Source organism: Trichoplusia ni, chromosome 4 (genome assembly GCF_003590095.1).
Source record: "Trichoplusia ni isolate ovarian cell line Hi5 chromosome 4, tn1, whole genome shotgun sequence".
Classification (NCBI taxonomy): domain Eukaryota; kingdom Metazoa; phylum Arthropoda; class Insecta; order Lepidoptera; family Noctuidae; genus Trichoplusia; species Trichoplusia ni.
This window is the reverse complement of record NC_039481.1, coordinates 8,994,077-9,138,255: the sequence shown is the minus strand read 5'-3', so window position 1 is coordinate 9,138,255 and position 144,179 is coordinate 8,994,077. Positions and strand designations below refer to the sequence as shown.

At 34.5% G+C, this 144,179-nt stretch overlaps 8 protein-coding genes across 13 annotated transcripts in view; 6 read left to right on the top strand and 2 right to left on the bottom strand.

The window, feature by feature from the left end:
- The window catches only part of LOC113492935, a 13,490-nt gene extending 11,413 nt beyond the window's left edge, over positions 1 to 2,077 (top strand). For all 5 annotated transcript variants that reach the window (XM_026870670.1, XM_026870668.1, XM_026870667.1 and 2 more), the window contains one exon: positions 1 to 2,077. This exon is cut by the window's left edge and continues 360 nt beyond it. The gene's annotated coding sequence lies outside the window, so the exon portion shown is untranslated.
- A 454-nt stretch (positions 2,078 to 2,531) lies between these two features.
- LOC113492939 (protein lifeguard 4-like) lies at positions 2,532 to 6,658 on the bottom strand. Its single transcript, XM_026870675.1, has 5 exons — positions 6,476 to 6,658; positions 4,816 to 4,979; positions 4,352 to 4,457; positions 3,714 to 3,865; positions 2,532 to 3,357 (listed from the first exon to the last, which is right to left on the bottom strand). The coding sequence occupies exons 1-5, from the start codon at positions 6,539 to 6,541 to the stop codon at positions 3,105 to 3,107; spliced, it is 741 nt and encodes a 246-aa protein (XP_026726476.1). The 5' UTR covers positions 6,542 to 6,658; the 3' UTR covers positions 2,532 to 3,104.
- A 22,833-nt stretch (positions 6,659 to 29,491) lies between these two features.
- LOC113492934 (acetylcholinesterase-like) lies at positions 29,492 to 73,233 on the top strand. The gene is made up of 5 exons (XM_026870666.1): positions 29,492 to 29,632; positions 57,795 to 57,881; positions 66,705 to 68,514; positions 68,728 to 68,903; positions 69,860 to 73,233. The coding sequence occupies exons 3-5, from the start codon at positions 66,737 to 66,739 to the stop codon at positions 69,988 to 69,990; spliced, it is 2,085 nt and encodes a 694-aa protein (XP_026726467.1). The 5' UTR covers positions 29,492 to 29,632; positions 57,795 to 57,881; positions 66,705 to 66,736; the 3' UTR covers positions 69,991 to 73,233.
- A 4,099-nt stretch (positions 73,234 to 77,332) lies between these two features.
- Positions 77,333 to 80,243, top strand: LOC113492930. Of its 2 annotated transcripts, none has more exons than XM_026870662.1 (8): positions 77,333 to 77,383; positions 77,648 to 77,735; positions 78,032 to 78,170; positions 78,525 to 78,664; positions 78,941 to 79,001; positions 79,242 to 79,353; positions 79,625 to 79,720; positions 80,055 to 80,243. In XM_026870662.1, the coding sequence occupies exons 1-8, from the start codon at positions 77,348 to 77,350 to the stop codon at positions 80,112 to 80,114; spliced, it is 732 nt and encodes a 243-aa protein (XP_026726463.1). In that variant the 5' UTR covers positions 77,333 to 77,347; the 3' UTR covers positions 80,115 to 80,243. The 2 variants fall into 2 exon arrangements, with proteins under 2 accessions (XP_026726463.1, XP_026726462.1); XM_026870661.1 differs by having other exon boundaries at positions 77,648 to 77,738; positions 80,055 to 80,221.
- Positions 80,244 to 81,901: 1,658 nt separating this feature from the next.
- LOC113492933 lies at positions 81,902 to 84,230 on the bottom strand. Its single transcript, XM_026870664.1, has 8 exons — positions 84,190 to 84,230; positions 83,850 to 83,940; positions 83,438 to 83,576; positions 83,018 to 83,157; positions 82,867 to 82,927; positions 82,517 to 82,628; positions 82,183 to 82,278; positions 81,902 to 82,050 (listed from the first exon to the last, which is right to left on the bottom strand). Exons 2-8 carry the CDS (start codon positions 83,920 to 83,922, stop codon positions 81,991 to 81,993), a joined length of 681 nt encoding a protein of 226 aa, XP_026726465.1. The 5' UTR covers positions 83,923 to 83,940; positions 84,190 to 84,230; the 3' UTR covers positions 81,902 to 81,990.
- Positions 84,231 to 87,332: 3,102 nt separating this feature from the next.
- Positions 87,333 to 90,904, top strand: LOC113492932. Its single transcript, XM_026870663.1, has 8 exons — positions 87,333 to 87,351; positions 87,513 to 87,600; positions 88,035 to 88,173; positions 88,361 to 88,500; positions 89,051 to 89,111; positions 89,539 to 89,650; positions 90,018 to 90,113; positions 90,639 to 90,904. The coding sequence occupies exons 2-8, from the start codon at positions 87,531 to 87,533 to the stop codon at positions 90,717 to 90,719; spliced, it is 699 nt and encodes a 232-aa protein (XP_026726464.1). The 5' UTR covers positions 87,333 to 87,351; positions 87,513 to 87,530; the 3' UTR covers positions 90,720 to 90,904.
- Positions 90,905 to 92,506: 1,602 nt separating this feature from the next.
- LOC113492929 lies at positions 92,507 to 97,101 on the top strand. Its single transcript, XM_026870660.1, has 8 exons — positions 92,507 to 92,590; positions 92,936 to 93,019; positions 93,564 to 93,705; positions 94,084 to 94,223; positions 94,601 to 94,661; positions 96,025 to 96,136; positions 96,374 to 96,469; positions 96,994 to 97,101. Exons 1-8 carry the CDS (start codon positions 92,542 to 92,544, stop codon positions 97,051 to 97,053), a joined length of 744 nt encoding a protein of 247 aa, XP_026726461.1. The 5' UTR covers positions 92,507 to 92,541; the 3' UTR covers positions 97,054 to 97,101.
- Positions 97,102 to 100,783: 3,682 nt separating this feature from the next.
- On the top strand, positions 100,784 to 103,940 carry LOC113492928. The gene is made up of 8 exons (XM_026870659.1): positions 100,784 to 100,881; positions 101,216 to 101,319; positions 101,686 to 101,842; positions 102,556 to 102,701; positions 102,877 to 102,937; positions 103,023 to 103,146; positions 103,498 to 103,593; positions 103,812 to 103,940. Exons 2-8 carry the CDS (start codon positions 101,226 to 101,228, stop codon positions 103,899 to 103,901), a joined length of 768 nt encoding a protein of 255 aa, XP_026726460.1. The 5' UTR covers positions 100,784 to 100,881; positions 101,216 to 101,225; the 3' UTR covers positions 103,902 to 103,940.
- Positions 103,941 to 144,179: the final 40,239 nt, after the last annotated feature.

Sequence of the window (144,179 nt, the reverse complement as noted above, 5' to 3'; positions counted from 1 at the left end):
AATTACATAGTGAGCCGTTGATTGAGCGAGCGTAAGATTGTATTACATGTTCATACTTTAGGGCGAAGCTTAAGGCTTAACAACACTGCGTTACGACGAAGCTAAACATGTATTTGGCATTTATTCACACGTATATGTCTTGTAATGGTTGTGCAACTAAGTTTTTTATTATGATTCGTCAAAAAGCGGTGTTGCTGCGCGCCCTTGCCGAAGATACGTGTAATCATTACGTCATTGAAACACACTCTTAAAGCAGGTCGGTATTGTGAAAGCAAGACGTAACTATATGCAGTGTGCATACTGTCTCGATTTATATCAGCATTGATCCTGTAAGTGCAGTAAAGGAACAGTTCCACCTTTTATTTGTTAACTTATGTAAAGAGGTTTTATATTTAAATGATACAACCCGACTAGTTTCGCCTCCTACCGCCGCGTCAGCTCGTGAAAAGACTCCGCTTGGGTCCGGTGTATCATTTAGGTACAGTTCTACTTATTATAGACTCGATTCAGAACTGTTTTAAAATATTAGTCGTAAGACATAAAATAAATTTGAGTCTATCCCTAGTGCGATTTCTTATACTTTGTTTATTAGGTCCAAAAAGGTATCCAAACATGGTGTGTTCTTTTGTCAAAAAAACTCAGTTCAAAAATAAAAACCCAATTTAAAACTACATTAAAGATAACCAAATCAAATATAAAATACTTTTAACCATTTAATTATATGTGTTTGTAGAAAGGACACCAAGATTGTTATGAAATGTAGTTATTCTATTTGTCTGCTTAACAAGATTTTAGGACTAATTGGTTGTTTTCACCTAAACATTTTATATTAAACACTTCAATTCTGTTATATTGGTTCCAAGGCCAACTTCGGCCGGTAACAATAATCGAGTTCACCCTAATGAAAAAAATTTGTAAGAACCATTAAAGTTGTACTTTGTAATTCAACTTAAATCGCCAAATAGCATTTTAAAACTTCTCGTCTTAGAAGATATTAAAGAATATTTTTGTAGTAAATTGCGAACAAACTTATATATGCTTGTTATTGCAAATATCACAAAGATATAATAATATATAATATGTATAAATACCGTCGGATTAAGGCGCTATCCAACTAGCGTTTTAGTGAGCGCTATCGTTTCTCTTCCGCTCAGCCCACGCTGACAGACCGGGACGTCAAGACTGCGTAAACTTGGTTTATCGTTTATAACGTTCTTGCATGGCGTCACATTTTCGCTCCAGTGTCGCGTAGGGCATGTGGCTCCTCAGGCAGTCGAAGGGGCCTGGGGTATTTTTGGTTCGCGAAAGTCCGACATATCTCCACGCCGTGAAATCGGCGTGGGTTGAAGTCATTGGCGTTTCACCCTGGAAGAAATGGGCAGCACTGGCGCAGCACAGTGTTGAAAGGCCCCAACGACCATAAAACGCTAGTGGGAAATCAAATGGTCATATTTGTTCAGAAACATATTTACCTCGCAAAGTTGAATAATATAATAGGGATATTATTTCAAGTTTCTGTTCATGTTTTAACTGTCTAAGACCTAAATCAGTATGAAATAAGGTCGAATTTTAAATTAAATGTACATTTAAATTGAATAATCTACTGGCTTTTTAATTTGGGGCAAGTCAGTCGCGTCAGTACTTAAAGTATCGTCATTGAATAATGTTTTTCATGCCCACTGACGCCTGTTTCTAGTACAGTCAATAACAAAAGTGTGTCAACACAATGAATTTATTAAGATCCTGAATATGAAATAAGATAACTTAGTATTTAGACTGAAAAAAACTTGAAGCAACGTTCTACAAAAAAACTTGTCGAACATCAAGCATTTTTAGCAGTCCGTGAATTTGTGTTATCAAACTTTTGGTGCTGACCATACTAGTAATCTTAAATGTAAACCAATGATAAAAAAATGTTCTCTACCATTATCCATTGTCTATCAATCGTATAATATGTTACGTCACTCATCTGTAAATTGTCATGATTTGTAAATATTTTGTGAATCTTTTAGGTTATGATTATGTGATGTATGAAATAATGGTTCCCTGTAAAATATATTGTTGTATTACTCTAAATTATTTGTGTTTTTTTTATTTAGTTACCTCCTTTAATATAGTTATATAGTTGGAGTCCAGGCACAGAGTACATTATATAGTCCAGGTTTCCTCGGGATGCTTTTCCTTCTCCTTTTGTCAGTAGGGTCTTAAAATAATTTTAAAAGTACTTTAGCTTGTGAAAGTCGTATTGGTACTTTTCGGCGTTGGGGTCGAATCTGCCCATCGTGGACACGTATCCAAACATAAAACCTCAAGGCTGCCACGATATTAGGATTCAGGTAAAGATAATAAGAAAAGTCAAACAAACACACAAAATATTTAAAACAATTTATTATCATATAATTTATGTTTCAACAGTTGTGCTCCACATGATGCTGTTAGTCAACCTGTGACAAGTGCACAGTGACGTCATAATTCAATATATAATTAAAAAATATTTGCAGCATGATCTATTACAATAAAATAAATTACTGTTGACTTCATAAAAGATTTTACTTAGGAAAATATTGGAATACTGTTGCACAGATTTTGTATCTCGCAAAAATCGTATAGGCTGTATTTTAAATTAGTCAATTTAACAACTATTAAGTAGTAATACAATAAAATTTGTATGACCCAACAGCGTTAAATCCAAATGAGGATCGGCGTTAAGACTCAGTTACTTGCGCTAAGGGAGTTAAAACGATACTTGGGCACGACACAGCAACTTAGTCGCGTTCGAAAAACAATATACAATTTCAATCACAGCCGTTTACATCAAGATTATAACGTGCAATAGAATGCTTTAATACACAAAAATGCCCTACGTCCTAACAAATCAACTGATCAGTACTAGCTTTAAAATGTATTAAAAAAAACCGTCTTTAACCTCGAGTTGTATTCCTGCTTTACAAAATATACACTAAACTTACTGCATTACAAAATAGAATAATGCACAAGTGTAGAAGAATCAAGCTAATAAACGAATCCCATAAATAACTCCAAAGAAAAAAGTACTGACCAGAGAAATATCAGAAATACGAAAAAATACTTGAATAAATACTGAATTAATTCCTGTTCAGCTCGTTGAGTATGCGCAGGATGTAGAGGAATAAGTTGATGATGTCCAGGTAAAGGTTGATGGTGGCTAGGATGTACTCCTCGGGGGACAGAGTTGTCATCATCATTTGTGTGTCGAAGATTAGGAATAAGCTGAAGAGAATGGCGCCGACGAAAGATAGCGCGACCTCGAAGGCAGAGCTCTGGATGAAGATTTGCAGGAGACCTCCGATGATTAGCACGCTGAGGCCGGCGAAGAGACTGGGAGGAAATAATTGAATGAGTATTCGTTTTTAAATTTACTTATGTTGTAGATTGGTTGACAGTAATAGGAGAAGAGAATTGTTGTAAATTTTATCATAGCTGTCATTCATTATGTTCCAATATTTCATTGCTCCAGTAAAGGCTTCGTAAATTTGGCAAATTACGGATACTGACCAGCACAGTAGCCGGTAAGAGCTAGATGTTTTTTTTCATGTCTCAGATTTCTGTTTTCGCTGTAATAATGATACGATCCTTGGACATCAGTTGCGGAAGTAGGACACCGCTACTGCAGTATTCAGCACCACTTTCACAATTCTAACACACTTTAAGACCGTATTATTATATGAACTTACCCATATCCAACGAAAGAGAAGTCCATCTTAGTGTTTAGAGTGAAGATTGTGAGTGAGAAGACCACAGCGAAGGTGAGGGCCAGCGCCTGCAGCACCACCGCCGTGTTGTAGTACGACACCACCACGCCCACCGAGTACGCCTGCACTACCGTCTGGAATGGAAATACAGCTGTTAATATCGAAAGTCATGATTAACTGTAACGTAATCATTTTCTGTTAATGTTAGAGACTTTGGGTTACGTTTTTCGCATGTTTTGTACGTTTTAGAAATAATTACCGGTGGCCCTGTTTTCGGAAGGCAACGTCTGTTTGCCGTCCCCATCGAGCTATGAGAGTAGGAGAACAGAACGAGTGTTTTGGCACACTAGAGTCCTATAATATACCCCGCGCACCTAGCTTGTGTCTTGCGATACTAGCCGTCGTGGCCGAAATTAGTTAGGACATAAAGGTTCAACAAGGCTTTAAGCCGGCTTTAACGACATGACAAATATTTTAGTCTATTTAGTACATTTATTCTAATTTCGTAATAAGGCATTTACATTTAGAGATACAGTTGCACACTAGATTATTATGCATAGGTGTGAGGAATAAAGGTTAATTTTTGTGTTTGTGACTTTGTTAATTACGAGGGTACTTACAAAAGCAGCCAGTAGGTACAGGTTGGCGGGTGAATCTCGTCTCTTTGCGATCAGAGCGAACAGTGTTACCAAGCTGAGCACGAACGCTATTATCACCATCCACTCGCTGAAATTAAAGATATACTGTTTAGAAATAATGCCATGCAAGAAACAAAAAAGTCAATTTATAGTGTAATAAATAGGAGATTTAATGGAGGCCTCTTATTTTTAGGTTGTAAACCCCGAAAGGATTTTGGATGAACATTGACTAAAGAATAGATAACTATAGAGAAGAATAAATAACTTTTCACCCCTTTTTTATGTAGCGGGGGACCTCATGGACATCCACCTCTTCAGAGGACGACAAGGTGTCAGACTCTTACTGACTAAATCTAAACCGCCGTGCGACGTTTCCCGCGTAATAACTTTGAATACCAAGGTATGACCAAAGAGGTTCTACTCTCAAAATCATTTTCCAAACTTACTTCTGGTGTATGAACAGCTTGACGGGTTCGACCAGGTGGAATGTGCCTGCAATAGCCACGGTAGCGAGCAGCTGCACGGACAACAGGCCGTACACTTTGCGTACGAAGCCCAGACGGATCTCTTTCTCGGCGTTAATGACATTGTTGCGGTATGTGAAGTCATCCTGTAAATAATAAAATATCTTTAGGACAGAAAAGGAGATAGTTAACTAGATGTTACCAGCGTGTCCGCCAGCTACAAATAGAAAATGATCCCAAGGGAACATTAAAACGGAATAAAAACTATTCTGGTCATAACATAGTTGTCAAAAAAGGTTAATTCTTGTTTTGGAGACTACACTTATTTCACATCCTGCATCTTTATTTATGTATCTAGGAGTACCCAATCTATTTTGCCCCAGTGACCTGGTGTATCATGGAAAAATAGTAGGGTATAAGTATTTTTTGAACATGTTTTTTATTATGAAATAATTTCGGTAAATGTTTAATTTAATACAGGGTATGATGTCATACTAAACTTGTGACATTTATTAAGAACATTTGTTTTAAACTATTATTAATTGTCTCTTAATATAATAGACCTGTGCCTGTTCACAAAACAATCATTATTTGATAAACCAGAAATACATACATTTCTATTGTCTTTACCAATAAATGAAAATATTTTTTTCTCTTTAGATGTTATATTTTCCTTAAAAGACTTTCTCGCTGACAACATCTAGTACTCAAATACTTGAGTGACATTGTTATCATTAACTAATCACCAACTCTGTATCGTGGTGGTAATTTAATTTTAATTACCATAATAATAAATTGTAATACTGTAGGCATGAGTCATACTGAATCTTTATTCTGATAGTTTTTGTAGGCAAGCAAAAAAGAGTGCAAATGTACTCATAAACAAAAAATTATAAAGTTATATACAAAATTAGTCAGAACAAAATTGCATGGAATATAATAATAGCATTCTATCATCGTCCCGCCATTGGGCATGAGGTTCTAGACAGAGTGGCATAACCGTTTGTACCAGGGTCAACAATGAAAATATAATTTTTCTTATAATATTTTCCTTTAAATGAGTCAGTGGGCATTTCTATATATTTTTATTGTATATGAAGGTTTGATATACTATATACATGTTGAGTAGGTATTATAAGTTTAAGTTTGAAAGTCTTTAATTAATCAAAATATTTTATCATTTTTTATTCTGTTGCATCCAGTTTGAAATATTTCTAAATACCTACTTCCTAGTAATTTTGTCTGATGTTTCATGCAAATAATTCAATGAAAATTCTGGTTTGAATTACATATGCAACTAAACTAGCTTATTCTAGTTTTATAACAAAATAACTGATAAATGGTGGTGTAACATTGCAAAATTAACTTTCATATTTAAGGATAATGTCTGTCAAATGAGTTTTATCTTATCGCAACGCTATATTCTTAAAACGACGCAACGTAACCATATTTTGCTTTTATACCCATTCTACAATCAATGTTTACGCTTCAAAGTGAATAGACTATTAACATATGAATAAGTGTTGGTAGCAACCATGTTTGCACAACAGAGTTTACTGTTTTAAGCCTATGTTGAAGGACGAACGTGTAAAACAACATTCTCAACACGGATCAAATATTTTAAAAACTTCGTTTACATTACCTCAATTGATTCCTTTCCTCCCAATTCACAATCTTCCTGAGCGTACATTAGTGGTATTGAAGCCATGTTTAATGGTTTTAATCGCCGTGTTTAAAGTTTTATGGAGTTTAACAACTGTTTTCACACAAATTAATAATTATTATGGTTTTCCCTTTACGAATGTCGCAATGACGTTTTTGACGTAGCAAACTGTCATGTCAGGTGATAACATAATTTTGTTGTTATTACGTTTGCTTTTTATATTTGAACACTGGTCTTTTTAGTTCTTTACGCTTGCAAGACAAGTGTTCTATTTTATTTACCGTTGTATCCTCTATAGGATTGGTGATTGAAATTCCTCTCTGAATCTTTTAACTGAAATATTTTTCTCACCTTTGTTTCGAATTGGCTTAACGCACGTATAAATAAATAATAATATCTAAAATGATATCCCCAGTCTACTTCTTGTAGGGACATAAAAGTAATCCATGATATCTTCAAGAAATTACCTAATTAACTGTCGTACCTTTTTCACTTCATTTACTTACCCTTGTCACGTAAATCTGTTTTCGGCACATCTTTAAACAAGGTCGTATCAGGGTTTTAATCTGACCAATGATCGGAATCTACTACCTTATTTTCGCTAGAAACTATTCCTATAGAAGTATAGAGGTTATATAAGTATATAGTTTGTTTTTTCCATTTTAAGCCTAAGTAGTTTCTGTCAGACTGCATAACCCAACTCCGTGGTAAAAACCAAACAAGAATTGACCGACATGTCGCACGTTCGAACCCATCGTGGGAGAAGCATTTGTGTGATCTACAAATGCTTGGTCTGGGTCTGGGTGCCTTGTTCATGTGACTTGAATGTTTGTTAAGAGTTTAAGACCCTGCGACGCAAGGATTAAATATTTATAAAAAAAAACTAAGTTTATGTGTACAAGAATAATAACAAACACTTTACAGGTCTTTTTGAAATCAGAGTGTGAGTATCAGAAGCAGAGTAATTTATTACTAGTAAAAAAAATGATTTACATAAAATACAGCGAATTCAATGCACTTTCCTTGCCTTTTGCCGAATTTTCAAACTGACTACTCAAAATTGTACGACATCATCCTATCCTGTTATTATAAGCAAACACATCACACATTAATAAATAAGTATTGCAACAACACAAAATAAAAGACGAAAAATATCTCTATAACATACAACTGGGGCTGCAGTAAATGTGCAATAAAATGAAATCGAGTTAAGCCGAACCGGGGCGGCAGCGGAGTTCTGTCTCTAAATCAAGTTTCAACTGAGCAATGTATTTATCTGAACCAATGGAATCACTACGAGTGGAGTTATGTCCGTGTAATTTAGTGTTCTAATGCAATCCGATTTGGATCATGTTATGTCACTTCTTGTTATTGTAGATTCGTGTTTATTTTGTATGTTCAATGTTAGTTAGGCAAAGAAATTAATCCGTGTTAAAAGTGGGCAGAAGATGGAGTAAATGCAAGCGCAATTAATCTATAATGAGATATCTTGCTTTTTGGTTGGTTTATTGATAGAAAGTAACAGTTTCGCTCGACAACGTGTTCCAGATAAAACTCTTACTTCCTATTTTGTTATAAATGATGACCTATTATAATCGTCAGGAATTTTCCATTAAACAGGCTAAATTAATGCATCAATATTCCTGTAATACGTGAAGTTGCTCAAAATAAAATCATTCAAGTGCGAAAAAAAGGGTTCTTCACAGGCTAATGACAAATTTATTTGCCAGTACAACATAGCTATGACCGCAACAACCCTTGATAAACCATGATCTTTATTTTAAGTTTTCGTTGAAGGGCAGCAGCAAAAACACGTCATCTGAGAAAATTTCAGCAGTCTAGCTGTCACTGTTCATGACATATAAACTGGTAGCAGACGGAACCCTCAAAATACAACCAAACCACCTTCGTAAGGTTATGGAAGGGAACACTAATATGACCGTTATATTCAAGACATAATAACAGCTGAAGGTTGTTAGATCATGCAGTGGCACAGCTATCGATTCACGAGCTCGCCCATTATTTTTACTGACCATAAAAGTTTAGTGTCATCAGTAGCCGAGAAAGGTCGAGGTGTAATTACAGCTTTTATAGTAACTGCCTGCTAGTGCATTAGACGGGCGTAGGGTTGCCAATTGTTAGGTTTGTATGTAGAATACGTATTGGGCGTTTTTGTTGATGAGAAAAAAGTGGAATGGAAAGAGCTGAGTTTAAAATGTGGTAGGTTGTCTGTTTAATCTCTTGAACTGTCCTTTTTAGCGTTACGAAGTACACACTAGCCTACGCACCCAAAGGGTATAATAAAACCCTCAGTCCGTCCGTCTGTTACCAGGGTCTCCGGAACCGTTATTGATAGACTAAATATCTGGAATTCACAGGTGATGTATTGCTGTTGCAGCTATAACGACAAGTAATTATATCAAAATCGAGGTTAAGCAACGATTATTATGGTCATAAGTTTGATAGTTTTCTATTTTATTTTCTACAATGGATTTTTTTCAATATTTTTGCATGGAGCTCTTAGTCTCGCAACTCCGGTTTGCGCTCGACAGTGAAAGAAGATAGATTTTAGATGAGTATTATAATGAAAGTATGAACACTTATCACCACGCTCGCTTCCTGGGCTCCAATTCTGCTATTTACAATGGCCGATTAATGAATGAAAATTGGCTTAAAATGTCATATTTTGTATTTTTTCTACATCCAAGGTCAATAAAATTAACTTACAATTATTGTATTGGCAAAATGCTTAAGAGAATAGGAATAATTTGAAATTTAATCCAATTACCATTCATTCATTGGCCATTGTAAAATATCAGAATCCCCGATTCTGTAATTTGGCGATTTTAGATTAGAAAATGTTAAATTTAGAGCTCCTCGCGATGCTGAAGGAAAACATCGTAAACAAATTTATAGTCTTAGACCGATTATCAGAGGTGTAGGATTTTTCGATTAATAATTGTATTAGGAGTTAAATACCCAAAGGTGTCACAAGACGCACTATCCAAAACAGTAAACAAAGTTTAAAAATATTTAGATATGATTGAGTGAGCCTCAAACAAATTGAATATAACCTATAACCTAAAAGAAATCTAGAGCAATAACAAAATGGCCGCCAATAAATTCATAACTTACGATGAAATAACACAACTACAACTCCTTAAAACATTATTATATTACGTCATAACACAACAGGGACCATAAAAATGAAAACTGTGAGACTGAAAGTGGACCACGACCTCGCATTGCGGGGTCTACCAACACTCTTTAAATTTAGACTGATGTATTTGAGAAAGCGGGACGGCGCATTACACGATGGAGCGTGGCATCTCGCTTCAACCATGGCAAAATTCTCACTTCAAGATGTGATAGTAGGCCCCCAGGTTTCCGTAAATCGTTCGCTCAACAAATTGGTCGCCATATTTATGACCCAAGTTATAAACTGTGAGGTAATTGCTTCTCGTGTTTAATGTTTAAAGGCTGAAGAGTATTAAAAATAAGACTATAAAATAATGTGGTATTAATGTAGGTTAGTTCAGTTGCATTTTCAAATAAATTGACACATTTTGATTTACATTACAGATTGAGTAAAATAAAACAAATCTGAATTAATTACAAGCCGTTTATTCAGACAGTATGAGAGAAATTGATAGTCTACATTTCTAACTTATCATTTTAATTTTGGGAGGCTTTACTGTGCCTTTCCTTCATTTATTTACATATCCAAATATTTGTGCCTTTGTCGTAAATATATAGTTTTTGTACATTCACAACCAGAAAAAAGTAATGTTTAAAAAATACTTTCTACATCTTTAATTTCATAGTCGACATACATTTTCTACCTTCAACGCTTTTTACTTAAAACGTAAGCCGCAGCAAAGGTGTCTCGGGTCCCATTCTCAGGGACTTGCCTATAAGAAATTTAATTAGAATTCTCACGAAAATTTCCTCCATAAAGATGTGCCGGATAAAAGAGTACGATAGATGTGGGGGCCTATTATTTAAAACTGGCCTCGGCTGGCGCGGGGAATTTGTCGAGTGATTTGAGAATAGTTGCCCTGTCAAAAGTTTTAGTACGTGCATGAAGATAGAGATTTATGATGTTTTGAATGCTAATATGATTTGTGCATTGCCGTAAACTCTTTTAACCAACTGCTGCAGGAACATGTTGTTACGCAAGGGTCTGTATACTATTCAAGTTGTTTAATTATGTATGTTACACTGCTTATCTCGTTTCAGAATAGTTTTAACCAACTTCAGGGTTTTTTTAATTCTAATGAACGTGTACAAATGTAGATTTATTATTAAGGCCACATTTACATCCGAACGTGTACCCCATGGACAATAGCTGAAAAATAATAAAAGCCAACAATTAACCTCGTTATTATTTTCGTACGACCGCAGAATTTATCTCAATGAACAGAGAGAACGCGCCGATATTTATCTGTAATTGAAAACGTTTCGATTCGCGCCAAAACGAGGTATGTAGGAACAAATCCGATTTTAATGGGCGCCCTCATAATGGTTTGGGTTGGCCTGCTTTGTCGCTTTGAGGTTGTGGCTGCATTTGTTTTTTGTATTTGGTTTTGAGGGAGCCATTTTATTGAGTGTGCGTGGATATTTTTGCTGGAATTGCTTTTTGAGAGAGTTATGCTTAGGGTGTTTTTGTAATTTAGTGAAATTCGGTACAATGCTTAGCTTTTCTATTCATAGTATTTCTATTTAACATATCATGAACAAAAAGCTTGGCTAGAGATCTTTAATTACATTTCAGCGAACTGAAAAAGTCACATATCTAATCCTACGATTCAAGACTTTGTATTTATGTAGTTAAGGTAAGTCTTCGGGTAGTATTTCAGTTAAGTTCAATCTTACCGATGTTAATAAAACGATTTAAATATATTCAATTGAAGTTTGATTGCTATAAACCTAGAATAAAAAACAAAAAGCGTTCTAGTACAAGTCAGACTAGGCTCCAAGTTCCGTACAAATAAGCTACAGATAAACAAATCGGTTGTTTCGATTTTAATTTGAAGAGTTTCAGGAGATTATAGCAGTAACTGAAATACATCATCTATCAAACTGTCCTGTTTAGTTATAGCTGGTCCTGAGATTCAATCTGCTGTCGGACTTACGGACAGACAGTGGAGCTCCAAAAAAAACAGGATTTCATTTTTACTACTTGGATACCATACCCTAAAAATCACACAAAGTATAGAAATAAAACACTATAACAACAGCAATTGTCTTTAATTCTGATTGCTGTCAAGATAACCTACAATGTTGGTAGTATTAAATACAGTGGGTTGAATATAAAAGCGTTATAATTCGCGGTGGTGAGTGCAATGCGGCACTGACCATTGTGATGCAGATCACAACTCCACAATTACCTCAACGTTCGTATATTTTATTTATACAATACAGATTTATTTTGCTTAATTTTATTTATTCAGTTTTAATATACTTTTATGGGATACGTATGAAATATGCACCAATTATTCTAGAGGTGCAAATGTTTGTCGATATTATTACTGTTACCAAATATGATAATTGTGTGTGTTGGCAATTGGTTTTCCGCCAATTATCAAATAATTGAAATAATCAATTTTGTTGGACAAATCAACCGATGTTTTTGCGAAGTTTGCAATTTCATTTCGTTATGTTATAATCGTGATATTATAACTACATACTCAGCCACAGTCAACCCCTTTTTTATATAATCGAATGACTCCTTTTGCGAAGAGAGTGATAGACTTTTAAATTAATAATATCGATATACATATTAGTCCGAAAGGTCAAAATGGCCACCTGCTCTCAAAAATAACGTTAATATTGGGTTGCATTAACAGCAGAAGCTTCAGTAATACTTGGACAAAGTTAAAACTTATTAATCCGTCTACAATTTACTTTTAATCTGATTAGGGGATATTCCGACTGAATGGAATCAATTCCTTTGCCGTTCTTATCTCTTAAATGTCAAGTGGATATAAATGGGATTACCATTTAAGGATTTAATAGTGATCGCGGTAAGTTTAATCTTCCATTTTAAGGATGGGTAGATCTAAATATAAACTTAATTGAAAAAATGGAAATGTCAAATTCTGACATTTTGGAGCAAGGAGTTTAGCAAGGAGTTTGCATATTATTTTTATGCTACGATGAACTTTATAGATATGACTTTATATTAAGAAAGTTTTTTAGAACAAATATCTTTGAAAGTATATAGCGATGACAACGTTGAAATTTTTACAATATCTTAATTATTATTAATATCATTTATTGCTATTATTTAAAATAAATAGTAAAATGATGTAGATTTTTCTATTTTTTAGTAGGTATAGTAGGTAATATGTACCTATATCAACAGACCAGATAAACTAAACGCTTTCTCTACTAGTATTTGCAACTTTACCAAACCCATTTCAACATACAATTATCGCAAATAACAAAGTGTCATATTTCAGTTTTCGCCTGTATCCATACGAGCCGTAATTTGGGCGCGAAATCAATCAAATATGGCCGCGGCGTAATTACGACTAGCTGTCAATACGTCACTGCGGTCAATGTACTCTACCAGAGGATCCAGCATCGCCTCTTGAAGCAATATTAGTGCAACTGTGTGAGAGAGATGACGCTCTACGCAGGATAGCGTGTTCTCTCGCTTCCACAACTTCTATAACTTTATGAGATACCGGTATGAACTCTGTCTTTCTGTGTGTGCTTTCAACCAATGATTATAAATTCTGATTGATGAATGCCATTTATTTCGAAAATGTTCACTTTGATTTTATATAATTTTAATGAATAAAGAGATTTATGTTTATTAATTGAAAAGAGGATAAGAAAATAAGGAAGTTGTAGGGTAACAGGGTATGTTTCGCGTGTTTCTTTTGTTTTTCTTGGAGTAAGTTAATTGTTGTTAAATGGTCAATCTTCTATGAAGATTTTACTTAAATAAATGCAACAAAGATACAACCCATTTAGTAAAGAGAAACGGTAATATATGTATTTAGATGTTACTTCTCCTAACACAAACTAAGTAAGCCAATTGAAAACCTATACAAATGAATATCAAATACCTCCTATATTCTCTTGTGCCATATAAATCATCATTATTTAACAAAAAATGCTGAATGCGTTGAATAAAAAGTAGAAGAAACCTTACCAATGGCCTGGGGCAGAATCAGTGCGCATCCAGTTTCCCCAGACCTGTCCCAAGCCCCGCACAATGCAAGCTCTGAAAGACTTAGCGTACGTAATGAAATAGCAGAGGTCATTTTAAACTGGACGGCCCATTCACGTGGAAACCGGGTGCGATTCAATTTGATTTCGAAATAGAATTGTTTCATTCTCGTTAGCCAGTAAATGCATATCTGTAATTATGTGAATTTTATGTGATTATTGTTTTGTATTGGCTCGTAATTGGTTTTTAATGTTATTTAATATCCAGTTTTATTAAGTTAAACTTAAAAAAAATTGACTCGTCTCAAAATTTAGGACATTATCTAATCAAGTGTAGAGCGTCATCCTCTCTCCTAAGATATTTTCTGTGCCCGACAGGGTCCATAATGGTTCTGTATTATTAGATTTTAAGACCTTAATGTACATTATGGAACGCAATAAATAATTGAGTATTGAGTATTGAGTCATGTTTTGGAGCAGAAGAAAAGTCTAAGCTAGATAGTAAATTGCCCACATATGAGAGTGAAGTGAGTGAAAAAAGAGCATTCATACTATGAAGTATGGATCTTCATAGCATTCATACTATGAAGTATTCATAGTGAACTATTTTTCTTTTCAATTGCATATAATAATGGAGTTTCTTTCCAAAAGACAGCTAGGTATATTACACAAAAAAATAGCAGGTTATCTAAATACTACATAAACTTAAGCAGAATAAATAAAAACGCGATACTTGCACTTTTCGCTGTTTATTACCATTAGTTTTCTTTGCGAACTGTCAAACTTTTCTTTGAAACTTTGTTTAGAAGTAATGTTTGGCTGGCTTCAGTAAATCCATGCGACATAGCTGCGGCGCGTCGCGTCATACTGCGGTGGACGCGAATATTGAAATTGAAAGTTTTGCAGTGCGTTGACGCAGCGGGCTTTTTGGGTAACGTTTGTTAAATAGATAAATGAAATATCCTTTATTGCTTTTTCATCGACAAAATGCCCAATTTTACCATTAACGTGAATTATAACATTACTTAAATGCGAATAATTGTGTTTGAATATTACTGGTGACTCAGTGTGACACAGGTTTGACTTAAAACAGACACCAGTCTCTATATATATTATGTACAATACTTTAAATATGTATCTTTCTTTTCTGAAGATGAGCAAAATAAAGATTATAAGGTAAAAGCACCTATTACGGAGGTATTTCGCAACATTTGAAAGTAAGAAACAAAAATAAGCATTTGTAGGTATTTCTAAAGGTGGAAAAAAATTCTATCGTTAAAAGTGGAATTCATATTTTGTATTGCGGTTGAGAGTATGATTCTGTTGATGATATTTCTTATTTTAAAAAAATATTTAAATAGTCTGGTCGATTTTCCCTAATACGGAGGTAAAATTTTGCTCTGATCCTATTACTGCGGTAGACGGCTCCTAATACGGAGGGTCAGAACTTATATTCATTAAAGTTCCGTACAAATAATATTTATTTAATAATATTAATGTGTTAGTAAAAGTTTTTCCTTTATTGAAAATTGATTTTATTAAATAGCGTAATCAAATTAATGGTGAATGTTTTTTTTCCATTTTGAGTAACTCTGACAATGACATCTAATATGTATGGGACCCAAATATGGTTAGGCCTAACGGCTTATTATCATGGCGTAACATAAAGCTACAGGAAACTGTATTCCCTTAAATTCAAATGGAAAATTGTTGAGAATCAATAGTATTCGAGGGATTAAATCACTTTCCCCGGCACCCGCAGTTCTACAGAACAACGTCTATGGATAAAACTGAAAAATAAGGTATAATTATACCAAGTTTCATCGAAATCGAACAGTTATTTTTCTCGTGATGCCTGAACATACAGACAGACAAAATAAATTTTAATCACATATTTAGGTTTGGTCACTCGCTGCTGATTATTTTTTCAATATTTTCAGTGTACAGAATTGACCCTTCTACAGATTTATAAAATTTACAGATAAATGAATAGAACCGTAATAGGAGATCTTAGAACCCTGCACGGAGTTACGTGGAAATAATTACCGCCGTAATAGGAAAACTACTCATGTTTTCGATAATCCTAATTCTGACCCATAAATATATCGATAAACAAAAGAGTAAAAATGCCTAATCAAACATTAACAGTTTTTTGGCTCAGATTTGTAAAACTCAAGTCAAAATTTATACAAAATAAATGTTTTGTGATAAATCAAAATACACCTTCCCATTTTTGCCTCTTCTAAGAAACTAACATTTTTTGCTCGACAGTTTTCATATTTAACTAGATTTCCAATTAAGAACACATACCACAGAATATGGTTTCTAAGTTATGTGATTAATAATTACTCCAACTAAACTTGAAACTAATTGAATAAGCTAATCAATTGAAAGTTATAAACAATTAAACATGACCAGTACTTTTCCTATTTCGGAGTCATACCACCGTATTAGGATTAATTTTCAAAACATATATCGTATTACGGCGGTATTTTATTTTTAATTTTTTTGGTAAAAAATGACTTACAAATATAAAATAAGCTATTTAAATATTGAGTGTAATAATAAGAAAATGCTATAAATAACAAAAGAACAAACTCGAGCGGCATCTTAATACGAAAAACTTAGTTTTTAAATATTTGTGTACTTACTTTTGTTGTTCCGTGTTTGTATGGAAACACCTCTCACGTCGATTACGTTACAGAGACTGATTGATTTTGTTGCGTTGTCTATGTGCTATAATTGCAAATGTCAGTTAAGTCATAAAGTAAAAGATTTAGAATAAATAGTTTCGGTTTTGGTCTACCTACAATGAATAAAACGGGAATAAAACGCGAAAATATAAATACCACCGTAATAGGAAGCGATTTTGACTACCGCCGTATTAGGAGCGTTTACCTTAAGACTTGTTTTTTTTGTTGTTAAATCTCAATTTATGTTTCTACACCAACTCCAAATGATTACTCCGCAACAGCTTGTCTTGCGTCAAAGACCTCGCAATATTTCCATCTACTCCTGTTTCTTATCTATAATTCTCTTATATGTTACACTGCAGGGAGTACGTACTCGTACCAAGTGTTGTGACTCCCTTTGGCAATATAAGGAATGCGCATCGATTGCAACAGGTAGCCTTTGAAGCCTGACTTCTCAATCGCTGACCTATAGAGGCTTTCTTTTGCGCAAGGTGACTTAATCAATCATTTTTCTTTTACAAACTAACATTTGCTTTCCGGATACCAGTCAGATACCTGTTTATTTTACATGGCGGCCGGAGTTGTAAGACACCTGCCAACTCCACAAGACATATTAAGGTGCGCTAAGAGTGTACTCTCTCTCATAGCTAGAAAGGACAGCAGCAATTCGACTGGAGAGAGATAAGGCGCATTTTAATTGCTTTTTAATACACGGGATCTGTGATATTTTTTCTAATGAGTCTTTTGATCGAACTCGAAACATTTGACTCGGTTCGTAGATCTTCTGGATCTCATAACTAAAATTTGAATTAAACTTCAGTTTATGCGAGCATCGCGATCGGGTTAAAAACTATCCTGTTAATCCTGGTTATAAACTATCTGTGTACCAAGTTTCGTCTAAATCCGTTCAGTGTTTTTTGCCTCAAAGAGGAACAAGCATCTATTCAATATTACATACTTTCGCGTTTATAATATTATTAGAATTAGAAGGATGACTTATCAGATATGGGAGATTAAAGTTGCCTCAAATACAAAGGGTTACTCACTCAAACGGTAAGGGAATTAAAATAAATCGTATAAAAACTATAATTTCTTTAATACTGACCAAATCGAAAACAATTTCTCGGTTTAAATATCTCCAGATCTTTCTACACTCCCAACTACGAGTATACTAGCTATAAAACTAAAGCTAACTTACACTTCGCTAATTAAACGTTGACTGTAAAATAATTGATGGAATCCAAACGAAATGAACAGGTGTAGACTAATTAAAGTGAAAAGAGATAATTAATTGCAACGGAACTCGTTGGGGATAAAGAATATTAAATATTTTCATTTCGCCCCACCGTATAGTTTGCATGGAGTGTTTTTAATTAAATGTTATAGTGATTCGCTTGGATGTCGATGAACGCCGTATATTTTTTTGGCTATTCTTGATCATATTATATTTTGTTAGAATCGTTCTAGTAGCTTTAAGCCCATTATTAAAAAAAAGCATTAAATCAATTCTTATAATATCAATTTAAAAGTTCTCGTCGAATTTATAAGTATATTTAAGGCACTCACTTTAAAATGCCATCGAATTGATAATGTATTTCTTTTCCTTCATCAAACGTAAGTATTGAAAACATTTTTTGTATATTTAGCTCAAAACTTCAACAACCCTAAATCAAAATACAGTCGAAACTCAGTCACAGTTAATATAAGCCGAGTTATTTGGCAAATGCAGTAATTGCAGCCGGCAGCAGATGTGTGGGCCATACTCTAAAGATCTCAGACTAATAAGTCTAGGTAACCTAGATCCAGTTTGCAGCGTTGTGTTAAGGGCTACTGACACGATAACATATGTTTATCTCAAATCTGTTTGTTGGAACTCTTTGAAGATCCTTCAAACCAGAGATGGCAAAAATCTGCTGTCAAAATGTAAGATACAATAAAATTATTAAGTTTTGTCATAAGGGCTACAATATTTTGTGTGTGTGTGTATGTTTGTATGCTTTGTACATGCATTAACAGCGCGTATCCTAGTTAATTGTACGGAAGAGTTTAAAGAGAGTCATTTACAAATTTCCTTTGCTCAATTTTGCGGATAAGCTTTTAGAACCACCCACCTCCAATCGTTATTGCAACAGAATTGCATTTGCTACAATGCAAAAGATTTGATTTTGACACACCTCTCCAACCGGTTTTTACGAACAAATGTTTGAGACAAACCGAAAACAAGGAGTTTGAATCAAACATTTCTCATCGTCTGAAGGCCCTTTATTTTGTGGTACCCAATCTTTTTATGCTTTTTAGATTAAATGGACCGACTCGCGGCTTTTAGCGGTCAGGCTTGGCTTAACTGTAACATTTTCAAAGAAATACTTTCTATGTTTTGAAGGTAGGTCTTCTTGTTGAGTCAATGCACGATAGTAGGTTTAACTCGGAGTTCTAGCGTTAACCAGAACTCTGAGGAAACGTAAAAAGATAATGAGTCGATTTTTAGAAGACTAATATTTCTTCAATTTGAAGCTTCTTGTATGCAGGCCAATTACTCATGTGACTTCTTCAAAGTATTCTGTAATTTCTTAATTATTCTGAGGCACCACAGACAAAGGGTGAATTAAAACTTTGTGAGTATATCTAGATTTCAAATATTGGCAGCTCAAATCAATGCTTAAGAGTTACCTATACTGGAAAAGGAATGTGCCCAGCAGTACGCTGTCTTTAGGCTGCTTTATTATTACCTTTTCCGTATATTATTTAATATTTATAAGAGTCTAACTAACCTCTCTTATTTAGCTTAAAGTCCACCGAAGAGTTTTCCTAACCTAGTAAAAAAAAATCATTTTTTTCTGCGTTCCAACGTCATATTTCACATCACATCGACATCCACACAACTTTACATGACCCCATCACTAGAGCTTTTGAATCTCGTAAAAAGCAGATTGGATTGCTATTTCAGTTCACCGTCGCTTTATGCCTTTGTACTGGTTTTCATTGAATTTCTATTATTATGAGCATTTATGCAGCGCAGATGAGTGTGATGTTTATTAGTTGATTTAAATGAGGTATAAAATATATTTGATTGGATGTAATTAAGTGTGTTTATAGAGATTTTTTTGATAGTCGGAAAACTTGAGGGTTGAATACTTTTGTAATATTACATTCTTTTTTATAGGAATGTCTATGAATATTTTTTTTTGATTATCTTAAATATACCAATATTTTTTACTTGAAATTGTGCCCAATTAAATAAATTAAAAACTTTGACAAAGGTAAATAATTGAGTATCGGATATCGCTTGTATAGATTTTTTTATATCTTAAAGAAAACACGTATTATTTTATTTTATTACTATATATCATGTTCACTTGTTATACAGTACACAATCAAACATCAAACAACATTTCCATACAAACCCATTTCCATATTAAAATTGCAAGTTTTATTCACACAACACAATTTGTAGATAAAACGTAACACTAATAAAAACAGCTGAACCGTCCGTCGTAGTAAAGCGCTACGTATATGCTACGACGCTACGGCGTAGCATAGTGCAGTCATAAAGTTTATTACTCAGATTTTTATGGGGAGTGTTATTAAATGCTGCTATTTGGAACATATTAAAGTGAATTTAGCGCAGTTTCGTTTGTCATTTGTTTGTGGAATATGTCGTGTTGAGAATATTAATGTTTGGACTCTATCATGCGTATTTTTATTTTGGTCAATAATAAATATGATACCTCACAATAAGTAAGAATTAACAATGTTGAAACTCCATTATTTGTATTAACATGTCAAGACGGCTCTTTTCAGTCTCTTTCTTGAATAAAAAAGACAGGAATCGACCACAACTGCCGGAACTGAACTACAAAAAGCTACAGAATATTTTCAGGCAATTTGTTCAGCATCATATAAGTGAAAGAGCAACCCAGTTGTATCATAAGAGGCTTCGGCGCATCGCTGAAATGTAGTTTCAAATAAAATTTACCTACCTCGAGAGATGTGAAGTATAAACACTAGTATCTAAAGTAAGACCAGTGTGGTTGGGGAAGCGGGACAACGCTCTATGTCATGTGTTATGCTATCTCGCTCATACAAGTGCAAAAATTGAAACTTTAAGAGGTGGCGGTGGTAGGTTCCTTAATCTTATTTGAGGTGAGTGGAGACACAATTTCTTGTGTAAATAAACCTCTGATTGGTTTTCAAATATGGTAGAGAAAATGCACTTGGAGAGAGTTGTTTATTTAAAAGTGTGTAGTTTTGTAAAAGATGAGTGGTATTTGATATCTATTCAATGTTAAGAAAACTAAATTTGTAATAAAACAATGCAAAATGTCGCATACAAAAGCGAAATAATTAACTAATTTATACTTCTATACTAATATATAAAGCTGAAGAGTTTGTTTGTTTGATTGCTTGTTTGTTTGTTTGAACGCGCTAATCTCAGGAACTATCGGTCCAAATTGAAAAATTATTTTTGTGTTGAAAGGACCATTTATCGAGGAAGGCTTTAGGCTATAAACCATTACGCTACGACTAATAGGAGCGAAGATACAACGGAAAGTGTAGAAAAAACGAAAACAGGGGCTTCCTTTTTGATAGTAACTGTCGTGAGAATGATTCATTATTAAATGATGTAACGGTTTACTCACGCGTATTTATCGGGGTAGCCCGACTAGTTTGTAGTCGAACTGTTCGACTCGCGATCCCGCCGCGTCTGCTCATGATTAAGGACTCCGGTTGGGTCCGAAACTAGTCGGGCTACCCCGATAAATACGCGTGAGTGAACCGTTACATCATTTAATAACAGGGGCTTCCGTTCAAAAATTCCTAACTTATATCTTCCAACCACGCGGGCAACAGCTAGTTAAGTATAAAACAGAGCTCGTCCTCTCTCCTACCATAATGCTGTGCCCTACGGGGTCCATAATTGTTCATTCTACCTAAAATTACCACCTGTAACTACATTATGGAAGCAATACAGTATTGAGTATTTAGGAACATGAACGTCACGTATTAATATTTAAACGTTAAAATTAAAGAAAGGTGGTTCCTAATATTATAGTTGTCTAGTTATTTTTCTGTCCATCCGTCTATTGGGAAAGGCAAGCAGTAGTTTATTTCTTGACTGGACTCAAGAATTCGGCCTCATTCGTACTTTCATGATATTTACTCGTAATATATGTATATACATAGCTTGAACTGGAAGGGAATTCTTCGAAAAAAATATTCATTCATTCATTCTTCTTTAAAAGAAAACAAACAGTGCTAATAGCCAGGTTATAGGTGTTAGGCGCCATTTAATTAAAGCCTTGTGATAGCCTTGTTTTATTTAAAGAAGTTCTTTCTTCAATGTGACATCAGTTACTTTAACCCAGTGATCTAAAAAACAGTACCTTTAAGGCACCGTTGTTAACTCGCCGTGTTGCGCGCCGCACTGCAGTCAGTTAAACTTTAACGTATAACGGTTAGAGCATACGTGACGTTCACGTTATGCTATTGAGTGTACTACGTTAAACTACGTTGTAATTTTGGTAAATTTTCGGGTGTGATGGCTTTGTTGTCTTTTCATATATTTGGTACTATAATAGTAACTAGTATTATTTCACTCAATTCAGCTAGAGAGTTCTTAAAGTCTTATGCTATAAAGCTATAGGGTGTCTCGATGAATTACATTAAACTTATTAAATAAAAACAATGACGGTCAAGTGCGAGTCGGTGTCGCGACACTGAGGGCTCTGAGGGGGTAAAATATCATAAAGATAAATGTATAGTCGGTCCTCACTCCGAAATTGTTAAAAATTTCTTAAATTTTACTAAATACAACCAGTAATGTAGGCGTCTTAAGATAAACAGAAAGAATCAATCATACCACTCTTTATTTTAAAGATCTACAGTTTTACTTTTACCTATGTTTTACAAATAATAAATACTTTGACTTTGACTTTGCTTGCTCACAATTGGCGTAGTGGAAATCAACCTTGCTTTACAAGTAATATATTTTCACCAATTCCCAGTGACTACAAATATACTTTTTAGTCGTCTTACAAAAGCAGCCCAGTTCATGTATCCAATGACTAGAACATGTTCATGATATAAAAATAGGTATTTATGAGATTTGAATAAATTTAAAATGCAACTTTTATTCAATATTATGATGCAATTCGTAGTTTTTTAGAAACACAGCTCTGTTGCGAGCGCGGTCCGAGCCTTGTAACAATGGCGAGGGGCGCGGGCGGCGGCGTTTTTATCATTTTTAAGAGCATATTTCAGATTTCTCTTGTTTATTTTTCTTCGTACTTATTATCTTAGTTGATGATAAAAAAATAATAATCACGCCTAGGAGTATTTTACGTCGGATACATGAACTGGGCTGCTTTTGTAAGACGACTAAAAAATCACCGTGTATATACCTCTTTAAACATCACATCGATTTAAAGCTAAGTTCAATCTAGCAACTACAAGCGAACAAATCCAATAAACACACCAGGCCTCGTCACACGCATTCACTTCACTTTCCATACAAAAATTTTCCATATTATAATTGCAGTACGCGATACATCCACGTAATACATGCGATATAATTTACATTCTATAATGACTTGTATATCGTCATGAACAGATGCAATTTGTACGCAGACAAAGGTAATATGATGATCAATATTATCGTTCGATTGGAGCGGTCAGGTACGGCGGCCTATGCATAATTTTGATCAAGTTGTTCGATGCTTGCTACAAGTTGACTGGATTTGTTCAATCGATGTTTCTGTACGAGAATCATACTGATGTTATAAATGCGAAGTTGTGTGTATGTTTGTGGCATTTTCACGCTCTAACGGTTAGACCCAATTCGATGTAATTTGATTTGAAGGAAGCTGATTGCTTGGATTAACATAGGCTACATTTAACCAAATGCGTTAAGACTGGGTTTGCAGCTATAATTATAATCGACATCCAGACAAGCGAAGCTAACATTTGTTAGTATTTAGATATAGAAGATTTTTAATTTATTAACCTTTAGCGAACTATCGTGATAATGTGTTTTGAGCGTCGCCATATTTGTTAACTGGTGGTTGCTCAATTTAAGAACACATTTTAACAGATAAAATTCAGATAAAGAAAGATACATAAGAGAATGTTTACTAAATAACAATATGAAACAATTAAAAAAAGGCTTTTATGTATGTATAAGTTGTATAAGTTGTAGAAGTACATCTTATATTAACAGAAGCACATTTTAGTCTCATATCTCAATGTCTATACAGCGAGTGACAAACTGGCTAGAAAGAGAACCACCCTCATAAGAATAGATAGAATAAGAAAAAAAAAAACTTCGTCCACCTGACTTCAGATACACAGTAGAGTAGCACAACAAATAGAACACAGTACGAATATATTCCATGATTTGCGCATACGGACTGCATGGTCGACTGGTACACGAATCGGTTTTTACGGTACGATTGGCGCAGTCACTGAGTAATTGGCAGCCGGATCAACTGAATGGCGTACTCGTAATAGTGTCCCTTACCTGGAAATTCTTTGTTCAGCTGTCAAGGAATCAAGATAGTCTGTTGTTTTTTTAATTGCCTGCAGTTATAATGACTGTAAGTGAGATTTGAATGGTTAAAGGAATTACAATTAGGTATAATAATAAAGACGTCTTTCATTTCTTTTTATTTGCATAGTTTGATCATAATTTAAAAACTAATGTATGAATAGCCAGAAATAAATTCAGCAATGTCTGTCAATCTGTCGACGATTTTTGTCTAACAGCAGAAACAGAAATATCTAGCTATCACGATTCATGAGATGTAGCCTATTGACGGAATGATGGACAGACAATCGAACAGATAATGGAGCCTCAGTAATAGGATATCATTTTTACCCTTTAGATACGGAGCCAGTTTAGTCATGAACGAAAGGCATTGCAACTTTGTAACACTATCATTCTTAAGAAATTTAATATTATGATGTCAATTGCATATCCAGATAGAGAAGGCAGAATGCTTGGGATTATTTTTTCAGTAAATATAATAATTAATTATCCAAGTAGGTTGTATATGTATCACGTTTTACAATTCTGTGAGAAATATCAAAACAAACTTAGAGGTCAATGCCTTTAATAATAACCAGACAATGCGACGAAGATTTGGTCCAGAAGTAGGACCTGATAATAGACATAATATTGGATACAAACTAAAAAGCCCAAAAACTTATACCACTCTAAAGACGCTTACCTTGAATAAAACTACTGAAAAAAAGGTTTAATCTCTTTAATGATTGATCAGTCCCCATTATGCAAGAACGTAATTAGTGTGAGGTAAATTCGTGTTCACATCCTCCCGTCCGGGTCCCTCAGTGACTCGGGTAGCTTTTCTTTTTTTATCTTTCCCTCCATAATGCCCGAGTAAATATCGGTGCGGATAACGTTGCCTTTTATTTGACAAATTTATGCGTGGCCATGTTTTGATGGAAGCCTCATGGTTTATTTATAGTTGTGGTTTTTAATAGACGTGATTTTGTTAAAAGTTGTTGCTTGCGTTTTCTTTGGAAGATTGATTTTTGATACGTAGAACTTGCGTGAGTCATTTTAACAGTCAGATAAATAGCCGGAGTGCAAGCTTTAACTTCAACGGGCTTAAGTATAATGGTATATTGCAAATTTGGTTGATATACGATATCTTGAAATGAAATGAAATTATTTATTCTGCAAATAGAAAATACTAGCTAGTGGCTGCAAATAGCTAGCCAGCGACGACGTTTCCTAGCTGGCTATCCTAAGAAGCATCGTCGAAACAAACTCATCGTTCATCGCCGCTTTTAAAGTCTAGACATTTTTTAATAGTTTTCCATGTTGAGTAAGTGCATTGCCTTTTCTGGACTGACCTTTGGACGAAAGAGCCAGATCATTCTGAGCCAGCCTTTGCCATCAAACGGCACAAATGCCCCAAATAGCCCATGTAACTCAACCATTTTTAAGGGAGCCGCACAAACCACACGATACACGACGATACCGCCAGTGGCATGATAAAATATGTCAGACAAAAACCTACTCAAATTGCCAGATTAAGTATAGATACCAGATACCCATCAAGAATGTAATAATTAAATATGTGTTGCTGGACAAGGCTGTTGATGACTTAAAAAAAGATGACTTAAATCATACAGCTACGTATCTATAGCTCGAACGTTTCATATTTGATGAATTACCATAGAAAGAGGTTATATAGCCACCTAGACACGTAAGCCAAAAGTAAAGTAGCAATTCTTCTAATTTGTCCGTAGCTATGAACACTCCAACAAACTGCACAGTCTGACAAATTACATACAATCACGTGTAACTCAGAACTATGGCTTTCAATGTACTACTTGATTCCTAGAAGTCAAAAGTTCAACTTGTGTTTCAGAACTGCAAAATATATTCCGCGAAAACGCCGACAACGTTCTTTATATTCAACTTGTAATACAAGCAAACTGTATTTAATAACACATCTCTTTCGTAGAGGTTTATAGTGAAATGAAATGTGAAAAACAAATCCGCCATCAGGACAAAGGTTTTAACGAATATTTCGTACAAATTCCGGAATGGAATGAATAGAACAAATCAACAAAGGGATATTCGGTTTTCAGTACTGAAAAATGCTTTGAATATTGTTTTGTATATTTTTTAATTTCTTTTTTGTTGGGTCTTTTCAGTTGGATTATATTTCGATCGAAACTGAATAGACGAATAATATTTTTGTAACGCTAAAAAAGGCAAGCGCTCAAATGACAGATACATTTTCAAAGTCAGCTGTCAGCTGCTTAAAATTTCATCTAAATCGGTTAAGACTTAACAAACGTACAGACATAGATACAAAAACACTTATATACCTAATCTACGAGTGTAATATATTAATATGCAGTTTTGTTCCAAAGGAGTATAGGAAAACTAAATATTTAAATACCTACATTGGGAGTCTTATAATATAACTACCCTTTCCCTATTTTAATGGCTAACTTGTATAAATGGCTTAATTTCGTGGAAATTTCTAATGAAGCTGAGTGAGAAAAACATGTTCTAGGAAAATTTTAAAATGGGAAATTCAGTTGCAGGAAGCTTACTGTAAGCTCTTATTAGCTGTCAGTAAAGTCTAACTAAACCAGTTAGCTAATTGGTATCTTAACGTCAAGTTAATGAAGCAGCTTGCAAACAGGATCCGGTACCTGTGTTGTAAGGATTTAACTAACTAGTGCCTGTGCAAACGAGACAGAGTAATAAAACATGCATAGCGGTATCTCCCTCCCACAACGGTAATTCGGCTTTTTAATCGACTTCAAAAATATGAGGTTTTCAAGTTTGGTTTCGAAATTCGGACGGGATGAACCAATTTTGTTGATTTTTTTTTCACGTAAGTGAAACGTAAGTAGCTGTCATTTGGTCCCATACATTTCTTGAGCTTCGGCTGAGTAGTTTTTATTTGAAGTCGGTTTCATGTTTTTGTTGTTCAAAAATATTATATGTACAGTTTACCTTGAAGAAGCTGTATTTTTAGGGCAAAGATATCTCAGCTCTACATCCATCTCTCAGTGTCCAGGGCTAAACTGGCCCAGTTTTGGTTTAAGAAATCAATTTCATCCAACTACTCTTTTTATTTGGCAGCTGCATTATTGACGGTGCATTAAACATAGTTCCTTTTAAAAAAAGTCAATCTGAGTAGTATGCTTTTTTCATCTCTTTCTATAATATAAAGTAGTATGGCTTTAAAACGTCATTATAAGGGCTATGTAACTTAAATCAAATTTAAAGTTTAGAACGCATTCCTGTTGCTGGGATACCATTGTTTGTTTATTTAACTTTTCATAGTTTTTGATTGTGTTTTGTTTTATACTCGTGTGTGATTGTATATTGAGTTTACTCTTGTTGATGTAACTTTAAATTGACTATTTCTGATATTAGAAATATGAAAGTTCATTTGAATATGTGAATAGCAGAATGTTTGTCATGCAAATTCTCTGCTTTTCTGTTTTAAAATGCGTTCTGTGAAAATTTATTATATTTTATACTTTACTAGATATAAGTTATGATTTATACCTGCCCTGATTTTTCACATTTTACATTGTATTTTAGCTCCTATTAGTCGCAGCGTGATGGTTTATAGCCTAAAGCCTTCCCCGAAGAATGTTCTATTCAACACAAAAATATTTTTTCAATTTGGACCAGTAGTTCCTGAGATTAGCGCGTTCAAACAAACAAACTCTTCAGCTTTATATATTAGTATAGATATAGATAGAAGTATAGATTAAATGTTTTAGCACCTAGGCCTTAAATCCTAATACGTTTTCAGAAACCAGAGGAATAAAGTGACTTGTCTATAATGTCATTCTATTCAGAATGATGAACTTAGCCTTGTATAGAAGAACAAGCAGACAGCAGATGTAAAGTACAGATCGATGGCTAATGAAATGTCAGTCATATTGATGGATGTTAGCATTCCGAGTGTGTAGGTGTGCGCTGTTTCACAATCATATTTATCTTCTTGGAAAGGGGTCGGTAGAGGTGTTGCTTCCAGACGGTTTGGGAGGGCATTGACCTGTTTAAAAGAAGTTTATGTTTGTGATTAGTCTTTGTTCTGACGAGACTTGAATTTCGGGTTTTTTTTTAATATACGTTTAATATGCAGGTGTTGATAAATAAGTTGATATAAATACTTCATACATGAAAATAAGAATACGAGTAAAAATATATTTTAAACTAAATTGTATCAGAAATATTCATGGGGAATGCTTGAGAGCTGAAGGGACGAGTTTTTTGTAGCCATGCAATCCCACCTAGTCAAACGAAAGATTTACAATCGGTAACGTTAATTAATTACAACGTTAACACAGGAACAGTATCTTTCCAAAAAATCATTACATTTATATAGTATTACGATTTTACCGAATCCAGAACTTGTCTAACGGGATGAAGCCACCAGTGTAGTCTGGCTAATCTACAAAAAAACAAAAAAAATCTAAAATAAATCACTCTTCATGAAACTAGACAGCATAATATGTGTGAGGTGAAATAATGCCTGCTAATAAATACACGTAATCGTTGTTTCAGATAACAACAGATGCAATTTGGAGAACAAAGGTAGTTTAATGATCAATATCGTTAAACCTGTGTGAGCAACACGAATACACAGGCTAGGATATAGGTTGGTTGTTATATCACCTCTGTTTAAACAACGCAATTATGACGCAAGGCTTTTATTGGCCAAGAATGGTGATTAGAGATCATTTTCCATATTAGAAAAGGTTTTTGGCGAAAATTTTCACAAAAGCAAGTTTTTTTTTCTACCATAGTATGAAAACAATTTGCTTGCACATACCGGGGTTTAAGTAATTAATAATTCGAAAATTATTGTCATAAAACTACAATTCAAAAGCTACAAATTTCCATAGGAATAATACAAAGAAATTTTAAATTCAAAAGGCTCGGAAAATAATACAAATGTGCTGCATACATATTCATAACTCGATCTCGGATTCAGTGTGAACTGTAGTGTCGAGTGATGCCGGCTCGTCACACGTATAGGTTTTGATAATATTGATATTTGTTCGCTCTCGCCTCCACTACTCAACCGGCTTTATACAAATGCGTATTTCCATGAGACACACCCTTTTTGCACACAAAGGTAGAACGAAATAATACCTCACACAATGCATTATGATTGATCTTCAGCAACTTTAGTACGTCTTAGTAGACGTTGAAGCTGCTCCTAGTACAAATACCCCCGGGGCCAGTCGATATACCGAGCAAACAAGACTCCATTATGTACGACTATATCATTGTCCCCAATCTATGCAATCATGGAACTTAAATCCAAAATCTATAACGCTAGACTTACTATCTGGGCGGAAAATTTATTTGATAACCATTATACTTCCATTTGATAACATCGTTTAGCTACGAATTAAGTGTACATCGCCCGTTAGTGTGAATACGCGAGAGGTGTGTCCCTGGCGTGGTGCGCAATGGATGGGCGAGTAGGAGAGTATCTCGTGAGAGGTTTGCATGTGTGTGTGAAGCAGGGTAGGCCCACAGATCGGGCCCACAATGCACGTTGTTTATCCGCTAGGGCGCGGGGGTGGGGCGCGGGGCGCGGGCGGCGGGGCTCCCGGCCGGGCCCAGTCAGTGAGTTGCCAGCGCTCGCAGCAGCCGCACGCGACCGCGAGTGCATCAGTGCCCATACACTACAAACACTGACACTCCGACCTTCAATCCGTGAGAACGAGACATCTATATCAGGTAAGATACTTTTTTGAAAAAGGATCCCTTCTTTATTTTTTTTTCAGACTTTTTTATCAAACCACGACCTTTATCGAGATGAAAGTTATATAATATTAACTAATTACCGACAAGATCTTATCGACATCCCATTCTAGTAAAACCGTCGTTACCGACGAAAAATTGTAATTAGTCGCTACGCGGCTACACGTTACCGTAGCGGCGTAGCACTGGCGTAGAAAACAATGCGTTTGAATCCTGCGAATTTTACTACGGCGTTTAATTTCGCGGAAGTGATATTAATTTGGGAGAATGGGATGTGAGGGTACGTTACTGTTGAGTCTATATTTATTTTTCACGGTCAAGCCAAGGACTTCGGTTGGGATTTGTGTGGGGTATAGGTGTCACAGTGCGCGGTTATCCCACGGCCGCGGTTTTGTACGAACGCTGTCATTTTGCCATAATTGTCCTGAACAAGGTCGAGGCTACCTCGCTCCGTAAACGAACCATGAGCTCTTTGTTTCCGCAGACTGTTTTTATAATGCGTGCCTCATTTGTTTTATTTTTTACGTCTCTCTTTTATTTATGAGCTTTTATAGGTGAGGGTTGAATGGTGGAATTGCGAAAATGTATTTTTAGAATTTTTTGATTTACTATTGCAACAATTTGATTAATTAATACGACAACTTATTCTAATTCAGACCATACTGCTAATAATCCAAAAGAACTACCAGTCAATTTGTTAAAAGCAACTGTTTATTTCAAATGAACAATCCATTTACCAATATTAAAAGAAAAAAGGAATAGTCAAAGCGAATTCCAACAGTCTGTTTTATTTTACAGCTAAATTTAAAGTAATATTTTATAATTATTTTGAGAAGTGGCCGCCGACGGCTTCTTATCAGGGCTTTTGCATCGAAGGCCCAAACACTTTCAATGCTCTCCATCAGTACGATAGCAATTGTATTCCTTAAATAAATCGATGAAAAGCCGGCAAAATTATTTGATGTGTATTTGATCATTTAAAAGGCGATAATTTCCGTTCCTTTCTTTAGATGAAAATGAAATTACAAATTAACATGAATTTATTGCTATTTACAGAATAACGTGACGACTGAAGACTATTTTAAAATAAAAAAATTTGACTTATTATTTTTTATATCTACGCATTCCGTTTTTTATATTAACGATTCTCTCATTCGGAATTAAATCTTTGAGTCGGGTTCCTCAAACATTCTCAATCATCAGGACAAGCATTAGTGGATCACACGCTTGTCCTACGCGGGGATCGAACAGTGATCGTCGCGCACAGCTTTTTTGGCTTGGTGACCTATACCACTCGGCTATCCTTGCAATACATTAAGTATTTAGTAGCAGAATATTCCGACGGCATTTTCGAAGGAAAACCATGACGGGACAAAATTGTACGAAGATAGTACGGTCAGCAACAAAAACCGGTGATCAGACGCAAATAAGAACATTATTTATTTATTATTGCAACAACTTTCGTGAAGTATATTTATATTTGTTCAAAAACGGTTTACTTACGCGTATTAAACGAGGTTTCCCGACTGGTTTCAGACCAAACCGGAGTCCTTCAGTCAATCATGAGTCGCATCCTTATATCCTTCCAACGTTTTTGTACAATTTTGTTTCTCAGTCAGTAGAGTTTTAAGGCACAAAATTGTACAAACAAGTTAACTAGGTATCAGTACTAAGTTATTGTATTTTAACCCCTCTATGAGTTCTTTTAATCTGATAGCGCCCAAGGACTTGTGTTGCTCACTGTACCAGCAGGATCCCTGTCCCAGAATACATATCACCTATTAGTTCTTGTTGGTAAGAGACCGGAGTCCCCTCTGTCATACGCGGGCAAAAATCTATTTAGATACATGTGTTGTTTAGACGAACGAATAGTTTTCTAATGTATAAGGGACAGGCATTGGTTACTATAAGCGAAATAGTAAATTATCTCGATTTAAACGGCAATGTTCAGATTGTGACATTAGTTTAGCCGTTTTGTGAATACTCTGTTGGGTGAATATTTTTGAGGCTAAACTATTATTTATAAAAACATTTTTACTGGGTGTTGCAAAATGAACAAGATGTAAAAATTAATGTCTGGTCACTATGGGTGGCAAATCCATTGCTATGATAAGATCGTGACAAAAGTTAGGTAGCGTGTGCTAAATGCTCTTCTCTCACCGAGTCAGATTGGTAAATTTGTCTGTGTACTTTTTGCTGAACATGGCATTCCGACGCGTCTCTGCTGCGGTTGTGTTCAAACGATAAAGATCTTTATATTTTTTAATTTTTTAATTTCTCTCCGTTTAAAATATGAAAACCATAAAACATCTAAGAAAAAATATGTTAGCTCTTGCTTTTTACATACCTACTAAACCAAACTTAAAGTTTAACGAAGCCTACTGAAGCTAAGGCATTAAGTTACATATTCAAAAAAATACAAAGATATTCTTTTCTCAAAATACTGCAGTATCTATAGAGAGCCAAAACATTACATGGACGATATCCCTAAGCACCTATGAGTTTCCAACCGTCTTCGTTCGCTACATAAGTCATGAGCTTGCATTTTTAACTTATGTGCTTTGAACAAAACCCGGAATATCTGGAAGACGGTTTTTGTATAAAGTTATGCTGTTGATAACTTTATAAAAAAAATAAGTGCTGGTCTTTCCTGGCTCCATACAAACAAGCTTAAGAGAAACAAAACGACTACTTTATATCGATCAAATTTATATGTCTTCAACTTATTTATGACCGTAACAACCATTGATGAAACAATAAAGATTGAGGTTACTCAATCTTTATTGTTTCAATTTTTTGTTATAGCGGTAGCACATATACAATATCTGTAACAATTTTACTTGTATGGTCAAGATTTAATATAATCATTATAACGTCATCCATTGTGGAGAGCAAATGGAGTTTTGCGTATGTCAGTTGAAGATTTCCTATCCACTTTTTTAGGTTATATTTACTGGTACTAAATCTTGAACTAACATTCATTCTTGTTCTTTTGTTCTTAACATTCAGTCTTGGTGGATTCAGCAAGCATCACACCACATCTCATTTTACTGGGTACTTCATTAAAAGTTAAACTGCCGAACATTTCAAATTCCATATAAATTAAAAATCCATGAAGATTTCTGCTCCACCATCACATTTAAACCAACAGCGGTCTTTAAAACCAACAAGGGGAAGTCTCCAATATATTTTTCTGTTATTCTTTTGTAGATTTTTGAGGGAATCCCGTTTGCATTACAAGGATCAGCAAGTTAATACAGTTCGCGAGTTGCTTTCCCATTACGTGATCGAAATATATTGAGACGGCACCGGCGAACACTTGCTTAGAATTTCCTCGGTTCTTAAGTAAATGTAGTGTTTATTTTATTGGTTTGGCTCCGGCCTGTCGTCAGCGGTGATTAGGTTTTAGATTTTGACAATGCTGATTGATTTTGGGTGGTCTTTCTTAGCGTTTTAAAATTTTTTTTTCTTGGTAACTGAATATTCTTGATTGATTTTTACTAATAGAATGTGTATTAAATGTCAGATATTCGTTCGCGTTTTTCAATGAAACTATCATAATATAAAAGGAGGTTCGTCTATGTAGGAGGTGAGTCTCTTTATTCTGCTATATCTTCTAAATAACCTAACCGATATTGATGTATGAGATACAGTTAAAATTATTCTATGACTGCGAGTGCAATGTTTATTACAAGCAGCATATTAAAGGTAAACGTTGATCATAACTTAGAAATCATTAGCTACTGAAGTGGAATGTATTTCTAAAATAATTGAGTACACAACCATCCGCAGCTTCAATAATTTTGTTACCCATTTCCAATCTCTGGTTATTTCTCAGAGGTTTTTCTTACTGAAATTACTTATTACAAGTTTCGCCGCCTTGGGATCACACTCAAGGATATCCGAATCAAAAATATTATTACTTCTCTAACAAATAATAAACTTGACATTAAAATGAGTTTTGCCTCCTTGGTGTGGATTGTTAGCCCTTAGACTTAATTAGAGAGTTATTAGATGGAATGTTGATCGAGGGGCTGGTTAGACAAGATATGATGAAATGGAGATTATGTTATGGCAAATAAGTCATAAAAATACTGATGGGAATATTAGGCGCCTAAGTTATAATTTGAATATGGTATGAAACAAGCGACTAGTTAAATATAAATTTTATACTTATCTTTGATTTATATTAGTGCAAAAATTATTCTTAAATGTTTCAATTTTCCTATCAATGGATAACCATTTCTTCTTAAACGCATTTACCGTGTAAAAATACGTTTCACAAACAACACAAGAAGATGAACTCGAGAAGGCATCCACAGCAAAATTACAGGACATTAAAAATCCGTCTAATGGCAGTTAGTAATAATCCTTATATACAAGGCATTAAATTCATTACTCCAAAGGCGTTCGCTTATATCTTCCGCATAATTCTGTACTTTGGAAAGTCGTGACCTTGCAATGTTGCACGAAAACACCATAACACGATAATAATCGTTTGTTTTGTCCCTACGTCGCCTCATTACTGTCCGCCGTGACATTTGGTTAACGACCACCGTTCCTCCCGACCAAATATTTGCAATGAGCCTTTATTACAGCGTTATGCTTCCTCTGACTTACGTTAAATTTTTTGTTTGTTTGTTTTCAGTAAAAGATTTGGTGGTTTTTAAGAAAGGCCTGTATTCAATTATAGTTTGACGTCCTTCTTTTGTTTTATTTAAATATTCACTTGTCGTATGATTTATATGTATTAAAAATGATAGCCTTGTGGTATACCCGTTGGATTGCCTATTCAGAGGTCGTCGTTTCAAATCCCGAGAATTGCTAAAACGGTTCAGGAATACATTGTGACGAAACGAGAAAAGTTGAGTATCTTTTAAGCTTGTGTCTTAACCACGTCAAGGGTTACATTCGGTTGAAAAACCTTGAAACCAGATTGACATCAAGCATACCTACAAGAAGGAAAGGAGACAAAAACTAGTACATTACTAAAAAATTTTTCCTGAAAACGTTTTGTAATAAATTTCTCAAAGACTGCTTGTCGCCACTTCACATCTCAAAGGCACAGAGACAGAGTATAAACCGCCAAATGAAATGATTGACGTTCCAGTATTCGGCAATAATTTTGTCAAGATTATTTGTATCTTTAAGAATACTTGTGTTATTTGTCCCAAATACTAAGTTAAAAAATCTCCGATCCTGCCGTCTAGACAATAAACATTTGTGCAAGTGCTTACGCTTGATGGCATTGCTCAAATATTGCAACTATTGGAATAACTTCCCGTCTAAGGAAAGGTCAGGAAGGTTTGATCATTAGTAACCAATATGGGTCGATTATTACAAAAATCGAATTGTCTTCTTGCTATGAACCTCTCACTTGTCTTTTGACTGATAAGAGGTCTGTATAAATTCTGTTTGAATTTTATATGTGTCCAGTAAAATAACACATCAAGACTTTAGAAGTGCCTGGAAAACGGCCTACGAGCAATAAATATTTTTGATTTTGATAAAATGCTTTATATCTATCTAGTCTTTGACGTATCTTCAACTGTCTTTTGGAACGAAATCCATGTTATTTTCAACCTATTCGTACGGTACTCCTTGTGCCGTGAATCCAACTCCCACTTCACCGGTATTCCCTCGTACATTATTTCCCAGGCTGTAGGTGCCCAAAGGTTCGTCGTTCTCGTCCGTTACAAGGTGAACTCCTTGCGCGCACCTTGAACTTACCGCCTACGACTGACGTTATTTTGGTGGACGCCCACGCATCGCCACCCAGCTGATTGCCACGTGGTAATAACTTTATTATACGCTTGACCTACTTTTGTATATCACGGCATCTTGTTTCCTTCACGGTTTAAAGTAAAGGGGTAGGTAGAGTTCAATTTTAATATTTCAGTTTTAATTTTCTAAGTCTTATTGGGATGTCAATATTTTTAGCCGTTTATATGTAGCTAGGATAGAATCTACTTAATTTCTTGTCATTAGAAATTTTAGAAATTTTTAGATTTAATATATGTATTGGTATTATTAAGGACTTATTTCATACTTAAATTATCAAAAAATATTACTATATAAAAAGCTTGATAAGTTTTGGAGCTAAAATTAATATCACTTTCAATATTTCGCCTAAGACTGCAAGCCGTTTTCATGTTCGTTTTAAAGGGTGATTGTCACCTTGTCATAAAAAGTCACAGGTAAGCATATAATTAACCAGTATTAATAAGACAAGCAGCAAGATTGTTTGCAAACATCGAATTTACAAGAATCTGTATCCACAAAATCAGCCAACAACTGCCAGTAATCCTCGTTGAGAAAAGAGAAGAGAATTAAAACTATTTGTAAATAAAATTAATGGTTTGTTTGTTTTTAAACTATCAAAAATATTAAAAAAATCAGATAGTACAGAAACGTGACGCCATATTGCAGTAACCGACTTCTTTTGCATTGTGTCAAAAAGTTAAGTTTCACATCGCTTTACATACAAGGTGTATTAAAAACCCCCCACACCTGTATTTACCTTCACAAAATATATAAGTTATCGACGTAAACGAACACATTAAGAATTGTTTCAAGTTTCATTTGCTTTTTTTCCATGCGGGTAGTCAGGGTTCGCTAATTAAAACGGCGACCAATCACAGCCCTGTAACCGATACCAATTAGTGCGCTCCACGGAGAAGTCTGGGAAAATGTAATGATACCCACTTTGTTTACGTTCGTGTAGATTTATTGTAAACATTGCTCCGTTCATATTTAGTTTTATGGATTTTCTTTGGACGTGTTTTCCTTGTGATGATTCTAACTTACTTCTTTATTATTTGTTGCTTGATTATGCGTCGATTTGATTTTTTTTTATTCAATTTTTCCATTAATCAATTCTATTTCATATTGTTTTAAAATGACTATCTCCCTAAACGATAATTTTGCCCGTAAAATTGGTTTCACATTGTTTTTTTGGACTGAAGCATAGGTTCAATCTTTACATAAATGTGTCTGTTGTTTGTGTGTATGTCACTGAACTTTTCCAAAATGGCTGAACTGTTTTGTATGATTATTTTTGTATGCTTTTGACAGGGCAATTTGGGATTCGAAAATCAGTCTTTCAAAATTAAGTTCAGCTACTGAACAGTTTAAAATTAAAACGCAAAGCACACAGAACACTTTTTCTCTGAGTCCTTGAGTAAGCTAACATTTTATAGGACCATCCTTTAGACTTATAGTCGTCAATTCAATTGAAAACCTGGCAAAACAATTGGATGACATTATGAAAGTTACTAAGAAACTAGAAGTTGTAACAATTCTAACGAACACTTAAGTTTTTACGTTGTAACTATCGTCTGACATTGAAAGGGGTTCAATATAATATCCACGTAAAGAACGTAGCTATAGATTGTATGGAAGCGGCAGAGCGCAGTTTATAAATGGAGGTTCCGCAACTCTACAATTTCACCGGTATTGTCTCAAAGTAGTTTACAGTATTTAGTAAATCGACTCGAGTCGTTGAAAACTGATGTCATTATGTACTAGAGATTTTTAGTGCCGTATATCTAAAAGGATCTAATGAAACGGTTAAAGAACGTATACAAAGGCTCTTCAGAAAGATATTTTGGGAGATAAGTCACTTTTAAAATGGTCTCTGCATTGTAGCGACTCCGGAATTCGATTGATTTTTGTACCTTTTTTTAGAAGAAAATATATCCAATACAAATCCTTTTAAATCCGATTCGAAGTTCATAATAACATGTTTTGTGTCAATAGCAAAATCGACCAGAAAACAACTCTCCTTTTCTCGTCATTTACAGAACAAAACTAGTTCGCTAAACACATCCATAAACTCTACATCCACAGTTCCTCCAGCCATACTTGACCTTTCGATTCCGTGAGTCGCCGCGATACATCATCTGTCGTCCAGATAGTAGCGCCACATTTATTATGCTTTCTTTCTACCAACTATGTCGAGGTCTGAATTAAGGAGGTTTCATTTTATGCTTTAAAAAGAAACGTTTTGAATTCGAATGTTGGTTGAGTTTGTTTTAGGAATGTCATGTTTGTCGTGTTCATTTGTTACTTTATTCGGGTTTAATTTAATAAAAATGTGTGTTTTTTTATGTTTTGTACACTATAACAGTCTTTGTTAGAAGCTCCCTTTTTTAGTCTCAAAAAATGGATAGATAATACATGTTTTAGATACCCATTTTTATTAATTCAAAATCTTATAATATATAATGTAAGTTCAATTTTTTTCCTATGATTATTTGGGCACATTTGGGAAAAATCGAACATTTAAGTAATGTCGAAATCTTCCTTAATGTTACTCAAGCTACTGAAAGTTCAAATAAAAGCAGTGCAGTTATGAAGACATTTGAAATGTCAAAACTAATAGTAACAAGCAGTTGTTGAGATCGATTCGTCGATGGTACTATTATTTCTTAATAGTTGCCTGAAATGCGAGGCAAAAGTCAAGGTTTTAAAGTCTAGACTTTTATACAATACTTCGTAATGGGTAGTACATGGCTGCAGATTTTTTCAGTCTGCTTTTGTCTAGAGTGTAATGAACACGACCAAAAAAACAAAGTTAAACAAAGCATTCAATTAGATACTAAGGAGGTCGTACAACAAGCATATTTCTTTTAATTTAGATGTATCATAACAAAATTATAATAAAAAAAAACATTCAGGAAAAAAATATTTATTTTGATAATAAATTGGCAAAAATACTAAATATTATAACAATAAAAGCGGGAACTTTAATTTTCACTTTCAAATCAAGAATGGAAAATGTACATTCAGAATTGTGGTATTTGTTTTGTCGGTTGCATTTCACCTTCAGCTTGTCAATTCGATTATAAGGTGGCAAAGTACCGATATAATTGGTACCAATAAACAATTTAACTGCTACTTCGTTTATTGATTGGTATTGTCATCATTTTCTTGTTTTCATGCTTTCAAGGGCAACAACAGTAGGTTTGCGGTTTCATGTTTTAAATAGAGTTGTTTGTTTGATTTTTTTAGAATTTAAATTTTGTAGTAACCGTGTTTAAATTGGATCATAAGACACTGAAAAGTAAGGGAACAGGGAAACAGCCATAGACTTGAAATAGTCCTTGCGTGACATTGGTTTGTAGTTTCAACGAAATTCTTGACCGAATTTCCCACGTCATTTTAACTTATTAAGATTAATTCACTTGTATTTGTAATATTTGTTGCAACCTTTTAGGAAAGTACATAATCAAAGAGGTTTAGACAACATTTTTTTTTAAATAGTATTTAATTTTAAAATTATCAAATATTTCATTTTAAAACTAGAAGTATAACATGGATTATATAAATGACAATGGCGTCAGAGTTATTTTGTTTCAATATTTATTTAATTTCTTATTGACCTTAGTTTTTCTCAAATTTTCTCTATTGTAGAACCGTTTAGAAACATGAATTTTACATACATAAACTGCTAGACGAGTGAATATTTGGGGGTCCCGAGAGGCGCCGGGCCCCGGCCCTCCGCGTAGGAAGTTCAGCACTTGGGTACTACGTCATTCAAAATTAATAGAAAGAAACTACTGATCTGCTTACACGTGTTCCGAAGTATATTTTACAAGTCGGGTTTTTGAATATCCATAGTATAAAATTTGTTTGTGTAAATTGTAAAATAAGTTTAAAAATAAGCAACCAAGACAGAAGAAGACCGATCTTTTACTGAAAGAAACACCCTTGTTCTACATGTCCAACATGTTGTGTCTCAGGTAAAATGTATCAAATACGCTTAGGATATAGAGACAGCGCTCTACGCTATGTATATTGCCGTCTCTCTTCCACTAGCATAACAGTCTTACTTTAAGACCATATTACCACTAGCTAGGTCCCAGATCACGGAGTTTTTCCTAAAAAAGTTAGGTTATGATAGGCTCGGACACATGTTCACGTCATCGTCACAAACAGTAACGTACCTTAGCTTTCATCGCTGCCACAGTTAGGGGTGTTACGCTTATCTGAATATGTGCCAAATAACCAGTTGATTCTGCTAGGGTTGTGTCGACCGCAGCTGTGTGCCGCATCGCGCCGCACTGCGGTACACACGGCCGCTCTCGGCCCGGACGCGCCGAATAAGAATAACGCTAAATTTAAAAAAATATTTTTAAAATTTGTATGTCTTATAAAACATAGTTCTTTTTTTAATAAGTCTCGACGGTGTTATTCAAAATTATTGGCAGAATGCAACTGTTTGTTTTAATTATTTTTTTAACCGTTTTATTTTGCTGTTTTGTACTAAGAATAAATAGTTTGTTAACTATTGATAATATCGGTGATGATTGTGGCAGAAATAAGAACTTTTTTTTTGTACAGAAAATCCCTTTTATTCTCATTTTACACAAAAAATACTTTTCCGATATTATTAAAAAAAATAGGCTTTTTAAATTTCAAACAAAATTAATTCTCGTGCATTATTGTTATAAAAAAATTGCTCCTGATTACAAAAAAATACGATTCCCTAAAAAAACCAGTATCGATTTACTAAAGAGGTTTTATCACATTAGGAGCTATATGTTACTCTGACACAGTGATCCGGCGACCTTGAACGAAACGGGACCGAACCCGACACCCACCGAAGGGATTTATAATTTTTAATTTAGATTTAATAAGTGACGCACTGGTTTTTTAGCGTCCCAATTTTACGCGTGAAATTGAATAATGGATGTGTCGTGTGACGCGTGCCTTTTGAGTTTCGAATAGGAGTTCGAAATTTGATATGACGTTATTTTTTTATTCTTGTCATTGTAACGAGTATTGATTTCTTTTTTTTATAGGATTAGGAATTCCTCAATACAGCCAACATTTTATTTTGAAAATATTATGTAACATTAACGATATGCTCAAAACTCTATGCATTCACATATCCGAATACAATGTACCATACAACAAACCTACACATAATAACTGAGTAATACCAGGTGAAATGGCACATGAAGGCAGTAAGAGCCACTACCGAGAAGTGTTTCGAGTAGTTTGGAGTGCCGGCCATTCAGGCTCATAATTGACACTTGCTTAAGTTCAAAGGAATAAAGCGTGCAGTTTCAGTTGCAAACCCATGCACTAAAACCTTATTGCACTACCTTACATTTTAAAACTGGAATTAAAGAAATGACGTTTCGAAAATGGAACGTTATTTTTTTTCTGTGTTCATAATGTTATTTGTTTTGACGTTTATGGATTTCTGAATTTTCTGATGTTTTTAAATTTTCTTCCCAAAAGTCCTCTGGCGTCCAGATCCACGGGGTTGTCTTTGACGAAAGTGTAATTCTGATCTAATCGGATAAGCGGATTGCACACAGGCTCTAGTAGAACTAGTATTTTTATATGTAGAGTGAGCCTCATTTTTCGAACTATTGCCATCGTTAGAAATAAGACAATGTCTCATTCCTAAAACAGACGGATAAGATAAAAAAAAACGCACGGTCCTTATAATGTTCATGTTCGACCTCGGGGGACTGTAATAACCATGATAGGCACGATGGTAATCATGTCCTCTTAGTATAAGATTTGTCCCAATATGAAAACGAAATGCCGCTCTATACAGTACAGCGCCCTATCCCGTATCCACAAAACCAAAAATCTTACTTCATGAAGTGGTGACAGGTTTTTAAACTAAGAAGAATACATCAGCCTATGTTACTCTACCTCTCAATTATTAATAGTATGTTTCTCATGCCAGTTCAAAGCTATACTCGTGTTAGGCGACCAGTAAAACATATCCAGGTCAAAACAACACTAAACCCGGATTATTTACTTTAATGAACTTATAAAGTTACGTTATCATAACGATACGGTATCGATGTGACGGTTACCACTTTAATAACAGTTTTCCGTGTACAGAGGCAATTTATATGAGCCTCGTTGAACGTGGTTTAGTTTTGCGTTTATTACAAATTTTAGGTCGGATATAGAGTTCACACACTATTATAGTTTACAAAATTTATTTCATACGATCGAGACTTGAAAAATAATTTTAGAGCCCACCATCACTTCATACAGTAAGACTTTAACAGGTGTAGACGTGTGATAGGCTCGGTGTATTATCCACAACTGAAACAATCGGTCTTTTCGAGTGGTTAAAGACTCTTTGGCGTTTTGGAGATACTATGCAGGTGGTCTAAGAAGGTAAAGGTGTTTCCATCTAGTTTCTACTGTTTATTGCAAAATATTTTAAAATTCTAATTCAGACTCAACTTCTCTCTACGACTCCTCTCAAACTATCTACGACCTTTTTCTTGCATGATTATCTGAATTTATTCGCAATAGGAAGCAGGTTCGTCTATTTTAACGCAATAGCCGCTAACGGGCGGAACCTCGAACAAACGTTAGTCAATAATAAATATTTACCACAGGCCATTAAAAATATAAAGTTACGTTTACGAAAGAGTTAGGTTTACCATTCTTTTTGCAATATCAATAATCGGAAGCGGCTTTCTGTCTGCGGACGGGCGCGGTCGGGATACCCAACCGTGTGTCTATAATGGACGCGTTTATATTGTTAGATTAAACAAAAGTTGTCCTTGAATTGATAATTCGTGTCTGTGAAGCTTTTTTTGCCTGCTTTTTGTATGTTCTTAGGTAAGGTAGAGGAGTATAGATAGTAGGTGTTGATAGAATGAATTTGTTTTAAGACAATCTTTGAGTGATTGAGAGGTATCCTATATTGTTAATAGTTAGGAACTGTGATCAATTACGCATAAGCATTTTAGACGAAGTAAACTCGTAGTCAACTCAACCCAGTGACAAGCACTCAGTCAATATATTTTGAAGAACAATGGTCTACTTTTTATCTGAAAAGATACCAGTTAAAAACCAAAAAATATTTATATACAAAACATTAGCCTTAAATCTTCCAATATATTATGATACATACCAAATAAAAAATATCATATTACCAGCCTTAAAATGTCTGTAGAATGGGCACAGGAAGCCCATTCTACGGACATTTTAAGGCTGGTAATATGATTTTTATTTCTTTTTCTTCTTTCTACCCATAGAGGGAAAGTTAGACTATTGTTCATCACGCTTGCTCACTGCAGGCGAGTGATCTCAGAATCAAATATGTCGAATATACATAATATATTTTATAAAGATCTAAAAACAATATGTAGGTATATGTCGTCCAGTGACTAATGACACCAATTTGTTAGCGAATGCAGTGTCGGGTGCGAAGCATCGGCTTGTAACATGAGAATCTGTTAGCCGGTACTATTGAGCTATGAACAGCGAATGTTTATATCGTACGCCTTTGGAAGTAACAACGGAATACAGTTGGTATGAATAAATAGATGTCTGGAAATACCAAAACATGGTAGATATGTTTTAACAATGTACAGTTTGTTGACTGAAGTATCTTAAAGGCGAGGGGTGAGGTGTTTGTTGCAACTTTTGGAAGCCAGTTTGTGAGTTTTTCTAACCATAACAATGCAGTAAAATATACAATTTCATCAAACGAGGTCCATATATCTGAGTGTTTGGCAAAGCTTTAAACTAAACTGCGGGTCCTTTTGTCATGTGAAACAACGGTGTTTGGATCTATATTTTTGATTGATTCGGCCATTTAGTGAAAGCCCACATTTATATTATTAAAATATCGGTTATAAAGATTACGCACCTACTAGTAAATCGAAAACTGAAAACTTTTTGTGCTGATAATTCAAGGATACAATGACCACTTAATCACTCCAGTGATGCTAAATAACTCCACAGAATTACCAAGGAGATTCCATATCCCATTATTATTGCATTAATACCAAATCAGTACGTATGATACACTTGTATTTCGTCTCACTCATAACAAACAGTTACACATACAGTCATAAAGATGTCAATTGTAAACGGATGTCAGCGTGTTGGGGGCTATGATTGCGTTGTCAATGCCCGAACACCACGCTCCAACAAACTCACAACTTAAATTACATCGTGAGCCGGTATCAACCGCTTTTTACCGATTATAACCAGTTATATCCAGTTATTACTGCTTCCGAGTTCTCGATTTCGGTTGGTTTCGAACGTGTGATTGTTTTGAATTGCGAACGTGGAATGGCAGGTTTATTGTTCCGTTTCTGGTTGTCGTTTTGGTTAATTTGTTCGTAAATTGGAAAGGAAGTTTAGGGTACCTATATAAAGTTGATAAAACAACGGAAAGTCGAATTATTAATGTTAAAAAAGTTTATACCTACACATAATATATCCCATAATGAAAAATTTAGAAAATCATTTCTGTCTATGGAAATAAATAAGGTCTCTTAAAAAACCTTTGACACTTCTCAAAGAATAATGAGATCTACCATACAAGTTTTATTAAAATTGTAGGCAAGTTTTAATTGACAATTATTTCCTATCATCCTTTTTTCCTGGAAAATTTGTGGGCTATATTGAGACATATCAATATAAAAACCTTATCAAGACGCTTAAAGAGAAAAAATAAACGATATTTTACGTCACTGCAATATTAAGAGAAACAGCAAATGCACAAAACCGCCGTACCTAAGTTCCTTACATAAAATTTAATAAACACTCAACAAAAGAATCAACAAAAAACTTTAATAAAATTCACTAAACAAATACCCCACATATTCAAATTTCACATAATAAACTAGAAGAAACAGTACAAAATATTAGCATAATACCGTCATTCATTCTCTCCGTACAGCACTGCAGTACAGTAGTTCAAATCCGTTCTAAACTCCTACCACGAACTCTTATAGTGTTACAATTGTGGGAGTGAGATAGCACTAGACGGGGCGTAGAGCGGCATCTCTTTTGCACGTATAGGCTATTGTGACGTCAAATGCAAGGAATATTCGGGTCAGTGATTCGGGCTGGCAGACGGCCACAACACATGCATCGTGATATCATCTGCCAATATGTTTACGTTAGTCTCGATACGTTTTGTTAATATTATCTAGATGTCTTGAGATGTTCAAAGCTATTGAATATTATACTGGTATTGGTTAAATTCATTTTTTGCTTGAGGCATTGCCTAATTTTGACACGATCAGAGGTTGAGTAAACTGATTGTATGTCAGTAATATTGTTTTTAATAGATAACGTCACGTAATAAGTATACTATCCAAATCAATACTCAAAAAGTAGCTATTTAAAGTGAATAGACCGTTTTACAAGCACTTTAACAAAAATGTTTCTAGGCGTCATGTCAAAATTGTCGTTCTTTTGAATAAAACTCGGCAAGTAACTAAATTTAAAACTAATGGTTGCTTTGAGAAAGGCATGGAGCCCTATGATTATACTAAATCTTATTTTTTTCAGTCCCTATTTAAAACATACCTGAACCATTTTCTATCGATCAGCCAACAATCCAGGTTAGCAAAATTTAATATCACACGAAACAAGCCTGCAACTTAACAAACTTAATAAATCTTGTTCAATTAAGTTCTAACTGTCATTGCAACGGCCTTAGCCAACCAATTAAACACTTAAAATAATTTACTGTTAACCTTGCATCGTGCCCCAAAATCTATGCTCGTGACCACCGACTCCTAAAGTAATATTATCGTTGATGAGGGAGAGAGATGGCGCTCTACGGACTGTATAGCTCTGTCCCGCTTCCACAGCTGACATATTACTTAAAGGGGTGTTGGTAAGCCGTCTGAAAATAACCTAGTTTACGAGGCCAGTTAAAGTTTAACTTTATAAGGTATAATGCGGTATGCAATGAATTTAGGATTATCTGCATTTGGAGAAGGTCAAGTTGGAATGAATTACCAACAGTTATTAAAAGCCTTATCTTTTCTTACTAGTAGAGTGAAGTGAAAGATGTCTTGTAGAGCTCTTTATCGAAAGGAGAAAAACGGAGCCACATTACTGAGGTATTGTTGCATATCCTTCTGTCTGTTATCAAACTGTATCTCATGAGCCGTGATAGCTAGACAAGTGAAATTCCCACAGGTGACTAACTTGTGTTCCTATATCGACATATAATGTAAATAAAATGGATCATCAATTCGGTGAATGTCCAATTATTTTGTGAATGTTTGTTTTGGAAAATCGTTCTATTCATAGCTCAGGCCGGGATTGTTACATTTACTCAAGGATAGCAGGAGTTACTTCACAATATAGACTCTACCAGCTGTTTCTGTTTAACTGTTGGACAAAGGTCTCTACTCTCCTTTCATCTTTTAAGGACTTACCAGGCTTTCTTCGCCTCGGTCTGTAGTTCAGATACTTATATACCGGGGAATCGAAGTCGTGGCTCTTACAAAGATGTTTGACGTCATTTCTATTTATAAGTAGTTCGGTGCTTTTATTTGTCAAGAAGTTTAGTATGTTTGTGTTGAGTAGGTTCGTATTGACATAGAGATCGATAAATCGAAAGCTTCTATTGTTGAGGATATTTTGTCTTGTAATATTGGTGTAGATACCTATCTTACCTTCCTATCTTAAAAGAAAATATTTATTTAATAACGGTTTACTTACGCCTATGTATCGGGATAGCCCGACTAGTTTCTTACCTAACCGGAGTTCTTAATCATGAGCTAGCGGGTCTCAAGTTTGACTTGTGACGAAAGTTATTTTTTTCGGGGACACTTAAAAAAATGTTTATGCATGTAATGTTTGCAAAAAGCAGCCAAAAGATGTGCCAGATACACATCTTAGGATAAAAGACATACCTACAAATTATTTCATGACACCACGACGTTGTTACGTATTTCTCCAGCCTACAATCCTACATAGAAAGCCCACCATTACGATACAAGCCGTGCCCATCAATTACCCCAGACCTCGTTTTACATCGCCAACTCTGTACCAAATCGTCGTACATCTGTTAACCTATTCATGCACAGATGTTAACAAAATCCGTGCATCTGTATAGTGGCGAGTTGCCAACCGGATTCACTGACCCGTTTAATTCTCGTTGCATTTGACGTAATAACTAGAAAATAGAATTGATCTACTGCGGTATACTGGACTATGGCCCTGTTTGTGCTGTTGCTGCACTGTTTCGTCGTATTAAACGTGTGTCTTTTGTTTTTTACGAAGCGAATGTTTTTTTTGAGTTTGGAATCTTGGTGCAGGTTTGTGTTTCATAGTAAAGGACTAGAAGAGTATATTTTTCACAAACTTTTATTTAGTTTCGCCAGTCCTTTTGTCTGTTTCTCGGTCTGTAATAAAATATTGCAAGTTGAATCTGATACACTTTCTGGTCGCCGATTGAGCTCAACTTTTGACAGCGATTCGACATTGATCAGATTATTTGAAATAGATCAGATCTGATGCTGGAAATGGAAGACGGCTATAGAAGCTCCAGTAAAAAAAAACCATGGAATTAAGCTTAGTTTGAGTTGTCTTGGCAAAATAAAAGCCTTTTTTTTGTATATTTAGAATTCGAATCGAGAAACCGCATGGAGATATCTTTAGCTCGTTTAGTCCCATAAGCTATAGAAGGAATATATGTTTACTAACAGATTCGTTGTTTTATGAAAAAATACAGTATTCTTTACTTTTTGGTGAATTAAATATCCTTTACTAGAAAACATAATAACTTACTGAAAATCACCATCCGGTGAGCAACCTCAGTGATCAAATCTCTCTACATTCACCAGAAATGTACAAACCACTTATTATTTCATGTAATTGCCAACTCATTCTCCAGAGTTGTTAAACCTAGTGCTATTTAAGGTACCTACATCACACACGGGGCAACACATAACTCTAATACCGAACGATCACCTAGTCACAAAAAAACTACAGCAACAAAATCTAAATTAATTACAAAAAAAAAACAGGTACAATAGACAGGAATCGACCTTGCAACTCCTACCAAACAAGCTACGGAGGTCACTGACCAAAAATTTGAATTCCTTCATTGCATCGGGACACGTTTTCTGCGTATTCAAAAATAATTGCAATCGTTTGCAGTAAGTTGGCAAATAAAGTCGACGTGTATTGGAGAGTTACGTAGCCGCGTTGCCTCTCGTACAAAAACCCTTACCCTGTTTCATTAGTAGAGTATTTGTGGCGGCGGCTTTTACACATAAATCATATTGCTAAGCTCACAACCGGAGCAATAGATGAAACTTTTACAACGCGCTGCGAATATTAATTTTAAATTGAGTAACTTCGGCGAAGTCTAAGATGTTTTCATTACTTCGATGTACTTTTATCTTTTTAAGTTTGAAGGGTGGTTAGTGGTGATTATTATGTGTTTTTGAAAAGTGGAAGGGAGATGGATACTGTTGAATATTTTAGTCTTCAGCGTAGACTTTTTGCTGCGCTTGGGTTGGCTTCTGTTTTTACAAGATTCGAATGTTTTTTTATAGAGTTAGTGGCTTCTTAATCAATCCATTTAGACAATTTTCACTTCATTAAGATCTCGGTTAAGAGGTTGCAATTAGAAGGGAGATGACAAATATATGGTACCGAGGGTCGTTTTTTTTCAGGCAGGCGTTTTTTGTCTACTGTTTGCGTCCAGGAGTTTCTGGCCACGTTTACTTTTACAAAAAAATATAACAAAAAAGCTACTAACTTTATTAATAAACTGTAACTCTTCTTATAGTTTATTTGTACTAGTTTTTACGATTAAGTCAAAATCAAAATTAATAGGTACAACAAGAAAGAGTTCACTGTCATTACCAGTTTACGTTGAGTAATCACAAACAATAAACTATGAAAACTATTTTACTAATACAACCTTATTTCCACACTGTCTGCGCATTTTCACAATCGATTACCGACTTTACTGCTTTTACAATAAGGTTTTATATCTATAACTGAATGGTATTAGAAAATGGTATCACCAAATTGGTAGTTATGTCGTAATGAAAGGTCACGCGAGCTACAATAGGTGTGATTTATAAATTATGAACATTTTTTTCGCCTTAATATGTGTAATTCACGGGTTTTTATTGCTTGAATTACTTGATAATTAATATCCCGTATATTATTAATCACTTGGGGTCTGTATTGTTTATATGCGACAAATCGTTTTGTTAAGGTTACATACTCAAAGGATGAAAATGGAACCTTTTTGACGCCTATTATGGAGTTACTAAGGTCTCACTGTCTGTGCGTACAAATGTCACCTCAACATGAACCGTTATTACGAGATAGTTAAAAAAAAAAACAGATTATGTATTTCTGATGCTACTATAATAATACATAATACAAATAAACACTGGAGTATAGAGGATGTCCTAAAATCAAATTGTAATATGTCATAAAATATTACATAAACCATTTAGACGTTTGTTCTAGGCTTTTTCTAGGTTCCAGCCTTTTCTGAAATGTTGTTTGCTTTCAAAATATTTTCTTTGATATCAAATTGATTAATATGAAATTGTTGCTAAGACAATAGTAACAGCAAACTACAGTAAATAACCATTACACAACCGCCTATCGTCACCATAAATGCAAAGCGTGCACGTCACAGATAAAAAATCTAAAATTGCCAGCTCTAAAAATAGTTTGTAACTTTACTTTTCACCTTTTAAAGTCTCTTATAGTTCAACGGGTCAAAAGTCAAGCCACACATAGTCTTTGAATGAGGCAAAGGCAAGGCTCTGCGGGGCCAATTTCCGGTACCACTCGGCGTATCTATTGCAACTAGCGCCATTGTCTAAACTAAGTTTAAGCCGTCTGAACTTCGAACGTTAACTGATGTAATTTGTCAATGTTGGTTTGTTACGTTGGCTGGATTGATGTTCGACTTTGAATTTCGAATTTATTTGACAGTTGACAGTTAATTGATTACGTTTTTTTTTAATAATAATGTTGCCATTATGGAAATTGTGTTTGACGTTACTTGTGAAGTTGGTTTTTAATGCTATATCTTTCTATCGTCAATATCATTGATCGTGATCTTATTAGGAATTATAAAAATCGTCTCTATGAAAGATCTGACAAGTTTCTGATATTACCCAGGGCGCCTGCCGCTTGACTTTAGCAAGCCTTTGGGAAATCAGATTTTGCCGTGAGCTGTTATCAGTTTTTCAGGCCAATACTTGACTATACTTAATAATAACTTGAAATACTTCTTTGTTTCACGCATAGATGTAGATCTTACAGCAAACAATAGGCCCTTATAGTGTTTGGTTTATTATCTCTTGTATTTTACATACTGCAAAATACTGAAGTTTTTTTCAATTTATTTATCTATTGGAAAATTGTAGAAAATCACGATAAGAGTAATACATAGTGCATACGTAGTATATTTAACATTGTTAAAATTTGAAAAGATTTATGAGGTTATTTTAAAACAAAAATTAAAAACCGATTCTATGATAAACTGATTTTGTTGTAGAATCAACGGAAAATTCTTGATAAAAAATTAAATATTTTCCGAGAATGATTAAAGTGTGTTATTTTGAAAATACCATGACATTGTCTCAAGGACCGAAAGATTATGAATTATCTTGACTTAGTTACAATAAACATATGTATATTATAATAATTATTGAAATAAGAACTGGTAAGCATATAACAAATAGTGTTACTTTACACGTTTCGTATGAGTGAAGCAAACATCACAAGTTTCCGTTTCCTGCCAACATAATAAACTTAAATAACTAAGAGAATTTTAACGAGGTTAGTTTCGTTCTTAATTAACTTGACACGTGTTATCAGGACTGACTGACTTCTTGCCTTTGCATTTTGTAGTATTTGAACTGAATTTAAAAGTACAGTTTTTTTATGTGAAAATATGTGTACCTTTTTTACTATCTCGCATTTGACATCGAAAAAGTTAATATATTTTTATATCTAGGCTGCATACTTGAATTTGTTTAAAAATTGTCGATGTCAAATGGCATTTTACACAAAATCGTCGTACGCTGATCAAAATGTTCACGACAATCTTTTTTCTTCGCAATATTATAGTTTTTCGTAGATTTTTTTGTATTAAAATTCAGGCTACAGGTATCCTAACAAGTTTTTCAGAGAGACCATTAGGCACATAAAACTTCGAAAAATCTATACTCGTAAATATAAATTCATACATACAACTACAATGCTACCATGACGCTAAAATGTTGCTGTTGCATATAATAAATAGTACCTAATACCTGCAGAATATACATTTGGTAGTCTGTAACATTGCGGTGTCATCAGGTCAGCGTAACATTTAGTCCGACTAGGCGAGGCCACTTCGCAACGACTCGAGTACTTCATATTAGCCGGTAATGTCGAATACAAAAATGATTTCGTTTTGCAAAAAAGTTGTAACTGAAAGCAAGTGATATGCTAGGAAATTATCTGTGAAGGCAAGCGTTTGTGTGATCTACGTTTGCTTGTTGTGAGTCTGGGTGTCTTGCGACACAAGGAAAAAATAACCTAATGCCGGAGTGGTTTAAAATCTTTGATAGTTCGTAATTCATATTTGGAATTGACTGGAAGTGTGTCGTAAACTGTGAATTGGGTCCACTTATGCACTAGTCGTTGTAGAGAATAGACTTAGCTCTGCCTATTGTTTGCCCTAGGTATGCTACAGTCGACTTTAAGACTAAGAGACTTTAGTAGAATACTGTACATACATGGTATTGAATGCAAACGGCATTGAGACCGTTATCTAGCTTTCTTATTCTTTTTTCTATAATCAATTTATAACAAGCTAAAGACATGGCAAAATATTGCTTTCGAAACTCAGAATTTTCAACTTGCTATTACTTATAAATTGACGTTTTGTTTATAAATTCGCAATAAGTGTTCGATTCCAAATACATAACAAAAGCAAAAAATACAGCAAAAAATCGAAATAAAACTGTGTTTACATTGAACACTTGTGTTAGCGGCTGTACTAAGAACCTCAAGGCGTGTTGATAAGATGTTTTTCTACGGTTGCCGCTATAAAAACTTTCCGATTGCCGCCGAGGGGTGTGGCCGACCTAGCTCAGCTCATTTCTCGCTCATTCCTCGCTTAGCTTCGCCTCACTAAAACTATCTGGTATATTATTCAAGTCTATTCAGCATACTTGTATTGTTTCACATTATATGGGGTTGTATTATGCCTTTGGAATTGTGCTATGGGACTTACAATTGGATAATATGAATGGCCGTTTCCGAATCGAGTATTGATTGAATTCATGGTATTTTGATGACCCATTGACATATGTAACAATGTATACAAAGATATAGTAAATATATAGATATAGATTTTGCGTTTTTGACTCATTATTGTTTCTTTCTTCCTTACTGCAGGATTAAGACTCTTCTACTTCTGTCCATTGCCCCTCTGTCCGTTCGTCTTTCCGTCTATCATCAGGAACATAATAGTTGTGGTAGCTGGAAAGTATAAATTTTTACAAATGATGTATTTCTATATATCTACAATTCAAATTAACTATCTTTTCCACAACAAATCAAATAATTTGACCTACAATTTTCTTCCCAACTGGAAAATCTGAAAATCTCACCAACATAATCCTTCAAATACTCTCGCTACAATCCCGCTATATCCCCATCGATACCAGTGTATCCTGCGTCAAGATGCTGAGCAAACACTCGATCATATTGGTCTGCGTGCGTCCCCTAATCCCGCCATCTTACCAACCCACACGCAACACCAATTCATATATTATTTATTTAAAGGCCAGTGTTAAGACCCTGTACTTATGTTCCACCAAATATTGGTGTGTATGGACTACATTTTTAATCTTGGATTATATTGTAAAGCTTAAGAGGTTTGTTTGGTTAAAGGCTGTATTTGGGGCAACCATTGATTGTATTTGTTTTTTTTAAGGTTTTGTATCCAAAGAGAAATATGGTACTGAAAATACTATGTTTCTGCCGTCCGCTACTGTCCGTTCGACTGCCACACTGAATCTCATGAACACTAGCTAGTTGGTTTTTTCACAGATGTTGTATTTCTTTTGCCGCTATATGAACGAAATAAGGGACATCAAAATTTTTGTATGATAGCAAGTTTGCGTTTTGTTTTGCATAGGCAGTTTAAAGAGAACCATTTCAGAATTTCTTAATATTACAAAAAATTAAATTATTACCAACAGCGGTCTTTAAAAATCGATCATCACATTTGCTCACTTACAGCTTCACCGACAAAAACACAGTTCCTCCAATTTCGTTTTGAAATTAAACCGATATTACTTTCCAAGCAGTACTTTCTTCTACCATAGATACCTCGCTCAGTCCACACAACCTCTTCCGACCCCCAATAGCTCGCGTGCCGCGGATGGCGTTTCACTGAATATATTAAGTCTTTATCTTTCTTTTTACCGGCCAATGAAGTGTTCGAGTTTCGCGATGACGCAATAGTATGCTGAAGAAGTAAGGGCCAGCAAAAATAGGTTTGTAGGTAAATAGTATTCATGTGTTTGTTCAAATAAACGATATTGGATCGTTTTGTTGGAACTGGGGTATGTGATGTTCGATGAATTATTGTTTTGTTTTTATGTAAGGACGGAAATAAATGTCTACTTAAGATATTGGATGAAAATAAAGGAGTCGATGCCAATGTTAGTAATTTAGGTTAGGTAAGTTAATTGGCAGCAAGTTAGGTTTGTAATGTAGTCGTTAAGTCTTATGCTGTATTTGTCATTTTTAGCAATAAAAAGTGGAAGGTAAACGAATTAGATGTTCTTAAGTTAAGTTTTGTTTTAGTCTTCGGGGGTAAGAGAATGAAACAGAAATGTTCTATATAAAAATATGTTTGTTCGGGTGTTCTTTTCGTTACCTTATTTTTTTTAATACTTTTAGTCAGCTCATATAACCTTTTTCGTAGTTAAGTACACGACAGCGAAGTTCTTACTTCCAAGGAATTCATCTCTACGATGAAACTAATGATGTTACACGAATGATGTTACAAAACAGACGTATAAGAACATCTAAGTTGCATTGTAGAACCCAAGTAGAAGTAAACTCGTTGAGAGATCCAAGTTTATTTCAAACAACCAAAAACATTGATCACTGCAGTTAAATAGATGATCTACTAATACAACAGACTAAATGTGCAGTCACTTTAATTACATAAACACTGGCCAGTAAATTTCCAAGCCGACACGCCAAAATAAACTACAGCAGTTTCCCAAAAAAAAAACAACGATTAATTCCTCTTTTCAGGTCAACTAACCGCCCCCGATCAGGAAGACGAAGTAAACACTTCAGTAGCTGTTCACAACGAGTAAATCGCTAAGAAATCGTTTTAAGGGTGCCGTCGCTTTTTTAATTTCCTATCCAATAACTCTAGCCGTCCTTTTTTCATATTTCCTCCGCGTTAATCTAGGAAAATAGGGGAACTTTTCTTGAGTTTCTTTTCTTCTTTTTGTATTTAAGCTTTTAATGATAGATGATTCTAGAACGTGAATTTGAGAAATATTATTTTTATTTGAAAATAATGATTTTGATATAATTTCGATTCTTGAACATTGTTTCTGGAAATAATAATTTTGTATGTCTTATATGCTGAGAAAATTAAATTCGATTTTCAATCCAACAATTTGAGTCCCACATGAAAACTTACACCAAGCCGTCATTAATCAAAATTACAATAAAGTGTAGTAATAATTGATGAAGGAGGTTGTATCGTAAAGGAATTATCTATAGTATGCTATCGAAGGTAGACTTGGGTTCTAAATTAATGAATGAAACTAAAGAAATAAATTAATACTATTCCTTAAGTGGTTTATTATTAACTATGTTGGATCACGGATTGCGGAGCTTTTTAACCTCAGATCCAAAACAACAGGATGTTATAGTATAAGTTGGATCTGAGGTGGAAGGTTATTCCCGAGTTCATATTTCATTACATCGTCCTAAATTTTGTATTAAATATTATTTTAATACTAATTAATAAGTTCAGGAAGTGTTTATCAATAATTGTCAGCTTTTTTATTCTCAATTGTTTTGTCTCTACGTAAATAATCATTATCTTGAATTGTAATTGTCAACAGTCCCTACATCATATCAATCGTATCAGTATTTTTCTCTGATCAGAACGTAATTAATCGCACAAAAACAATCGTCTCCCGTCACCGTTGTAAAAAAAACAAGTCACTATCATTAAATTCTTTAAATAAAAACCTGCTTTCAAACTCTCAACTATTTTCTTCATGAAACCCTAAAGAACGTATTCCCACAAACTATCAAATTTCGTACTCCGAAGCTTGAAAATATCGACCCCAGAACGGTGTAGAACAAAAGACTAGACTGCGTTTAACGTTTAACAGCGTTCGCAATAATATGTGGTCACGGACGCGCGTCCTTGGGAAACGTCCTTGGACGGTCCCAAGGCCGCGAACTTCGCTCTGGAGCTAATGTTTTGTTACTAAAGACTTTGTTGCTAGTTCTCTGTTATAACTGTCCTAAGAAACTGTGGCGATGTTCATTTGTTTTGTTGGTGTTGCGTTTGTGTATTAGACGGTAAGAGGCGAAGTTCCTTTTTATAATTTGCTGAAAGTGACTGTATCATGTGTATAATGCAAATTCATGTATGGATTTTGGCAAAAAGTCTTCCAGAAATTAAAGTCTTCTTTTCATTTCTCCATAACGCTGATAATTGAAAAACTACATTTAATTTATTTTTCATTAAAAATAAGTTATAATTTTATAAAAAAATCTAGCTTCCATTTCCAACGGCTGAAAGAGGTATGGCTGTACATTTTTATCAGCGAGTTTTCCAGCTAGTTAAAAAGAAAGTTGGCGAAAAAAAACCGGAGTTGGTTCGTTCACAAAACTACAAGTTCAGTTTAGTTTCAACGAGGGTACTAGACCGGTTGGCTTGGACAAATTGCACTCGAGTGGCTTGTGATCCACGGACGAACGTTTGAGGCGGAGACGCCGAGATTCTTGGTGAGGCCGAATATTGCTTTGTATTTGAATCGAATGCAATAAGAAAAGACGAGAAAATCTATGAATTCTTATGTATAGCAGGAATAAAAACCGCAAACAACATTCTCTGTGAAAATTTCAACTGTTCAGCTCTTGCGTTTCATGAGACACAGGCGGACGCATGACGGACAGACGGACGGAAAGCGGAGCCTCAGTAATTGGGTTTTGTTTTTACCCTAAAACTTACCGTAAAATTCAAATGTATGGGCATGACATTCCTTTTCTCCAAGATTTGACTTGTCAGCGTTAGCGCGCGGATCCTTCAAGCACGGGCGACTTTACACTATGCCTTAAAAGAATATTGAATATAATAGAGAGGCTGCCCTACCCCGCGTATAGTGCTGTCACGCCGTTACAATCATTATTAGTTTTTCCAAACGCGTCAGAACCGTTCCAACTTCGAACCCGTGTGTTTCCACAGTGAGCCCCCATTTTCCGCATTCGTCCGTCTAAATTTCAAATGCTATGCCAAGTCTCCGAGGGTTTAAGTATTATATTTCCCTCTTCGTTGGAAATTCAGACATGTTTTTTTATTTACTTTGTTTTTATAGCGAATAATAGACAATGTCAAGTATTTTTTTGTGATGCTTCCCTTTTATGTCATTGCTGATGTCCATAATTTATGACTTCCCAAAGATGGTTCTGTTTTCTTGAATTTATCTCTAATAAGAATGAAAAAACCTTCACAAGCGTTTGTAATTTTTTCTACAATTTTTGCTAGGGTTCCTTAAAACGAATATTATCATTATTTTTAGTTACAAGGAAAGCTCATTGTGTAAAACAGCATTTTCAACCATTTTTTTGCGTATTACGAATAATGTTTACATCTAAAACAGCTGAACATCACCTAGAAGCATTTAAGTACCTCAGTCTCACAACTACTTGAAATCGTTTCCCGAAAATATTTTGCCGATACATTCTACTCCATTGACTTTTAAAAACCTTCGTCCGGAACCATTAACTGGGCAACATTCCAAGCATTAAGCTGATAAACATTACCAAACAAAAGAAAAAACGAGGAATGGAACCTCGGGGCCGAGTGTCTTACTTTGGCAGCTGTATCGGGCCCACTAGAGCGAGGGTGTAGTATACCCCGTACCCACTAGTTTTCTTGTTTAAAAGCTTTTCTGGCATTTTAGAATCAAGTGGCACTTCTGATAAGGGCCCTCCACATTGCTTTCAGGTTGAAGTGCTGAAAGGGTAAATTTGTACAATCGATGCAGAGTTTGAGTGGGAATTTATTGTTTTGTACGAGTTCATTTTAATGGCTAATTTTGAGTATTGATATCGGTAAACGGTTTTGAGAGTATGGTTTCGGATACTTACTTTGTTTTATCAAGAGGGCCAATCGGTTTTGTACCTTTTCTGGTTCTTTACGAATGGCTGGAGAAAAAAATAAGTAATAATATGTGGAATAAATAGAATCTATTTTCATTTGACCCTCATAAGGAATGACACTATACAACTGATGTAGATCTTCCCATTTGCTAGCATCTACTGATACTAGAAGAGAGAACTGTTCTACCATAGTCAAACTAATACACTTATTAACAGAAAAAAAATGGCCACGGACACAGAATTAGTTTATCCCTATAATCCTCATAAAAATCCCTCTAAGCAGCAAACCAAGCTCACAAAAGAAGCCAAAAATTAAATCAACAGTAAAACAGGTACAATGATCAACAGCTCGCTATATATTTGTTCCGTACAGGTACAGTTACGTCCAGCGAGCAATCAGTTAAGTGCTTTTTGAGATTGAGGGCAAGTTCTATGTACTTGGTTCTATACATTTTGTTGCTATGCAATACGTACCGTACATTCCCTAGAGGGCGGGGTAAATCTGAAATGTACTGATAGTAATATGACATTGGATTGCTTTGAGTGATAAATAGCGGAGGCTTTTGTTGGATGCTTACTTTCTTTTGAACAATCTTTAAGTTGGTACATTTTGTTGTATTTTTATACAGGCTTTTTGCCAAATTATAACCGAAAATTGTTCAGTTTGGTACGACTATTTCCTTTAATTCAAAAGATGAGAATCCGTTTAAACGCTAATTTCATATTATTATCCTTCGATTCTCATCCAAAAAATCGATTCTCCTTTGTTTCAATCGACGGTTTTTGTCCTAGACGTCTTTCAACAAAACAAATAAAATTACATATTTACTTAAACAATTGCCGCTGTTCGTAGGTCATATTAGCAAACCTAGCCTTTATTGTAACGGATTAAAAGTGCCTGAAAAAAACAAAAACTCGAAAATATGTATTTATAATTTTATAATTACTGAGTCCATAATGATTGTTCCAGGTGGTGGTGCATAGGATGTGAAGTGGTGTCTTGGACAGTGCACACGCGCCGCCCACAGCGGTCATGGCGACCCGGAGATAGTGCCAGGTATATTCAAAACTATACATAGTTACTACAAGTTTAGGGTTTCGTGGCCAAAGGGTAGGATCGGAACTCTATTACTAAGGCACTGATGTCTATCCCTTTAGCGGTACGTCGGTCATCAGGCTGTATGTCATGAATCGTGGCTAATAGGTTAAACGATTTTGCTTTTATTACTGCAACAGTCCAACTATGTTTACTACAAGACGTGGTAAGCATCTGCATTATCTCGCATACGAATACGAATACGTCAGATTCGAGCCCTTTCTTGCAGTCCACATATTTCAAGGAATATATTTGCTGCGGTAAATATTTTGCGCAAACTTTTGATAATATGTTACAGTAAATATGATGTTTGTTGTCGGATGGGCAGAGAAAAATATAATTAAGTCGTTTGTATGTGCCGGCACGAAGGCAAGCGTGCGGGGACTTTATGGAGTTTATGCTAGTGATGTGCCCAAGATGTCGATACTTTTTTATAAAAGTTGACGTTGCTTTTTGAATGTCGATATCGACATGTGATTGCTTTTTCAGATAAAGCAAGAATGGTGGTTTTTTAAGTATGTTGTTAAAAGTTTTAAGTTGTTAAGATTATCTCGCTCACACAATACTCGAGTTTTTTTTATTAAATGTTTATTATAGGAAAATTTATATTAGTTTACATCTTAGATTTACCCAGCGACCAATATTCTTAGTACCTTCAATGGCCTTGGTTGGAGTCAAAAAGGAAAAAAAGCTTTATTCAATTTTTATCGATATTTTCCCCGCACTATGTTACTCTTGCCCTACGCTACGTTATCTCAGCTTGGCATGTCTCATGTTTAAAAAGCGCTGGCTAAGTTTTTAATAACATTTTTGCTGCTATGTCGCATCAGTATATTTTGTCACGGAAACCTTGAGCACTTTTCATCTTGCATTATATTTTATATTCAAAAGAAAAAAGGCGAAGAAACTTAGAAGAATTAAACGGTATTGTTTTAAGAAAGTATCAAGATTCATTTATTTGTTGGAATATAGGGTTTTAATAATGTTTGCCGTCTTGAAATAAAACATGAAACTTAAGTTATTGAATCGTGGAAGGGTTTGGGCGCTATTTTGGCCAACGGTGGGACAAAGAGAGTTAGATAAAAAGCAGCCGAGCTAACATTGTAAATTAAAGTAAACGATTAATAGATTTGAAATGAAACGACTTTTACGGATTTTATCGCGGTTTAATTTTTGGTTTTAGTTCCCGACGTTTCGACACCTTTGCAGGTATCATGGTCACGGGCAGACTAAATCCGTAAAAGTCGTTTCATTTCAATGTCTAACATTCGCGTAAACCTAAGAAACCACTATGATTAATAGATTTTTTTTATTAGTTGATTTTCTTTCGTGTTCTCAAACTTCTAGTCGCTCTCTCAGCAACCCTGAAAAAGCGGGGTGTGATAGATAGATAAAAATAAAATTTGTTATGATGCTGAAAATAACATTTTTAAAGGGAGAATTCGTGCAGAATGCGTCTATAGTTTTAAGGCTAATTACCTAACTATCTTGGAACAACAATGAATTTTAACAGTCTCTGTTGTGCAAAATATTTATTTCGCATCTGAAAATAATTATGTATAAAGTTTTATGGTTTTATTTAGGGTCTTGATCTGAGACCCTTTGCTCAACCGACCGAACTCTTACGCCACGACACCTATTGACACAACGTAATGTTGGGTAAAATAATCAAATTATCTACAAAGTAAATCGTCCGAAAACTACATTAAATGTGATTAAAAGACAAGAAATATTCCTTCAACAAACAGTAAGACCCAACATTCTTAGCAAAGACATTTGAATATAAGGAATCCGGGACTATTGTCATCACTTTTACTCCATATGCAAAACGCTCAGACAAATATACCTATCTCTTTCCCCATCCTCTCCCCAAGTAATATACAGTTTATTCGAGATAGTCGGCGACTCGGAAATATTTCAAGACCACGGAAATGAGGAAAGAATGAAAACTCATTAGTGAGGTTATTAGAGCCGGATTACACCGAGCTCCATTAACTGAACTTTAAACTGAGTTTAACCTATTTCTTTGATATAATCACGTCAGTTTTGACGTTGCCAAAACTGGTTCGGGTCTGCACTGTTAATTTAATAGTTGGTAGTAAGGTCGGGTGGAATTGTGTAAGTTTTTTGACTTGCCTTTTTCTTCTTTTGTTTTGTAGAGTATGATATAGCTATTTAATTTATATCACGTTTTATTTCAATATAAATATTATATTATGCGTTAGTGCAGTTTCATACGTTACAGATATAATGTTAAATGAATTTTGTTGCCATCGAGACGATAAGAAGGAACATTTAATAATCGTCTCTGTCAAAATTTCATGAATACAATTCTGAAGCGATAAGCAAGTGTTTACAGCAAATATGAGATTTTTGTAGCTCAAATAAAATCGAATAACGAACAGGTTAATGCTATAAATTCACCAAATATCTAAATAAACGTCAGTTTATTATTATAGTTCCGGTTCTCTAACATTCAATCTATCAATAAAACCTCTTTGCATGTCTTAATATCGTAAAAAAGGTAACACCTCATGTTATAAGGGCTCAGGGCTCTACAAATATATTTGATTGATTAGTAAGCAAGAATCGTATGAAGTCATGGAATGACGGGCGAAAACGCCTTTGTGTGGGATACGGTTTTTATTGCGATGTAACATACCTTTGTATAATATATTAAAGCTAAACCAATGACTTTCGATACGAGTATAAGTGATGTGACTAACTGAATCTGAATCTGAAATCTGTTATATAAATATAGTAAATCTGTATTTTAGAAGAAGTTCCGTACAAAGTTTGTTTTGCCGGTTCTTTTTCATATTAGATATTTTGAAAGTTTTGCTGTAAATGTGTATAAAAATTATTGTACGCAACTGAATCATATAAAATTGAAGTAAAATGAATGTAATATGCAAATGGAATTGTTGGAATTTAAGGATTAATTGAGAGTTTTTAACAGTTTTTGTGCCTTCAAGTTGTATTTTTAATATCTCTTATATATGATTGAAATATTTTTTTATTGAAAACCATCTGAAAAATACTAAATAAGTAGTGAATAATACAAAACTCCAAAAATCCCAGACCACAAACAATTTAATATATTTTACACACGTAAATTTCCTACAAAAAATATAACTAACTACGATTTAACATAAGCGACAGTGTAATCGGCCGTAAATATTCCGAGGCGAGTAATTCGCGGGTTGGGCGAAGGTGCCATTTTATAAATTTATGAACCAACCGACGGCCTTTCGTCAACCGCCTGTAAATTTGTTCTTGGAATATATACGTTAAGTTTCCAACCCCGGGGTTGGTAACCAGCGGCAGTAGGTACTTGCCTCTCGGAACGTAGGGCGACCACGGCTAGGGTGAAAGTTTGAGAGAGATTTCAAGAAAATGATTATTTTATTTATTTTATTTTATTATAAAGGTTCTTCAACGACTTATTCACTATTTATTATTATGGATGGAACGAAGTCATAGTGTAAAATAATTCGCATGTTCGTCTTAAATCAATAAAAAATTGGAAAATTTAAGGCTACAGTATCACTGATACAAAATTTTCCGCATTTTGCAAATAGAAGTATCATTATTTGTAGTTGATAAAAATGCGTCAAATACTGCGCATTATTTTGAACGATAAATAATGTTTCTTTTAAGAAAATGATTTTGTTTTTGGACATGCTAAAAATACACTGGATTATTTCGTCAAATAAAAATGAGAGTAAGTAACTCCAAAAATTTTAAAACAAAAAAGCCGTCATTCCAAAAACGTTCCGAAAGAGAAATTCTTCCAAAATTAACATTTCAAGAATTCGTTCAAATATTAAAATTAAACACTAACATTTAAATTTCTGTAGCTGACCCAAATTTGTGGAGTGCACAGTTTGAGAGCTCTCGTTATACTGGTCGGCCGGCCTGTAATAGGCTCCCGTGGGGTATAAAATCGTCCATAAATTTCGTTTTGAGCTCCTCGTTGAAGACACCGATATCTACGGTATAGCGTGTCGAATATTCCTTATATTCATGTAATATACTGCTGAAAGAACAGATATCTCTATCAAATTGAGCGAGAATTTTAAGGGCGGGCTTTGATGTATGGGAAGTTGTGTCTTGTTGACAGAATATCGAAGATGTTTGGTTGGGACGCGTAGTTTTGGTTTTTCGAGTATTCAGCGTTTGAGAGTTGTTTGATATAATTAATTATGTGCTATTTCTAATATGTCGGTCTGTATAATTATGTATGCCTTGCTGTCTGTGGGTGTGTCTGTTTTCGGCATCATAACTCCCTTCCGTAAAGGGTGAAAGTTGTAAAAATAACCGAATGTCTGCAATTATTCTTAAATAGGGTCTTGTACACTACACACTTAAATAAAATACTTATGACTTCAGATATTGAGCATCAAAAGACTTCTTAGCATCGTTTAATGATAAATTTGATGGAATGAAAATGGGATATGGAAATCTGGTTGTCTAGAGTCTCGTATTAATTACTACATTTTTTTGCAATTCTGCTTAAGATGATTTCTGTCGGGGTTTTTCATTTGGAATTGGTTTTTACTTATCGCTTCAAAGAGTAAAACTGGTTTGATATTCTCGGGTGTTTTTAAGGTCTGACGTCTAAGACATATCCATCGATAGTTGATTGTGTCTATAATCACGAAAATAACATGACATCACCAGTCGTGAAATAGGCACAGCTTTGTCTAAATTATTAAAAACTTTGATTATAGTTCGATGAAAAGATAGGTTTTCACAAAGTTCTTTTTAAAAACCAGCGAGCAATAGTAGTAATTTATAGCAATCGAATTAAAACGTTAACCAATTAGAACTAATTTACAATCAACCTTAATAAAACTTGTCTAAGACTGAAAATCCATCCTCGTATTTTAAAGTCAGTTAAGAAAAAAGTATAAGCCACTCCAATTGTGAGTTACAGCGCGGCTCGCGATATCGCTCGTTCGCGTGTACGAAGGTCGCTGCAGACACAACGGATTTGCAATTCAAAAGCAGATGGTGAGTGGTGGCAATGCGACGCCACTTGCTATCAGTTGCTATCGGGTGCGGCCTTGAGGCTTAATTGCTCTGTAATTGTGATTCAGTGGCCATATGACATGGTTGGCCTTTGAGTTTGAGGACGAGTTAGGTTGGTAAAGCCCTTTGTAAAAGCTCGACCAACTTGACTTCTACATTTTTGTTTAATCTGTTTTACAATTTGAGGTTTTTGCAGACCTACCTCGATTTATCTGTATCGTCGTAAGACTACCTGGAAGTGTTTGTTTTATTCCAATGAGGAGCAGTAAGACATCTACGGATCGACCGCATCATGCGTTGTTTGACCTTTGATGGATCAAGTTATGCAGATATAGCTTATCCAGGAGATCATCCAGTTGATAGTTTCGCGTGTTTGAATCTGAAAATCTGTTTTTGTCCAGAATCGATCAAGCGCAGATTCTATTCACAATTCGTGCCACCACATGATTTGGCGCTAGTGTCGGGTTCCGAAGCACCTACTGGATCTACATTCACGAATACCTAACCCTAATGGTTGTCTATGTATTTTTAAAAATGTGAATGGCGATTGATATCACTAATTCTGATACTTGAAAGTTTATAACAAGGGCGTTAATCTACACGTGTTAAATAAACGAATCGTGTTAGTATAATGTTAATAGTCCGCATAACACTGTGTAAATAATTAACTTGCCGTCCATTTGCATAAATGGCGTCGAGTTTGAGGCCGTCGGTGTTTTATTTGAGGCAGAGCTTTTGTATAATATATTATCAGTTGTATTGAGGAATAGTTTTTGGAAAATGTTTTTTTTTTATTGTGTAATCTTAGAACCCATTGCTGGGAAAGTCCTCCTTCGCCATTTCGGGATACGTAGACCGCATAAACTGTCTAAATGATTGTTATTAATTATAAACATTAATTGAAGGATCATAATTTGTTAAGAAACAGTATAGACATTTTGGCGGAACAGCGAAGTTTCCTTTACTAATTTCATGCAATTATCATGCATGCATGCTTAAAACTATTTACCCATTTTTTTGAATGTAGATTGACGTAACAGCACACCTTGTAAACGGTAATATGATTTGATTACTGAACCGGCCCTCCTTAGAAGTTAGAGCATTGATTACCACGCGATTTAAGATTGAAATAAATAATTTTGATTACTTACTCTACATTACATGATAAATTGCGTCTTCCCACATATTACCTCATATAATTCAACAATAATGTCTCCAAATTGTTCATTTTATTTGCGGAAACAATAAAATTGGAACAAGTAACCTCAATTTACTGTAGAGCGGTACTGAACAGTTGATTTCCGATGTTAGAGACATCCCCTCTCGACACACGCACTCATTTGTAAAGGCTGTTATGGAAACAAGCACGTGTTTAAACAATTAGACAATTCGTTTATTATATGAAATAATAATTTTGTGAAGCGGATTCTTAATTATTTATTAAATGACGGTTTATATTGATTGTGTAAAATATATAAAATTACATTATTTATGAAATTTGTTATTATATTCTTACTACAGAAATACATCTTTTGATACAAAATTTGAAATAAAGAAGATCGATTTATATACCTTTTTAACCTATTTATAGATCTATATAATATTTATTTACAGGCTGTGCACCTTTAGATAGTATCACTACGCCAGATTGTAGAAATAGATAATAACAATAACTTTTATACATTATCAGATTTATAATTATAATCTCATCTTGCCACTGACACCAACACGCAAACAAAACTTACAATACATAGACGCGCTTCTATTTATCATTCTTGTTAAGAGTCCATACTATAGTCAGGTATACAGCTAGCATCCATATTACTCCGGTAAAAAGGTCCAGGAAAGCATTGTCGTAAACAAGTGATTGTAACGGAAACAAGCGGCAGATTGGACTCGCTCACACACAATGTATTTGTTTTGCTTTCTATGCAAATGACGTGCAATTTTATGTTTATCCTCTTTTAAAAGTTGTGTAGAATACATTTGTTAACTGAAGGTCTTGAATGATGGGCGACTTGGTGTCAGTATTTGAGGAAGTTACAATATTAATTTTGAAAATTTTACACATTTCAATACTTTTTTTAAGGTTGTGTTGGTTGCTTCACTATGTTTTTCTTCCTCGTTTTTGGCAAGTAAACATTAATTTGAAATAATTAAATGAACTCGAAAAGACACTTCTGCATCGGCAGATTCGAACCTACGAACTGTGTCGTGGAAGTCAAGTGGTAATAAAAAAAACTACTACATCCTACAACTAGGATCACACTCCATTTGGTTAAAATAACGATTTCTCTGAAATGAATATCCAATTAATGATTTTGTATCCAAAACCATAAAGAAAGCAATCATTTCTTACATTATTTCTCAAAAATACATTTAACTTAATATAGATAAGTAGGCGTCGAATGGAAAACTCTATTTGTCACTTAATACTATCTAGTCACCATGTTGGTCTGTTTAATCATTATTAATTTATTATATCTTACAAAAGATAAAAATCAAGAAGTCACGTAAAATATTCCGAGTTGATATTAGGAGTAATGATTAATTTTATCTTCCTTAGACGTTATAATATTATCAAAGATTCGTGCCCTCCGAAACATTTACAGTCTTCAAAATTGTGGTCATTATTTTACTCAGTTTTGTTTCTTTTTTGATATTCAAACTCCATGTTACATTGAGAATATTTTCAATGTTTGCTACAACCTACTTCGTTGAAATGAAACCGGTTCGATTCCCCCCAATGTTTACACACTTTTTCTACCGGACAACGACAATTGTTTGTATTGACAAGGCAATACAAATACAAATACTCCCTGGTTTATTACTCTGAAGCCGATGATTAAATATTTGCCGTGTGAAATACAACTCTAGAATTTGAGCGAAGTTTAATTTTTATATCGTAGGTACTATGTGTAAGGTAATATGTAGCTATAATTTCAATTTCAATCAGAATGGTGTTAGTGATATCACAGCAACTATTTATTTGATACTTGCAAAATATAATAATAATATACTATCGCGGAATTAATGAATGAGGCATCATCTAGGCATTGTCAGCCAACCAAGAGGTGGTGAAAAGAGACAAGACGTAAATGTGTAATTAAGAAAAGGAGGATGATATAAAAAAAAAATGACAAATTAAATAAATGTACTGACAACATGTACCTAAATTACATATTTGTAGACTGGAAATACTATAAAATGATTGACTTATTGACAGATTTTGTTACTATAAGTCTGCATTTTCATTACTTTGTTTGATCAATTTCATGTGAATTTCTACATAAATCCGGAGTCAGGGAGAAGTAATGTCGCTGTATGGTCACGTTTTTCAAATTCGTAAGCACTATGAATGGTTTGTGTGAAGTAAAGCTATTTTCGGCGTCCATTCTGTTTCGGCTCCCTCTAAATCTATACGATACTCAAATCGATTAACTATTTTAGCGCTAAGTTAACTACGGACTGCAATAATTAGGAATTATTAAAATGTTTTACTGGGTAAACAAGATAGAGTGAATTAAATTTGGTCAACTTGATCTTAAGTAACTATAAATGAGATTAGGTAGAGATGAATTATATTAATGTCAGGTTTTTGTGTTGTAGTAAGTTTTAGTTGCCAATTAAATGGTAGCATTTTGTTGTTAATCTCTAACTTCTCCAGAGCGATATCTCGTCGATCACTTTTATAGAACAACACTTAAGTGTAAACGAGAATTTACGAAATGTTTTTGTGGGTGATTTCAGGTGGTGTCAGTGGGAGCGGGAGGAGCGGCGGCATGCGCGTGGTGTTGGCAGCGCTGACGGCGCTGGCGGCGCGCGCGCTCGCCGGGCCGCACGAGCACCGCGCGCGCCACCACGCGCCCGAGCACGCCCCGCACTTCCCCGCGCCGGCGCCGCCGCAGCCCTACCGCGGCCACGGCGAGGCCGTGCGGTACAACCCCGAGCTCGACACGATTCTACCTCGGCTCGAAGACCACGAAACTTCCTCCAAACACGCTAAGTTTGAAGACGCAGAAACTTCTTCCAAAAGAGCCAAGTATGACGAAAGGTTTTATTCTAACCATGAGCGGGCCGACGAGGAACTCATGGCCGACGAGCCGCAGCTCGGGCCAGAAGATGATGACCCTCTCGTCGTCCGCACTAGGAAGGGACGGGTGAGGGGCATTACGCTGACTGCCGCTACAGGCAAGAAAGTTGACGCATGGTTCGGCATCCCTTATGCCCAAAAACCTTTAGGTGACCTAAGGTTTAGACACCCCAGACCAGCAGAGAGCTGGGGTGATGAGATATTAAATACTACGACACTGCCACACTCATGCGTCCAAATTATTGATACTGTTTTTGGTGATTTCCCCGGTGCAATGATGTGGAATCCAAACACGGACATGCAGGAAGACTGTCTCTTTATAAACATAGTGACACCAAGACCACGACCGAAGAACGCAGCTGTAATGTTGTGGGTTTTCGGTGGTGGGTTTTACTCGGGCACTGCTACTTTAGATGTCTATGATCCGAAAATACTGGTGTCTGAGGAGAAAGTTGTGTATGTTTCTATGCAATATAGAGTAGCATCTCTCGGTTTTCTATTCTTCGACACCCCCGATGTTCCAGGTAATGCTGGTTTGTTTGATCAATTGATGGCATTGCAATGGGTAAAAGATAACATTGCTTACTTCGGAGGGAATCCCCATAACATAACGCTATTCGGTGAGTCGGCTGGTGCGGTGTCAGTTTCCTTACATTTGCTGTCACCTCTATCAAGAAATTTATTCTCCCAAGCAATCATGCAGTCCGGCGCGGCCACTGCTCCTTGGGCTATTATATCAAGAGAAGAGAGCATATTGCGAGGAATTCGTTTAGCGGAAGCAGTCCACTGCCCGCACTCACGTACTGACATGGGACCTATGATCGAGTGTCTTCGAAAGAAAAGTGCAGATGAATTAGTCAATAACGAGTGGGGAACTCTAGGTATATGCGAAGTTCCATTTGTCCCTATCATAGATGGCTCCTTCTTAGACGAGTTGCCTGTACGATCATTAGCCCACCAAAACTTTAAGAAGACAAACCTTTTGATGGGGTCTAACACAGAAGAGGGTTATTATTTCATCTTGTATTACTTGACTGAGCTGTTTCCTAAAGAGGAGAACGTTGGAATAAATAGAGAACAGTACCTACAAGCTGTGAAAGAATTGAATCCATATGTTAATGACGTGGCGCGGCAAGCTATTGTTTTCGAGTATACAGATTGGCTGAACCCAGAGGACCCTATCAAGAACCGTAATGCGTTAGACAAGATGGTGGGAGACTACCACTTTACTTGCGGAGTCAATGAATTTGCGCATCGTTACGCTGAAACTGGAAACAACGTCTTCACATATTATTACAAGCATCGCAGTAAGAATAACCCCTGGCCGTCGTGGACGGGAGTGATGCACGCTGATGAAATTAATTACGTGTTCGGAGAGCCTCTGAACCCCGGAAAGAATTATTCTCCCGAAGAGGTGGAGTTTAGTAGACGTCTGATGAGATACTGGGCTAATTTCGCGCGAAGCGGGTAAGAACTTTTGAATATGATTGTAAAAGAAAATATAGTGAGATTTTATGTACATTTCTGGTTTACGCTATTTATATGGGGTGTCAACTTATGTGCCATTCTCGTCATAAATTTCAAGGGTTTAAAATCTATCAGTTGTCAACTAGGGTTCACTAGGCTGCTCTTTTTTTCGTATAATATCGTGCTTCTAACATTTTTGATTTAAAATTCCAGAAACCCATCAATAAATCCAACTGGTGAATCAACGAAGATCCACTGGCCGGTCCACTCGGCCATGGGTAGGGAGTACTTGTCCCTGGCTGTTAACTCCAGCTCCATCGGTCACGGGCTTCGGGTCAAGGAGTGCGCCTTCTGGCAGAAGTACTTGCCTCAATTGATGGCTGCTACAGGTAGGTTACCAATGATATCTTAAATTAAACCACACCTATGAAGCTACAGAGTTTAAAATAACTTAAATTACTCGCTTTCACTTCACTGGATTTCATCTTTTCGAGTCCATAATATCTTACCTTCTTTTATTTGCGTTTAGTAATCTGCTACACCGGTCGGTATATGTAGCGTTATTGGCAAGCTTCAAGGTCGGGTTATTCTCGAGGAAAAATAGAATAGGCTTTATTAATTTTTTTTAAATTAGTTTGGGTTAGTGAAACCACGAGCAATTCTGATAAGCACGCGGCGTCTATCATGTACGTCCATAATAAATCATAATGATTGTACTTTTCATGAAATGCCAACACGTATTATCTTAATCTTAACAGGTGTAGCCCACATTAAGAATAAAAACAAAAATATGTAGAGATAAGGATCTGGGAATCGTTGGGATTTTGACACGAATCAGGTGATAATTAAATATTTGATTAATATCAATATAACATAACAATATAACAAACTTTGATATGGGGCCAGAAGTATATATCATCTTGTTTATGTATACGATCCGTGTCACGCATGAGCGATTTCTAATACGTCGTTTTCCAATTTCAAAAGACACAATTTCTAAAGGGACCTTACAATGTTTTTGTTATTTTATGCGTTAACGCTTAGTTCGAGTTTTATTCTGCTGGTATGTTATTGGCTGCTGCTGCAATGTTATTGGCTGATATCATTTTAAAAATTAGAAAGATAACTTTAAATTTAATAACCATTTAAGATAAAATGAAGAAAAAAGAACTGCTAGAATGAACTCTTGAAAACCAATCATCATCATTATTGTGATCACATATTTGTAATTCCCATGCAGAGAATCCTCGACCTCATCACCAGAGAATCACTCTACCAACGGTGACATACTTCTATAGTCTATTGTACTTTTTATAACCTAACCTTGTTTTTCTCTATATTCCAGTGAAGCCAGATCCGCCAAAGAACTGCACAAGCAGTGCAGCGCCAGTCAAGGGGTCCTATGAGATCTTCGGCATCGGGGTGGTCATCGCAACTGGCTTGGCCAAGACTTCCCTGTTCAAGTACATCATATGAGTCTATTGTGGTCTTCTTTGGTCTACTGCGGTCTACTGTGGTCTACTGTTGTCGGCTGTGGTCTACTGTGGTCTGCTGTAGTCCACTTTGTTGTTTCCTTTGCTTCGTCTAATGCTTATATGTTAAAAAATATTGATATGGGTGTGATGTTGCTTTGAGATATTTGAGGAACCAGTCTTCAGAGACAATTTGCTATTGAAGGACAATAGATTTATTCAAATATAAATTCGTGAAAGAACAACATGAAGTTGAAAAACCTAATTATGATGAACCTAATGAATTTGAATGAACAGAAGAAACCCTCAAAATAAAGGACTGATATGGTCATTCCAAAAATCTCCAAGCAGCAACACACCCAAATGCATTGTGTTCTAATACAAAGGCGGCTAGGGTTGCATAACTAAGATAATTACGTCGTCGTTTTAATTGGTCTCGTCATTTGTTTTCAATTGATAAAGACAGAAGACATGATTATGATAACTGCCTATTAAGGTCTATAATCCAGATATTGTATACAGTATATTGATTTCTGATTTTGATAGAAGACAAACAAAAAAATTGTACATGTTTATTATTAACAAACTTAAAGTCCAAAGTGCAGTCACTAATCGAAAATCCTGATTATGACGTCGTTGTGATTTTAGTTAAACAATTTCAGTCGCCTCTATTTAGTAAAGTTAGTAATTATTATTAGTGAACAAATTATTCGTACATTATGTGTTACAGCCAAAAAATATTCTGGAATATTTTCTTATTAAGTTATTTTTATAAAGTAGAGTATTTTAGTTGTAAGCCACCTCGAGTGTTGAATTGCTGAGTCCATTAATATTCGTCTAGATATCTGTTAAGTTCAATAGTTAAACGTAAGCGATGTAACGTATTGTTTAAATTTTAATGTTATATTTTAAAGGGAGTGATTTCTCCAACTACATATCAATTGTTAATAACAAATTATAGATTACTGGTAGTCGTAATTTCGTCATAGTGTAAGTATCTACATATCTCTTGTAGGTTAAAGGAGTTTTGCCGTGTGGTGTGACGTTTCATGAAAGGTCAACTTTGTCTTCATAATGCTAAGTGGCAAGTTTCCAAGTCTGCGGTGTGTTACGAAGTTCTGTGAAGGCGTAGATATGAGAAACTGATTAAAAATGTTAGCTTTAAATCGCCTCTAACGCAATACATATCACGCAAGGCATAGAAAAATTTAAGTTCATTATAGCCTTAGATAGTAAGTTTAATATAAGCTAGATCATTTCACAACTCTGTAGCGGACCAATATTAGAAAGTTGTACGTGTTATGACGGTTCGAAGTGAAGCAGTCGGTGGGAATTATGAGGTTCGTCGGACACAAACAAACTAACAAAAAGAATATGAATTTAAGACTATAGAAGCAAGTAAAACAAACGCAGCGGATGAAACACATATAAGGAAAGATAAATTTCAAAATGATGTAATAAATAAACCAATTGATACAATAGGATAAACAGACGACGAAACTGCAAGGAAAGGTAAGTGTACAGAATGTAGTATACTGAACGTATTAGATGATACAAAAATTTAGTACATTACGTTTAGGATCGATACATCTAGCTTAGAGATCGTAGTGCCAGCAGTTCAGCTTTCAAATATTGGTGGACGATAGATGAATCTTTACAATTCGAGATTTAAGATAAATATTACCTAGTACAATACTGTAAGTTTTTTCGCGACAGCCGACTAGAAAACCGCATACTTCATTGATGTAAATAAATGGGTGTTAGTATTATGTAGGGACTCGTGATGCCCTTACTACTTTTTTTAAAGGGCAGTTCTGACGGGTGCCTATATTGTATTTATCGAAAATATTAACCTGTTGTGGAAGACGATACCTATGAGATATAGATGCTAAATGTAATATTTACGTAGTTTTGTGCTTCTGTTGTATTATTTTCATAGGCTACGGTGGTATATTCGGATGGACGGTGTCTTTATTCGCTATGTTAGTTAATGTATAGTAATTCATGTTTCTAGTTCCACATTCGATGTTTCACGGATTACGCTTATTCTAGATCTGCGTATAAACCTATAGAGTGCCTCTTATTCACTTTTATATATATTGATACATAGGTTATACTGGTAGATGTAGTACGCGTTATTTCTCAATGCACTGTTATTTTTTTTCTTTAATTATTTTCTTGTTCAAAGCGTCGCGTAGTGCCAAATGAGATTGGAAAATCTGAGAAGGGTATATAGGTTGAATTTTGCTATACAGATTAAAAAAAATGCTTAAACAAATGCGATAAAAAAGGATTTCATAAGTTTTTCTTTTGTTTCTGCATTTGTATAACGGTCGTTGACTTCCAATTATGGTGTGAAAACTAATAAAGAGCTAATTACACTGATAAAAAGAAATATTTTGGTCAAAATTACGCAAAGAAATGGCGATAATATGTAAGAGAGTCGTCGATCGATAGAAATCAAAGATAAATATTATTTGCACCAATTTGATGTCTCAAACAGATTAAAAATAAACATTAGTTTTTGCAACGTAATTGTGTTAATTATTATGATACAATAACAAATTTAAATCACATGATATTGCTAAGACAATAAAATATATTATTCCATTATTTATTGTATTACCGTAATTCTTTGGTCTATTAAAATAGCTGATCCTGAGTCACGTGACAATGAATTTTACAGAACATAAGTTGCGTGCAAATGTTTGAGCGAAAGTGCATTTTTTTTGTGAATTATACAATAGTGACATACTCGTATACATTAATATTTTTATAATTTAACCTTTTTGTCTTCCTTTTATTTCTTGTGAGTATATCTTAAATTCTCGCTAAGTGATTTATTTTATAGTAAAAATATTTTTTAAAGTATATACTGTTGTTCTTTTTGTTGTATAATTTAAGTGAAAAACAGACATCGACAAAACACTATCGACGTAATGTTCTGTGAAATTCGAATAGCGTGATAATTCCGTTGCTCCTAATCCACTGCCTCTTTGCTTGGGTACTCCGCTTGGCTATAATATTAAATGTATAATAAATAATCAATGTATTACAAATGGCCTAATGTAGGAGGTATGACGTCAAGGCCTACGACAATTTTCCGTATTCTTATTTTAAATTGAAAGTTATCTTTTTTCGATTCTAATAGCGATTCAAGTAAGTTAAATAACATTAGTGCTATGATTGCATTATTGAATGTTTGCAAAGTTTGTGTTTAATTATAAAAATAAATGCTTGTATATAATTTGTATTTTTATTTATTGCCCAATTGAATTTAGCCCTTCTATCGTCATGATGAAAATAGAAATTAATAAAATCTAGTATTGTTTGCAAAAAAAAAATAGTCCTCCCAGAAACAATTAAAATAACAATTAATAAAAGAATCCCTTATTATTCTTGAAAATCAACTGGTGCACTTGAGATTATTTTCATGGTATTTGAAAAATCTTTTTTAAAATTAAAATTGTATGATCCATGTTCGGGTTCGAAGGCACCGCTGACTGGCGCTGACAAACGGCAAAGGAGATCAACGTGAAAAAACCTGAATTCCAAATATTGGAATCTGAAATCGCCAGCCCGTTGCGACACTGAATCATTCTATATGGAAAGAAGCCTGTGCCCAGCAGTGGAACACTTGTAAGCCATGTTTAAGACTCCAAAATCTGAATTAAAGGAGTAGGAAAATCGATCTCATAGAAGTTTGTGTCGTCACAATAGAGCATACATTCTTAGTCCTAGATTGTTATATGTTGAATTTATTCTCCAGTGCTAAACCTGAAACTGGAACCATGTCTCCTATGTTATTAAAATATGTTTTGTGAATCGGATTGATTGAGTTGAGTATGACTTGACTTGACTGGTCTGAAACGGTCTGAAAGTAGTCGGGCAATTCCCTTAAGTAAGAATGAGAAAACCGTATATAAATATAACTCCTGTATCCTTTAACATCTAAGTAAAATCGTTTTAGACAATGATATTCTCGTAGCAAAATTTAGTACCGGCAAAATTTTATAGCCACCGACTTCATTAGATGCTGAACACAGGAATTTATTTGTTCTAACTTAATTAGTTTTATCAATTAGATAACGATCTTGAATTGTCAAACATTTAGATAAACCACCTGCATTATCATTTAGCCTTCATGAAAGTCATTTTTTCAAATACAAGGTTACAAAATAGACCTTGGGTATTTTTTTCGGTATTTATATTATTTCGGTATCAAATGCCAGTCAAATTCGGGATAATGAGTGTTCCGTATATACTTTCTGAAAAAAATAAAAATTGACTGAAGTAAATATTTACTCAGTATATCCACGTCTTGCCAACTTTTGGATTGATTTAATTTTTTTATATTACAACCGATTTCAAAAAGAATTGGTTTGGTTCTTTTTGTCGGAACTTGAACTTAAACGTTTTACAAACGGGAAAATCCACACTATCATCTGGTCAAGGCTAGGTTAAAATCTTATTGAAGTAGTACTTAGGACATGGTCAAAGTAGCACTTAGGCCAAAGAACACTCAGGACTGGGATTTTGTCCTGTTTTTTTTAATATAAGAAAATTTCGAAAACATGTTTAAATTTTATTTTCAAGAAAACCTCTTTCATATAAAATTCTCGTGTCACTCAACCGATTGTTATAAAATTTTGAGTACATATTCGAGAATCGGATAACATTTTTTCTACAATGTGGCAAAAAGACGTTTGCTGGGACAGCTATCATGTTATAACAGAAGAAATAGTGCCTGCTAATAATAAAAAAAAAATATTTTAAAGTCGCAGAATAATTACACAATCACATTTATTCCATTGAGTTTTTATTTAAATCTTACAACAATAACGGCTTCTGGCTTCCATCAAAGGCGTTCTAAGATTACGCTTGGTGATATTATTTTATATTTGTAAATTGATGTACGCATCGATCATGATATTTATCTGACGATTAGATTTAGGTCGCGGTTCTTTCACGATACTAACGTATGCAAAAGATATTAGGATGTAATTGGAGTAATTAGAATTATTAGCGAAGATACGATCTACGTTGTAATTCAAGACGTAATTACAAAGGCTATTGATAAGAAGTAAATAATAAAAAAATACAAGAACGCCAACTTACTGCTGATGAAAAGGGACTTGATTGAGTTGTTTAAAGCGCACTCTTAGAACAAAGTAGAGCGACGTTCCGTTTACCCAAAATCTTTAAGGCAGTTTTTTTAATACCCATCATATGAAACCTGTAGGTTTGCATTGGGAATGCTTCGCATAATCTGTGATTATCCAGCCGAAAAAAGCTTGAAAGTACTTGCAAAAATATATCTATAAGGTAAACGCTCCTAATACGGCGGTAGTCAAAATCGCTTCCTATTACGGTGGTATTTCTATTTTCGCGTTTTATTCCCGTTTTATTCAGTGTAGGTAGACCAAAACCGAAACTATTTATTCAAAATCTTTTACTTTTTGCCTTAACTGACATTTGCAATTATAGCACATAGACAACACAACAAAATCAATCAATCTCTGTAACGTAATCGACGTGAGAGGTGTTTCCATACAAACACGGAACAACAAAAGTAAGAACACAAATATTTAGAAACTAAGTTTTTCGTATTAAGATGCCGTTCGAGTTTGTTCTTTTGTTATTTATAGCATTTTCTTATTATTACACTCATTATTTAAATAGCTTATTTTATATTTGTAAGTCATTTTTTACCAAAAAAATTAAAAATAAAATACCGCCGTAATACGATACATATTTTGAAAATTAATCCTAATACGGTGGCATGACTCCGAAATAGGAAAAGTACTGGTCATGTTTAATTGTTTATAACTTTCAATTGATTAACTTATTCAATTAGTTTCAAGTTTAGTTGAAATAATTATTAATCACATAACTTAGAAACCATATTCTGTGGTATGTGTTCTTAATTGGAAATCTAGTTAAATATGAAAACTGTCGAGCAAAAAATTTTAGTTTCTTAGAAGAGGCAAGAATGGGAAGGTGTATTTTGATTTATCACAAAACATTTATTTTGTATAAATTTTGATTTGAGTTTTACAAATCTGAGCCAAAAAACTGTTAATATTTGATTAGGCATTTTTACTCTTTTGTTTATCGAAATATTTATGGGTCAGAATTAAGATTATCGAAAACATGAGTAGTTTTCCTATTACGGCGGTAATTATTTCCAGGTAACTCCGTGTAGGGTTCTAAGATCTCCTATTACGGTTCTATTCATTTATCTATAAATTTAATAAATCTGTAGAAGGGTCAATTCTGTACACAAAAAATATTGAAAGAATAAACAGCAGCGAGTGACCAAACCCAAATATGTGATTAAAATTTATTTTGTCTGTCTGTATGTTCAGGCATCACGAGAAAAATAACTGTTCGATTTCGATGAAACTTGGTATAATTATACCTTATTTTTCAGTTTTATCCATAGACGTTGTTCTGTAGAACTGCGGGTGCCGGGGAAAGTGATTTAATCCCTCGAATACTATTGATTCTCAACAATTTTCCATTTCAATTTAAGGGAATACAGTTTCCTGTAGCTTTATGTTACGCCATGACAATAAGCCGTTAGGCCTAACCGTATTTGGGTCCCATACATATTAGATGTCATTGTCAGAGTTACTCAAAATGGAAAAAAATCATTTACCATTAATTTGATTACGCAATTTAATAAAATCAATTTTCAATAAAGGAAAAACTTTTACTAACACATTAATATTATTAAATAAATATTATTTGTACGGAACTTTAATGAATATAAGTTCTGACCCTCCGTATTAGGAGCCGTCTACCGCAGTAATAGGATCAGAGCAAAATTTTACCTCCGTATTAGGGAAAATCGACCAGACTATCTAAATATTTTTTTAAAATAAGAAATATCATCAACAGAATCATAATCTCAACCGCAATACAAAATATAAATTCCACTTTTAATGATATAATTTTTTTCCACCTTTAGAAATACATACAAATGCTTATTTTTGTTTCTTACTTTCAAATGTTGCGAAATACCTCCGTAATAGGTGCTTTTACCTTAGCTAGTTTTACCTATCTGCTAGTGCGTGTAAGTGCTACCCGCACAAATCATCATCGTTATCAACTGGGCTTATTCGTCGGCTTCCAGTCTAACCGGATCTAGCTAAGTTCCAGAGCCATGCACATGTCATGCCTCTAAAAAACGGATTTGTCGGCACAATAGATTATTTGTTCATTAGGTAAAAAATATTTTTATAATGTAAACAGACGTACAATAAACAATTAAAAGATTATCTTTAAGATGAGATTGCTGATTATTTTGCGACTGATATCGAATTGCTTCCGAATGGTATAAAATCGTTTGATGTGCGATGCGTTTATGTTATTCAACAGTAATTACTTTCAAGGTAAGTTTTGTTCATTGTTGATTAATTATAGTAGCAGAAAAACAAAATTGAATAAAAAAAAATCAATTTCTAGCCTTTAAAGAATTGGGAGGTCATCAAATAGATCAAGAGTGAATACTATATTAGAAAAATAAACTTTTTTTTTCATACAAATAAATTAAACTTTGATGATATTTCTATAAAACCTCAGTGCTACATTATTATAGTTTCAATAAACTAATAGTACTATGTGAATTATATTATAATAAATGATTTCAATTACAGATTCAAAAAATTATCACCATGAAAAGTTTCATCGCTTTCGCTTGTTTGATTGCCAGCATCAGTGCTGTGCCCCGGTACGGAGTCGCCGGTAGTAAGTGCATTTTCTTCTTCTCTTCTTTTCCAAATAGATGAAAAACTATCTCTAAACAAATGAAACTTGCTAATGTAAATGTAGACTTGTTTCGGTATCTTAAAGTAGAAGTTTGTAGTAATGAAATAAGATCTTGTTATATATTCTCCCTTTAAGAATAAAAGCCTTAAACAGTCCCAACAATGGCATGCAATCACATGTAATTGAACATTATGGTCTTTAATCTTTTATTGTCTTTTCGAAGAGATAAGATGCTTTTTCGGTCGTCTCATACAATTTCTTTAAATTTCCAGTTGACTACAATGACGAGCGTATCGTTACTGGTCAGATCATCAGCGCCATTGATGACTTAAGCCAATCCATCAAGGATGCAGGTCTTGACCCCCTTTACATCAAGAGGGAAGACAGCTCGTACGCTCTGCCAGTACCTGTGTAAGTAATTTATTTTGTTCATACAATTATTATTCTTAGTTTCCAGTATCATGAAGTTCTTTGAATGCACTTCAGATTGAGTATAAGAACATATTTAAAGTTTTTTGTCTATCAAATTACTCCCAGTTGAATAGAACCGAAGCTGGATAAACATTTAGAGTCTACGAGTCGTAGAATTTTGACATTAATTTAGATTTTGTTTTTATTAACGTCTACTAAAGATTCCTTAAACAGTATATCAGATACGTTATCTTCATTCAACAGTAAAACTGATGAATGAAGTTGTTGAATGTTGACTGATGTTATTTTTTCTATGTCATCTATTAAGTAATTTAGAATTTTGATCTTCTTCAGGATCTTCAACTATGCAGCATTCGTCGAAGAGATTTTGAGTACTGGTCTCAGCAACATCAAGGTCAACAGAATAAACTACGGTGTTCTCACATCTCGTCTTACATTCGACATTGAAATTCCCCGTGTTGAGTTTGCTGTCGGTAAGTAAATGCACAATTTATTGTAATAGTCATTACCGTTAAATCTTAGTTAGCTCTTAAGTACCTTTTGGAGTTTTGTAGAGTAAATTTTTACCAAGTTTCCCTACAATAATAAAACTTCGACTCGACCTCGTCTTTGATTTTTATTTAAAAAATATTATCAGCATTCACTGTGGAAAAATTTAACTTAAAAATGTACACACTTAGGACAATGTGTAGGATATTCACTATCTGTTAAGATCATAAAAAGATTAAAATAAAATATTATTATTTCAGGTGCTTCCGCTGCTAAAGCTACAATTTTCAGCAACGACATCGAAGGTCTAGTGTCTGGCACGTAAGTATTTTGGCAATAGCTAAGCAGCAAACTATATTGCACATTAGATAATTTACTCAAATCAAAAACATTTAAGATCATCCAGCGTCTACGCTATATACGTTAATATTTCTATAATATCCTTAACATTTTCATTACTTTTCGAATCTGTGTCAACAGCATTGTTCGTATGATCTCTTTTCATTTGTACAACAACAACTGGTCATAACTATTTACTTACAATGTTCCTCCTTATTCCAGGGTTGTGATCGACAGGATCCGCGTCACCGGCAACGTTCGCGTCAGCATTGGTATCATCTCTGGCATCTCCATTCGAAGTGTTGACATTGACTTCTCTCTCCGCGGCATTGAGGTATGAGTCTTCATGTGTTGCTTTTATGCTAAAGTTAACTTATCAAGCTTACTGCTGGGCAGAAATATCGGCAATTCACGCTTTGCAAAACACGAAGGAAACTTACCAAAATAAATAATTTTTTGGAAAGCATATTGAAAATACCGTTATTTGGTAAAAATATAAATTTTCTTGTTTATCAACAATTTATTGAATTGATGGTTAGTTTTTGGGCAGTATTTTGTTCAAGATGAACCTGTTTTCTTTTTATAATTATTTTATTTCCTTCCAGTCTAACGTCCGCCTAGTCATCCAAGGAAACAACTACTCCGAGCAGATCAATGAGTTCCTCGGCGCCACGATTCCTGACACCCTCAAGTCTCATTCCGTAAGTATCTACGCCAGCAACATTAAGTACGTGGCCTAAATATAATCAGAATAAACAAAAATCGCCTGTTTCGATTGGCCAGTGACTGTTAACACTGAAACACGACTAAATTGAATTTAGTTGATAGGCTTTGTTAATTGGATATCAGAATCCAATAAATCGATTATTGTCAATCTACAATTAAAACAGAAACTAAAACTATCCATAATAAAGATCTATCATGATAATGTTGAAGTATACGAGCTCAAAAATGATGAAGTAGAAACTTAGTATCTTGACAACAGAGTGCTTGGAGTAAGTATTTATTAATTAATCCTTTATTTTTGTATTACAGAAAGAAATCAACAAGCTGCTCGAGATTGTCGTGTTGGAAGTCCTCAACGACAACTTGTAAATGCCGACCCCCAAAAGTTTCATGAAATAAAGTTAAAAGTGATACTAGGTATAACAATTTTAATTTTAAGTCCTTCATCTCATGTTACGTTTCTTAAGTAAAAAAAATGTAATAAAAATATTTTTCATATATTTTTTGTTTTGCTCTCTGGATGTTCCGAAGGTGTCTCAATAAAATTTTTGTTGTTCTTAAGCATACAGCCATACAGCTATTTACTTTTACAGTCTTAAATTAAACATGATAAGACCTCAAAAACTATGTGGGTCTTTTGTACAGAAAATATATCAAAAACATGACCGGTCAAATTGTTAATCTGCTTTTCTGAATGAGAATCTAAAGCTTTCTTTAGGAAAAATACTTGGTATTGGTCTTGGTATTATTCAACAATTTCATTCACTGGTCCTACAGTGGTTTTCGAGGTTTTTTTTTAAATATATTATTGCTTCCTAAGTGAATATCACAATACGGTCGGAGTATTTTTAAAAGCGGTATTAGTTAGGTATTTAATAAAATTATTCATCATCAAAATGAAGAGGCTATTGTTGTAGCTTTTTCTCGATCCAGTGCAATGTCAACAATCTTCCTATGTATTCTTGTTACAAATATCTTCTTGTCAAGTCAAACACTTTTGACATATTATCAAGAATAATTGAGCCTTGTATAAGTTCTAGAAGGAGCTGTACTTTTTATGTAATTGTTATAAATGGTCTCATATCCTCGAAATGTCAGTATCTTATTGACTTAACCATAACTGCGGTTCCTCGACATCCGGGCTTTGGTGTCGGTGCATGGCAATGCGTTGCATATCTTCATGCTGCATGACAAGCTTAATTCAATATCCATCTATTCGCACAACACCATTACTTAGGTTAGCTTGTTACTGTACAAAGATAGGTGAACTGGTTTTATACACGCGTTCTTTAAGTTGGACTAAGGGCTGCGCCAGGGACGTTACTTTTGCCCCGCCTCTTCATAGCCGAGCATATAGCCGGAGCTCGTCGCAAAACTTAAACCATTGCACTGGGAAGCGTGTCCCATGTTTGAGGAATATTTTTCACACATTATCCTATTAATACCCATCCTTATCGTAGGCATAAAAGTCACAGACAATCGAATGTAGATGCAGAACTATTGTTAATTATAGACGGGACAATTAGACAAGTGGCTAAGCATGATAAGAAAATAATTCAACAAAAGAGACGGTTACTTTGACTTTAAAGCATTGTGCCTACTCTTAGAGTAATAAGTAACAGAAACACCGTTCTGTGCTTCAATAACAACTATAGCATTACTTTAAGGTTTAGCGGTAGGCTTACATCAGGTAAACAAAACAAAAAAAATGTAGTAAATGACAATTTAGAATACAAAACATTTAGAAGAGAGGGTGAAAGTTTACATTTTCACGAACGCTAAATGACCGTGCATCTTACATATTATGTACACACATGAAATACACTTACTAGCGTACAAGGTGTGTAAAGGTTGGTATGAGTAAATGAAGGAGACATTCAGATTTTTAATTTACGTTTTTTTTTTCTCCGGTCATCTTTAAAATATTGTTTCTGGGCTTTTGTGTTTTTGGGTCTGCATTAACAGGTTCTTTGTATTTGGTTCCTGAGATTTGTTAAGATATTTACCTTGCTACAACCATATTTATACAACCATAAAGTCTAACGAATTATATATATAGACAGCAAAACAAATTAACCAACTTTATCTATCATACAATCAATGGATACATGCATGTAAAGAGTCACCATCCGCCACCCAAAAAAAAAATTCAAAAATCTGCTAGAAGTTATACTTTATTCAAAAGAAGCCAAATGGTCGACTAGTGTTATCTGTTGATCTGTTGAGTGACTACTGGAGTCTACAATTACAATTGGTTCCTGACGTGCTCCAACAGGACGATCTCAAGCAGCTCGTTGATCTCTTCCTGTAACACAAAAAAAAAAGAAATTAAATAAACAGAAACTAGAAACAAACAAAATTCTAATTCTGGCTATTCGGTTTTTACTTGGAAACTTTCGAGTATTTTCTAATCAGTAGTAGTAACATCAGTACTTACCGAGTGAGATTCAAGAACCTCAGGAATAGTGGAGCTGAAGAACTCGTTAATCTCCCTGGAGAAGTCTCGACCTTGGATGGCTAGGCGGATGTCAGACTGTAAGAAACAAATAAATATGAAATTTACAATACGTTATTATGTTTTAAAAGGCATCTGGCTGAGACTGGATGCGGAAGGATGACGGGGTATTGTAGTGTAACTTGTAACAACAATAAAATGAGTCGATTGGACTAGTTGTCATTTAAAAAAAATGACCAAATTAGTAAGCTATGAAAATAAATATTCAATAAATTGTCGATAAGCTTTGCCCTTAAGTATCCTATGATTGTTTTACCTGAACACCACCAAGAGTGAATTCCACATCACCATCGTGAACTGTGGTGCCTGAGATGATACCGACGGTGACGCGGCCTTTACCAACAAGACGAACTCTTTCGATTACTAGCCTGAAGGAAAAACAGTGTTATCATGAGACAGAATTGAATGGTGTAAAGAGGTTGTTCAAAACGAACTAGTACTTAAGAATTCAAGTACTAATGATATATTATTTATATATATAATCATGCCCTACAAAATGAATATAAAAAAAAAAAACTAATTTAGACCTTGAAATATTTAAGTTACTGAAATACGTAAACAAAACCACCAAAAATATAACTGTTTACGTATATCCCCAGTACTTACTTTCCAGAAACCTGGGCTTCCAATTCCTTGCTGAAAACAATAGCTCTGGCGGCAGCAGCGCCTAAAATCACAATAATTATATTATTTTCTGTTCTATCATATTGTTTTGTTTTTTTTCAATAACCAAAACAATATTTTTTTATTTACATACCAAGAGATAACTCAACACGGGGCAGTTCAAAGTCGAAGTAGAGGCGAGATGTGATGTAGCTGAAGTACAAATTATTGACCTTGATGTTGCTGAGACCAGTACTCAAAACCTCTTCAATGAAAGCTGCATAGTTGAAGATCCTGAAGTAGGAGATCAAAATTCCGAATCAGTACATGACATAAAAATGATGAATGTTTTTGAGGAAACATCGGCAAATGTTGTCGTGACACAAAGATGACAGAAAATCAAATGTGAAGAGTAGCTTAAAGAATATTTAAAATTAAAGCTCATAAAATTAGTATATTGAGTGACAAAAAAAGTGTGAGGTATATTATGACTCTCATTGGAAAGAAGGCCGAGTTTATGATTCTGAGAAAGCGGCTAACGAAGCATTCAAAAATCTTGAGCAAAACAACTTACGCGGCCACTGGCAGAGTGAACCGGGAGTCTTCCCTCTTGATGTACAGAGGGTCAAGACCTGCATCCTTGATGGATTGGCTTAACTCATTAATACCGTTGCTGATCGGACCAGTGATGAAACGTTCGTTATTATCGTTACCTGAAAGTTTAAAGTATTTGGAAAACTTATAAGAAAACCAGCTGATCAAATATAGACCTAAGTACTTTAAAATAAAGGGGACGTTAAAGTTGAAATGATAATTTAAAACTATTCTTACGGCATCTTTTTGGAGGTAACGAAAATCCTTTTTATTTTAATCCTTCCGAAAGTTCTGCCAAAGGTTTTTGGACCCAATATACTTAAAATTAAGTCTATATTTATATTGGAAAGTGGAAAGTATTTCGGTTTCCACTATTTATATACAGTACTTACTAGCAATCTGTGTGTCGTAGGGCACAGCACTAATGCTGGCGAAGAAGCAGGCGAAGGCGATGAAGGATTTCATAATGATTTATTGAGGGGTCTGTAATGGAAAAACACACCTTTTAAATTATTCACAAATCCAATATTTGAAAGCTTCAAATTATCTTTTAATATATGTATATATTTTTTTACCAAAAGCACATTTAAAATAAATTAAATGTGAATGAATATAGGCTTAGGATACACAATTGATAGATTTTTAATAGGCGAATTGGTTGAAAGAACATCTCTTAATAATTTAATCATCGGTTTGAGAGCAGTATATGAATCAAAAGAAAGAAAACCTTACCTTGGTACTAATACGTAGTCCAATAATAAATGGCATAGCTCATGAAACCTATTTATAACATTTTAGAGTGATTTAATATCAGTTGCAAAACAATCAACTATCTGATCTCATAGATTATAACTTTTTTTAACATTTGGACTGTACTTTGTACCATAGAAATAAAAAAAAATGTTAAGTCATGACAACCTAATAATTATTTTTTTGTAATTTAACAATATTATTAAATCAACTTGTAAATTAGTTTATGAAGTGAGGATATGAGGAGAGCCGAAGATTAAAAGAGATGTGTTATCAAATTTGTTCCCGCAGTTTGGGAAGGTTGATAGTGTAATATAACCAAAAATTTTTAATTGGGTTAAAGTTGAGGTACTTTTGATCTAGTCGCAATAAATGGTAAATGATAAAAAGATCTTGAATCGGTCCAGCCGTTTTTGCCGTTTGTAGCTGAAAGTTTTTTTCTCGGGAAATGCCTCAAAATTGAATTGCATAAATCCAACCGCAATGACACACAAACAAACAAGAAAAGCGAGTATAAAATCGTGGGAAAAACAAAACTTACTACTGTGGAAGCCACACAATGAAGGCTCACATCAATCCACATAACTTTCATTCGAACATTGGCTAAAGAGAGGCAGCTTGACTTTCTGTCAGGCGGGCCTTACTCGTGTACAATAATAATAATGTTAAAATCATTAATATTGCATATACCACTTAAGTATGTAGAATTATGTTGTGAATTTTGGCAAAATCTCACCTACACTAAAATCATACTAAAAAATTAATTGTAAAAATAATGGAAATGGAATTAAAAATGTTTCAACTGCTTTTTTACTAATCTGTGTATGTACGTTAGTTTTAAAAAATTCTTTTTCATTTTTATCACAGACTAATACACAATCTATGGCAAATAGAAAAATAAATATCCTACTAAAATTATAAATACTACTATAATATAATAAATGTTTGGATGTTCGTTCCTTTTTCACGCAAAAACCACTGAACGGATTTAGAAACTTTATTCACATAATAGTTTATAACCAGGATTAACGCATCTTTAATAGTTTTGATCCCGATTTTGTTCCCGTGCTAATTGCAATTGGAACAAAAAATCGATTTTCGATTTGTATTGGGCGGGCCCGCGGGCAACAGCTAGTTAACAAATAAATAAGTACTTTGATTCTAAACCGAAAAAACCAATCGAAACTTGTTTTTCTTTTATGAAGTTTTGAAATGCGATTCGAACTATTTATTAGATTGTATCGTTACTTATGATTGTCATTACAAGCTTAATGACTATTATACTTTTGTATCGGGAGCTAAATCATCACAATCTGATTAACGATTGTTTCGCGACTGATAGTCAAACGCTTCTGTATCTTAGGGGTACATTTGGTGCGCACTGCAGTTCTGTTATTGGACGATAGTTACAAGTAAGTAAGCAATTAAAAATAATCAAGGTTTGGTGGTTGGTTAGTGTTTCTTGCTCGTTCTTCTCCATGAGAATCTACCTTCCGAACGAGCGGTAGCTTCAATAGGAGACGTTTTAAGCAACTAATTAGAAGGACAGGTCTCTCGCTAGCATGTCAATAAAGAAAATTAAATAAAAAATAAAATATAACATCAACAGAATCATTAAATAGGTACGAAGTTCTAAGGAAAAAGATCTCGACAACATAGCAAAAATAAACAGGACTGCTTTTATAACATTGATTCTTGCCTTCTTTTGAATGATTCTAAAAAATATAATCAACGGTCATCGCACGGTGATTGCGTTGACTTTGAAGTTAGATTTTTAGTTTTCTACGTAGGTCCAAGGGAGACGATTGATTAGATGGAATTATATAGATGAATTTTTTTTTATTAGAAGCTGTGTCTTAAAGAATAATACTTCTAATAGCATTTTCCCTGTGATTGTACAAAAAAATGCTATATTCCAGCCCTCACTTGCTCGATTTTGTGTTATCTGAAAAAGGAAAAATAATGTTAAATATGTTTGCCTGCATAATAATTTAATAAACGATACTTTTTTAATAGTTTTATGATTATTCCCTTTTGTCGCGGTAGTTTTCGCAAACATATAAGAATTCGTTTATGACAATGGTTGTCTTTTACGAGGGTCGAAGCCAGGACACGCCGCTTTCTATAGGTTTGGCGTTGTGTCCTCAACCACTCGGCTATCCGTGGAGTCAATTTGTATGGGCCCTGCAAACGATGAATTATAAATTAATTAAAGAACGATTAATGGAACTTACTGTTAATGTTTACTGTGTACCTATAATATTTTGCAATGTCGTTATCTCCAAAAATGTAAAGTGCCTAGTATATTTTTGTCAATTTCTTATACTTCAGATAAGTGCAAAAATACCTCTCTAATATTTTCTTCCAATAACTGTCGGAGTAAAAAGATTTTTATTTTTTGCACCCATCTCCTTCTTCCCAGTTACCTTCATTTCTCGGTTTTGTATCTTTGGTTCCGTATGAGAGGATCAAAACGGGACACTATCACTGAGGCACTGTTGTCTGCTAAGCTGTCCGTCTATCCATGTGTCTGTCCGTCTGTCACCAGTCTATATAGTATGCATAGACAGCTAGATAGACAGTTGATATTGCCTCTATAGAAATAAACAGGTTATTAAAAGATGTAACGGTTTACTCACGCGTATTTATCAGGGTAGCCCGACTAGTTTCGGACCCAACCGGAGTCCTTAATCATGAGCAGACGCGGCGGGATCGCGAGTCGAACTGACTTCGACTCACGATAGTTATTATAAAAATAAATAGGTTCTCAAAATTAAGATCGATTAAGTAACGGTGATTTATAGAGACCAAAATAGGTGAGCTCTCAATAAGTTTACGAAACGCCACCTATCAACAAACTGACCGCGGCGAGTGCGGCTTAACTTCTTATCTTTCATTATCACCATAGCACGTGATATCCTTTCCGTATGCGACCTCCTTTAATTTAGGTGAAATCCCAAATTATTGTTATATCATTGACGACTTGGTTTTTGCAGATTGTCTAATTAGATAGATGGTAATGTGTGTCAATGGGTGATGGCGGTGTTACCTACTGATTAATAAAGGGGTTAATTAATTTCTACAGGTATAAATACTATGCGGTGTTGTTCCCTAATTATCAGTTCCTTGCTGGATATTTTAAAGGTAAGATGGGTATTTTAACCATTTTCTTTTTAAATTTTGTACTTTTTAATTTTCATCTAGCTCACTCTGACCCAATGCTGGGCAAAAGCCTTCCCATTTAATTTAAATGTTAATATTGTGATTTGGAGTGTGCAAGGGATAAAAAGTTTTTTCTCTTATAGATCTAATCTTGTATCAAAATGAAGACAATCACAGCCTTGGTTTTCCTCATCGCAGTAGCAGTCGGTTTGCCACAAGTCGAAAAAATAAGTAAGTTTAGACAATATTTGATATGCTTTAAAAAAGAGATGAGAAAATTTTAGCAAAGTAAAGGTCTTCAGTATTACCTTAAAATGTTAACTTTCTGTTATTTAAAAAAAATGGCTCCCAAATTAAGGCATTTCATCCTTAGTGCTTCGTAAAGCGTCATTCTAGACACATGCTCAATGAAATCCAGACTCAGTCGTAATCGAACCCGCGACACGCACTCACAGGTTTGGATCGGTGACCTAAACCACTCGGCTATCCGTGCAGTCAACTGTCGCCGTAATGGAAAATAGCACTACAATATACATCGCAGCGTGCTTTGAGAGCCATTATTAAAGGCACAATACAATTGTAGAATCACAGCAACAAATGCCCAATCCACTAATAATATTGCCCAAAATCCACGCGTACAATAATCATTCCTATTACATTTCCAGTCGACTTCAGAGATGAGCGATCTGTAAGCAGTAACATAGTGGATGCCATTGAAGATGTATGTCAGACCATCAAGGATGCTGGTCTCGACCCCTTGTATATCGAGAAACAAGAAGTGGCTTACGAATTGCCTGTACCTGTGTAAGTTTTTCTTTTAATATATTATTATTTCATCTTCGGCTACGTTTTCGAAACTTACCTTAAAAAAAACAATTTCTCTTTAAAATAAATAGTTTATCTTGAATTATTTTGCTTTTACTTCTTGATTTGTTTGTTTATTAATAAGTATGCCCATTTAATGATGCATCACTTTTTATACGCGTTTCAGAATTTTCAACGGCGCTGGCTTGGTAGAAGAGGTGATTAGCAACGGTTTAAGTGACGTTGATGTTAAGAGGATGAGTTACAGCATCGTCACGAATCGTCTTAACTTTGATATTGAAATCCCGAAAATAGTGTTTGGTGCTGGTAAGATTTTTTTTCTCATTTATCTGTGCTGTATTGATTTTGCCATCTGTCAGGTCTGTTCACTGTCCCAATTTCTATAAACATATGGAATGAAAATTTATACTATATTTTCGATCCTTAAAGCCAATCGTAAGATCCTAGTGGCAAGATGGTATAGTCTAGTGGTGACCGGTCTTACTGCTGGACTTAAAAATCAAAGACTCCAGTTTGATTCCAAGGCATTTACCGTCTTTTCGAATGCTGTGTGCGTAGAAATAAATATCACAGCTATCGTTTTTTGAAAGGCACGTAAATATTTGGGTCCTGCGCTGGATTGAACTCCGGGCGTGTTTAATATATAATGTGTAATAAATATCCCTTATTATTATATTTTACCGTGAAGGAAAAAAATGACAAAGAAAGCCAGTATTTTTGTAAGGAATAACCAATCTAGTAAGAAGATGTCGGTTCTCCAATAGAACCGCCGATGTCAGATAAATATTGTTATTGTGATAAAAACATCATTAGCACTTATGTATTGCATTAAAATAAAGCTATTGTTCGTTTTCAGGCGCTGCTTCAGCCAAAGCCACGTTCTTTAGTAACAGATTTAGTCTGGAGGCATCTGGAAAGTGAGTATCTTGCTCCATTTTAGTTTTCTTCAAAATTCCCGTAATCATATTTCTTAATTGTTGACGGCCCAACACTCTAAAACGGAAGGTTAAAATGTTTATGTCACAGTTAAGACGTCCTATTTGAGCCAAAAGCGCATTTGATAATCAAGTCGGAATTTTCGCTTCTCCTTTTTCTTAAGTTAGTTTAATATTAATACTTTCTTAAGTACTTTACTGTATACAAATAATCTGGTTTCTTATAAGTAAAAACGTTCAGTAGTTTCCGATATTTAGCCTACAACGTCACAAACTCATATACGAGCAAGGGTGTAATGGCGCTAGTTGCGAGAGGCCTATGTCGAGATGCCGTGATAACTTGAGTTGATTGATAATATAGGTATAATGGATAACTCATTATACCTTTCATACCGTTTTTTTTCTTCAGGATGGAGATCCAGCGCATCCGTGTCTCCGGCCACGTTCGCGTCAGCATTGGCATCATCTCCGGCATCACCATCCGAAATGTGAAGATCGACTTTACTTTAGGCGGCATCGATGTAAGTACTAGCCAACACTTAGTTAAGTGATGCAGTTCTAAAATGTATATTTGTCTCAACATTCCATTTGAAGATGAAAAAGATAGCTTAACAGCTAATGACGCCATATTGTTGTGCATTGTTAATTAATGCAGTTGTAAGTTCGAAACTGTCGCATTGTAGATAAAATATCAAAATTGATACATGTTTATTATTGTAGATGTTTTGGCTTCGTTTTTGACGTTTCATTGCAATGGCTGTGGATGAAGAAAGCTTTCTTTCCCCTTTTTACAGTATTTTAAGTATATTGAGTAGGAAAAACGATATTTTCCTCATTTTTAATAATATCCTTAAGGTTTACTAAAATATTACGGAACTTTCTTTACAGTCTGATGTGAAACTGGCTCTGCAAGGTAAAGACTATTCAGACGCTGTCAACAAGTTCTTCGGAACCACAGTCCCTTCTACCTTGAAAGATCACAGTGTAAGTATATATATTACGTTTCTTCAAATAACCAGGGCTGTGAGTTCAGACGTTATTGACATAAACCAAGCTTGATATTTTTTATTCGCCTTACTATTCTATTCTATTCTTGCTGCAAGGCAATGCGTCCTCTCAATGTATTAGGTGAATACCGCTACGTCTTATAGTAATATTATTGCGGGCGTGTTTGTGTGAACTGTCATGGTTCCGTAACCATTTTAATATTAATTTAAAACATGGTGGTAGATACTATTCAGTGGTTGAGGTCACCACACCAAAATCACTAAGCACGTGTCGCGAGTTCGATCCCCGCATAGGATAAGAATTTGTGTGATCTAACACTTATCCTGAGTCTTGGTGTGTTTGTGCATGTGACCTGAATATTTGTGAAAACTATGCAATACAAGGATTATGAAATTTACTCTTGTGGCTAAGTCTAGCAGGGCTTACTGATATTTTTAATAAAATCACTCACAGTATATTATGCTTCCGTACCTAGTTTCTTATTATTCTTTCTATTTCCAGGATGAAATCAACGAGCTCTTGGAGATTTTGATGAAAGACTTAATTAGCGAATTTTTGAAATCATCAAAAGTTTTAGTTTAATTACATTTCTTAATATCGTACTTTAAGTTCACTCTAGTTACTTTTTCTATCTAATATTGAATCACTGAATATTTTTTCGTAATCATCGATTAACATTTTCATTTAATTATAATGTAAGTAGTATTATAAGCAATGTATTTGGTACAAATTAATGTGTAACAATAAATATATTCTTTTAAAATATATTTCTTTTTTTTTCTCACCCAAAGGGTCAAAAACTGCACCACCGACTTTTCGTCTGCCCTTTCTTCTGTCACCACTTGACCGGTTGTTTCAATTTAGACTCTAATTTTCACATATGCCTAGCCGGTCTATTGACAGACACTAAAAATAAAGATCAATTGTAGGGGGCCTTGTTACCGTCGTATATCAGATAGGTGACAAATTAATTTGTGGGTTAACCCTTAAATTTATGTGACACCCAAACGTTTTGTTTTTATTTATCCTATTTGTATAAACCCTCACGATTATGTCTTCCACTTGACCGCTTTTTTGTATTTTTTCTTGTTTATTTCCACTTATAGGACAGCAGTCGGTTCATAAACGTATCTCATTACACTTGTATTGGCTAGCTGTTGTTGGTTGATTAGTCACTAACAAATTTTATCAATCAATGATGTAATAAAATTCATAAAATTTTTCTGACACTCCTACATTCTTTGATTGATTGACTGTTTATCAATTGATTGAGCAAATTATTTGTCGGACCATTAATTAGGATGTACGTGGATCACAGGTGTGCAAGTAATAAGCACTACATTTATAATCTCTATATCTAAATACTTCCTTGGAATAATAAAAGGTAACTCGTATTAAATGTTCTCGTACCTAAATTAAATTAATCGTCCAATTTATTACGAATGCACTCTTATTAGGTTCAATCTCATTAACTATGATAGTCGGAGTCGATGGAAGTCGTACGTCGTCGTCGTCATGAAATGGTAGTCGAAGTTGGTCGACCAATTATTTTGAATTTCATTTTCTTCATTTGTAAGGAATTTTCGGTAAAGCAATTACGACTCATACTTGAACGGTTTTTTATACTCACCGGTTTAATTTTATAGAGTCAGTATATAAATTAAAAAAAGTTTATAAACTTGGATGTGAAGGCTTTTATTTCAGGCAATGTTTATAATTCTTATGCTTCCTTTATATTTTTAAGATTCCCTGAATAGTTTCTAGAGCCCCACTGAACTGTTTATCAAATAATCTAGGTAGCTAGAAAAATCATCAAATTTGGCCATTTTACTATTTCGCCAGTTATGTTACTGGATAATGTGGTAATCGAGGCGAGCAATCATATTTTTAGTTTTTTTTTTTAAATAAGATATCTTCTGGTGACTCCTTCAGCTTTGGATTGAGCGAAAGGGAGCGTCTGACTTCTACTGACTAATACCCACCCTTTTTCCTTTATTTGCCCTTCGTGTATCGGGGCCTCGGGAACCCTTTCGGACCAGCCCACTGATCCTGCGACGCCGGCTCAGGCAGTTGAAGAGGCACGAAGTATTTTTAGATTGGGAGTCCGACTTATCATTATGCTATTCCCCGGTTCACGCTTTTCGCCGAGATAAACAAAAGAAAATCATTTCATATTTTTATGATACCTTGATAGAAACCATGGGACCAGAACATTATTTTTTATTCTTACTTTAATTGAGCGTTTAAGATTCTATAGAAAACTGATACACATAGTTTGGATAAATGACGACATTACAGATAAGGGCATGTAATCGAAATAACAGAATGTTTCTGCAAGAATTAGGCATTTAACAAACAGATTACAAGTTAATTAATATGCTTATCGTTAGATAACTATATAAATATGATAAAAACGGGCCACACCAAGTTAATAATAACGGGAGTTGGAAAAGGTAAGACGAATTTTTATAATATTTTTTTTGTTAAGTGAGTATTTGTTTTTTGTAAATAATTCATTTTAAATTAAAAAGTGCTATTTTTTACTTTTAAAAAGTGACAATTAAAGATTAACTATTAAGATAATTGTAATTATATGCAAGACTTAACAAAAGTAGGGGTCTAATCTACTTTTGAAATTAAAATTGTAAAGTTTCGTGCGACTTCTTGCTTTCCCGCCAGCAACACTTCTGTTTTCAAAAGGATTTGGAATCACGCGTTCTTAAATTAAAAAAAAACCATTGCATGAAATTTTTTTTCAGCTTTCAATTATTTTTTCTAACTTATTTTTTTGTGTTCAGGTAACTCGGTCAAAATGAAAAGCTTCATCGCGTTTGCTTTACTGATTGTTGGCATCAGTGCCAATGCAGTCCCTACCTCCAACGGTAAGTTCAGTGTCTCGCTTAGCAACATCTTCTTTATAAATATTGTCATCGTATACTCTGTCCTACTATGCAGTTATTAAATCTTTGCGACATATTACATAGTTCTGGCAATTCACAATTTTCATCACGAATCGCGTTAGTTTTACTATTGCTCTCAATTGAGAATTTTTAAACTTTAATCAACTGTTTTCTCTTGCGCCCGCTTCAGTTACCTATCTCTAAAGTCGTAAGACGTTATTTTTTATATTGAGTTTGTTACAGTAGTGATATAAAGATCAATCCTACACCATAAGAGCTGGTAAGCTCTCTTAACTTACGACAATCATCTTTCATTATTTATACCTTAGTTATGATATCAATAGGCGGTTTTGAAACCTATACGACTTGCATAGGTTTCAAAACCCACTATCGAGATTTTGGAGTTCTTACCCATTTCCCGTTGCTAGTTTGATACTTCACCCAATTCATCAAATAATTAGAATCGTGTAGAATGAAAACCAGACCTTCTAAACAATAGAATACTAAAATTTACTATTATTTGCAGTTGTTACCACCGACGGTCGTAACTTTGTATCTGACGCCATCATCGAAGCTATTGAGGATGTCCAGCAGTCCATTATTGATGCAGGATTAGACCCCCTCATCGTCAAGAAAGAAGTATTCACTTACGCTCTCCCGGTACCCACGTAAGTAATTATTACAGCATGAATTTTTCCTTTTCTTAAAATGAATCCTATTCGTATGAAGTCTGTAGGTATTTCCCTTGCCCTTGCAATTAGTTAATTAGTGTACATAAATACTAAAATTGAATTGTAGTCACAAGAGTTTGACCTTTAACGTTAACGATTGTAGATATGATCTTCCGCCAAGAAGGTCACTACCTTTTTGGCGGGAGACCCATGAGGATTCTTGTGAATCACAAATGTTTGTCCTGAGTCTGGGTGTCTTTGTGCATGTGGATTAAATGTTTGTGATCAACTATTTGGGAATTTAATCCTTGCGTAACGGATACAAGGATTAAATTCCTGAATGCTTAAAACTTATATTTTTGTCTTCGTCTCCAGGATCTTAAGCGCCGCCGCTCTCGTCGAGGAGGTTTACGGCTTCGGTCTCAGCAACATCGTCATCAACCACATCAACTACGCCCTCTTAGCTTCCCGTCTTGACTTCGACATTGAACTGCCTCTTATCCATTTGTCTGCAGGTAAGTTCAGCTTAATGTTCAGCTTGATGCTAAACTTATCAGTTTATACGTAATTTTCTTAAGTAATTCAGCTACTAGGTAAGGTAGGGGCCAATTACGTACGATTATTATTGGGATTAGAAAATCGGTCTCTATGCCTATTGGAAAGTATGGAATGTTGTTTTTGTCAGTGCCCATAGTCTAGAAAAATAATGCGATTTTAAACAAACAATGGATGTAAGAATATTTATTTAACTGAATGGATGTTTTTAAACGCATTTCTTGTATCGCCAGTTATCTGTAACAGTTAACATAACATAAAAAAAATAGTTTTACATAGAACTTCGTAGAATTACTACTTGCTATAAACCTCTTTTAATTTATACTTCTTGTTGCAGACAAAGTCATTGCTGAGGCTAACCTCTTCAATATTAACGCAGAAGGTTCTCTTGACGGCAGGTAAGACAAACTATAAAACCGACTTATTATTTTGGAAAAGGTGACGTTCGCATTTGTGGCAAACGTGAAGAACGCTAGGCGGGGCATGCACGAGTGACACTGTGGCTCTAGGTCAGGCAGTTGAAGGGGCCCGGGTGGTTTTCGTCAGTGAGCAGAGCGCGACATACAATCAGGCCTTTCAAGCAAACAAAAAAAGGCCGCCGGGCAAAGCAGAAAATGTAAAAGGAGGATTTTATCGAAAACCCCAGTTCTTTGTATATTAGTTCAACATCATTTTGGTACTCTGTACCATAATCTGCAGAAAGTAAGTGACGTAAAAAATATTGATGTTTATTTGCTGGACCCTTATTTAAAGTGATTACGAAATGAGATATTATCAGATGATTAGCAGCCGTATTATTGATTTCCATTTCCTGCTATATGTGGGGTCATGTGACAGTTTGATTACTTAGCCTTTGATTAATTGAATATAGTAATTTTGCATTTGCATTGATAAAATTAAAAAAAAAATCTTGTTGTAAAAAAATATACTAGTTCCTTTAATAGATTTATCATAATCACAGCCTTTTACAGCCAACAATTATGGTTTATGAGAGACTGTATCTTAGAAAAGAGGTCAAATACAACATATGAATATGAAAATCGATCACCTTTAATAAAGAATACCCTAATATATGAGTAAGAATGCGGAACGTAAACATCTTAGGTAAAATAACGCGCATTTTATAAAAAAGACGCGCGATTAGCGTAATACCAGTAATACATCATACTTTTTGTGTCAAAATCTCAGCGATAATCTCGGATTACTCTAATTCCCAAGATATATAATTACAGAATATTTTTTATCAGCAGAAATTTGAAAATATGTCGCAATCTGTGTTATTCAATACCAATTCGAACTGCATTGATAAAAGATATTTATTTGTTGTGCCAGAATGCGAAAAGTCTTTATCATGTTATGTAACACGAATGTTAAGTATGGAAAGGTTAGGAAGGATGAAGGATTGCAACGCATTGCCATACACCGACACAAAAACGCGGATGACGTAGCACGGCGGTTCAGGTTTAGTCAGTAAAAGTCTGACACTACCATTTCCTCAACCGAGGAAGTGGGTGTCTATGAGGATTCTCCCGCCTTACTATAGAGAGGGAAAGGTTAGCAAACCAAATTTGCAACGGGGATCTATGGAAATTTAGATTAGAGATTCCTGACCATTTTGGGCAGTTTTAAAAAATTGTTGAAAAATAGACAGATGATCATTTTCAACATAGAATCATTTGTCCCACGATCTACGGTATAGTAGGTACGGCATCTAAAATCTCAACCAACAATTCAGTCTAAAATTCGTTTATTTTATTCCAGGATTGACCTCCAATCTCTCCGTGTGAAGGGTGTTGTAAATGTTAATATTGGAATCATTTCTGGAATCTCCATCAGCAACGTCGACATCGACCTTACCCTTGGATCCATTGATGTAAGTATTTCCTTAGGTCTTAATAGATAAAAATGAACACGAATTTCGTCAGTCTTTTTCGGGTTGTTTAAATATTACATGAGATAATCTGGTATTCGTAATTCTGGTAAGCATTGCGTAACTCATCTAGAATTAATATGCCGAGCAGAAATAATATGAAATTTCTTCAAAAATACAATGTCCTTTACTATTTTTGTTAAAATAAGTTCACATTAATGGTTGAATTCTCTTTTTCAGACCAACATCAGGCTCGTCATCCAAGGAAACAACTACTCGGAACAGATCAACAAATTCATAAGCGAAACCATCCCAGAAGTTCTCGACGAATTCAAAGTGAGTTTATTAAGATTATAGTAAGCAACAGAGGTCGGTTAGTCAGTTAGTCAGTAACATATTTTTTAAACAACACAGATAACCGACTTCAACAAAAAGCTAAATCGAAAATCTTGATGAAATTTCACAAAAATACCGACGTATAGAAAACCTGTTCTTTTTTGACGTCGGTTGAAAAGTATAATTCCTCATTTATGTTAATCTGATCGAAAAAATGATGAACGTACTCTTACTACATGGACATAGCTGTAGAACGACAATCTGTTAAATTTGTTAGATTGTCCAGAGTGCAATTTTTAATCTAATATTCTAAAACTCTATACAGCGCCATCTAGTCTTAAACTAAGTAAATCTGGTAGGTACTATAAGTCAACCTAAACAAGCTTAAAACATACATAGAACTGATTCAAGTTTAAGGCCACAAATCTATTCTTACTCTGTGCTACAGTAATGTTTACTTTTCACACTTAGTATACATCCAGAGTTTAATTAGTAGTTTTAGTTAATTTCTCGTTTATTTTCAGGACGATATCGACGAACTCCTCGGAATTGTCATCAGGGACATCGTCAACGACAACTTGTAAGGCGTCATCAGAAAACAAAAGATAAATAAATAATTATTTAATAAATTATTTTTACCAATATATTTCTTCTTTTAAAGCCTATTTCGAAAACAAAAAGGTATTTATACTGGTGCTCACGGCTTCGCCCGCATGGAAGTGTGTTTTAGCGGCAAAACATTTTAAAGCAGTGGAATAAAAATAGATTATTAGCTACTTTTATTCCACTTAAGTTAATGACAGATGCCAGCCACCTTCGTACCAACTTTCATCGAAATTGATCCTCTCGTTTTAATGTGAAGAGGTAACGAATACATATACACATAAGTTATGCAAATACAAAACATATATGCACACACAAGATTTCGAATGTATAATGTGAGTGAGATGGCACACATAACATTTATTGCACTGGCAGCACTCGTGGTCGGGGAAAAACACGAACATGACATTCTCGTCTAGCAACACAGCAGCAACGTCAAAGTCTGTGCTAGTTTAGGAATAAATTAAAATAGGTATAAAGTAGACAAAATCGTAAAGAGTAACGCAACTTAAATGTAGCTGGGAAGGGCACTCAGACAGACGTGATGGCGATGCCGTAAATACAAAAGAAGTTTTAAGTATTTTGCACTATTACAAGGGTCATTATAAAGTTAATGAAATTCGACGGTGATTTTTAGAGTACATAATATATAATGACTATATGTTTAATTTATTATCTGATTTGGATAATAAAACATTATTTTCTGTTAACATTATTTGTTTTCAGGATCACAATTCACGATGTAAAACTAAAACACACTTTCATACGAAAATGGCCTCAGAATTGATGAATGTGATTCAACAGTCCAAGTAAAGAGAATTAAGGTAATCTGTTTACTTATTGTCTAGACAGAACGAACAGCTGTCTGAACTTGTTCAAACTCTTCTAAAATTTCTAACTAAACAAAGTTTAGTAATTTTAATGAGGTTGATTTTGTCAGAGTTAGTCGTAAAGTTTTAAGTGATTGAAAGCAGGGCCTCAGTTCTGCTATTTACAATGGCCTTGGCCAATTTGAAACTATTCCTAATTTCTTAAGACTTTTCCCAGCAAAATAATTTGAAATTCATTGTATTAACTGAGTGTTCCGTACCCGTACCTACTGAATTTTCAATTACTGTGTTGAATAAATGCTTAGATTAAAACGTATAGCACCAATTTTCATTCTTTCATCTGCCATTGTAAATAGCGGAATTGGTGCCCAGGTTTTTGCAAAAATGGAAGGGTTAATAAAATTTTTGTTTTTAGAATCCTAGGTTTACCCAAAGAATACAATGTGTGACCTCCTGACCTTCCGTTCTTCACCAGAAGTTTCTACTAACTTTATTCATGAGCCGTTATAATTCAACAGAATATTTTTTTTACTGATGATTTAATTAAAAAATATTTTGCCGCAATAATTATGAATAGTTGATCACATAGGAAGTATATTAAAAAAAAAACTCGCTAAAAAGGAAGAAATGTAGAGCAGTGAGTCCCAAAAGTATTTTTAGGCCCTGACTCCTTAGACTATTTCTGAATACCTGAGTCTTATCCACTTCAACGACAATTAATATTTTCTCTTCGTGTTAATGATAAGAATTCAGTCGTTTTATCTGTAAATCTATTGTTACTGATATTTGTCAAGCCATTGAAGAAAGGAATGTTATATTTTATAAGTACGATGAGTATTTGTCTTTTGATATCTGTCTTGTTTGTAACTGACCGATTTCAAGGCCGTTTATGACGTGTATGACAGGGTTATGAATTAAGTTACAAACGAACCCAAGAGATGTATTAAAAATTAATAGATTTAAACAATCTAAATGCTCATGTTTTAAATGTCACTGTTCAAATTTTACCAAAATAGGTCCAGTCATTTTATAGATGTAAAATGCTTTGTTTTGAAGATACTCTGAATATTACAGCCTGCTGGCTTATCGGTCAGTACCTCAAAATTGAGTTACACAAATCCAACCGGAACGACAAACAAACACAAGAAAGTGAGTGTATTTAAAAACGTTGGAAAGAATGTTGTTTTTAATTCTTTTAGTAATAGAACTGACAGAAAGAGATAAAAGAAGAGTGGACAAGTCTAAGCCCTGTAGTATGACAGAGACAGCTAGAACCCTTGATATTCTAATCAAATTAATAATCACCGCGTGATATACTATAGAATTTTATCTTCAATTCATGATACTTGCGACAAAAATGCTAAGAATTTATTTTGATGCTACATTAATTATTACACTCTATGAACACAATATTTTACATACATGCGATCATGAGTGCCACCCACTCATGATGTTAATCCCTTTGTGTAATTCTGTAAGCTTAAAATGATTGATTAAGATTATCTTATTTGCTATACTAATATAGTAATGTTTCTTCTTCTGTTTCGTACCTAATATATTTTTTGATTGTAATTTTCTATGCTATTTTTGTTCGTGTAACTTCAAAATATAATTTAGTCTATTAATAATATCTATTCTATCTCATATACCTATTCTCTTTTTCATATAAATAATTTTAAATCAGTTCAAAATTAAACAAACTTTAATTAGAATCATTCATTTATTGGGTCACGTATTCCATAAATTATTATTTGATGCAACGGCTCACTCACGCGTATTTATCGGCGGCGGGGTTGCAAGTCAATCTTGCCGCCGCATCAGTTCACGGTCATTAAGGACTCCAGTTAGGTCCGAAACCAGTCGAGCAATCCCGATAAAAACACGCAAGTATATCGTAGCATCATTAAATAATGAATTATCCTAACGAAAGTTACTTATAAAATATATAACTTCCATTAATAGTATAAATAACCTCAAAATAATCGATTTTAACTACTGTTACTTTGCCATTGCAACATACGTGATAATGTCACCGGAAATATGTTTTGCGCAACATTTTAAACATAGTTTTAGTATGTTGTGATATTAGAACTATGTAGGCAAGTACAAAAATAGTACCCATATCGCAATCACGAGGCAAAATGCGGGGTGCAGTTTTCTGTCGTGATGTGTGAACTTCACAAGTATGGAAAGTTTAATACTACTAAAAACATTAAACGAGACTTAAGCAAGCCAAAAAACCGAACGTGAAAAACGTAAACAAGTCTGTATAATGACCGACTAACAGCATCTTGGAAGATTTTGGCACCCTTAAATTAAGTGTAGGTACCATTGCAATGATAGAAGCAAGACGGAATGCTAAATTGCTTTGCGTCGTCCCTTTTACATAACAGCAAGAAAACTTACTGCTTTAAGAATTGGTGAAAGGCGATGGGAGTGTTTGAAGTAACTGAGCATCGCTATGATTTTCTGGATTACTTTGAAGTAATATGCTGGATGTTTACCTCTTAAGAGCATCATATAAAATCAATAGGTAAGTAATAACCTGTCAGAGGCGAGTTGGTCTCGCGATTCTGAATATTTCGATCAAATGGGCTAGAAAAGTATAATGGTTGACATATCAATTTGAATGTGCACAGGAATTTACTTGTCGCCAACAAATTAAAATATTAAGATCTTGAGATACTTCTTCACTTGCCGCATATTGGTTTCATCTTATTAATTATTAAAATAATTGCTTTAAGAACAGGTTTTATAAGAAAACAAATGAGCACTCAAGCACGCTTATTAAATAAATAGAACATACAAACAATCTTGTTTTGTTACCAATTAATTGTACTTCAAAATCAAATACCATAATCGGTTATCAACATTTTTTTAGATAATTATATCATTATCGTGTGTTAATAGCGGATTATATATTTTATCTGTAGACAAGGTATACTCATTAGCAGTTTTGTGTTGAAACGCCAGCATAAGGTACGTTTTTGATAAACTTATTATGTATTTACATAGCTATGCAATAGAAACAGGCGGTAAATAAGGTTTTTTATGGTCAAATCCGCATGATGTAACAATTTCACCGAGCTGTTGCACAAAAAAGAAATGTTGTCATCAATAATTCCTTCAATCATAAATCATTTTGATGAAATCCTTATCCATTCAATATAATGAGGTATTGTTTATATTCAGTTACTTTACAACATTTAAAACGCTTTATTAAAAATAATTACAATAATAATAATAACTCAAAGAATCCTCATTTAATATGATATTCGGGCTCTTAACATGTTCTGAATTTAATGAATTTCAGACTAACAAAAATGCAAACTCCACTTATATTGATCTCAATCCTTGGTTTGGCGCTGGCGACGCCAATCCAGTTGATGAGAATCGAAGAAGCGTTATTAAATCAAGGTAAGGAGACGTAATTATAAAAATGTAGGGATCACTGAATGAAACTGTTTTAATAAAACTTATGATATGCAACCTCCTTCCTCCATGCATTTAAGTACAACTTACTTCAAAAGAACAAATGTTCTGCAATAAGGGGGAGTTTTTTGGTCCTTTCCAAATTGCCTTAAGCTGAATTTTCAAGGGGAATCCAATTATTACCTTTGTTTTACCAAGGCCATTAACTGAGGAAGAACAAATTTCCCCATTTAATTGCCTAGGTACAGGTATAAAAGAGATTTTTTTTCAAAATATGAGTAAAATCGGATGATAGTAAAAGAAATTTGATAAATGGTTGGGTCTTAATGAGAATATTCTGAATAATTCCAGATGCCGTTGTCAGAAATAGTGCTCTTGAGAACCTGCTGGTCGGGTTAATAGAAGACTTGAGAGGGACCATGCTGACTGGTAGTGATGATGTACCAGTTTTAGATCCCCTTGAATTAGACCACTTGTTTATTGGAGACGATGTCCTGCCTATTCCTGGGTAAGTATTATTCTCTTCACTTGCTATAAATAATAAAAAAGAGGGGACTTATGATTTAAGACTCCAGACAAAAGTTAAATTTTATCTTTTGAGAGCTCGAATTGGAGTGCAAATATTTATCCCCCAAAAACATTGCAGTAACGATAATCTTAGCCTTAATTTACTTATTATTTACTTGTCGTTTTGGTAAATACTTGCGAAATAGATAACGTTGTTTGTAGTATGGAAATCTGGCGCAATAGTTATCAGCCATCACAACGATTAGGATCTATAAATATCTACGTCGTGAACAACAACAAATATGTAGATTGTGTTCAATGTTTATTATGTTTCAAGCTATTAACAATTGCTTTAATTTCAAATTCGAAATACATTTTTTTTAGCTTTCGTAAGTTCGTCACTACTATCTTCTAAATCATTTTGATACTGTCTTTATTGTGAAGTTTGAAAGCGGGCATAGATGTACTTATTTGGAAATTATAACTATCACAGATAACCAAAGAGATGTTATAAAAACACTAATAATAACAACCGTAATAAAATAGAATTAATCTCTTCATAGATAAGGCTATCTATGAAAGTAGGCCTCTATTGTAGAACCTAAATGACGCATCCTAATTAACGTATTACGTGGGGTCTCCCTTTAACGATGAAATGAGAGAAGTTATAATTATGTTTTCTAGAAACTTCTGACAATTGTGTTTTTTTTCCAGAGCCAGAGTAGAAGTGAATGATGTAACAGTCTCAAAGCTGAGCACTTTCGTCGTGGATACTTTATCCGTCAACACAGTGTCTCTGTTCCTCCAAAGGTACAGCCTGGAATTTGATTTCAACGTTCCCGTCTTAGAAATTGATGCCAGTAAGTTTACTAACAATTTTCATGTAAAATTAGTAGAAGAAAAGAGTAGAGTGTCGTCGTCGTAAAAAACTGTATATCCGATAATTCGAATTGGACGATTATATATTTATGGTGCTTGGAATATCTTTAAATAACTACGTACAATAATAATTCTATGTTCCTTTTTTGTTACCAGGGCATTACGACCTTGCAATTCATGTTGCTGGTACCAACATTTTTGGGGCTGGAGATGGCAAGTACGTCATTAATTTAATCTCACTTATTTTTTCTGACATATTTGGATCAGTAAATCAGAAACGTAAAAACCGTACCTTTTTCCAGAATCGACATTATTAAGCCGAGGTTCAAGGGATCTTTATTGCTGGCCCCTAGACTGTCTATTGGCAGTGGCCTGCATTTGAACATTTTGGAATGTAATGTCCAATTCGAACTGGGAGGTTTTGAGGTAAGAATAATTTAATCTAGAAATGTATTCTCTAAAATTCAAGTCTTTGACTTGAATTGGAGAACTGACTGAAGAGTGAAGTGACTGATGATATAGGGATAGGGGTTGGAGATGGACTCGTGACGTTGAAGATGACATAAAAATGTCACCCATGAAATTAATGACCGTAACAACGTTGCAAAACAGAAATACATCATGTCTGGTCAGGCATTGTATTTACAGACCCTTTATTACTCTTTGAGTCCGAAATCTATTTTTCTATCTATTTTAATTATTAACTAAAAGTCCATTCGATGCACTGACTCGTTAATATCGACCACAAGAGTAATCGGAACAATTCTTTATTTCCAGTCTCAAATCAATGGTTTATTCAACGATGATTCACTCGCGGCTTTCATTAATACTTTCCTGAAACATTTCGTTCCTGATTTGGTGAAGCTTTATGAGGTAAAAAATGGACTATTTATATTTTTTATTACAATTTGAACTCTATTGCCTCTGAGATAGATTAAGTTCTTTTAAATGGTGTCAAAAAAAAATGGGTTTGTGGCTTTTATTTAAATATTATATCCAAAAGATTTTTGAATATATTATTGCGTTAAACAATTTTTATTAATTCTGTAAAATGTTTTGTTGTAATTTAAATTCAATGTTTTTGTTTTCAGGATGACATTAATAAGGTTTTAAGTGAGACCGTGAAAGATGTTGGCAATGACATATTAGCTGATATTAACCTCGGAGGAATTCTTGGTTGATTTACAGTACAGTACAAATATACTTTAATTATAAGAATGCCAATATACAATTTATATTCACTGACTGATGAATGAATAATAAACTTTGTAAAATACTTTTGCAAATAAATAAAAAAATGAAAAATGCATTTTGTTTTATTGCCTTAATTTAAAAGTAGAAAATGAATTGTCAAGAACAAATACAACGCCATCTGTAAGTAACATGAGAAATTACATGAACCTGAAATGATCAAGGGCTCAGAAATAGTAACTGTACCATAAACTAGATGGCGGTATTTAACAGAAACGTTAGTAAATATTGTTGCGCGGTCACTTTACTGCTTAATATTTATTTCTTCATACTACGGTTATATTGTTACTAGCTGACCCAGCAAACGTCGTTTTGCCTAATAAATTACTTCCAGTTGTATGTATTTTTAAAGCCACATTATAAAAAAATCCAAAATCCAAATCCAAAAATTAAAATATTTTTTTTAGTGTGAGCAACCCTTAACACTTAGGGATATGAAAAAATAGATGTAAGTCGATTCTCAGGCCTACTGAATACGCATATAAAATTTGGTAAAAATTGGTGAAGCCGTTTCGGAGGAGTACGGTAACTAACATCGTGACACGGGAATTTTATATATTAAAAGAAGATAAACCTATAACATATAATAATGGAAAAGCTGAAAACTCCAAGAATTGACTGAAAAACAAAATGAATGGCGGACCTTAATAAAAAAAACGAAATAATATGATACGTTTAACTATAATGGATGTATATCTGAAAATAAACGTATTTTACATTACTCTTTAGTCACACTGCGCACAAGCCCGATTTATTTTTTTATAACCTACAAACCTACTATTCCAATTATATTTGGAACATATTACGTTTGCAAGAAAATATAATAAAAATATAATAATTATAATATCATAGCATTATGAATAAGAAACAAAACTATTTTTATTATAATTTATTTATTTATTTACACTCTTATACATTACATTAAATATATGTACAATGGCGGACTTAATGCCTGAGCCATTCTCTACCAGTCAACCATAGGGTGATGCAGAGATATCAAGAGGTAGATGTGCCTATAAATAGAGGTCGTAATATATACACCCTAATTAAACATACATAGTGTGCAATATGTAGACTTACTTATTTACATACTAAAATAATACTAATACATAAGATATATTACATACACATACTTAGATTTATAATCATTTTCATATACACTTTTTACAAACATAAATGAATCAACTTTAGTCAGCGATTTTTCCCGCGCTTTGTTCTTCTATTACCCGGTTGTCAGTTTATCACCTACTTCTCGATAGCGAGAACGTTTTTTCTTTTAGATGCTATAAAACAAGGCTGTTAAATGAACATGGAGCGCAATTATTAGGATTTTGATACATTACATCGTAAATTGTAAAATTAAGGGTGTCTGAGTTGATGGCTACAGTAAACATTTCATTGCTGACGCTATGGGGTAAAAGAGGCTGTTATTTAACGATTTACGTTATAGTTAGTACTAAAACGAGACGCGGTTTTGTCTGTTTTTATATATATAAGTGACTAAATGGTGTTTCTGAATATAAATTAAAAAAGAAACCACATTTAAAAGTATGTATTACTATAGTAGGTTTCGTGAGCTGGATTCATATTTATTGATTTAATATCGCTCTACGTGTATGTATCGGGATAGTGCGATTTTCTGAAAAAAGGTCTCCCATCAACTTTCCGGCCACACAAACCGCTGCTTAACCTTGATATTTATTTTAATGATCTTTAGCATAGCGACAACACAGTCTAGCTATATCCATTTCACTGTCCTGGTGAGACGGACGAACTTACGGACTAAGAGACAAAATTATTTTAGTAATCCCAGCATTGACATTAACCTTACTCCATGCAATGTATAACTGTTAGTAGTAGGTATACTCTAAAAGGTTTCCAAGGTAAATGAAGCAAATAACACGAACCTTCGCCATTCCGAAACTTGAAAGTCCAAAGTTTTGCTAACAGTCACACGCGATAGTAAGTAAAGATACCAACATCTCTTAGAGCAAAACTTGTATGTGTTAAAGCGAGATAGTGCATTACGTCACATAGCGCCATCTCTTTTCTACAGCTGTAAATTCTTACTGATTTAAACTTAAGGTGGTAGGTAAGTACTGACTTAATTAGATCTTGTCTAAGTCACCTGTGCGAATGCTTCTGATTAAGTTTTTGAAACTTGAGGAATTTAGTACTAAAGTTTGTTTAAAGGTCACGGATTTAACATACGCGACAAGAATGACAATGTCTCGGGGTTGAGGTTTTGAGCATATCATCTGCCTAACGAGGTGGAAGTTTGACTGTTTTTACCCTCGACGTAAAACTCGTAATGACGGCGTGTTATTTATGTGTGAATTGTGTTTGCATTTGACTATTTTTTGTGATATTGTAGCTCGAAAACGAATGAATCGATTTTGATTGTTTTATTTTTGAAAGGTAAATTATTCGTTTTCGTAAGTGTTTTTGGATTTTTCATTATAAAGGTCTAGCATGGCCACCTAAAAATGTCGGATTACACATAATTATTTTATTCTAGTAATTTTGGTTTAGATATGATAAACTTAGAAAAAATATAAATAAAAGTGTGTCGGGATTTAATTAAATAGTTAATAAATGTTTGTTTCCGTATTTCTCTCGTTATTTCCTTGGTGTATTAACAAGGTGTGAAGAAGCAGGCACTTTATCTTTTCAATCATGAAAGAATAAAGTGCCGTGTCTTAAGAAAGTGCCTGAAAATGTACCATTTAAGCGTTTAATCTTTTGAAACATTTTGAAAAGTGGTAGTGGAGTTAAAAGTTTTCTCTAGCCTGAAAGACCACGCCTGGTTGCATTTCAGGGTTGTCACTTGTAGCATAACATTTTTTGTTATTTATTTTTATCAAGTAAGGTGCATCTGTCAATTTTTTGCCATATATGTACATTAGTGATGTGAGAATCTTTGGTTTTCAGGACTGACGGTTTAGGTTTGAGTAAAATTTCAAGAAACAAATTAATATCAATAAGCCATAACTTACAGTCAATTTCATTTTTGATTTCAGCTGAATAGAAGTTAACGGGAAATTAACACCAATATGCATTGAAGTACCTATGACGGCTTGACATGCAACACGTTCATTAAAAAGTTAGTGTTACCAAAATATTACATTATTATTTATGAGTTAATTTTCATTTCACGTGTATACCAGATTGTAGGTAGTCCAGCCCTAAGATGTAGGATAAAACTGTCGAATGGCATCTCAAGGGACCGATAAGTCGCAGCGGCGGAGATTCCAGTTTCAATCCCTAAGTATTTTACAACATGACAGATTTGTCATGCTATTAATAGATAAACATTCCTACATAACCTCAAACCATTGAAAAAAGCCTGTTAAGTGGGAGTCGGCCTCGTGAAACTGAAAATCATTTACAGAGAGTTCTACTCTCTGTAAATAATTTTCAGAATAGAAGAATTGGAAAGAAATCACCCTTGAAATGTAAGTATTTGCATGAATTAACCTCGATCGTATTTTTACAAATTTCACTTGCCTAGCTATCACAGTTTATTTATGATACAGACAGATGGACGCCCTGACACACGTACCGATGATAACAAATCGTAAGGTATAAATCGTCATTAGGTTAAAGGAAAGAAAGGTGAAGAAGAAGAAAAGAAGCCTTATCATTGACAGATGCTGAAATATTTTAGAAATTTCACATTTTGTTAAAACATGAATTACTGATTATAACTAGCGAGGGAATGATCCAATCAAGCGCAATGCGATTAATTGCTCGTAAAAATATTAGCCATAAGCTGATTAAAACATTACGCCCCGTGAATTAACATCAAAAACCCTCAACATTTAAACGTAATAAACCCAAATCCAAATAAACGAATTATTTTAAATATCGTTTCCACACAGAAAATCCTAAAAGGAAATCTCTACAGTTTTCCCTGTAAATTATAGTTCAACTTTAAAGCACCATTTAATAAATGTGTAGCCTTCAAATTCCACATTTCATAACATTTGTACTATTATAATATCTGCATTAGCAAACTAGGCCTGTACTATGAGAACGTAAAATATTACTATCGCTGTTGAAAGAGCGAGAAAGCGTTATATCGCGTGTAACGTCATCTCTTTTTCTCAACGGCGATTGTCCTGCTTTAGCTGTTTCATATTACGTGTCTCGTATAATCTGTGTACTGTGCTGACGACTATATCATTTTAGCTGCAGGCTCAAATATCCGAACATTGAATGCTAATGTTTTGTATTGAATGAATAGTGCACTATTCAGGATACATTCCAATTAGTTATTTGGCAATAAACACTAATCATTTTGATAGAACTTTTGACTTTATTATTTGGATCCCCTTTGATAGAGGTTTATTTTAATGTAGCTATCTTTTTGGAAGTTATTGGATCATATTTTTTTGATATCATATTACTTAGGGGACTATTTATTAGAGCAGGAGGCCTACAGCCAAGTCTTAAATACATTATTATGAGTGTGATGCCGTGAAAGTGCGCCAAAAATAATATTACTTTAAGGTATGGTGATAGGCTATTGGCCTAGCCGGCCTAGCCGATTCTCTAAGCATAATCTTTGCAATAGAAAAAGATATAATTTGCTTTGAGAAAAAATATATTAAGTCCGTCACGTAATGTCCGATTTATGTTATTCTAATTTTATTGCATCAGCCAAAATACGAAGATAAAACGCACCAGAGGTGTAAAGTGTACAGATAAGTGACATCACATAATATTTAATCCAACTGTAATCTCAACAAATACGTACCTATCCAATTTTATTTTTGTAAATCTATTGGACTGGGCTGATTTGATTTTTAGTCTCAAACATTTAAAAAATAACACAAGTCAATTGATTTGTTCACCAATTTGTGGCACACCGCAGCCAATTAATTATCAATTAAATGTTTAACCAAAAACAAAGAACTTTTGCAAAACACGTCCAATTGAAAACACCAGACAATCGCTCGCACAAAACAATTTGTTTCAATAAAAACTTTTGATAGGTACCTAATATAATTTAACCTGAGTTGGTAGTGTTCCAAGTTGGCTGATATAAGTTTTAAAAAGCAATAAAATTAACAGAAGCCAAATGAAATGGAGAAAGTTTTATTCGCAGATTTTTAGGGTGCCATACCATAATGGCTAAAACGGAATCCTTTAACTAAGGCTCTGGAGTGTGTGGGTCGGAAATAGGGCTGTATCTCTGTAACAGCATGTACATATTTGATGGGTTAGCATATTTGTTTTGTTAAATTTTGTTAGTTAGTATTTAATTCTCGGCGTCGCGAGTTTAATTGAAAAGGTTTTTGGGAATAATAGGGGAATTTTGGGGAAAATTTACTCCAAAGTCAAAAATGATAAAAAATAAGGCGGCCCGACATAGCTTGAGAATGTATAACGCAGAATAGTTTGAAGAGGATGATCTAAGCCTCCAATATTGCTAGTGAGCGGTCGATCTTAACAGATTGCAAGAGTTTGAGTCTTGGGAATATTCAGGATGTATATTTCCATTCCCAAAACACTTCAATCCTACAGAACCTTGAATATAATCCGACTCAGAATTTCCATCATTAGTTTATTTCTTTTTTCACAACTTTTATTCGCTTTAAAACTTTTGTACAGTTAAAGACACCTTAAGCACATGCAAACAGGATTTTGAGAATTATATTGCATTGTTGGGGCCAACCGCATTCCCGTTTTGCATTCTAGGTAATAATATAACGAAAGAGTTTTTATTCATTCGCTGAAGTACTCTTTTGCTGTCTCATCTTTCTGAAGCTTGGCTTTACAAAGACGGTATTGTATTATTTCGTTTGTGTTTTGTTATATTCGTGGTATATAATTAGATTATTGTGGAGGATCTTATCCTACGTAGAAGTTTGTCATGAATACCAAGTAGGGAAAAATATGAAGGGTACCCTGTAATATACATGTGCAGGGGACTGTGATAGGATAAGTTGATGGATGCTAATTGTATAAAATGAAAATCACGTTCTTGCTTATAGTTCATATGAGAAAAATAATTAAATAAATACAATTGCTTAAATTCAATGACAACTGAATCAAAGGACAATGTGTAACGTAGTTTCAGTAGTAATCCGCGTGCTTAAAGCGCAAAAACATAGACACAGTTTTTCATAGTGGTTTCATTTAACATGGTAACTAAAATTGAAGTCATTTCCAATGTCATCAGCATCAATATCATCAGCCCATATTCGTCCACTAATGGACATAGGCCTAACCAATAACAAAATATCGAGATCTATGTCCAATATATCTAAGACAAAAACAAAACAAAAAAGATCACGAGAATAGGTAAATTCATACCAGATTCCATCGCTATCTGGAATGCCATGGAATCGCAACCTTCGAAACAACATAATTAGCATAATTATTCATAGATTCCCGATACGGAAATCTTCTTTGAAAAAGTTATTTTCACATAAAATAGTAATACAACGGTAAGCCGTCCCATATTCCGAGATGACAGACCAAATCCGCTACGTCCGAACCTAAATCAATATACTATTGTGTTGGACATTTTTTGAGGCCAAAATCCTACATTTGACAGGTTTTTTAACTTGGAATATTGCAGTCAATGTGGCTAGATAAGAAGTAAGGTTTTTTTTTTTTTACTTTAAATTCAGTTTTCGTTCGGGACAGACGGGAGAGATGTAGTAATCAATTTCGGCTTTCTTCCTTTGGGTGGATTATCTAAAGCATGTAAACACACAAACTTGTCACTAGAAAACAGCCCTTAAATTGCAATATTAATAGTCCTTATTTTTAAGTGACAAAACAACTATATACTTCCCATAAAGATGAAGTTACCATTTCATTATTCAAGGCTAAGCTTTGTACTAGTAAATCACAGCACGTTCCCGCAAAAAGAGATTAAAAGCACTTACAATCCTATTAAAGTGAAATAAACTTTTTAACAAAGACTTAAAGTGTAGGACAAAAGTGCGGCAAGTTCCTAGATGTGTTTTTGTTTTAGCCTCGCGGCGACGTCGAGTGTTTTGAACATTTTGTAATTGGTGTGCATCCGTGACGAGCGCCGCTTGTCCGCGGGCTTTGAGACCGGATTATCAGATTAAAAACCTCACTTTTATCGCAGTTTATTTTAACTGGTGGGATTTTGAGATTTTGTAAGTTTGATGTTTAGTGCCATTTAAAAGTGGGCTTCCTAATAGTTTAGGGAGGTCTCTTTCTGGAGAATATTCAAAATCCTTATCCAGTATCTTTATCATATATTTTCAGAGAGTGTATTGGGAGATATCTGGATAGTCTTATTGGTAAAGAACTGGTTCTTCAAGAGGAGAGGATTAAACAATTACTTTTTTCGTGGAGAAGATTTTTTCTTAGCAGTTAATTCTATAATAGCTCTGGAGATTCAAAATTACCGTATTGTTGTACTTTTACATAATTGTATATTTAATAATGAATTTAAATCCGGATTGTCAAATTTTGCTGTAAACATGGTCCATAGGGAAATTGTACCGAGCATCAGAATTCACGACGGCACTGAAAATATAAATGGAAATAAGGTAGGTGACCTATTTAGAATGGGATTTACTACCTCAGCCGGGTTGAGGTTATGTTCCGATTCAATTTCAGCATTGGTAGGATAAACGAAACTATTTTTGTGAAAGAACTTTTTTGTTTTGGCCTTGCAGACCCACTGCAGAGTCAGAGAACTCCAAAGGTCTAAATTTGTTTTTTCCATTGTGTACGCTATTTGGTTTCTTCAGTCCGAATGGACTGAAGACTGATACTGGATACGTATCACAGGAATCTGTGATAGGTATCCAGTAAATAACTGTGCCTATCTCAAAACATGAAAAAAAAATAAAAAAAATATCAATCACCCTTGTGCTGTCATAATTTCTGATCGATTGCAAAATAGATTAAAAAGTCACAGGATAAAAAGTCCTGGAAAGAGCATATCACAGGCCTGATAATTTGAAAAACATGTTCAACAAAATACAATCAGTTCAAAAAGAATCAGCCAAAAATATTCATAAATTTCAAAAAACTTCGTTTCATCATTCCAATTAGTAACCCCGCAAACAGGTTCTCCATTTGGTTACAAACTTTCAATAAAGTTACCTAATATTACGTGACATTACTCCAGACTCTACAAGCAAATTCAAGCAAAGTCTTCAGTGGTAAGTCTTGAGACGTGTACGTTTAGCTGGTCGGGCTATTGTCGGCTCTAATTTGTGTACTTTAACTAAAGAGGTTACTGTAGAGGTGTGAAGTTAACCATGAAAGCACTCAAGTTAAGACTGGTTGTCTATTTGGTTTTAAAGCTTGTTTTTGGAGTTCCGTATCCTAAGGAAACCAACACTAGAAACCTCTTACTGAGGCTCAGCTGTCTGTTTTTCTGCCAGACAAATGATTCGTTATTTTTTAGCCTCGCTCTTGACCAGTTAATGTTTTGAGAGACAGCGTAATATAATAAATTAATGTACTATATGCTAAAACACCTTTAGAACACAAATAATAATATTTAAAAGAATTAAGATATGCAAAACAATTTTTACCAATATGAATAACTCTTCTTTTGTAAAACGGCTTATTCTACTTCACTGTATTCACAAGGGCAATTTTAAACCATAATCCACAAACGGTTATAGAAATCTCATGAGCAGATAATCGTTCAAAGTATCTCAAAACCTATTTTGTATATTTAATATTCCTTAACAATTTAGAATGGAGGAGCTTGTGAACTAAATATCAAGGGGTCTAACAGTGCCCCTTCAGGAACATATTTTGTCTTGCGTGAAGCGGAACAGCGCGCTACACGTTATAGAGCGGCGTCCCGCTTTCACGATGGCAACATCCTTACTTTGAGGGGTTCTAGTTGCATAATAAAGACGGCTGCAAGCCGCTCTATGTTGAGATAAGACGCTCTGCAGGATCGCTCCACCTTGGGCCTGACATTATGGAGTCGAATATGAGTAATATTTAGTTGAATAAGGAGTCTATTTTGTGTTGTTTGAAGATTTGTGATGGATTTAGTTTTTGCCTTTTTTTGTATTACTGAGGACGTGGTTATTAAAAATATGATATATAGATTTATTTTGGAGCTTAGCAGGGCAAGATGCATTACAACTAGACATTTTTTAAATGTTAATCGTTGTGCAGTTTTGTTACTAAGGGAAATAAATCAGTAACAAGCCAAGAAGGAAACGGTCGCGTTATCCTACGCATTTGTTCCTATGAGGTGTGAGGGGCTATATGGACTTTTTACACTAATCCCCGAGAAGAACTACAAATTAGAAGGAGTCCAGCCAGAGTCACGCAGACCTCACGTGAGCGATGACTCTGGCATAAGCAGTGGAAGCAGTCGAATCCTCACGCCGTGCCTTCGACGTGGGTTGAAGACATATGTAAGTGATTCATTCCGAAAAGCAAAAAAAAATACCACCTCCAGGGAATGCATCTATTAAAGAATACACAAAATAAATTCAACAGTCATCTCCATATCACTGAAGCGAAACAGAAGCATAGCTCTGGCATCCCCTAATGAGTGCTCAGAGCGGACCGTTTAAGTCGATTCGATCCCGTCTGCTGCACAATAGCAAATCAGAGCCAACACTGGGAAAACGGACAAGTTTCTTTGTAGCTTAATTACTAACAGCGGTTTGGTCTGACTCGCTTAAATGTCCTGCTGATTGCGTGTGCCGCTGGAGCAGTATTTCTGGAATAGTGGTTGAGCTAGGGTCATACTTGTGAAGGGGTATATTATGTTGGTTTTGGTAACCTGGGAATTGTATGTTAGCTGTATTGTAGCTTTAAAAAAATGATAGTCGAGAGGATGAGAGGACGCCAAACCCAATGTGCACGACATGTCGCGGATCCCCGCATGGGAGAATCGTTTGTGTGATCCTTGTATGCATGCTTCTAATCTGCCTGGGTTCTGTGCTTGAATTAAAATAAAGAATATGTGCTGATTTGAATTAAAAAGACCCTGCAAGGCAAGGATCAAGTTACTTACTGTGGGAATAGTAAAAAAAAACAGGTGCCTTTAAATAAAATATGCTTGACAAGAATACACAAAAGTGAAAAACATAATTTTAGATTTTATTTTGACAGCTGCTTATTTTATGCCACTGGGACTTTCTGTATCCAAAGCCAATCTACAAGATAATTACATACTTTAAAATGCAGCGCTTCATTCCACTGCTTATTTGCGGGCAAGACTAATTAAGCGAGTAATTATCGTTTTCGAATCCGACAAAAAAAAACATCATTATCGAAGTTTTAAAGCCCATTAGGTAACCAATTTGAGGAGTTATCGCAAATACTTTCAAATTTTCCAGAATCTACTATGCACTACAAATTTTATCCAGACAGACATTCTAGGATCTGACAATCAAACAAAAATTCAGCTAAATCCGATTGATTTCCCATCCGAAAAAACGACCAACTTTATGTATTCTTTTGGGTAAAATCGGGGGATGAGCAGAATACGCCAATATATTCGCCCTGGATAGCCCTTTATATCCAGAAGTTTAGGAAGACATGTACCATCAATACAAAATAAAAAAAAGCCAAAAACTAATCACTTGTGACAAACAAAACCCTCTAATTATACCTTACCGCACATTCAACATTGTAAATAGATTTAAATCCCATCGCGACCACGAATTCGGGCGGCATGTGATAATACAATCATCGGACGTATAATTAGATTTAGTTGCTAACTATGCGGTCTGTGTATTGGTTGCTGATCAATACCACATTTAAACAAGTCCCAAAACACAGCTGTGGATAAAATAATTCTTTACCAACGGGTTAAAGGGAGAAACAGTTTTTCTATTAAAAAATTATAGGAATAATGATTGCAAATGTTCATTCAAGACTCATTTTCAGAAGGCGAGAATTATCCGCGTGATGAATGATACATTGCCGGCCTGATTAATCAGTTTCGGTTCCGGAGCTTTGTAACTCCGCAATGTATTGCAAGTCGCACGATATTTCTCGCATTATAAATACGCATTTAGCTATACTTACGTTCTTCGCATGTGTGTTAATACTATCTTTTTCCCGAAGGCTGATACTGGTACCTGGATATACCACTTCTGCCATCGTTATAATTCCCAATGGATTGTGCACGTGGAGTGAGCTGAGGTACACTAAGTCCGTGGAACGCTCTGTTGCTTCCCCGGGGAGATTTTCAATGTTACTTATTTCGTCCGGGAATCGTTTGGTCGTCCGAGCGTTATGGCTAGAGATGCCTATCCTTGAGATGGACGGATTAAAACTTAATACTTCGCGGAAGTTTGCATTTACCGTGGGTTAGGAATTATTTGGAAAAGGTGTGATTTGTAAGAAAACTGAGGGTTGAGTAAAAGAGGTTGTCTGTGAGGTTTTAGTACAAAAAGGCTAAGGAAAAATACTTTTTTTTTATTAGGATTTATAACAGCAAAAGAAATACGTTTATTTGTAAAAACGTCACAAATCTTGCCATCCCAGTTCTGTTGAGAGACAGGGGAGCGTTTGGAATTGGATTTCTTCTTTGCGCTTTTATTAAGAAAACAAGGATGGACACGGCGCCAATACTAATAAGAAAAAATCTGTCGAAGAGTAAAAAATAAAAAACCAATAATATGGGAAACTAAAATTTTAATGTATTAACTTACATTACAAAATATATTACAGGTAGTCACTTACCAGGACCAGAAAATATTAAACAGCAACACATACGAAATCATTTCATTTATTATATTTAATTTATTTTACTCAATTAACACAGAAATTAATTTACCAATACGTGCTAAAGGTTAAGTTAAACTTTGTCTTATTGAGTTCCAGTTAACTGACGTCAAAGTTAAGGTACTAATAAGTTTGAGTGCTTGTTGTCTTCAATGTTACAATAATTATATTTAAGACAGTTGAAATTTTTTGGGGTATATTTTTGCAGTGGTGATTAAAATGGACTTGGAAATTTTATGTTTTATTAAGAAGTACTATTTTTTTGACTTAAACCCTCTTCCTGATGCCTGGACAGGAATTAATAATAATATTCCACAACTTTCACACAACTGCTAAACATACTTAGGTATATATTTCTAAATACTTACATAATATAGATAAATTACACCCAGACACAGAACAAATGATCGTGCTCATCACACAAACATTTGTCCTGGGTGGGAATCGAACCCACGACCTCCGGTATAGCAGTCATTGTCACTAACCACTAGACTAACAGGCCAGACTAAAATTTGAATTATTTTATGGAAATAAATATGCAAATTTTCTATATGTTGGTTACTCAACTGTTCAGTCGGTTTTGATTTAAGTTGATTTGGAGTTAGCATTTTTTGCTAACAAAAGCAACATCACCGTCAAAATATATTAAAAACCACAATTTTAAGACGACAAAGACAGTCTTGTCACCTCTCTGACACCAATTAAAAAAAAGAAACCAAAAAAACTTCTTTATCGAAACCCAATACACAAACCTTAGCGTAACTTAACAACTATTGACACAAACCATCTCAAGATCATTACACAACAAGATCAATATCACCAAAGAGTAACGAACTCATTTTAAAATAAAAAAATGTCAGTTCGTTATCTCAAAGCATATTTCAGAGACATCTAAAAGGAACGAGCGCCGGAGGTCAGAGAAAAGAAAGATTTCATTATACAGCGACCAAAGCTCCCCGGTATTTCGTATGGGAATGTGAATTAATATTTTCAGGCGTATTAAATATTATTTCATTTCTGCGTTTTGATATTTATGAATAAATGAACCAACGTTTTTTTTAGAGTTGGCAACTAACCTGGTAGTCGACTGCGATAGTTGAGTGGTTAAAGTCATCACAGACCCACTGTATGCCACTTTCGAGGGTTGATCTCCACTATGGACAAGTATTTGTGTAATCCACTAATGCTTCTTCGTTTATGTGAATTAAATGATTGTGGGACCCCCTGGAGGATGACAAAATGAAAGGTAAAATATTATTCTACTAAAAACAATAAAGGATCCCGGGTTTATTCGTGGAAAACGTCCAACAACATGCAAAATAGCCATCGAATGATTGTTAGCATACCAAATCAGACTGCCATCTAAAATTTGTTCGAAAACAAACACAATTTGCGCAAAAATTCACGATCGACTGACGGCTATTCGATCTGCATACATTGGAACACAAACAAATGAGTATACTATTCCAATAATATTCGTTCCAGCGGATCGAAAATGTAGCGGCCAAACTTTTCAAATAACGCATTTCAATTTGCTTGAATCTATTAAGTTGCAGCAGCTTTAAATGACATTTTTAAAGAACGTCTGAGTGTGGTGTTGCAACGTGAGCTTCTTTTTACCTGAGGAAATCCTCATGGAATTTTTCTGCCCTGACACAGGCGGAAAGGTATGCTGGATTCGTACTGGCTACAACCACCATAGTGCTTCACCCTATCCATCGAACTAGGGACCATGGGAGCGCAACGAAAACAATCGCAATCCCCAAATAGGGACGCTCCTTTTAATTAGAAAGGTGCGCAACATCAAATAGGAGCTATTCCTCCATCCACTAATTGAGAGGCAAGCAGAATGATGTTGACGAGGTACAAGTTTGATCCCAAGTCAGGCAAGTAATAATGATACATTTTCAAAGTAATAGGAACTTTCTCAATAATTCTAAGGCACCACTGACAAACAGTGAAGAAAAATATCGTCAATAAACCTGGATTCTAAATATTGGAATCTAAATTCTCCAACCGCAATAAGCCAGCGTGGTGATCAAATGTTCAAGCAAGTCCCAGCAAACGGACGTAATACAGCCTGACATTATACATTAAGTTTGTGAAAATACATTTTTCGACGGTTGTTCCAACAATTAATTAATGGCAATCAGTGTCCTTTACTCTTGATAACTTGATGTGTGTTTATTATATTTGAACGCTAAATGATTGCCAATTTATTTTATTATATACAGCGTGGGCTGAGCGTGTGATAGCTCTGACATAAATGTAACAGCCTGTGCTTTCTGAATCGAATAAATATCGTTATTGGGCTATACTATTTTATTTAAGATTATTAACCATGTTATGTAAAATCTTTCTATTTTTAAGGTCTTTTACTCCAAGTATATGGTAGGTGTATTTTTATTTTGTCAAATGACTTTTCTTGTTCCCGTTTAAAGTTTTATGAATTTCTCGACTTAAAATTATTTAAAATCGATTTTATCGCTCTCGATTTTGTTTTAGTAACTTTTTCATGAAAAAGTATATGAACTTATATCTAAAGGCGCGTATGTGAACTAGCCTCTATTAGTACCGTTTCCCGCGTATATGTTGATACAAAAAAAGTTTGTCCAAGCCCTTCGTTCATGAAAAGTTGGAAAACACATGCACTGTTTTTTTTTGCCTTCAGAAGAAATAAACGCTAATAAGATCAATACTAAGCACAAAGAAAACTATGACGTCAATACCTTAACCAAATCAATCGCATATAACAAGATCGTACCAAACATCCTTTCAACTTCTTTCCTTTGATATACGAGAGAGTTGAATACGAGATAGCCACAATATAGAGCTATTACAATATCTATAAAAGTTATATCTGAACTTTAATCCAGAGCCTTCTTCACTGAACAATGGAGGTCTGAGGCGTATAACACGATGGGTACAGTGGGCACAATGCATTTTTCCATTCTTATTCACAAAGGAGGTTCGATGCAACCGTTTTTAGGGTTGGGTACCCGAATGGTGAATCGGGATCTTATTATTAAGGCTCCTCTGTCTGTCCGTCTATATGACATGAAGTTTGTTTCTCATGAACTGTGGTGGCTGCTTAATACATAGATAGTATAATAGTTGATCTATTAGTAAGGCTCCGTTGTCAGTATCTTTTTACAGATGTTTTGTTGCCGTTTTAACAACAAATAATGCAGTTCGAAGTGAAGCAAAGGTTAATACGATTGTTGATTTATTGGGTAACCCTGGCTGGTTGTCTGTATGTCACCAGCCTGTTATAAATATGATTAACAGTTTTAGTTAGACAGTCATCATTTACACTCTTTCTACATAAAATAAGAAATGAAGAATGTAAAACAAAAAATATAGGTTTCCACTTTTTCATGGATGTGGAACCCTTCTTGCGGGAGACGAACTCGATTTGTTCCGAATATTTAAGATGAATTCTTTTTTGAACAACGAAATTGGACGTCTATTGAAAGGGGCATTTGAACTATGCATGAATCTTAAGATATCTTGAGGAACATTTTATAATTACGTATTTAGTTTCTATTTTAATGGAAGAATATACGGTTAACCGATTTTGGTGTTTTTTCAGAAGGTAAGTAAGTATATTGGGAGCATTTTGTATTCTTATCTGCTTCACCCGGTCCATCCCAAAGGATAAAAACTGTGCGTCTGAAACCAGACTGTATTTCAGTAGGGAGACAAAGATTGGATTAGATTCTTCTTGGATGATGCAATGATATTGCTGCTGTAACAGCAAATAGTGACAATAAACATCGATTTTAAGCAATTGACGGAACTTTGATAACTTGATAAGTATCTTAATATAATCTTGATAAGTACTCGATTTTTATAGAAAATTTGCTTTTCTCTAGCCTGTTTAGGCGAGTCTGGCTTGCACTTGATTTGACACATATTTTGCAGTTACAGCACTAAACAGAACTGCATTTAATTCCTCTCTCTCGTATAACAAAGTTGACAACGTTACCGTATTTTTAAAAACAATGAATAGAATGGCCATTTTTTAAGCTATTAGCAGTGACTTTTATCATAAAGATACAGAAAGAAAGGCAAGCTTGTGACCAAAGTCTTCTGTAATCTGGTATTTTTATACCATAATCATGAATGAAGAACAGACAAATCATGCGGTAAAAGTACAATAAACTCGGAGGGAAGCCTCATAAAATATGTATGAACTACACCGTAGCGTCTGTGTAATTGGATGCAACTCAAGTACAGACGAGAGGAAAGGTTTAATTAAAAAAATAATTTAATTTTCTTTTGCATAGCAATAAAATAAGATGACTTGAATAAAGAGGTACAATGTTATTCGTGTTATATTTTATCGACTGTTTGCTAATTATTTTAAATATTTATTATTATTTTATTTTTTTTTGGAATTATTTTGCTGTCATATGGTTGATTTAGAGCCTTTCTTTACAGGTTTTAAGCTTTCCTCACAATATTTCCATGACCGGTCCATCAAAGTTAGTAATGGTCACTTTATAATATGAACATAAATTAAACAAGTGTGTGCCGAGAAAAAAAAGTTTAACAGAAAATAAATTAATAAAATGATAGTAGCCATCAAAAACTGCTAAAAGCAATGCATAAATTCTAAGCTATCCAAAGCGAATCTAAAACAAATACAAAAATATATTATGCTTTCACTCATTCTACTATATGCTGTTACTACTTAAAGCAATTTATATTTTTAAACACTTTTTTCAGGACTGTACCAAATTGCTAATTATTTTGAGTACGAATCTAATCTTCTAATGATGAAGCTAAACACTATCTTTATTACAACGTGTGTTACTTTGTCTTGTAGTTGTATCAAAGCAATATCTGCTTCAGGAGGTCCGAGGCGTAGCTCTTCTCTAAGAAACGGTGTTGCAACTGTTCTTTAGGCATGATAGCCGTCTACAGGTCTTAAACTTCTTAAGCGTCTTTATCAATATAGTCGGGCAATAAATACGTGATAACCGTTGCATCATTTAATAACTATCAAAACATTTATATTCAACTATTTCCCTATCTTTTGAGTAATAATATGAACATTGTTATTGTTAAGTTTCTGTCTATTGGCGAATAGAGCTATTGCAGGTCACCAGGTCACTCATCGGGGTACCCCCTTAACTATTCACAATATCCATCTAAACAAAGGAAAACGGGGATATCCGGGTTTTAATCAAAATAATGGGGACGAAAATGCTGCCCTATAAAATATAGATACTACATTAGAAAGACAATTAAAAGCAAAAGTTCTCTGTTGCTTCAAATAATTAATAGTTTGCGGTCCCACAGTTTTGGGAATGAGCAAACTTGAATAGGGCGAGGTCGGCTTAATCAGATAGTGTACTATGAATTGGGTAATTAAGAGCACAGGTCCGTTTTGGACGAAAAATTCGTGAGTAAGAATATTACTGGATTATGTTAACTGCTGGAACAAATCTTTTTACTTAATGTTGTGTTACGTTTTAATTTAAATATAGGAATAGGAAATCATAGTTTTCCCCAAGTTTTTATACACTCACTTACTTGTTTGTATGTTTCTTTGTTTGTCGTTCCGGTTGGATTGAACTCAATTTTGAGGCACTTCCCGATGAGTTTGCAGGCTGAAATGCCCGATGACAATGCAATTTACAACTATAAAAACGACAAGATCGATTTTGATAAAATTTGAATGGAGTGACATTTAAAACGTGGGTATTTAGAAAGAAAGAAAAAATATTTATTTGTCACAGAGCCTTATACAAACAAAGTTATAAATAACATTTTAATCTAAATAATATAAAGGTCAACTACAAGTAGGTGACCACTCAGCATTGTGCCGTGCTATGGCGCGGACCATAACTAGGCGCTGATTTTCAGTGCAGTTAGATTTTAAAAAATAATAATTTAATAATTTAGCTTTTATTTTTATTGTGTTACAGTTCAGAAGTGTTTTTACAAACAATCTGATATAATTTGAATACTTTTTAAAAGTTGTATTTCAGTTTTCAGATATATTGACTTCCGTTCTTTCACATAAATGGCCTTAGTATGGACTCTGTTTGAAGGAACACAAACACACACAAAACCAGCGTTTCCCGCTGGACAAATCTACAAACTTCACAGAAGTCACACGTCATCCGTATTATAGTTGGTAATTGTATTATCAGTTCCACAAACATGTTGACATTCGTGTGTAAATATGTTGGACAAATACCGAATATAACGCTTTGTTGGACTTGCAATTATACCCGAATTATACAAAATTACACAAGCATTAACTTAAAGTAGGATTTAATGAAGCGGACGCGATTTGTGTCAGACTTTTGGTTGACTCACTTATTAAAACCGAAATATTAAATTCAATTTCGTCTGATCTCAAAAAGTACAAAAAAAAAATTAAAAAATATATTTTTTTTCCTTCGTAAGGGTATGAAAAAGTCCCTGTATGTTTATTGAACAACGTCTCGGGCACTAAATAATTCAATCCTTCTACTGTGGGAAGTTTCACCAACATTTAAGTCACATGCGCAAGACACCTAGACTCAGAGCAGGCGCACGTAATTCACACAATATATCGTCGCGTTCAGGTCGTAATGGTACTGAATAAGAGAAATGCATTTAAACAATACATACCTAATTTCAAACTACGTCTAAACTGAAGTCCACGCTACATGGCTGCCACTAATTTTGTTTTAATTGCTTAATTACTGTAATTTACGCAGGCAACCCAAGGCCTTAATATTTAAGTAAGTTTACCTTTAATTATTATTTAAGGGTCCAAGATTCTCATTACATCTTCTCGGAGTCTAATTGAATCTTTGGCCCTTGCCTGCAAAGTAAACTCTGGTAAGGGACAATTAAGGAACTATTTACATGGTGGGTCTCCCTTTAAGTGTTCCCTACCTTCATCAAATTGAATGTGGAATCTCTGTGTTCAAGTTTGTTCTTAACTTTTTTTTTCGTTTTATGAATTTAACAAGATCATCATCTTTGTTCAAATAAAACATTTTGACACAAAATAGCTAACATTAGCAAATGGTGCAATTATAGATTTTTTTTTAAAGTAAATATCTCTATATTTACTTTTTGGTACTTTATACTGGCGTAGTGACGTAGCTGACGCATACGAGGCCACACAAGTTTACCAATGTATTACCAATAGCTGGAACCTCTAAAAAAACTGCAAGAAACCAGTCACTTAGACCCTAAAATCGGTTTTCAAAAATTTGCATAACTTCGTGTACGCAGAACCTTAGTATTTCTGTCGCAAACCGCGGGCATGGCAATAAGCGTGGGCGACCCCAAGTTAACAATAACATGCTGAACACATTCCTGGATGAGCTGAGCTAATATTATGAGAGTATTACGCGGTGAGCCACAGCTATGCAGAGTCCCAATCAAATTAGCCAGTTCTATCCAATACTGAGGGGAATTCGAGGGCTATTGATCGTCCATAACTCATATTGAGTTGATGTTTGTTTTGGAGTACTTTGAAGGCATTATTAGCAAGTTTTTTTTTATTTGATGCTTTCTGACGCTGACACATGTCATCCAGAGTCAGTAATGTAAGGTTTCATCACCTGAAAGGGTTACTTAAATGACAAACTTGTGGCAAAGCGTCAAACAAAATGTTTGAAATAAAATACACATCAATATGAAATGGAAACAGACAGATGACGTTTAGGTTTGTCAAATTTATAAATCTCATGACTTGCAAGTTAGGTTATTTGAAAAAAAAATTTGTTGAGTCCATCATACAGATTTTCAAAAAATATTGGATACTTATTTTTCTTTTACCTCCTACACCAAAAATGAATGGGGTGGGTGAAGTCTCGTGTACCAGCCCTGGTTCTAGCCCCCTCTACTATACATTTCATGATCTTAAGTGCTTAACTTCGGTACTCCTTAATGATGTGATAAAATGAAAAATACTTATCTTTATTATTCTGAAATCTGTTTGACAGACTTAACAGATTTAGCCAAAAACCCTATTGAAGAACATTAACCAGTGATTCCTAAGGACAAGAACTTTGAAGAAAATACAACCTTTTTATAGGAACCTCATCCAAAAATAGCCTTAAAACAACTACTTAAGCAGTTCAATCAACCGCGTAAACCAACTATTGACTATCAAAACTAAGCCCAACTCCTACACAGCAATTAATTTTAAGATACAGTTATAGTCAAGCTTCTCCCAAACGTATTTGTTCTGTGATAAATGCTATCCGAATTGATTTGAATAATAATGGAATCCGTTTCATTTGAACCCGGATCTCAAAGGAGATGAAGTGGGGTATAGATTGAGGTAGTGACCGCAGTGGATTGTGAATACTTAGAGTTCCTGCTTCCGTTGAAGAAATAGGGGAAGATTACGTAGGTATATAAAGGAGGAAATTAAAAAAAAAATTGCTCTCTTTATACATGAGGAATTTGTAAAAAATTGTTGTAAATTTGTCGCTTAAAAACTGATACGAATATAACAAGGAATAGGTGCATTTATATAAACGTAATATAAGAATCCTTTATTATTGCAGTCTGAAATTGCTAAACCGCAGTGAGATCTGTGGCAAGCTGTGGAACATAATATAGGCTGGTATTTTCTCATCTCAATGTAGGTACTAAAGCGGTCAAGATATGACAAACATCCTTATTATTTTTATCTGTCACTATTAATTTGTCCACGCAGTGCCGTTAAACCGTTTTATATAAACGTTCCGAACTATACGTGACGAAAGTACAAAATCCTCCTAAAGTAGAGGCAATGAAATAAGCGACAGGGGTCGAAATTATATTTAGGGCCTGTAGCAAAGAGGTGAAGGCCTCAAGAAGTATCGATACTAATTGAATTGGAAATTGGACGCCCCAATTTATTACGTGATCATAATCTTTGGTGGATTTCAACCCACGCTTAATAAAAGGAGAAATAAATAGAACCTCAAATCCGGATTAGAAGACGCTTTTTGACAGTCGGATCTTTGATTAATTTTTTGTCTATAAGGATTAAAATGAATTCGAATTCGTCAGTTTTTTTCAAAATTCTATCAATTGTATGCAAAAATAATCTTGATACTTGTACTCATCGGTTGGCTGCTGAACTTCGCAACTGAAACTACACCAACATACATACAATTCCCAAAAATATGTTACAATCGATCTATTCCAATCTCATACACCTACAGGTAAGGGTAATCATGAAAACTCACTGATAACTCACTTAAAGTTCGGGACTGGACTTTGCATACAAATGTGATGTTTGGGAGGTGGTTTCGGTACAAAAATGAAAGAGCCCGTCAGTTTGCCCCCGCGGTGTGTCCAACATAATAATTAGGGTTACGTAAGTATACCTTCAGTGATTGCGGCGAATATTGTTTTGGACGTGATGCGGTTTCGGAATGTTCCGTCTTTTCATTTTATGAAGTTAGTGGGATAAATGTGTTTGTTTCTCACGCTTATTCATAGAACGTGTTTGGTGAGAAGTTTGGTTGGCAGATAAATATTATTAAGTACTTGTTTTGGTTTCTTTAGGCAAGGTACGGATGTAGGTAAATATTGATGAAGAAAACATAAAGTTTTATTAATGAGTGTTATTCAGTTGAAACCAAAACATACTACAAGTTTTAGGCTACTGAATTATAGGTATTAGAAGTTTATGAAACTATGTTTTTTTTGTATTAAAGTAAGTAACAAAAAGCCAGTTCATAACAATCAACAAACTAATATAAGTTTAGGTCAAATTTGACGTGTGTCAATTTCCTTTGAAAACTTTTGTTATTTGAAGTTTGTGTGATTTTCATGATATTAAATTGTTTTATTATATTACATATAAAACCTTAACGTCCAACAACGTTACAATTATTACAAAACTTTTAAATTGAATGCGATATATGTATAAAAGACTGAACAAAAACTTTTTTTGTGGAATTTGGAGAATTAGTTTAATGTTCAATTTACTGGTCTTTTTTTCAGTATGAAGAGTCTTTTTTACCCATGTTATCTATAATTTTGATGAAACGTGCTACTGTGCACTAAGACCTCCTTATTCCTTTTTGATATCACTCCACATTCAAAAACGTTTCCCAAATAAAATGCCTCCCCCTAAGAGCCAAAATGCCACTTTTTTAACAAAGACTCTTTTTAACCAACTTATTATGTAGAATTATATTAAATCGGGTTTCCGACAGCCCTGTCACGACGTGCCCGGAATACACCTCCGAGTGGTCCCGAAGAGACCCGACTATTACCGATCATGCCATGAGTAATGAACTATTGAGGCCAATCGAGTCGTGTGAGAAACGTATTCGGAATAAGAATCGAGTTGGGTGATCGATTACTTTGAATCGATTGTGATAATGCCCGCGTTAGTTTCAGCTCGAGATTTACTGGTTCGTTTTATAAACTTTCCTTTTTTCAAATGGAAGATTTGTTATTGTGAAGTTATCAGTGGTTTTTTATTTTTATTTTATTTATGCTGACCGGTTAGACTTGTTTCCTTTATCTAAAAAAACACCTTTCCCCGTCGTGATTTTAATCTTATTTTTAATTTTGACTAAAACGCTAGTGAAGTATTTTACTTAAGCAGGTTCTGATTGTTCTGAAAACTTAGTAAGCATTTCTAAGTTTTCTTCTACTCAGCCCTTTGTGCAAAATCTGACTTTTATTCAGAACTGAAGTTAGGCTACATTACAATTCAATGATCTGTGAATTAAACATTAACTTCTGACGCCAAATATTTTAATTTCAATGAAATCTGAATAAAATGGTAAGTCTGAATAAATTCAGCCCTTATTCAAATAATATATATTCTGATCACGTTTCGTGTCACTTAAGTACACCTGAAACATTTTTGATACAGGAACTTGGTACAAGATGGATTTTTATTTTGGTCCTCATATTACACTAGCTGTTGCCCGCGAATCCGTTCGGGTGGATTTCAGTTCATAGCGCGCGGTGGTTCCAGTTTTGGTGGAGAAAAGTCCTGTAAATGGATGACATAACATCAAATCGTCTGAGCAACCATATTTAACGTAGACACCATGCCTTGTTTGAGCAAATGGCTATTCGTGCCATAAGTTACTACCGATCTTTATAGGCAGCAGTTCGTAGAAACCTATTATAGCGTGAATCTAGACTTTTACAATGATAATGAACAATGATATATTGAACTTTTTCTAGCGCGTGCAACTTCGTGGGTTTTGGTCGGAGTTGCAAATCAATTCTTCGTCTTAAAGTAGAAACCCTGTATGATCTTCCACGTCTATCTGCGAAAGTTAACAATTCAATTCACCAGTTTCAGTCTTTCACCAGATAGGTATCATAAACTGATAGCTATACGTGAAGAAGCTAGAATTCGTTCTTCCTCATAAAAAAAGAAGCTTAGCAAGAGTTGGTACGGTGATAAATTTAATAGTTGTCATTGAAATGAAACTACTTTTACGGATTTTATCGCGGTTTAATTTTAGATTTTAGTTTCCGACGTTTCGAAACCTTTGCAGGTATCATGGTCACGGGCAGACTGAGATGGCGTTCGTCTTGACAGAAGATGTTGCTCGTTCTACCTTCATATTTTAATTAATTATTTGTGGTCCGACCTACGCAGTATGAGCTCACTGTGTCTTGATGTCTTGCAGCGCTGCTTGGCCTTGAGTTTTTTTATTATTGGATCCCAAGTAGGTGATATCTTCCAGCCATCTTCTCTATTGAAATTAGGGTGTTTTTTAATCTCAATAGCCTCGCGAAACATCCTAGGTAGGAATTTGGATTCTTTAGCGAGGATCTGTGGTTGGTCAAATCTAATATGATGGCTGGAACCTTCAGCATGTTCGGCGACTGCAGACTTCGTTGAGCGGCGGTGTTTGACGTCAGCTATGTGTTCTTTAACGCGGGTCCCTATGCTTCGTTTGGTTTGACCGATGTAAGAGAGGCCGCAGTCACAATCTAGTTTGTATACTCCTGCATCTTGTAGAGGTATCCGTAAAAGTAGTTTCATTTCAATGTCTAACATTCGCGTAAACCTAAGAAATTAATAGTTGTCACTTTACATTTTGCCCTCGCCTTTGTTACGGAACCCTCAGGGACGCGATTTTGATTTAACCTTTTTTTTATATTGTAAACTTTGTTGCTTACAACATTAAAATCATTTTTCCGAAAGCTACATAACATTACATGACAACACATTGTATTTCGTGGATGTATGGAATTCAATACATACACTCCACGTTATTGTGTCCGTTTGACTGCACAATGATTTAAACATTACATCCATTTATGCATGATATTTTTGTATGATAAACGTGATAATAATAGTCATTGTTTTTTCAATTCTATATACATGTGGTATACATAAGGTATATATAAAAAATACACAATTAATGAAAAAGTATATTGGCAACTACAATCTTGGCATCTTTTCAGTATTGCTTCTGTTATTCGCCGTCTAAGTAATTATCAGTAGCACTTTTTGCAATGACGTGAGGACATCACTTTCGAGAGATTTTTAACTTTTTCTTAAGGTCTCAGAACCTACTGGTAAGTTTAAAGTCTGAGTACTCTGATACCAGGTTGTGTAACAATCTCGCGAAAATAGAAGTACATCAAGAGAAGGGATCAACTTGTGCAGATGTAGCTAAGCCGAAAGAGACCGTTTAGAGAAAAAAAGTAAGTGTATTTTAAAATTAATATATTGCACTCGTCGTATCTATACTAGCTATATAAAACCGGAACATATATAAAATAAAGAGGTACATTATATTAATATTTCATTCAGTCACATAAGCCTACCAAAAATATATAAAGCATCTTAGAAACGCGCTTAACTTTCTTAAGGCATTTTACAAAAAATATGAGAAAGAAGGTTCCTTTCGAGGTTCTAATTTAATTTGTATTTTAGGTGTGCGTATCGCTCTCGCCAGTCTCGCCTACGTATATTTTTAGCAAATATATTTTCTACTACATAACCAGCATGTTGTAGAATAAAATATTTGCTGAAGATGTATTCATTTCCGAAGTTTTCGCTAAAGATCTTAATTTTGAAAACTTTTTGGGCTTGAACTTAAGTACAGATTTTTGGAATTGTAATGCAAGTGCCAAATCTAGAACTTCATAGTTAAAACTTCTATTGGACAAGTTTTTTGATAGCTCACGTATATATACATATATTGTATTTTTGTGATAGAACTATAAGTCACATCTGATATGCGACTTTATGTCATTACTCTTTTTTAGGATATTTTTTGTCAAAACTCTTTGTTGAGTTCCCTGCATTATATTTAAAACAATAACTTGAAGTGCTTATTTCATTAAAACTATTCAACAGTTTCTTGACAATTACCAAAGTCTAACCAAACTTCATATTAAAAACAATTGAATACGAAAGTTTACAATAACCCTACAAAACTATTCTAAGGAGTTCCTTTGTCAAATTCAGTTTATTCCTATTTTATTTCAATTTAATAAAACTTAATACAATAAAATTATTCAAACTTTAAATAGATGTTAACTAGTTCTTTTAATAGCATTACGTTAATAGTACTCCCACATAGCATTAAAATTATAATCGTATTGAACATTCCTGTAAATATTATTCTTCGTTTAAGCTTTGTTTGCCGCGAGGCGGGAGGGGAGAGTAAATCGCATATTATTGCAAAACAATCGGTAGCAAACGCTGAGTTTACACAAGCTTTGCTATAGATCGATGTCACGGGGAAGTTGTACCATCGAGTGTTTTCGAAAATGACTAATCAATCAATGAAGTCAATCGATCGCCTTCAACTGCTTTACCTTATTTGAGTTTCGCTAATAGGTATATTAATTTATTGACGTATGTAGGTCCGTATGCCTTCCATGTTTCAAAGGCACGTTAAATTGTGGATCCCGGTTGTTATTCCTACATCTTTGACAGTCGTTACAGGTAGTCAGAAGCTTGAAAAGTCTGACAGCCAGTCTAACCAAGGGGTATCGTGTTGCCCAGGTAACTGGGTTGAGGAGGTCAGACAGCCAGTCGCTCCTTGTAAAACACTGGTACTTAGCTGAAACCGGTTTGGACTGGTAGCCGACCCCAACATAGTTGGGAAAAGGCTAAGCCAATGCCGATGCGATGACGTATGTACGGTACTCGTAGATAATATTTTACCGTAGTGATCTAAAATTTTTCTTCAATAATTGCTTGTGGTGTTACTAAGAACAAGTATAACTTAAGAAAATAATAGGAAGACCAGTTTGCCTGAAAACGGTTAACTCTGTAAGCGTTTAACTCTTGGACGGTAAATAAGAATTTTCGTAGAGACATGAGAAAATTCCATAGCTACTTTTTAGATACCCACAATGTAACGAAAGTAGATAGATCTTTTAATTCCCGAATTCCAAACAAAACGGTGACATAAAACGATGTGGTGTAGACCGGGATCAATATTATTTTGTTTGTATTTGCGTTTACAGATTACAAATATAACTTGCGATTGTGTGGATTTTGCTGTTTAAAGCATAATTATCAATTGTTATTTATGCAATCTAGAATTATTGTCATAGGGTTCTATTTACAATCTGACTATATGAAATACAGGTAAATGTTAAGTAAATATGAAACATAGTACATTTTTTTGGAGATTAAAAATTTGATGGATTATTTAGAAGTCAGCTGCCGGCGATGTTGCAAACAAACTTAACGCGAACGATCCCGAAATTATTCGAGCGGTCAAGTATTTATGAATCGTTATTATTCCTTTTTAGGGTTCCAAGCCAACTGTGGAGCCACGGTTCATAAAGGGCTAAGTAGGACGTGAGTGGGTTTGAGTCAGAAAAAATCTAACACTTAATTCCACTCAACCTTAAGCCGAAGGAGTCATTTGTTGATTTCCCACCCAAAAAAGGGTTCCGTCAACGGAATCCTGTTACCGAGGCACCACTGTCTGTTACGTCACCAGGCGGTATCACTTGCGTCATAACTACAATAGAGAGTTATCCGGATTATATTATGAGAGCTAAATAGCTAGACCTTTTAAAATATGTTCATATGTAGATTATGGTACTTCAGTTGCCACTATAATAACAGATACTAAAATCAAAAATAAAGATGGAATATGGAATATTTTAGAAAAGTCAGAGTCGCCAGGCTGGCTCGCACCTGACCGGTATGTTCTCGCATACAGCCTGTCGCTGATGTCTCAATTATAATCCCCTATGAAAAATATAGTCTTCCTTAAAATAACGTTTTCTTCGCGAAAACAATATCCTATAAAGGAAATTTTCATGCCTGGCCACGAGGCCCATTTCTCTTCAGCTGTAGCAAATAAAACACAGTTATACACAAGCGCTTTATCAAGCAGTTTGTCTTATTATTTCTCTCTATTTCTTTATTTTCCCTACGATATTAGAAAAGCAGAGGAATTTGGAACGAAATAGGGAAAGATATTTATTCGGTAGCATGTTAGCACGTGTCATGATAAATCTCAGACAGTGCTCTCCAGCCGGTGAGCTGGAGGTCGCCATGATTTGGAATGACCATAGGATAATTTTGGGATTAGGATTATGATGAATAGGACCGTTTTATTCATTTGATTTACCGTCGTAGTTATGCAATTTTTTGTGTAAAACTGAGTTTTATAAATTCAATGAAATTTTTAATATAGAACAACCAATAATAATAATTGTAATTATGTAAAATGAATTTCATTAGCAGATTTAATGTAGTCAATTCTGCCGTGGTCCGTTTCCAGACTCAACAGTCCCAAATAAATCTTTAACGACTTTCCAATTATTAGAATATACCTAAAAGGTTGTGTAGGTATAGATGGATGCAAATCAGACCAAGCATAAGACAATGACATAATAAAAAAATCATATATTGCGTATATACATTACATTCTTCAAAGAAACTGAAATTCCTTAGGCAGTGGCGTACAAACACAGAACTTCATTTTCATCCAAGACTTTTCCTACATGATCCGTTACACTTATCCCCCCTACTTATGGTTCGTGTTGCCAATTTCGATGATGTATTGCCCGGAGTCTCATCCTGTGTTAAAGAGCGTTTTGTTTTACTCTACGCGAGACCCAGAATATATGAGGCGTTGAACTAGACCAAGGAGTCCGGTCTTTTCTACTTTTATTTGTATTGCTCTTACCTTATAAGAAGTATGTTTACCAAAGGTGTTGGTTATTAATGTTGATGATTTTATAAAAGACGAGATTTTACTTGCAGTTGGCCTGCACAGCACATAGCTAGCAGTGGCAGTATCGAATGGATATAATGTTGCAAGTGGCAATCAAGGGTGTCAATATTTATTATTATTTAAGGAACTTTGCTCCTATGTCAACAAATAAAATGAAAATATGATATAACTGAAAATCATAATTGATGATGATTTTACTGAAAAGTAAATTATTAATTTGAGGCCTTACATAAATCATAAAAATTTAATACATAAGTTATGGTTAAGAAATCCTATCTTGGTTTTAAAAACTTGTGTTAACAAGGTGTGAAGGTAGAGCTAAAATTTTCCATGCCTATTCTACAAATGTTTTCTGGCAATGCGTTATACGCGTATTATGATGGTTCCACATATACGGGCTAGCTTAAACATGATTTTAAAAGAAATTAATTTTGTTTTTATTCTTCCTGGGATTAAAAATAGGCTCTTTACAGACGACTAAATCACGAGTTCCACGTCTCGTGTAACTCAATTCTATTTACAGACCCATGTTGGTTAGACAATCGTGATTCTCTTGATGAAGCAGCAATGTTATTTTAATCCCAACTAATATATTTGAAGCTCGATCTCAACAGAGCTTGGATATGTTTAGAAGCGTTCGGTAAAGAAACTCCCACATTCAAATAAATATCTCCGAGTGACGTCCTATCTCAGAAAGTCACTGACTTACATGCGATTACTAAGGTCATTTAATTGAGGTGAAACTTACCTCTAGTCATAATACATTGCCGGCTATGTTACGTCACATTTGCAATTAAAGTTGCGCGTATCCGCAATGTAATGCAATTCGCAGAATATTTCACGCCTGATCTGTCTTTCATGTAGGAATTGAGACTCTTGAATGTGGTTAGTAGGAGGTGCATATGTCATACGTGTGAAGTGTCGTTTCGGGTTAAGCAAAGCTTTTTAAGAATAGCCTACCAATGTGACATTACAATCTGATTTTTATTTAGGATCGTAGGTATAATAGATGGAAACTCACTTTAACAAAAAAATATTTCGAATTGTGATAACCCTTCTTTTGCCTCTCAAAACTATCCGAAATAAAATCATATTTCTTCAAATGAATAAAAAAGCATAGGTACTTTATGTAAGAAGTAAACATTTTATAAAAACGGATTCAGAAGACGCACGTGTGGCGCGACCCGAATAATGTTATGCATGGAGTTTATGCAGTCGTCGGCAAGGAGGTGAAGTGAGGTCGGGTTGCAGTGTCAGCGAGAGATGATGGTTCAGGTTTAGTTAATAAGAAATCTGCCTCCTCCCTCGAGGAGATGCTTATCCATGAGGAATCTCCTGTCTTTCCAAAAGAAGGCTTTTTGTTAATAATCGCAGGTGGTCAAACAAACAGTGTGTTTAATTAATTCGGCATGCTCGATGACAATCGCCTGAAGCTGCCGCAAGGCAAGGGTAACTGGCTTTCTGAAGTTTTTGAGGAACGACGAGCTAGGAACAGCGTGCAGTAGGTTCAATAAATTCGGTTCTGGGGACAAAATATCCATCAGCACTTGATTATTTTTAAGTTTTTTTGTTTAGTAAATGTGAATCAAACCTAGGTAAGAACCAAACAAAAAATCAGTAATTAATTCGAAAAACCAAGTAACTAAGTATGAATAAAATTATACTTTTAGTACAAAATTCAACATCTCTGAATATCCGTATCCACTCAGACCACACACAGAAGCAACGGTTCGTATTTCCTCACACCGTATACTTGAAGTAAACTGTACCATAACACCTACGATAAGCCATATAACGTGTTTGTTGTTCACCGAATTAACCCCTTATCCAAAAGTTCTGAACATCATACCTTAGCATCAGGTGTCTGTACAACCTCTATGATACTTTACATTTTTATAACTCGGTACTAAAAACTTTATGTTCATGAAATTCGATGGAAAGTTCTGAGTTTACACTCATTTGAATTTTCCAAGGGAACAATACAATTTAAGTCAATTGTAAACAATTCTTTCGTATGTTTGGTGCAGGCAGGTTTCTACCTCGAGACACTCTGAAAAAAAATTCAAACATGTTGGTTTCCTCATAATCTCTCCTTTACCATTTTTGCTACATGACCTAAACATCGATGTGTGTCATGTAACTATCTCCAACAACCAACAGCCTACGACTTGACAGTACAACGTTCATGCACTATGCTATCACTACTAAACAACAACAAACGATTGAAAATAAACTTCGAATCCCGCCTAAACGACGTCAAAACCAAACAACATCGAACGAAAAATAAAAAGAGAATTTTATTCCGTTTATCCGAAACATAGAAACTGGCCAACAATGTAAAAGTAATAAGCAGAAGTGTGTTAAAACTTTTACCGACCATTGGCTCAGCAATTCGGACGATCGGTAATATTCGGTGCACCCAATATTCGGCGCTCAGAATCAATTTGTGAATTTGTATTCGACCGATACGTGTGTCAGCATGTAGGCTCACGATGTAAGCCTTTTTAGATTGAATGAAAGCTATGAGTTAGAAAACTGTGTTCACTTTAATATTTTTGTTATGTTTCCCGATTGAATGGAGGGACGATATCAGATTGACCGCTGTATGTGTGAGTGTATGTGAGTTTGTGTGTCTGTCTGTGGCACCGTAGCACTAAAACCCTTGTTTAAGATGCTTCTGAGCGGTTTAAGATGCGGTGAAGATGGTAATGATTTTTCATATTTTCCCTTTTTTACTCTCTCATTTTTGTAGGGTACATCTGTTAGGTTACATAATTATAGTAGTTGTGTGTTCTAATTTAATACTGCTATATTGTGCCAAGTACTAAGTTTAGATGCTTAACACCTGGGCGAATCTGAATTCTAAATAAAATTTAAAAAATACCAAGCATAAAGGATATTCCTTCATTCATAAGCAGAAGTTTTTAAATAAACTTTACTGAATGTTATTTATTCGTATTTCATTACTTCCAAACCGCCAACAATTTTTCAATTTTAATTCATTCTATATACCGGCCAAAACATGCCCAATACAATATGGCTTCCAAATCCTACAATAATTATCCAAGCACGATAATAATTACACATTTTACGAGCTTACACGATTACCTCGCTGACATTATTCCTCGCAAAAACAACTAAAAACCAGGTATGACGGTAATGAGACAATTAAAATTCAAGGTAGCTCATTTCGTTGTCGGCTTACAATGTTTAGCACAAAGGGAATGTTTCAACAATGGTGCCGGGTTTAAAATTGTGATTTTCAGTTTAAACTGATGTTATCTGATTAAGCTGGAATTAATTGTGTTCGGATAATCAGTGTTGTAGTCGTTAGGAATATTAGGTAGCAGTTTAAAGATAAAGCTTAAGAGATAGAATTGAATAGTATATAAGTGTTAATTCGTTTATGAATAGTAAAATCAAATGTAAAATAAGTGAGAATATACGACATTTTTAATCAAGCCCTTCTTTATTCAGTGTTACATAAAGCCTGTCTTGGCGGAAACTGTAAATGAAAATTTCACAAACTAACAATTTTCACATGACGATTAGAAAACAAAAATTTCGGGATATTGTCATTTTTAATTCAGCTGATGATATTTTGTTATACGTTTCATACCTACGAAGGAAACACTCTAGCACGTATACACCTACATGAGTTTATAGCAGCCATATCGACATTCAACTGCTTATCGGCCCATATTTGGATTTAACAAGCCTTAGCATTAATCCATTCTATTTCCTCAATAAAATTTATGTAATTATCAAATTACTCACGACATTATATATTGGTACAGTCACAAAGTGAAGTGCCGAATATCTTCACCCTTTTATTGCATCTCAAGGTTTTATTGGTCAAATGTTTTGCTCCCGAATGGCTGATATTACTGCGGAAGATGATTTTTGACGATAATGGACGTCCATTCGTGGGTGGATGATAAAATTTTATGGGATAATGTCCGTCCTCCCTTCGTTTTGCTGTTCATAAAATTCTTGTGTATTGTGCTTCCTGAAATTTTGATAATGGGTATATTGTGTGTAGATTTAGATGGCGGAAAATAAATGTTTTATAGGTTAGGGTTTCGGGGTATTGACTGAAAAAATGGCGGCATAATAAACTGAATTTATCCTTTTATAAGTAATGAATCTAGTGCTTAACATGTTTTACAAAAAAAAAGTCGAGGACAAAGCCGGTGCACACATAAAATTATATAATACAGGACATATAAATATAGACACACAGAGCTGTTAAAATTATAACCGATGATCTTGAAAAGGCTGGACCGCGTATAACAGAAATGTTTTCCGTTAGAAAAACGCTGCTTCATTTTAAAAAAAAACAGAATCCTAATCGGTTCAACCGTTTAAGTCCCACAGAGAGAGACACCTCACATAGCGGACAATTTTTACTCATTTTATATCACCTCTCCGATGCACAGTAGGGACTTAAAAATAAATGAAAGTACCAAAAACCAACGAGTTTTAAATTACATTTCGGACATTTGAACTTTCACATATTGCTGCCTTATTAAGATTTATCAAACATTCCGTCACAACGCTAAAACTTCTAGAAACTTCGGCTGGTTTTACATAAAACACATTTAGGTAACATATCTCCATTCCCTAAGGTTATTCTCGAATACTTGTGTTAAATTTATGACTGTAGAGACTTTCAGATGCATGCCCATCGTAAATCAATATTATTATTCGTTTCTTACTAAGAGACCATTATGGAAATTGACGTACAGCGGATCAAAAGATAGTTGAAGCACTTTTAAAGTAATAGCAACCTTATAACAGGACTGTAAGGTCGACTTTTATATGCCTTTGTTGTCAATGACGTCAATATGACCGTACCTAATTTTATATAGTCGGGCAAAAAAGGAAATAAAGTTAAATCGTTAAAGATTTTGCTTCTGAAATTGTTTCAAACAATTTTCTTTACGTAATGAAGGTATTTTCCCTGTTGTTAAGTGCATTAACAAAAAGAAATATAGTACAGTATAAATTCGCTTGCAGAAGTAGTCCGAGCAATTTATTTTGTAACTTTTTTAAATTTCAATTTTCACCGCTCATTACAGTGTGACCACCTTGCCGTTAAAGGGCGGACAATGTTTAAATGCAATTGAAGTAATTTATTTGATACTTTAAATATAAACCTACATTTATTTGTCAGAATAAAGATATACAATAAATTACTGAATTTGTAAACAATTTTTAAGATGAGTACTTTTGACTATGACAGATTTGATGCGAACCTGTAAACGTGATTGGAACTTCCCTTGATTTTTTTGTTTAAATATTTTGTTGTATATAATTTTTCCTCATCATCCACGTTGAAGTCCACTGAACTTGGGCCTCTTCCCAATCATGCCTCAGGACAATAGGCTTACTTACAATCGTTTATTGTTTCCATCCAACTGAATCAATTCGTGCAGTGCCACGAGTTGGAACTATCCTGATGGAAAGATCTAAAACAAATCAATAAAAAGAGAACAAAACCAATATTAGGGGCACACCTGCATGTCTTTATGCAACCAATCGCTGTCCTTATACAGACCAGCCCGCTAACGGGCTTCTTGTTCATGGCTGTTAATTGCAATATGCCTGTCCAATAAATTCTCACGAAATAACCGTTGTAATTTATTCTTGCCAGAATATATTCTCTGGAACGTAGTAAAGCATAAATTATGTCATCATACATTACAGTTACGGATCATCAGCCCGCATTGCGAATTATCAATCACTGACGTTGCAGAGTAAGCAAAATATTTATTTGAATAAAAAACCGGGACCAAATAATATAAGCGTAATAAATCAGCTGTTAATATAGATCATGAGTGCACAACTTGTTCTTGTGACTACAGTTTTTCACTGTTTCTTTTAAATCTGGCTTCTTTAAAGATTATTTCTGAAAACAAGAAAAAAGTAAGGGTATTCGTGTTTTTTTCAGAGGTCTACAGTCAATTCTTTATATAAAAATATATCAGGTGTGTCTAGACATCTCTTGTTTTTCTTCTCGTATGTATCTTTCTGTAAAACTGAAAACACTATCAAATATTCAACATTTCAGTGTGTGTAATGTATAGCCTGATGTATTATAGTTCAAGCTGTTCACGTCAGCCTGCATTGCGTTCCATCAATCACTATGAAACTGCTACAGCACTGCAGGTCCCTCGAGTAATCGCTCGCAGATATGAGACTGAATGCGAGTTCGGAATTTCAAGCATTAGTTACATTTGGAATTTAGAAAAAAGGTTGCACATGTTAGTTTTACTGTTAATGTTATTTCAGTGAAAACATGCTTGTATTTTTAACAAAACGTTTCCAAGTACATGTAGGTACCTATATACTAAAAAAAAATTGTTCAGTTATTGGTTGTGTATAAGAAAGTTATAAAAACTTTTGTTATTGTTAAGGTTGTGAATTTATTTTGATAAGAGAGGAAGTTTACAACCTAATAAAAATATCTTTAAACAACTTCTTTGATAAAATTCTCCAAATTTGGTTATAGTTCTGTCTTCCACTTAATATAATATTATATTTTTTTAAGTATTCTGCTTAAAGAATTTTAAATTGGTACTTGCCCCTTTTTTACCAAAATCATATTTTACACATTCCATCAAAAGTCCTGCAAAGTTTGACTGTACATTAAAAATCTTAAACCAAAAAGTTTAAATGAAAACTTTATTGGACGGATAATTTGTAAGTGTCTTTTAATACTTGTGATTAATAACAGTTTTCTCAAACCAGTTCGAACTTTGAACATAAAAAAAAGAATCTTGCGATCGATCATCATGACGTCACTAAAAACTTTTCCAATTTAATCCCGGGGGCCTACAACCAGCTTCTAAAGCAAGACTATACTTGTAGGCGAGAGATGGCGTGCTGCTCGGAGTAGTGTTGTCTCTTTTCTACAACTTCAACAATATAGCGTTAAGGTGAGGTGGTAGAGTTTCTGGTCGTCTCCAAAGTGTAGTCACCCTACCTCAGCCACGTAATTTGTGCTTGGATTGCTAGCGGGAACTACTGATTATGATTAAAGATTCGTTTTGAAAATGTCTCACCTCAGAGAAATTTTCAGTCGCTTGAACTAATTTTGTTTGAAATATTTTTGATGATGTTAAAGTGAACAGGGTAATAATCCGGTGACGTATAATTAGGTATATGTAGATATCTACCTAGTGGGAGGTATTTTCATCCTAAATGATCAATTGTTTCCAATTGTTTGTAAAGTCGGAGGAAAAGCAATTTAGGGAAAGTTATGGTTAAAAAAAGAAAATAATGCATCGATAAATTAAACAGCCCTTGAAGGTTATTTAGTAAAGCTTATTTTTGAGACAGCGTTCGTTTGCGATCACGCTAATTGTTTTGCTGTTATGTAGTATTAAATTATTGTAACAACCCCTTTTAACATTTAATTCAATTTATGTGCAAGGCTAACCCCAAAACGTCTCTGCACTTATACCGACAGTTGAAACCTTTGATGCTTGTAGCTTAAGACCCTGCTTTGAATATCGACTAGGGGCCAATTTCACAGATGAAAATGAACGCGATTAACCCATCTAATCTTGGTTCTTACAATCTGTGTGAACTACTAAACGCAGTTAAGAGATCAAATACCCTATATATTTTTATATTACCCTTCTTAACCAAAGTAACAATTGCAATAGAAGAGACAATGTGAGCATGGAAAATTTTGAATATTTTTTCTGAACTGGTTTCGAACCTAGTTCATAGATAACATTTTAATGGGTGAAATTGACCCTCGAACGTGCTTTGTACGTCTTCTTGGAGGTCCCTTTAGCGCCGTTCGTGTATATTCGGTCCAATTCGTTTGAAATCCAACGTGCATCGAAATTCTGAGCGAATCCTTTGAGCAGTATTTCAAGCTTTATTCAAGACCACTTGGCATCTATGTTGGAAATAAAAGTATTTTGGAGATGATGTATGTATTGGCTTAATAAAATAAAAATAGTTAATTTTCTAATGAACGGATTTCTGATTCCACCATAAAAATAAAAATTGACGATAAGCAACGGCTGCTACGGCCATAAATTTATTAGTTGACTAATTTATTTTTTAGTGTATTTTTTTTAGCCTATTTGTTCGAAACCCTCGGTGTTGCGAGTCGGACCAGCTGTTGAGTGTTTTTAGCATTCCTTAGTTAAATTTAACTCCGAATATTGCCGTAGAAATTTGAAACAAAAATGTTGCAATCAGTACGTAGAATTCCTGTCTTAAACCCACTCTTAAATAATTGTATTACTATCTTTGTGGGGTGAACAAATAATATTGCTGAGCTAAATCAATCCTGGAACTGTAATCAAGCGATAAGCCACTATGTCAATTGGATCTTCAAATGTTATTTTACAATTAGGATTTGATGGGAAATTCCATCGTCACGTTCCTGATTTATCTTGTTATAGATTAATAACTTCCAGTGTTGTTATTAGAAATTAATAAGAGAAGTATTGGGAAGAAGGGCTAAGCAGAGAGGGATTAGATTAGTTAGAAGTGGGATATATTGAGGCAAAGTTTTGTAGTAAAGGTGCTTCTTTAATGCTTAAGTTAAACTTGCTATTTGAATAGGTTTGAAAGGTATGTATGAAACTAGTATTGTGGATGATGAATATAATAGTAGCTGAGCACTTTTATTTTCATATTGCAAAGCATCAAATGGCACCTTCCGCTTAGGGTTGAGCAGATATAAGTGTCAGACTGTACTGACTATAACCACCCATGTTCCTTTCTTTGCCCTTTGTACACCACTGCCACAATAACTTTTAACCTGTATAAGATGCACCTTGTAGTTTAGTAGTATAGTATAGTATGTATCTGATAATAGTTAATATGGTGTTTTAATTATTTGTACAAACATTTGCATGTCTCAAAATACAAGTGCAAGTAAATAATTATTATTTTCTTCGCTTGCCTGGCAGGCATCAGTCCTGAAAGCTCCACTGAGTTTGCTGATATCTCTTTGAGGCGCGTGTGAAACACGAACTCCAACATCAGTCTGGCCCTGGTTCTGAGCTATACCTATGATTCGAGGTCGACAGGCAAGCGCTTAAGGTTGCCGGGAGTCAGCATGTAGCTCTTAATGGAATAAAATTTCATTTTCCCCTAGCGTCTCCCGCTTCGGCTGGGCCATGAGGCTCTATGAATCTTAATCTCATTGGGGATTGCCTTATGTTGGAACCTACGGGTAACACTTGAACGAACGACGAACTTCGAACCTGTCTGGCCCACTCCTCTTTTAGGCTGATTTCAGACCAACAACGGCGATTTGAGATTTGTAGGAGTACTGTAAATTTACATAATGATAAAATTAAAAGCTCTTTTCATGACTGTTGTTTTCATATCATTGGGAATTATGCGTAAATGTGGGTGTCTTCTAGCAATTACTGAGAAAGTGTGGGTTGGTCGATATTTCGATTGGATAGATATACAAACGCGGTTTAGTGTATGTCCATAAACTGGGTTATGTAATTGCTCTGTAAGTATTTTGATATTTTACTTAAAAAAAATACATTTTTTTTAGATTTACTTGAGAAAGGATGTTGCATTATTGCAACGTGTATTTATCAAAAGTTTGACTCGCAATCCCGTCGACGTGACTGCTCTAAGGACTCTGGGTAGGCCACAAACTGGCTGGCCGATCCCGATAAAAATGTGAGTGTAAACCGTTGTATTATGGAAGTAAGAGAAATAGGTTAATGAACGCAACTTAAGTACTCAGTATGGTATTTCAATGTGACGTAATTATGATAAAGAAAAACTTAACCTCAAACATTTGAATTCAGGCATCAATGCAAAAAGAAAAAACTTTAACAATTTCCTGTCCACATTATTTAACTGACATATATCCAAAATAATAAAACTCACACCAAAAGCCATTTAAATAGAAAAAAAGTTTGACAATCGTATTACCCACAGACAAAAAAAATCGTGGGTATCGTGAAGGGAACTTCCTGAGGGCCTGCCATCATCCAAAGCAGGACCGTTGGCATTGTGTAAGGGCGATAGCGCTCTACGTATCATACTCCGTCTCTCTTCCACGACTACAACATAACTACTTTAAGTGGAGGTTGTAGGCGTCAGGTCTTAAAAGATTTTGACGTCACAACAAGTTAAGTTGATCTCAGAAGCCGTGGCCTAATACTTTTCCTGTATTTTCAGGAGATTAGTCGCGCCTTACTTAATCGTATTTTGCAAGATAAAATGGATTCGAGAGGAAATATTATTCTTATTATAGTCGCTTGATATTTTTTTGGATTCGGTTTTTAAGATTTCTTGGTGTTAATAAGTATTGTTATTAGTTTGAGTGTAAACAGTCCTACTTGAATAGTGTTTTTTATTGTTTATTTAAGATCTTCGTTTGGTAATACTAAGAATATGAAATACCTACTGAATACTATTATATTTTTAACCTTTTTTTTTTGTTAATTCATTGAAAAGTTTTGTGCTGCAATTTCGACAGTCTTTTTAACTTTGTCGTTTAGTGTGTCAATAACAGCTCGGACCCACAATTGCCTTCTAAAACATAAAGGATCTCTGCATGACATAGATGGTCACCCATCCACGGGCCGGCCGCATCGAGCGTGTCTTAACATGTGATCAATCAACTTCATGGCTGTTATGTATTTTCGCTACTAAAATCTTTAAACCTATTATAACTTACCTATAATCTATTATTGAACCCTATGGCTGTTTCGAAAGCTATTTGTCTCAGATCCCTCCTAAAGCTAATGAATTCCTTTAATAAGATAAGGCTATTGATCCGATAAACTTAATGAAACTTGAAAGTTTGTTCATTAATAATTAATAATTTTCAATGAATACTTGGAAACGAGTTCAAAATTAATTATTAATAAATCGTTCTTAAATAAAAAAATCTCAGGATTAAAGAGTTTAAAATTAGTGTTTGTCATATTAATAACAGAGAATATTAATTCTTAGTTGATTGATTTATAGGTATTTTATCGTTTATGAAGCATTAATTATAATTAAGTGTCATTATCCGATGTAGATCTACTTATGTTTGCTAGAATAATGGAACAAAATTTCATATTCATTAAAAATATATAACAATAAATATTGTATATTTCTATAATATATTAAAAAACTTATCTTAATATATTAAAAAAGCAAACGACGAAACTCTAAACTACCGGTAAATTTTGAGTGGGGACACAAGCAAATGTATGTCCGTGATAAACGTCGCTTATCACAATTTCTTTTTGCATATTTTGTCATAGCTTCAGCAGAAATATATCAACTGGAGATAATTACAACTGTCTACCTACCAAATCATGAGATACAGCGTGGTCACAGACGAACAGACAACGGTCTTAAAAACAGGGTTTTTACTTTCTCAAGTACGGAACCCTCAATAACTACCTCATAAAATACTTAAACAGTTCACAATACACCAAAACATAATCGTGCAACAAAGCGCATAAAAATCAATGAAGTATTTTTATTAAAGCGCCACTAGTTCCATCGTTTACAAGAAAGTGGGTCAGACTAAAAAAGGTCGTTCATTTTTAAGGAATAACAACCGACGACGATGCGCTTTTATTTTTAAACCCTAAAATATAATGCCGTTGTACCAGGCGACAGGAAAAAACGGTGCAGTGTAACCTGTGACGAAAGTTGGGGAACGAAATATTTTTATGGAGATTTTTTGTAAATTATGACGTAACATGGAAATGAACTGATGAAGGATAAAGATATGATGATAGGTAAAGTTTGTTAGGAAGCTAAGTGTCTAATTCCATATTCCTGAAATATTTCTGTGATTATATTCTTGCACGGCTTTCGTCACAATAATCATTTATTTTCATGACATGTACTTTATTTTTAATTCCGAGATTGTCAAAAAAAAAAAGGGAATGCTCATAAAGGGAATTTTCTTTAAATATTCCACAATATTCAAACAAGCATAGCATGTTTAATGATTACAAGTCGGCTAATAAACATAGTTAATTATTTCTAAACAGAGACATATTGTTAATACATAAGCTTCCACCACCACTAGACCAAAAGGCCAGTCACTTGCCAGTTGCATGGCATTTAGCCTAATCAAACAATGCAATATAATTAAAGCAATAATTTGAATTCTAGCTACATAATTATATTAAGCCTCGCTGTATGCCTTAGGGATACAAGCTACTATGTAGGTCGCCACATAAATAATTGTTGCCATACCGAATGACGTCGCAGTAATTATTGCTTTGTCATTAATTTATTATAGGAATTATTCAAATCTACTGCTATAATTTCAAGTGATGTTAAGTACCTCGGAAAATGCGACTGGAACTG

Excerpts from the sequence above, each read along its gene's own strand:
- LOC113492939 (XM_026870675.1), bottom strand. The coding sequence starts at position 6,541 with ATGGCTTCAATACCACTAATGTACGCTCAGGAAGATTGTGAATTGGGA. Across the intron at positions 4,980-6,475 it reads GAGGAAAGGAATCAATTGAG|GATGACTTCACATACCGCAA; the intron begins GTAATGTAAACG and ends TATTATTTACAG. Across the intron at positions 3,358-3,713 it reads TTCTCTTTCGTTGGATATGG|TCTCTTCGCCGGCCTCAGCG; the intron begins GTAAGTTCATAT and ends ATTTCCTCCCAG.
- LOC113492929 (XM_026870660.1), top strand. The coding sequence starts at position 92,542 with ATGATAAAAACGGGCCACACCAAGTTAATAATAACGGGAGTTGGAAAA. Across the intron at positions 92,591-92,935 it reads AATAACGGGAGTTGGAAAAG|GTAACTCGGTCAAAATGAAA; the intron begins GTAAGACGAATT and ends TTTTGTGTTCAG. Across the intron at positions 94,662-96,024 it reads GAAGGTTCTCTTGACGGCAG|GATTGACCTCCAATCTCTCC; the intron begins GTAAGACAAACT and ends ATTTTATTCCAG.
- LOC113492928 (XM_026870659.1), top strand. The coding sequence starts at position 101,226 with ATGCAAACTCCACTTATATTGATCTCAATCCTTGGTTTGGCGCTGGCG. Across the intron at positions 102,938-103,022 it reads TTTGGGGCTGGAGATGGCAA|AATCGACATTATTAAGCCGA; the intron begins GTACGTCATTAA and ends ACCTTTTTCCAG. Across the intron at positions 103,147-103,497 it reads TCGAACTGGGAGGTTTTGAG|TCTCAAATCAATGGTTTATT; the intron begins GTAAGAATAATT and ends CTTTATTTCCAG.
- LOC113492930 (XM_026870661.1), top strand. The coding sequence starts at position 77,348 with ATGCGTTTATGTTATTCAACAGTAATTACTTTCAAG. Across the intron at positions 79,002-79,241 it reads GAAGGTCTAGTGTCTGGCAC|GGTTGTGATCGACAGGATCC; the intron begins GTAAGTATTTTG and ends TCCTTATTCCAG. Across the intron at positions 79,721-80,054 it reads ACACCCTCAAGTCTCATTCC|AAAGAAATCAACAAGCTGCT; the intron begins GTAAGTATCTAC and ends TTTGTATTACAG.
- LOC113492934 (XM_026870666.1), top strand. The coding sequence starts at position 66,737 with ATGCGCGTGGTGTTGGCAGCGCTGACGGCGCTGGCGGCGCGCGCGCTC. Across the intron at positions 68,515-68,727 it reads GCTAATTTCGCGCGAAGCGG|AAACCCATCAATAAATCCAA; the intron begins GTAAGAACTTTT and ends TTAAAATTCCAG. Across the intron at positions 68,904-69,859 it reads TCAATTGATGGCTGCTACAG|TGAAGCCAGATCCGCCAAAG; the intron begins GTAGGTTACCAA and ends TCTATATTCCAG.
- LOC113492933 (XM_026870664.1), bottom strand. The coding sequence starts at position 83,922 with ATGAAATCCTTCATCGCCTTCGCCTGCTTCTTCGCCAGCATTAGTGCT. Across the intron at positions 82,279-82,516 it reads TCACTCTTGGTGGTGTTCAG|TCTGACATCCGCCTAGCCAT; the intron begins GTAAAACAATCA and ends TGTTTCTTACAG. Across the intron at positions 82,051-82,182 it reads AGGTTCTTGAATCTCACTCG|GAAGAGATCAACGAGCTGCT; the intron begins GTAAGTACTGAT and ends TTTGTGTTACAG.
- LOC113492932 (XM_026870663.1), top strand. The coding sequence starts at position 87,531 with ATGAAGACAATCACAGCCTTGGTTTTCCTCATCGCAGTAGCAGTCGGT. Across the intron at positions 89,112-89,538 it reads AGTCTGGAGGCATCTGGAAA|GATGGAGATCCAGCGCATCC; the intron begins GTGAGTATCTTG and ends TTTTTTCTTCAG. Across the intron at positions 89,651-90,017 it reads TTACTTTAGGCGGCATCGAT|TCTGATGTGAAACTGGCTCT; the intron begins GTAAGTACTAGC and ends CTTTCTTTACAG.